This window comes from Nelumbo nucifera, chromosome 2 (assembly GCF_055504915.1).
Source record: "Nelumbo nucifera cultivar China Antique chromosome 2, China Antique-T2T, whole genome shotgun sequence".
Taxonomy (NCBI): Eukaryota; Viridiplantae; Streptophyta; class Magnoliopsida; order Proteales; family Nelumbonaceae; genus Nelumbo; species Nelumbo nucifera.
Window position 1 is genome coordinate 41,588,699 of NC_142650.1, and position 115,471 is coordinate 41,704,169.

A 115,471-nucleotide genomic window follows, 5' to 3' on the forward strand; every position below is an offset into this window, starting at 1 on the left:
GGAAAGACGTGACAAATCCAGACCATTCATCTGACAGCCGAGGGTCTACAGACTACAGTATTCCGGAGGGGGATAGCCGATAGCAGCCGTTGAGAATTTTCTCTCGTCGGGAGACTCAAATTCCTGCTGGGCGCTGGAGAAGGTGGGGCAGGGAGACATTTTTGTTTGGATTGGGGAGGACGACGAGGCGGCTTGGTTTTCGAGGAATTTTGTCCTTGTCTCGGCATGTGGGCGGACTCTGGCCGGTTCCGTGCGCGTGGGACCTACGATCCGGCTCAGTATCCTCGGCTTCCCGTACAGGATTCGAGCACCGGAACCGGAACACGGGGTCCTGGTTCAACTATTCAGTAATCAAACTTGGGGCCTCCTTGGATAATTGGCTGAAATTACTTATTGCTTTATCCTGTAGTGAGCCAATGAATGTAAAAATCATACACTTAACCCACTTTGGACAGATTCCTTTGAGTTGTTTTACTTTAGTATGGAGTATGAGTATGGACCCCTTTATTTGTATCTAATTATGGCTCCGTTTGGGAATAGTGTAAATGCTGGTTAGTGTATATGTATGTATGTATTTTGGTTTAATTTTGTTAGTATTAGATAAGAATGCATTTTTGTTTTGATAAGGACAGTACATACAGCTTTATAGACATATTTGCATCTAAAAAATAGATGTAAACTTTAAGCTCCATTTGGAACGAGTGTAAATGTAAATATGTAAAGTACATTCTGGTTCATATAAATGCAAAGTTGGTTTAGTTTTACAATGATAAATATATTTTCTTGTCAAATGAATTTTAGTTATAATGGATGCAAACACGAATCCCAAAGCATAAATATGCATTGAACAGGCATACAAATGCAAAGTTGATTTTGTTTTACAATGATAAATTTATTTTCTTGCCAAATAACTTTAGTTGTAATGGATGCAAACATGAATCTCAAGGCATAAACATGCACTGAACCGGCATTTGCACTCTTATCAAACAGAACCTTACATTCAAAGTTTATCAATATTAAAAAGAAGTAAATCTATCAATGCAAAATTAAACCAACTTTGCATTTGTATGGATCAATTTGCACTCTTTCCATATGGTATATATACCATATAAAAGATATATGGTATCTGAAGATATTTCATGTACTTTATGTGATCAACATAAAGAAAGTTGGACCATCTATTTTTCACTTATCATTATGCTAGGACTTATGATGATAAACAAGTGTTATTAGCTACACTTTTCATTTTATTCAGATTGATTTGGGACAAGAGAGCTTCATTCATTCATGATAAACACTTACAGTCTAATGGAATTTACCTCTCTCTGCAAAGCTCTATTAAACTTTCCGTGGATGATTCTTTTCATCCCTCTTCGAGGAAAGCAGCTACAGGTATCATCATTTTTAACAAGGATGATCTTTCATTTCTACTGCAATTCAACATATCAAAGCCAACTGAATGATGGGCCTTGATTCATGGCGTTCAGTAGGCCACAAAATCTTCACATCAAGAAACTATCTTTTCGTGGCTTTTCCTTGACTCAGTAACTATAAGCAACTCTGTTTTGGATGGAGGATAGAAGGAGAATATCTCAAAGAAGTTGTTGTCATTTTTTTTTCATATTGTAAATATAAATCATGTGTATAGATCTAAGAATAGAATGGTCCATACTCTAGCTTGGACAGGACCATCAGGTATGTATTGAATGTTTTTCTTAAAAAAATGCATTTGAATTTAACTTTTATGACATGCACGTACCCTCTTAAGTCACAGGTCACACACGTGTGCAAATAAGGATAAAAGGATAAAGATATAAGTATTAACCTTATGATGTTTGAACTTTTATGACCCACAGAAAAATCAAGGCAAGTATCAATATTATATCGTATTAGTCAAGGCATGTGATATGTGCCCTATCAGTGCAAAATAAGGTAAAGACATAAGTTATCATTATATGAACAAATTTCAGCTTTATAATAGTGTAGATAGATAAATAGATATTCATTTGAATTAGTTTACATGAACATCGACCCCTTTCTTTGTATACTTATGGTTCATATATAGTGAGCCTGATAGCGCCCATTTTGTGTCAAAAATAAATGCCAAACGTTAGGGTCATATCCAATTATCCATTCTAGACTCCAAATATTTTGACAAAGATTAAGGGAATGAATGGCTTTTTATGGCTAAACAGAGGGTCCTATGCTGAACTGCAAACCCCCTAATGTATTCATAAATAATCTACAATCATTAAGTTTATATTTTGGATGCATGATGAATCCTGATTAGGCTAGTTGTTATAGATATATTGTGGGAATTGTCACTAAGCTTAGAACACTAGTTCTAATGGAAATATATCGATCATAGGAGAATTGTCAAACACCTAAGGCCGTGTTTGGTTGCAGTGCAAATTTTTTTGCACTAATACAAATGGATAGGAGTACAAATGTAAAAAAATGCAATTTTCTATTTAATTTTGTTTTGGATTTTACTTTATTTTGCTTCATGTCTTAATAAATTTATTTGCATTGCAATCAAACACATATTTGCATTTGTACTCCTTCCAAACTGAGCTAACATTCATTTAAAGAAAGAAAAAAGATTTAGTGATGCAAATAAATAAAGGGCAAAGGGGGGCAAGTGGCCTGATCCTCAAAAGTATATCATGGTGAACAAAAATTGTTCTAAATACCAGCAAAAACTAAATAACTAAAAATTTAAGTATGTGAGGGTGATAAGCCTTGTTTTAAATTGTTGACCTTTGGACTTGGACCATTTCCCAACTTTTCTTTTTTATCTAAACTTGACTATTTCCTCTAGAACACCATTTTTAATCAGACCCTACGTGGTTAATATTTTATGTTTGACTCATAATAGGCTATTACCTTAAGGGAAAATTCTCGATTAGTATCTTGTATTTTGGCTCGAGTGATAATTTGGTCTCCGAACTTTAAAATGGGACAATTCAGTACACAAATTTTCAAAATGTGGCAATATAGCACATGAACTTTCAAAATGTGACAATAAGTACCTATCGTTAAGCAGTCTGTTAATCAACTGTTAAGTGACATTTGAAAAGTCAAAAATGCCCTTCAAATGTTGTCTAATTATCTTTATCAACAATCCAAACGTTGATAAAAAACTGAACAGTCCCAAATCCTAACCTTTTTTATTCAAAAAAGTTGGTGATTGTTTAGAAGAATCTAGAATTTGGGATTGTTCATTTTATTGTCAATGTTTGGATGGTTGATAAAGAGAATTAGATGGCATTCTTAGGGCATTTTTGACTTTCCAAATGTCACTTAACAGCTGATTAATAGACTGGTTAATAGTAGGTACTAGATTGTCATATTTTAAAAGTTCGGGTACTAGATTGTCATATTTTAAAAGTTTAGGTACTTTGAAAGTTTGGGTATTGAATTGTTGCATTTTAAAATTTGGGAACCAAATTATCACTCGAGACAAAGTACAGGGTACTGATCAAGAATTTTCCCTTACCTTAATGTTTGTTTTGATATTGTGAAAATGTGAAAGATGCCAAAGAAATACCTAGGTTTTTGCAAAAAAAAAATAAATAAATAAATAAGAAGACCATTCCCTTGTGAAAGATGCCAATCCTCCTTGGGAGTTGGGACTTATCCATTTCTTATAGAATTCAATTCCAATTCCCATCTAAACCAAAGGGATGTAGGAATATGTGATTCTCATTCCAATTACAAGGGATTTGTATTCTAATTCTAACTCTGAACCAAATGAATGAGAAATTAGGAATATGACTTTCACAATGGCAAAATAGTTTTTAAGGCTCAGTTTGGAAAGAGTATAAATAAACATGCAAAACTTTGTATTTTATATGTATTTGCATCGTACATATTTATATTTATACTCTTTCCAAACAGAACTACAGGCAAAAAAAATCAATTCATTCACACTTTCCTTTCACTGAGTTTGTATGCTTTTCCCCTCGAGGGAAAAAATCAAGAATATAATGTAGAATATGTTGGAAATGCCTAAAAAAGAAATCTTGGAAAAAGAAAAGAAAACCATTGCTAAGCCCAGTGCGTGGGTCCAACTCTACATTCAACAATCAGAAGTAGGTAGGAATCAATCCTGATGGTACGAAAAAGCCAAGGACATGTATGTGTACTCGTTCACAAAAAAAGGACGAATTCATCTTATCCGTGATATTCCACATACACAATTAATTGACATATGGATCCCAAAAAAAAAAAAAAACTTTTTGTTTGCCACCAAATAGAATCACCGCCTGTGTTAGCCAAAGGAGATGAACCCAAAGGCAAACTCAAGAACAAGCACCAACCCTATACATTTCTCCATATAATAGCCATTCTTTTCCAAATGAAGCTCGCTTCTCTCAATTATATTAAGCCGAGCAACCAGGATAAGTTTTGACAAGACAAGAAGGTGGGGCTATAAAAAAAATGTTGGATAAATAATGTAAATAAGGCAGAATGGAATTTAAATGGAGGGTTGTCATGCCATTTGGTCATTTTCCTTAAAATCACATTTGCCCCCTACAGTGCAGTCGGGTGATTGTAAATCAGTTGCCAAGATAAAATAGCCTACAAACCACTGGTAGACATGCATTCACTTACCATACTTCCGTGAATCACTTAAAGATGATGCTCAAGAAAGAGACAGACATAACAATGAATTTGTTGGTGTAACACTGGGTCGACCACCAATCTATTTATAAAGTGTTCTCAGTCACCTGAACGGACACAGATGTATCTTTACAAAGAGAAGTGTCTCTCTAGAACAGTGCAACAAGGCACTTGTTAGAAGAGACACAGAAAGAAAGAAGAACATAAAATACATTTTAAACTAACTTTGAAATTCAAAAGCCAAAATGGTATAAATAAGTCAAAGGAAAAAAATGATATGGTGTAGGCACCTACATGCACCCCATCCTGACCCAGCCCGAATCAACACACACATGTGTGAAAAACACCTCCAACCCCCCCCCCCCCCCCCTACCTATAGAGAGAGCAATCCTAATAATATACTCAAAACTAACTCTTTCCCCAAGCAATGTGGAACAATAATCTCCTATATGCAAGAGGAGGGAAAGAGAGAAAAGACAAAACCAAAACAAAAAGGAGAGAGAGAGAGAGAGGAGATTCTTGAAATTTTCTTGAAATTTTCTTCAATTTTCTATTTTTTATATTTTCTACAATTTTTTTGATTTTTTTTTGCATTTTCTGCAAATTTTCTTCAATTTTCTGTATTTATCTACAATTTTTGTCTTTTCAGATATACGGGTTGACCTGACTCATTTTTGTCACATGACAGTCTTGAGAGAGATTATTTTCTCAAAATTTATTATTTTGTGTATATGGGTCGTCCCTACCTATTTTTGTATATCAATATGGGTGGGTTAGGGTTAGGATGGGTTATAACCCTTTAATTAGGATTGATGATGGATCATGGTAGGTTGATGGATTAATACGGATGGATTGATATTCAATCCTTACCCAACCCAATCCACCCATTTGCTACCCATAATTGGAGGATTGAAAAAGGTAAGTATAGAGATGTCGAATGACATATATGGCAGACAAGATAAGAGTAAAATAAATGGACGCCTTAACGTGAGGCCAAGTCAAGAGAGTCAAGGATGTTAAGAGTAAAATAAATGGACGTCTTAACGTGAGGCCAAGTCAAGAGTCAAGGATGTTAGAAGTTTGTCTCTTATATTAAATATAAATTATAGGTACAATCATTTTGCATGAGGGATGTTATAGCCACCTCATTGTCGTTGAGCATTCAAAATTTTGACAAGAACAATTATCATCCACTTGTAACAACAATTACAGGAGCAAACCAACCGATGGAGGGATGGCTTAAATGTTAGTTGGATTCGTTCTAGCATAAACGCAGATTCAATTCTCACAATCTTCAACTTTGTTGCGTATCACCAAATACCAAAAAATAATCCTCAGTTTAGGAGTGTAAATACAAATTTATAGAGTGCAAAATTTTATATTTTGTATAGATTTGTATTGTACATATTTGTATTTATATTCCTTTTAAACGCAGATTTGTACTGTACATATTTGAAAGGAATACAAATATAAATATGTATAGTACAAATTTACATTTGGAAGGAGTATAAATATAAATATGTATATTACAAATCTATACAAAATAATACAAAATACAAGGTTTTGCCCTCTACATATTTGTATTTGTATTCATCCAATCTATACAATTTTGTATTATTTTGCATCCATTTGCACAATACATATTTGCATTTATACTCCTTCCAAACTCAGCGGAGCAAAAGTTTTTTTCATCTATATGACGTTCTTCACCCAGCTAGTCCTAAGACTCCTAGGGCACATCATACTCACTCTGTATTTTGAGTTCTGCAGATCACAAAGGGATGCCACCTCCTCAATTTTTAGTTCTGTATTCAAACTAAAACCATGGTCCACAGTCTTTACTCTTTAATTCAAACTAAAATCCTTTTCCACTTCCAAATATGTTAGCGGCAAGAATAATTTCAGGTCATTTAGATTTTAGACAAGTTCTCTCTGCATAGGCTGACTAGAGAATCCAACCTTCAATTTTTCTCAGCTACTCAAGTTCAAAATCCTTATTTCATCCTCTGCAGTAGGGGTGGTGGGAACTGGGGATAAAGATGATGGGGGCAGATCCAAGCAGTTGATCTAATCAGAGGCCTACTCTCGGGTTCTGTGGATTGTTTGGTCTTTGCAGATTTGCTTCATTCTAGAAACCTTTAGCAACCACATACTGGGTTTTTGGACCTTTGGGCACTGAATTTTGGTAAATTTATCAAAATGGCAATAATATGAAAAATTGCTGGTAATTTTACCGCCTTACAACAGTTAAGATATGGAAATTAGGAAAGACATGCTACTGTTCCTACATACTTGAACAATGGCATTGGAAAGATTAAGAGCAAACCATTAGAACAACTTTTCACAAGAATCTTATTTCAATAAATTTAAACAATAAAGTTGATCAGCGTTTTTTCTTTTTTAAGAAAAAACTCAGGGTCCATTTGGTTTGTAGTCAAAATTAGAATCTGAATAAGAATAGTCTATTTCCATAGTCTGTTTGCCTCAGGCATGAATCAGAATCAGAATTGAAATAAATTGGAATGGATTGAGGGAATATTATTCCAGCAGGAATGGGATTCCGATTCCGTCTAACTTTGTTGCCTATTCTGATTCCGGTTTCAGACCTCTATTCTACCAAACAAAATGGGCCCTCAGGTTTGTATACCGCATAGAAAGGCTTTTTCACAATATTGTTGTAACATTTCTCACCCCCACCCCCTTAATTTATTGTTTTAAATAAATTAAAATGCTAGTTAAGCTTCTTTAAGCTTCTTCAACATAGGGTTGTCAATGGGCCAGGTCTGAATTGGGACAGGGAGTCCCAATCCCATTCCAACTTCCAATTACCAATTGGGAGAACGCGAAGGACCCAGAACCAAACCAATAAATTAATTATAACTTGGCATTTATAATTATCAATAATAATATTTTAGAACATTATTTTATTAACATAACCTTAATAAAAATGAAACTAAAATATAAAATGTATTTTTAATCATAAATATCTTATGTATTGTTCATAAAATTTATATAAGCTCCATTTGGAAGGAGTACAAATACAAATATGTAGAGCGCAAAAGTCAAAACTTTATATTTTATATTATTTTGTATAAATTTATACTGTACATATTTGTATTTATACTCCTTCCAAACTAAACCATAGAGATATAACAAAATTTACAAAATCTCTCTCTTAATCGGAACAAAATTCAAAACCAGAAGTGACATAGTCAATTTGATAAATTCAGTTCTATCGGATAAACCCACACATTGACAACACTAATTTCACATACCTCAGAGTTCCCTTTTAATCAGTTCTCATCTGGAGGGGCAAGAAATGACAACAGTGTATTTAGAGGGCGAAAACTTTGTGAATAACCATTATTACCACTCAAACCGATCTAACTTACTAATTTAAATGCTGAGCTTATTATCAATTTTAAATCGTCAATTACACAAAATAATGTAGAATTCTTTAGCTATGTACAAGAGCTGCAGGCTGCAGCGATTTGGCCAGTCACCGTATTATTTACATATCATGGTCCAACAATATTATCATTCTTAGCATCGGCAATAGAGTCTTCCAAAAAAGAATATTTTATTTTTTAAGCACCCCGCTGCTCCACATATTTCAATTGAATGACTGTCAGTGTCACCATCATGTTAGACTGTTCGTTTGGACTTCGCACTTCGCAGTATCTAATATTGAAAGAAATTCTACATCTTTTGAAAACAATAAGTAACATGCATTGAGGACATTTCCCCATACATAACACCATATAACGGCATGAAATGTTTTTCCGATACACGATGGGATGTGTCATGTGATGTAAGTCGGTGTGAGGAACAAATCCCAATTTCAAAAGTAACTGATTTTTCTCAATAGCAATAGCCACTGAGCTGCATTTCAACAATTATGCATTACCAATAGCAACTTGTAATAGTGGTAAGAAATGAAATAGGTTTGATCAAGCAATCTTCTAGGCAGAATTGTTTGCGCTCTTGCTTTGTTTTCTTTTTGACTAGTAAAACTGCTGAATTCAGATTTCATCCTCAGAAAATCCGTCCTTGCAGCCATGTGGAAGCATCTCCTTACATAGTATTTTCTTATTTCATTGGGAAACATTCCCAATTCGCGGCTGCAAGAAAGAAGTGAGGACAAATTTTGAGGATGAAATCTGACACTGCTTGCTCTCTTGCAAGGGTTACAATGATCTTATCATAGAAGATGACCGCCAAGTAGTGATGTGGTTCACCTCATCCACTGCAAGTCCTTGGATTCTTAGAATATTTAAGAGATAGAATACTGGGTAAAAGAAGCCAAAGGCACAATCATGAATCGCTTTTTCAAGTCCCTCTCTCTCCCTACTCTTATGAGAAGAGTTTATTTCCTGGTAATCAAAAAAATTTTTAAGTTTGTTACTGAGAAAATCAATAGCTACATTCTTGAATTGGGTGGGCAAAATTGACATTGAGGCTCCATTTCTTTGCAGTGCAGTTTCAAATGCAAAGGAGTGCAAATTCTAATTCATTGGAGAAAACATTTAACCGAATGGATGAAACAAAAGTCATTTATAATCACAAATTTCTCCGTAGAAATTTGTTGATTTGATCTTTTTACCAAAACCTGTAATTTGAACAAGGGATGTTGGAAGGTATGAAACTATGAACGTCACTGCATATTGAACTGAAAAGGCCAAGGTAGAAGCTGGCTCAGCTCGAAAGTTGGTGGATGTAGTTCCCACTTCCCACTGACCACAAGTTTCCTCCCCGTATTTGGTAAAGAGCATAAGCTTCCACTGACCTAGGACAGAATCCCATCTTCAAGACATCAACCATATCACAGACATGCAATAAATGTCACAATGAGTACCAACTACCGAGCACAAAATTGTAACCTGTAAGCCAGATTCCAAATAAGAACAACCCTAAAGACTAAGTATCTAATACCACTCTCTCCATACATGACCATAGGGTTCCCACTTATCAATTGTAGAAACAATTTTGCAATATGATTTATGACCGTCAGTAACCTCTGTTTTTCCATTATCAATTCGTTGTCAATGGACACCACTTTTGCTTGATTTATAATGACTGCACCATGATTGTTTTCAAACATATGTTCCAGAACCCCACTTTCCCAATGTTCAGAAAACACATTGACACTTAAAATCTTGAAGTTCATGGACAACATGATATGTTAGAATAACAGCAGGAATATTGTTGCATTCTGTGCTAAAAGATGTAGGTGGTTAATATAAAAGTTAAATGCTTCAAATGAATGAATCAATGCTATACTTGTAGTAGATATAAAAAGTTAACTCATATTTTAAAGACAGTACTTCGTCACCTTATTATTTTTAACACAAATTTCTTAAACTACCCTTATGGTTTAGCTAGTTGACTAAGTGTACCCTTACTGTTTGAAAATTGGCTAACACTACCCTTACTGTTTCTGACAATTGACTAACTCTACCCCTGTCGTTAACGTCCATTAACAGAAAGGCAAAAGAGACTATTTTATCCTTTATTCTTCTTCAAATTTTCAAAATAAAACAGAGAAAAGGGGAAAGAAACACTGAACTCAGTGATTTCAGCACTTACATCCCTGTCATTTTTGCACCTAAAAACCCCTTCATAACATCGGATTCTGCCTGCCGGAGAATCTACAGTTTGCCACCGCTGTGAGACTCCTGTTCTCCTTTTTCAAGTATTCCCTTTCAAGATCAAGTCCAATCGTCATTAATTTCCTGTTATTTTCTTTTTTTTTATGTTTCTTTTTTATTTTTTCTTCCGATCATTTTGGTATGAAGTAACTGGTATTGAGTAGTCACTGGAACCGGTGATGAAGCTTTCACCGAGCTATTTTTGGTGATATTCTTAAAGCCACCCCAGATCACCAAACTGTATTGTGATTTGATTAAAATCTTGTTTTTTTGGTGATTTCTTCAGCATTTCTGACGACAAAATCATCACTGCTGCTCCATTCTCAGAACGAAGGGCTGTTTGGCCCGGAGAATCGCCAGGAGGGGTGCCACCGCCGCTGTTTTTAGTTCGAAGGAAGTAGGGGATGAATGAGAGAGAATGACTGTGGCCACTGCTGTTTTGCCCGAATACTGCTCAGCGAGGCGACAAGCCCTTCGTTCTCTCTCCCTCTCGGCACAGCCGTCGCAGGTGACGTCAGTCACCGACGAAGGGCTCCCTCCCTCTCTTTCTCTCTTCATCCCTCCGTTCTCACTCCCCCCATTCACCCTCGTCCCTGTTTCATCATGCCGCTGCAACAAGTTGCAGCAGCGGCGGACCCCTCCACGCACTCGGATACAGATGACAAGTGTTATCAGAGTTCTTCGGGCATTCCACCGGACAAGGAGGGAGGAAGGAAACTAAACCGATCCCATATGCTCGGAGATGATATCTTCACTCTGGACGACGATGAGTGGCAAGCTCACAAGAAGATAGCACACATCGTATTGGCTTCCAAGGAGTTCCGGAGTTTCATGGCCAGCGTGAGCAAGAAGCTAGTGGGTGATGGACTCCTGAGCTTGATGCTTCAGGCTGCTAAGCATGGCAACATCCTGGATTTGGAAGATGTGTTCATGAAGTTTGCATTCAATAGTGCCTATACGACTGTCCTCGGCAGAAACCCGAACTTGCTCTCTTTGAGCTCTGCTACTAATGAGATTGCTAAAGCCATCGACAACGGGACGGAAGGTGTGTTCCATAGGCACATCATGCCCAGGAAGCTGTGGAAGCTGTTGGGTTGGTTGGGGGTCGGGAGTGAGGGGAGACTGGCCAGAGCTCAACAGATCATAAATCATCACTTGTTAGAGCACATTTCGTTGAAAAGAGAAGAGATGCGCAAAGGGGTGCAGGGAAGTGATTTGATAGCTATGTACATGAGTTCTCAAGCTCAGAATGGAGAAAGCAAGGCTTACAGTGATCTGTTCCTCAGAGACATTGCACTGGGCTTCCTGTTTGCTGGGCGGGACTCGACGGGAACGTCTCTCACTTGGTTCCTCTGGTTGGTTTCCACAACCCCTCGCATGGAGGAAAAGATCCTGGATGAATTGATGCGGTTAAAGAAGAAGAAGGAAGCGGAAGGTGTCGTCAGAGATCAAAAGCAGCCATGGGTGTTTGATTCAGAAGATCTGAAGGATCTGGTGTATTTCCATGCAGCCATGTGTGAATCCTTGAGGCTGAACCCGCCACTTCCGCTCACCAGAAGAGGTGTTATCAAAGAAGATGTGCCTCCTGATGCGGAGGGGGAGGACTTAGAAGAGAGAGAGTGGGAGCTCAGGGTACGAGGACAATATTGGGTTTTTAAAAAATTGTATAGGTCACATGGGGTCACATGTGCATAGATTGTGATGAAGCATTAATGGATGCTAACGACAAGGGTAGAGTTAGTCAATTGTCAGAAACAATAAGGGTAGTGTTAGCCAATTTTCAAACAGTAAGGGTACACTTAGTCAATTAGCTAATCCATGAGGGCAGTTTAAGAAATCTACCCAAAAATTAATAATACTTTAAATAGAATAGATGGGTATATAGGATATTAACTCAATGAAATGAATATGTAACACATTAATTTCTGTTGGTTTGTAGACATGTTACATTTATACACTTGATGCAGGATACATGGGAAATTTTTCAGCAGCAATCAACATTTACTGTATAAGAAAGAAAGAGAATAAAAGAACAGAGAAACAAGAAAAGACACTACCACTTTAATAATAATGAGAAATAAACAGCAAACCAATTCATTTTACTAATCACTAGTAAACGATCCATAGGCTTAGACATTTCTTCGTGAGAAAGAAACCTTAAAGACTTGACATGCCATCACCAATTTGTCATTTCCTTAGAGACTTCTCCATGAGTAATAAACCTACCTCAAGAATTTGACGCCCCACCATGTGATTGCTACCTCAGAGATTTCTTCTTGTTGAATGATCTTTTTGAATGTTTACTTTAGTAACCAATTTATATGATAACACAAATTTCCAAGCTCAGTTATATTGTAAATAAGATAGTAGCAAGCAAAAGATTTAATATAACACCAAAATTTTGAGATTTAAGCTGAGATAACCGAGCTGCCGGATATTACTATAAATCTATAAGACGTTCTGGGGGCAGCTTGTGGTTGTAGCCTGTAGGCCCCAAAGATGGATACAAGTCCTAAAATCACCCGCCCCCCCTCAACCATTGGGACTCGGTGCTACTTCACATGGTTTCTTTTTCTTGTCTCACATCTGCATCATTACTGAACCCACAAAAAAAGAAAGAAGCACTGTGATCCCGTGAGGAGTGACAAAATGAGATAGTACCAGACAATTTAATGGTTGTTTATACCAAATGCCAACAAGAGGGTAATCCTATGGTATCAAGAGAAGAAAAACATTTAAAGTCAGAAGGAATTAACACCTAAGGGCTAAGAGGCAGCAACATCAGCGTTGAGCAAGGGCTGAACCTGGTAGGAAACTAGGATAGTATTTGAAGGCAAGGGTTCTGGCACTGTGGAACAAGATTGAAATCTCACCCAAAAGACACGAAAAGTGCTACAGATCAAGGGAACTATCAAGTGAAACAGTACCAAAAGTGAAAATCCTTCATTCAATAACTCACTAGGGATAAATTGCAAAATCAACATAAACCTCCAAACGAACAGCAGAATGGTGCGTTTAATGCTAAGAATGGGACCAATTGAGCATAGAACTAGACAATGCAGCTTGGTTGAACATGAAGCCATCAAATTAACCAAACCCCCCGTATCCGTATGAGCAATTGAGAATTAAGAATTTTTCCCTCTTCACTAAATTGGGGATTTAAGAGAGATAAAAGGTATTAACTACAAAATCTGCAATACATGGCTAATAATCAAAAATCAAAGAACTTCGATCTAACCAGATAAAAACGGAGAAGCGGGAAAAAAGGTTGTCTAACTATTGAAGTATTGATCATATAACTGAACTACCCTTACCATGTTGAACCCGAACTTATTCCGCTTAGAAGAAGAAAAATGGAAATACATAAACTTATTAGCTTTTTGAACCCACTCTCTGATTCTCTGCCATTTGCGAGAAAACCTTTGTTGCAAACATATTGTCATCAAAATATCTGGCATAAGGGTGCTCCTTGGGGACAAGCCGTCGATACTTCTGGAACTGTTTCTCGGCTTCATCTTTCTTTCTCAGCAACGTATAGATAATCCCCTGACAGAGATACGGCCGGAAATCCCTCGGTTCCTCTTTAACAAGCTCCTGGTAAACCTTCAAAGCATCCATGTAATTCCCCTCAATGACCCTAACCTGAGCGACCAGCAACTTGAAATCCCTCAAATTCTCTTTCTTCTTCTCCTTCTTACACCTCTCCATAGCGTTCTCAATTCTCTTCAACACGTTTTCCAAGTCAGCCGACTCCGACTGCGAAGTTGCCATCACAAGGCCATGGTAAGCTTCAACAAAAAGAGGGTCTTTGGATAGAATCTCTTCGAAACCTAACTTGGCCAATTCGGCGTCTCCGCTGTAGTTTTGAAGGTGCGCCTTGAGTAAAGGCCATTCCCTTTCAGACGGTTCGATTTCGATCAGTCGGTCAATGATGGCGATTGCTTCTTGAAGCTTGCGAGCTTTAATCTTCACCTCCATTAGGGATCTGAGGGCTTCAACGTCGTCAGGGTGGGACTCCAAATACTCTTCGATGGTACTCTCTTTCTCTTCACCATTGAAGGTTTCGGTGGTCTCCCTGCTGGTGGATTCGACAGTGGGTGTAGGGATCGGCGCGGCATACGAGGGTTTGCTGAAGCGATTGAAGAAGAGAACACCGGCGCCAATAACGAGGCAGGTGGTTTTGAGGACAGAGGAAAAGGGTTTTAGGATTTCGAGTGGTAGCTCCGAGTGATGGCTTTGCTGTGGATTCAGCGGGCGAGGAGCAGAAGAGGCTTGGACAGATTTAGGCTTAGGCTTCGAAGAGGGGATCTTGGAGAAGGAAATGGAGGAGACGGGTATTGACAAGGACAGACGGCGATGGAATGAGAGATGCAGAGGTTGGTGATTGTGATGGACTTTAGCCAGGCTCTCCATTGTATCAGTCGTGTCGTCTGCTCTTATTAGTTCTTAGTTCTTACTGGAAATTGCAAGTGTAAAGAGAAGGGGGAGAGGGGGAGCTAAAACCCTCGCAAGAGAGGGAAAAAGGGAGGAGGAAGTTATAGTATTACTGTATCAGTAGTCGCCTCTTCAAATTACAATATACACGTATACGGTATACCACATTATACCATTATTATATAGGAAAATTTTCCAATCAATACCCTTTAATTTGAGTAAGTGACAACTTGTTCCCCGAAATTTAAAATGTGATAATCACTATCCGAATTTTTGAAACGCAACAATCTAGTATATTTTTGGCATCGATGATGCTGCAGATAAACGGTACCGCTGAATTGCTGATGTGTGGGTTGGAATTATTATTTTTTAAGAAAATAGTGTTTTTTTTTGTTTGAAATAATTGCCCTTAGCTATGATGTTTATTGAGCAGCAACAACTTTTTTCTATTTGGTACCGATGCTCTAGTAAACATTTTCAGCACTGGTACTCATTATCCAGTGTCACACCACTGCCATCTCACATCCCTGTTGTTAACAACGAGTCGTAGTTCCAGAAAACGCCAAATTCGGCATTTCTCCAAGCCATGCCTTCCCGATTTTTAGGGTGTGGCTTGGAGAATCGTTTTTTATGGAAAAACGGTTCCAAACAAACACCTGTCTCCTGGAGCATCGCTTTTTCTGATGTGGTGCCATTTTTTGGAGTAATGACAACAATGCCAAACAGACGCCTAGTATTTGCCATTAATGGATCGTCAACTATGTATATCACGTGACCTCATGTGCAATTTAGGAGTTTTGAAAATGTAAAAATTACCCTTGCAAATAAAACACACTGTTCATCATCTTCTTCATCAATATTCAAGAAGATGAAACAAAGCCCAATCTCTCTGCCACAAATACCACAAAAGCGATATTTTCTAACATACCCACTCATTGCCTCATTGGATGGTTGGAATTGCTCCAGATCATTCTTGTTTTATTTTTATTTTTATATTTTAATGAGAACTTTGTCAAGTAAATCCCTAGTTCCTAGTCGGGCCTAACTCTTTTTTGTCTTGGCTTCCTATCCAATTTCAATGTCTCACCTGAATCCCCATCGGATGAAGCTTCAACTGATTTGGTAAAAGAGCTTGAAAGATTAGCATGGAGATCAACCACCCTCCTGAATGTTGTTGTTAAGCTCCCGGATCAGAACCACACGAAGCAATTTTCTTGTAAAGAACGCAATCAAAAAATGGTGCAGGTTTGGATAAAAGATAAATCATTCTCACAAGAAAGTAAGCTAAGGGATTTTGGCCAAGGACACTGGGAATTCTCCGGATAAGCTGTTATTGTTCAACCTCCTATACGATAAGATATAAGGAAACAAAGAAAAGATAAGAAGTAAGAGATTAGATGTAGAGGACTAATGAGAAAGAAGCATGAATTCAACAAAGAAAGAGATGAATAACTCTCTGTGTCTATTCAAAAAGCTCACAAGTACAACAAACTGCTGAGTTGACCCAAAGACATGGGAATGTTGTTGGAGAACCGGTTATAGGATAAATCCAACGTCTAAAGCTTGGGAAGGTTTTCGAGATCCATCGGAATTTCTCCATAAATGTTATTGTTCTGCAATAACCTACAAATTTCAACTCAAACAAGAAAAAAAAAAGCAGAAGAAAAAAAAACAAATGGATGTGTGAAAATTTCAGTTTGCTATTTGGTTGATTATCTCTTAGAGGAAAAAAATTAAAATGGATGATTGGTTCTGATTTTAGTGGATGGTTGATAAAGAAAATTAGTTGACACTTAATGGGTATTTGTGTTTCACATGCCACTTAACATTTGGTTAACGACATGTACTAGATTGTCGCATTGCATTTTAAAGTTCGGGGACTAAATTGTCACTCGAGCCAAAGTATAGGGTATTGATAAGGAATTTTCCCTATTATATATTGCAAATGCCAAACAGGCCCGATTCAGCGAGTCTGCGACTAGCCCAACTCATCTCGGGCTCTTGAAACAGGGATGATCATGGGCTCTGTTTATGGGACTCAATATACGACTAGCCCGACCTAAAAATCTTAAAGACCGAGATCAGCCTGTTTTATACATAGTCCCTAGCTAGCTGGACCAAATACAAAAGCATAGGATCACTTGGTCAAGCCAAGAATTTTGAAGTCCGGACCGGATGGGTTTCTCCTAATTAAGGGTGTCAAAATCAATTTGGACGGATTGGACATACCAACAGGACATAATGAATTGGGTCAATCCGATCCGAAATATTTATTAGATTAGATTAGGCCTGGTCTGTTTGTAATAAATTTATATTAGATTAAGCCAATATCTGGTCTATTGATCTAAGTTAAGAAAATAGGTGCCAATGACTGATTTGGGTTAAAACCAATTTAAATTAAATCAAATTTGAACAGATTGAATGGCCAAACATTAAATTAGACCGGTTCAAAATATTCATTAGATTGGACCTGATCCAATTGTAATGGACTCATATTAGACTGGATCAAATTGGACCAAATCCAGTCCATTTGACACCCTACTCCTAATAAGCCGTCGGAGCCGTGCTAGGATTGGCCACCCTTATGAGGAAATATTTTGGATCATGTTTGGCATAAGCTCGGCCATGCCCTTCCAGCTTCCCGGCTAGGATAAGCTCATCTGACTAATTATTCTGATACGAATTTGAATTGATCCAGGTTTAGCTCATGTGAGCTGCTAGTTGAGCTCATTTACAATCCTAAATGGTATTAGCTTCACATACCTGGCATGTGCAAATACTGTGGTTTATCAATGGGTCGTTTTGCCTCGATAGCCCGAACAAAACCAAATCGATTATGGGCTTCTTTGGCACGTCTTTTTGAGAAGATCTTCTTGTAGCTCTGACAGTCAAAAGATGCATTGAACTTTTGACATAAGATCTGGGTAGCCCGAAGACAGTTTAGCAAATGCACGTTTCAGTGCATTTGCTCGTGTCTTTCTGCGCGAGATTAAAATGCGAAAGACGCAGGAAGCTTCAATGAAGCTTCTCGAAATGGGCTTCTCGCATCTTTTCAGCACACCGTCTTTTGGCGGTTAGATTTTTTGTGAGCCAAACGGGAATAGACCAAAAATCGGTCTTCCCGACTTGTAAACAGCCAATAGACCGTGCATAAAAACATGCCAAACGAACCCTATATCAATTGTGGTTTTATGATTCTGTCTCAATTAACAATAAAGTCAGATCCAATTCTTTCTTGTAGGGCTCGAATTCATTATTTTATTAAATATATATAACATTTTCTTATTTTTAATGCTTGAAATGATAAATTTGATAAATAACATTAATTAAAAATATTTAGTTTATTAACATATAAGCAATTTAGTATTTTACTATCATTTTTATTAAGATTATATTATCAAATGTTTTCCTACTTTTTGTCACGGCCAAGCTGTGGAGCCTGGGGATCTATAGTGTTGCCATGTCACCACGCAATAAGTAAGAAAAATTTATGTTTGTGCACTTCCCTGCCCGGATTTCCACCAAGCAAAAACTTTAATAGCACATCAGGAAATACATATATATTCGTAATTAGATCTATTTATGGGCTGGGCAGTGTTTGGACTAGATTTTGCTTATTTATAAACAAAAAATGACTAAATCTGAACCCAAAACCTGATCTGGATAGATATTATATAATATATAGAATATTATATAATATAATTTTTTCTATTAATATTATTTTTACATAATATTATATTTTTTATTATACATATACAATTATCCAAAACGGGCTGGGCTTATTTGGGAAAGCCCTAGGCCAAAAAAATATCAGGCCCGGTGTTTAGAACCCAAACCCAAGCCTGCAGTATTGGGCCGGAAAAGTTCGTAATGTGCCGTTGGATGCCTGATGTGTGCAGCATACTGCTTGAAATTCTCACAGAATGAGACAGGAGGGAGAAATTTCAAACATGAAATATGGCTCTTCATTTCTCCTTCTAATTATTGAGAAATCATCATTAACACCTAAAAATTATAAAGCAAAATCAATTCACTAAAAAGTTAATAAGTCTAGGCTAATGCTACACATTTGGGAGGGGATGATGATTGACAGCCTTGACCAGCTATCTTTGGTTTGGAAGAAAAAGCACATTGGATGCTGATAAAAGGTAAATTATAATCACCCCCAGTACCATGGAGTTAGTGACAATTACCTCTTAGAATTTTCATTTGTGACAAACCCTCCTTGACTATGACTATGGGTCAGTGACAATTCCCTAAATTTTCACTTTCGAATGAATATCCCTTTGTCTTTAGGGTAGATGACATTATGTGTTAAACTACCAAAACACCCACATGAATTTTCTTTATTTTTTTCCTTTGATATTTTTTCCTAAACTCTTATTAACCCAAAAAAATACTTCCATTTTCTTCAAACAAAACCAGCTAAAATAACAAGAATCATTTCACATAGAAAAACATGTTTTTTTAAATTCTTATTTCATTTTACTGTCATAAATGCTTCTCTTCATAAAGGTGTAAAGTGGGCTGGCCCCGTGGGCAGCCCGCCCTAAAGATGGGCCGTGTTGTGCTGGCCTGCGGGTTGTCACGGGCCGTGTCGTCCTCCCCGATGGAAATTTTGGGGGTCGACCCGGCACAATCCACTGCCCAGGCCCAAGCGGGCCCGTGCCGTGCTGTACTGGCATGTGGGCTTGGGCTGGGCCGGGCTACAGGTTGTGCTGTGGGCTTGGACTGTTCTGGGTTGGGCAACAGAGCAGGCCTTGGGCCTAGGTCGAACCGGGCTGCATTATTTTTTTTTTTGAATATTTTGATTTCTTTTCTAAGTAAAATTGTAAAACTAAAATATTTAACTTTCATATGAACTTTGGGAATTAGGAACTACTTAAAAAATTAAGAAATGAGAAATCTAAGTTATTTAATACATAAATGAAAACAAATACTTAACTAAATTGAAATAAGAACGATGGAATAAAAAATTGGAAGAAAAATAGGAATTTTATTTCATTTAAATTTGAATGGTGCAAATTAGTGAATTACAAATACAATGATTGGATCATTGCATACTTGGATGAATGAAATATAAAAATGGAATAATTAATAAAATATAAAAAATACAATATGGTTACAAATTGAAAATACAAAATTACATTGTTAAAAAATTAAAAAAAACAAAGCAAGTAAATTAAATAAAATTTAAAAATTTTACAATAATTTGAAAAAATGAAAAATTCTATAAGTAGTCAAATTCATGAATCATCTTTCATGACTTTCATCATCTTCTTCGGGTGAAATGTCCGGTGTTGTATCATGCCCTCCCTTGTCTTGTAATCTATCTTTTGCATCTAGCCAATCCTTGAAGCAGATGCACATTTCTATGCTCTCATCGTTCATGCAGTTTTTTTTGTCATCCAGCACCCTGGTACCTGCACTAAAACAAGACTCTGATGAAACTGTAGACATCGAAGGGGTTAGTAGATCACGTGCCATGGCGGCAAGAACCGGATAATTTTTCGAGTGTTCACTCCACCAGACTAAAATATCAAAGTTATTTGATACTTCACCTAAATTAGAAATTTTTGCTTGCAAATAAAAATTAAGTTTAGTAAATGAACTTGTTGTAGAACTAGCGAATTTTTGCCTTCTACTTATTAACTAAAAAAACTTTTCTCTTCTACTACTAGACTCAAAGTTAGAAGGAGAAGAAGAAGATGATGAACAATTTCCTACAACTTCAGATTCATACAAACTGTACATTTCAAATAATAAATTATTAATTTCTTCTTTTTTATTTCCTATATGAATATTCATATTTTCATAACATATGTTTCAATTAAAATATCTAAACCATCTTTCCTAATCCTAGGGTCTAATATTGTATTTAAACAATAAAGGGAAGAAATGTTCTTCCATAGTTTCAATAATACATTGAAATTGTAGATTATTTCTATATTTGGCAAAACAATTACTAATTACCATTAATTGATACGGTAAATTACAACTAGTTGGATAATAAATTCCAGATAATTCATTTGTTGCATCATAAAAATGTTTTAAAAAATCTCTTATATAGATTGCCATTTCCCAGTCTTCCTCAAATATCATATCATTAGGCATTTTTAAATTATAAAAATCAGAAAGAATTTGTTTATGAGATATACAACTTTCCAACATAGCATAGGTAGAATTCCACCTATGCTTTACATCTAATATAAAATGTTTATATTTTAAACCATAATTTTGGCATATATTTTTAAATTCTTGTTTTCTTACCCCTGAACTTTTTATATATATAATGCAATTTTTAATTTTTGAAATAATATTCAAGGCATCTTGAATACATAAATTTAAGATGTGACATGCACATCTAATATGAAATAACTTACCATTTAAGCGTGGTTTTAATTGAGATTTTAAAATATTTATTGCAGAATCATTATTGCTAACATTATAAAAATAATAGAAAATAATTTGTTTTCTATTCCATAAGCATCCAAAGTATTTAAAATACTTGCAGCAATAGATGGGCCACTATGTGGTCATTCAAGCCTAGTAAAACTTAAAATTCTTTTATTCAAAAGCCAGTTTTCATCAATGAAATGGCCGGTAACACAAATATAACTAATATTAAATTTGGATGTCTAAACATCCGAAGTAATTGCAACTTCAGAATTAAGATTTGCTAACAAAGAAATTAAATTTTGTTTATATGAATAAAAAAAAATTTAAAGCATCAGTTCTTATAGTATTCCTAGAAACTTTTTTATATTGTGGGTTTACAGAACTACACAACCATTTTCTGTAGCTTTGGATCTTCAACTAACATAAATGGTTGTTCTTCATGTACAATATACTTAGCAAGTTCTTGTCTCATTTTTTCTTGTGAATATCTAAAAAACCAAAACTAGTTCCTCTCCCAATCTGTGTTTGGGTTATTTCTCTCCCTTCATCTTCCTCTCGCTCATGTGTGAGCAAATGTTTGCTCAAATGACCCGTACCACCCTTGCTACAATAACTAAAGTATTTCTTACATTTTTGGAAAATGACCCTTTTCCCTTCCCCTCAATATCCTCTACTTTGAAAACTTTCCAAACCAAGCTACTCAGCTTAGAAGCCCTCATTTTTCCCATAGTACTACTACTACCGGGGGTGAGAGTTCCACTTCCATCGATGTCAAACGCATCGGCATTAATGCTAACACTAATACTATCGTGATGCGATTGAATGTCATCCATGGTGAACATGTTGGGGAATCGGTTTTGAGAAGGGCCAACCATTTTTTTTTAATTCCAAAAAGAAAAAATTAATCTAATTCGACTTACCCGGATTGTCGGTTCAAAATCCCAACTTGACTTCAACGGTTGAAGCCTTTCAATGTCCAAGCCTCCCGAATTGAGATACTTGAGCTGGTTGAGCAAGCCTTTTTCTTGTTGAAAGTCGAAACTTTGATAAAATTGAGACTTGAGAATTGGATAATGCATAATCAGACAATCAGCTAATCAGAATTTCTCATAATGTAGATAATTGAGAATGTATGAGTATGAGAGAGAGAAAGAGAATTGTTGAATTGGTGTGATGAGAATGGTGGAGGATAGGGCTATTTATAGGAATTGAACATAATATTACCCAAAATACCAAAAAACTATCTGTTATTTAATTGTTGGGAGGGGTATTTTGGTCATTATAAAGATACTTAAAAATTTACCCAAAATGTCTCCCTAAACTAGTTGTTATATAGTTGTTGGGGAGGCATTTATGTCATTTTTTCAACCCCCATAAGCAAAATACAGAAATACCCCCATAATATGGCTGTTTATAGCTGTTGGGGGGGGGGGGATATTTCTGTAAACCCCCCCAAAAGCTGAAATTAGCCGTTGGGCTCCTTTGGGAGGGGGCCCAATGGCTATATTCCAGGGCGGGCCGAGCGTGGCCCATTACAAGCCTGACGGGCTATGCCATCCTGGCCCGTGGTGGGCCGTGCTTCGTGTGGTGCCGCGGGCTGGGCTGTGCTGTCACACTTTGATAAACTTAGTCTCGAGGCTTCTCTGATATCACCTTATGATGAGGTAAGGTTGGGATCCACTTATCAATCCAAATATCAATCTACCTTCCATCACCTACTCTCCAAATTAAACATTTTTCCAATAATAAAAAAAAAATATATATATATATATATACATATATAACAAAATTAATATATAATAAAAATATTATAATTCTTAATTTTTTAAATATCAAATAAAAAATATTATATATAATTTTTATTTTTATAATTTTTTTTTCAAATCGAGCTCGAACCGAACCCAAGCTTATGAATTTTTGACTCAAGCCTTATACAACTTTGGCGAACCGAGCTCAAGCCTCGTACTATTCAGCTCGGCTCAAATCCACCCCTATGTGCAATCTTGCTTCCTCGGTTTACCAAATGCGCATGTTATGAATTGATATCAAGTTGGTACGACCAGGTTAGGTCAGCTTAGCTAAGTCAACGGGCTTAGGTGATATCGGCTAGGTCAGTTAGGCTTAGGTGAACTTAGTCACGTCAATTCAACCAATTCAGTTAGCTCGACGAAGTTAGTTGCTCTTAAACCATCTTGTCCTTCTAAGGTGATGTGGGGATGATTAACTACTTTGCCCCCAAACTTAAGATGGTCGGTGATTTTTGAATGGTGGTTGGTTTTGGCTGTATTTATAACGAATGTTTAAAGTATTGATATGTATCGACCCGTGTTGGTCGATACGTGTCTTGCCAATGGCTTTCCAATATGTTTTTACAGGAATTGTATCGGGTCAGGCACTGTTTTAGAGAATAATCGGGCCTTAAATCGGCTGGCCCCTTTGAATCGATTTAAAAAAAAATAAAACTAAAAAAAACATTAACACAAGCCGATACACTTTACCGACATATTGGCCGGTATTGATACTTTGAACCTTGTTTATAACTATTGGCATGGCATAATATGGTGACGATGATAAAAATACCATATTCTCTAAGGATGGCATAAATGATGTTTTTTGGTATTGTCAGAGATACTTATGTATCCAAGACGATGCACCAAACAACTCTTGGCTAGTGAGAACAACTTATAGGCTCTAGCGAAAAGCAATGGAGTTGGGATCTCCTGCCAGTAAAAGATGTTCCTACACCCTGTTAACATGATATTGCACTGCACATCTCAACCATGAAATTGACATGCACCATGTATGAAATGTATAATGTTAAATTATGTTAGCAGGATGTTGGAACGTGTTTTATTAACAAGAAATCCAGACTCAAAGCGCATTTGGATCTCCTATCCACAAAAATCATACCCACAACACCTACCGACAGGATACTACAGCGTCTTGATTCATTCATTACACTTCACTCAGTACTTGATAAAAAGAGAGCGAAAAAGACATGTCGCCAACCAACTCTTTTCCTCGATGGTGTGATTGATTGGAGGCAAGACGCCCCTTTATAAAAAGGTAATTTTTCTTCCAAACCAATCAACTGTTGATATTTAATCAAAATTGGCGTGGCTTTCTCTGACTGGTTGAAGTTTTTAGGTACCATGTCCTTTTTCAATGGCATTTGATCCTTTTGTCGTAGATATTGCGATTCTCTACCTCTGTGTGGTCGATTGCCGAAGTTTATTACTTCACTACCTTCCCTCTTGTTCTGTTAATTAAGCTGCAATGCGAACGCAATGTCTCATATTATAGGAACATGTTCTTTTGAGGAAGTGGATTTTTTATTATTTCAAACAGTTTCATCTATTTCTATATCATATAAAGCATATACTTATCTTAGGATTTACTAAGGGGTTATAAAAGTTAAATCCAAATACCATATAATTAATACTTGTTTGGATGCATGCTCTTGTACCAACTTTGTAGAATCATTAAATCATTAATAATAATATATAATAACAAAGAATTATTGTCTTATTTGCTCTTTCTTATAGGATAAATATAAAATAGTATGGGATAAATTATTTATATATGTCATGGGGTTTTTGTCAAACATGAAGACACTTGAGCCCCTCAAGTTTCCCTAATAACTCATATCCCCTTCCACCAACAAACTATACTATTCCATGGGGATTATTCCTATACATATATTTTAATGTGTATATATTTAATCATAAATTAAAAATAATGCCATATATAATATACACTTCCAGGTCTTATGCCTAAAAACTGCTTTTTGTGAGGTTCACCCAAATAACAATACTTACACCAGTTAGTATACTTAAAATAAATACAAGTGAGGCTTTGGTACAAGGTGTACCAGTCCCAAACCAATTATTGAGTGGGACAAAATAATATGCCCAAAATTGTCTCAATTATTAATTTGGATAAGTGGATCTGACCTAATTATAGGCATCTATAATTATCTATGTTAATAACAACTTAAAAACTTCATTTTCTTATAATACTAGGAAAGACACTGTTCTTAAAAAGATGCCCATATCACGTTTAGTTACTTAATTAAATTGTCCAATAATTAACTTTTTATTTAAAATTTTCAGAAAAAAAAACACAAAATTCTAAAAAAGGTCGGAAGGTAATTTGAAGAATCTGATGTAGACAACTGCATTTTAGAATATAAGTATATATAACCTTAATAAAACAAAATGTTTTAACCAAAATTATTTATAAAATTTACCCATTTAAACATAAAATACAGTAAAAATTACACGAGAACTATAAAATTTACCCATTTAAACATAAAATACAGTAAAAATACAGTAAAAATCACATGGGAAGTCAATAGTATTTGACAAAACCCAAGGGAGGTATACGTAATTTAGCGAAAAAAAAGTTTCATCGACCAGTATCAGTGGACAAGATCACTTCCAACGTCGTCGTCACTGGACAGGCACGTTTTAAAATCCACCAACAAAAAAGAAATCATAAAAGCAGGGTAGCCATTGGGAATTGGCCAACAGGTCGGTGTAAGGCGCGCTCTGCGAGGAGCAAATCCGGTCTCAGCCATTGGCCAACACAACACATACACATCACACGATTATTGTTTCGTATTCTTCCTCATTATTCTTTCTTTCTTCTTCTCCATAACTCTGCTCTTCTTCACTGCTGAGATCGATCAGAGAAACAACAAGTAAAATGGCCTTGGAAGTGTGTGTGAAGGCTGCAGTTGGTGCTCCTAATGCCCTTGGAGATTGTAATATCCCCTTACTCTCTCTCTCTCTCTCTCTCTGTTTGTCTCTGTAAGTTTCTTTGTATATATGTTCATCGAGTTCATCAACTATGTGGTATTAATCACTTTTTATTTGTTCGATTGATCGGTAATGAAAAGGCCCTTTCAGCCAAAGGGTTCTTCTAACTCTAGAGGAGAAGAAAATTCCCTACCAGATGCACTTGATCAACGTCAGCGACAAGCCTCAATGGTGAGAATCTCTTCTATCTCTTACTCGTTTTATTTCCCTCTTGTGTTATTTTATCCCCCAAAAGAATTCACACATTTCTTTTTACAAATTTTCCTCACACCTTGTTTGATGTTTGTTCCTAGAAATGAAAAGTTTGTTGCTTTAATTGCTGTTTTGATGATTGGTTTAGGTTTTTGGAGGCAAATCCAGAGGGGAAGGTTCCGGTACTTAAGTCTGACGACAAATGGATTCCCGACTCCGATGTCATCACCCAGATTATCGAGGAGAAGTTTCCCGACCCTCCTCTCTCTACTCCCTCTGAATACGCCTCCGTGTAATCTCTCTCTGTCTCTGTCTCTCTCTCCCTTTCAGAATACAACTTACTGAACTTTTTCAATCACCATTTCCGGAACCGGAAGGCCCACATTTAGTTCTGTCTCAAAGTGTCTTATCTCTGCTTGAACCAAGTGGAGAGAATATTTTTACTCACTCTAGCATCAATTTCCTTTGGTCTTGCAGGGGATCTAAAATATTTCCTTCCTTTGTTAAGTTCTTAAAGAGCAAGGACCCCAGTGATGGCTCGGAGCAAGAACTGCTGGATGCTCTGCGTGCATTAGATGATCATCTTAAAGCACATGTATGTGCCCCTATCAGTGCCCATTCTGTGTGATATAGTATCTTGTTTCTTTTGGCAATGTTATCTACTTTGACAATTTTTACTCGTCACTGACACTGCTCATCTATCTTGGGGCGACCCCAGGGCCCTTACGTCAATGGAGAGAAGATTTCTGCTGTTGATCTGAGCTTGGCACCCAAACTGTACCATCTCGAGATTGCACTTGGCCATTTCAAAAGCTGGACCATTCCAGAGGATCTGCAAAATGTCAAAGAGTACATTAAGGTATGACCATTAAATACTAGAATAATCTGGAGTTGTTTCTTGTCTTGCACGCCATGTTAATTTCCGTTGTAGTTTGATATGGCTAGATGCTTCCTCCTATTTGAAGATTATTATTTTGACACTTAAAAAACTACTTAATATTATTTTGAATATCCAGACGGGTGGATGAAGCAGAATTTATATACCAAATTCAGATTTGAAAATGCCTTTATAAGCAAAGCCATAATGAAAGAATTCTGGAAGTTAATGCGAAGTTAAAAATTTCTATGTTATATATACCTATGCTAGATACTGTGGTCAAAATTCCAATTGCCGATCATATTTAGTTCTACCTAAAACAATAGAAAAGTAAACATATTATTCAGTTGTTGGCACCATACCTGTCCATCTGTGCTTATGTCTAGGCTGCAGAGGAAGTCAATGTTACCCTACTTTTGGGATTCGAAACGGATAAGTGGAAGCAAAATTTAAGCTGAGTCTGCTCGATATAAATAACAAGTCTTGTTATGAAGCAATGTTGTCATGAACTCATAGTAGTGTCCTGCAAGTTAATAGGGAAGGTAGAGCACTTCTTTATTGTCACTTGTATCATAGCACCATCTACTTGGATGTGTAACTGAAGCATTAACCTCAACAGAGTAAAGAACTTCCCCTTGAGATTCATGGTTGTGGATGCCTTGATATGTAGGAAAAATCTTATTGTTTGTGGTTGTGGAATGAAAGCCTTCTTCCTCTGTACAAGGACAACCAGCCTATTTCTTCCAAGGAGATAAATCATATTGACAATCTGAGATAACTCCTGTCAAAAAGTAGCCTAATTGGGCCAATTAGGATTCTCCCATGGACAAACCATCTTTTTCTTTCATGGGGAGGAACCTAGTGACAATCTTAGCAATCCATTAAATGTAAGACCCCCTAGATTGGCCACATGTATTATTCATTTGTAGTCTATGTGAGGAGATTTTCCTGAGTAATAGTAGCCTAATGATACACTTTTTTGTTTTTAAATTTGAGGAAATCCCACAAAAAAGGGCTTCTTATGGAGTATGAGTGCATAGAAAGGATGGCACTGAGCCCCCTAACATCCAGGTGCCTTTATCTTTTATGAGCTAGATTTGTTGCTTTGGATATTTTTACTCTGTCAGCTAATATAGAATATCTAAAGATATTAGGTATGGTTGTAGCGGATATCATTTTCACTTCTTTTAATTGCCTCTCTGTTTGATAAAAAAAGGTTTATCGGATCTGGCTGAACCTGCATTGCCTGCCCTACAATTTTATATATATATTTTTTTGTGACTTTGAATATAAATTTAATTTTATTAGCTTATGCAGGCAAGCCTAGATGCCTGGTTTGGCTGCATAAAACCTGCCCTGGGCATGTATTATCAGGACTGAGAAGCTCAAAATGCTATTATAACCTATATAAACCCAGCCTATGATCAACCTTATCAAACAGTATGTGCTTGGATGTTTCTAATTATTTGTCTCCATGTTACTATCTTGCTTCTCTTTTGCAACATGGACTAATCAATGATATGGTTTCATTTCTTTGTCGGTGTAAACGGATGGATAACATTAAATACTATTTAGTTTTGCACCCAGTTAGATAGTTTATTAGTAATTGGAAACCTGCTTTGATCCTCAATGCACATGAAGTGAAAGAGTAAGTATTTTCTTTTTTAGCAATATCGCAACTTCACACTATAGGATAGCATTTCAACGAGATGCTTGAGATGATTTTCATTGGTGGTAGTTAGTGCTAATACTCATTGTCCAGATCACATTTCCTTTTTTCTTAGCCAAGAAGTCACTTTGTACACGTCAGAAATCTAGTCACCTGTGTAATGAATTGGTCAAGGCCTGCAACTAGTTAATTTTACTCATCGGTTTAAGGCATGTTCACAACAGTAACACACACACACCTGCATGATATTAATGTTGATTTCTTTTCATGCCATGATTATTATTTTATCATCAGAGCTGTCAGATCACCCCCTCCAAACTTTGTTACTATTGCTTTAAGCAAAAACATTATAGTATACTTGTCTGGAGTTTCCTGGTGACAATGATCTTGTGTGACATTGTGCAGTTACTTTTCTCTCGAGAGTCATTCATAAAGACCAAGGCTGCAAAGGAGTATGTAATTGCAGGGTGGGCACCAAAGGTTAATGCATGAGGGTTCTTACAAGTCCATGTATTTGAACTTGTGACATGAATGGTAGTCTATTCATCTATTCATCTTGTGTTACTTTCATGATGTTGGAACTAGAAAGGGACTTTAGGTCCCTGCTTTAATTTGCAATCTATTTGCTATTACTAGGAATAAATTGTTTAGTCTATCATGCATCTATAGAACTTTTCTTTCTCATTCTCATTTTTTCTGAGTTTGTTCATCTTTTACATGTTAGGTAGATCGTAGATACTGCAAACACCATTATTTTGCCAATCCTGTCAAGGTTTAGCTGTTGAGTTATCTATCTAACCAACACACCATTTCTCTGATAACAATATAGTTTGGTGCACCTGTGCGAAAATAACAATTACTGCTATGATTCTATCTTTACCGGATGGTCATCATCAATCCCAGACCAGTCCAGTCCATTCTTTTCTTTTCATTTTCTCACCCTCCATATCTCCTGAAAGTAAAAACTCTGTGTACATCGCATCCAGCTGCACATTGAGAATATCTACAGTACATGTATGTTAAATTCATGGGGAGATGTTCCCAATGCGCAACTGGATGCCTGTGCTTTCAGAGTGTGTGTGTGCAGAGTCTTTGCCTTCAATAAGAGTTCCCATCTCTCCTCTATTTGCATAGTAGATTAGGCCGTCTGGCTTAAAATGCATTTGGTCTTTTAAATTTGCTTATTCTTTGTATACACATTTCCGTATATAGGCTGGTTATATTTCCATGTTTGTTAGATGCTTAGATGTATCATTTTCTGTGAAGCACATATAGGGGGCAAGGGGTCGATTTTTATTTGATCATTAGCAGTGCAAATTCAAGAAGTTGTTGGCTGTCTTGGAAGGGGTGCCAACTGTCTGGCTTGGGACATGGGACCCAATCCCGCCTGCATCAGGGTTTGGGGGTGTTATGGATTGGGGATGGGCTACCCCTGTTGTATAGCCCCATAGAGCAAATAAATAAAAAAAAAAAAAGAGTTGATGGCTGTCTTGGACTTGATAACCACTCTCACAACCGCATTGGTTTGACTTCGAGTGGTCGAACTAGACCTATTTGGAGAAAGCCAACTGGGGTGCTTTGAAAGTTAATGTAGATGGTGCAACCAAACCTCAGTATGGGGGTGCTGGTATTGTGATCTGTGATGGGGAGGGAAATTCTGCTTTTGTAAGGCGGTGAAGAAATCTGAGTTTTGATTCTATTAATCTGGAGGGATATGCAGTACTCACTATAATCCTCGTGGCAATTTGGGAATATTATCGTCGAGTTCAGGGTGCTTGTGTCGAAATTCTCCCACTATGCCCTGTATTCCTTGAATATGTTATTGATTATGACATGTTGTGCTCTAGCTTGAATGGTTTGCCATTTGTTTTGGCTTAAAAAAAAAAAGTTAAAGCAAGTTTTAACTAATAACTTCAAGCCTGTAACTGCATTTAACGATTCTACTGAACTACATCCAAACTCTTCTTAAACCTAGGTGCTTGTTCATGTTTATTCTAACCCCTGTAAGATGGTGTTTATTCTGTATGACACTTGTTGCTGCACGGGCACGGCTGTGAAGCATATAGCATCAAGTATTAACAAGAGTAGAGACGGGCATGATTCGTGCGTAAAGATATAAAAAACGAAGAAGGAAACCCAAAGAAAAGGAAAAGAAGAGGATCATCTCGTTCTTCCTCAAGAAATAAAGACCTCTTACCTGCAATTCTAACGAAGCAGCCATGGCCTGAAGGTCCAAAAGGCCCATTGGGGGGAAATTGAGGTGAAGAGGAATAAAAGGGAAAACAAAGAGAAATGAAAGAAGAAAATCTTACCTAACCAAAACCCTTAATCCCCGCTCCTTTGCCACGAAACGGGGTCCTGCTCTGGCAATCGTAGAGACTAGCCAAGAATCGAAGAAACCCAACTTCGTTCAGCGGTTTTGGTTTCAGAGGAAAATTAGTGAGGCATCGATGTTAAGGACTCACCTTTGCCGTTGATTCACCACTGTTCACCAGTGGAAATGCTGGATGAAATACAAAGAAATTGGAGGAAAAAAAAAAAAACAACTACGGAGCTAATCGAAACCTTAAGGCTGCATTTGGTTGGAGTGTAAACCTGAATCGTTGCAAATTTGTACTAAGGTTAGGTTTCAAAAATGCATCGATTTTCGATGCAAATTTGTGTATCGAAAATCGGAGAAAATATTGCTTTCTAAAAAGGAAAGAAAAATTTGCTCTTATAGTAGGTCGAAGTAAATAGGGATGGTTGTATCAGGTTTGACTTTTCTTTTCTCCAAAACCCTCAAAGAAAAAGAGAGAAGAACGACGAGCAACTCTCAACTGCGAGCGAAAGGTATCTGCGAGCAACTGTGTAGAAACAGAGTAGGTTTATATTTATATTTTAGTAATGGTTTTTCATAATTGATGGTTATTACCATGGTTTTTAAAATCAAACCGGTCAGGGGTCTGGTTACCGGTTCAAACGGTCCGACCGTTCAACTTGAACAACTGGCCCATGCTGACAAATAAAAAATAAAAAAATGAAAAACGATCAAAACCGTTTGAATGGTTCGGACCGTTAACCAGTTGGTTCAGCGGTTTGCTGACCAAAATCAACGGTTTTGGGGAAAAAAGTGATTTTGGGGGAAAATGGAACCGGTCAGGTGACCATTCCAGGTTTTTTTGGTCCGACCGTCCGGTCCAGTTCGGTTTTGAAAATCATGGTTATTACTACACTGCTTAAAAATGTGCTTGAAGTTATGCGATTTTTGCATCATGAATTGTTAGTGGAAAGCCTTCGTATTGTTTTCTGACATCATGTCTGATGGAAAAAGCAAAGAAACTGTATCCATTTTTCATTTCTTTCATCATTCTCAACTTCTTTCACTTTTGGTTATGCCATTGTCTGCCAGGTGATCTTTAGAGAGTTATTTATTTATTTCTCTTCTTTTTCCTGGAGTGTTCTTTATTTCTGATGAATTTGCAAGTTCCATGCATTTTTGGTACAATGCAGTAGTCAATTTCAAATTAATATTAGTAACCCTATATTAAACATTTAAAAAAAGTTTTGGTCAATGGAGTTCTTTTAACCCTCTTTAGCAGTGATGAATCTCCCAATATCAATGTGAACCTACAGAAACACAAATTGCATGTTATCCTTGTATACTATGACTTTCATAACATCTATACTTTTGGTATTCATCCATCTCTTGGACCAAAAACTCTCTTATAGTACAACCTCTGCATATTGACAAATTGGAAACTTTGGAAAATAGTTCCTATTGTCATTTTGAATGCTTATGTTAATCTGTAAATCATTGTGCACTTGAGTATTTGTTTTATGAATCTATAGCTAACAACATTTATGTCAGAGTGACAGTGGTATCAGTCCCACAGAAAATAGACATTTATCTTGAATAAGTATTGTTTCAGAACATGAACAAGTTTTACTCAGTGATCAATGTTAACATGAAATGTGCCAAAGGGAGCCTGAATTTTTTTCCCGGTACAACTATTGATCAATGCTTATAATTATCACTCTTAGTATGATAACCATAACTGAATACGTTTAGTTATATCCTTATTTCAAATTTTGAAAGGACTTGATTTAAGAGAATTAGTAGAGGGTTCTGCTATCAATTACTCCATTCACGTATAAAAGATTAGGTATCTAATGTTTTAGATGATTTTATTTAAAAGAAGAGCTTCTCATCAACGCTTTCTTTTTCTTATCCTTTATTTCTAAAATTTTCTCAACAATCTTTTAAAACAGGAATTTGGTTATTAAGAGGCATGTATTTTCACTTGTTTGTTCATGAATTATTGCATCCGAGTAACTTTAAGGCATTTCTCTTGATGACATAAGAAATAACCTTCCCCTGTTTTTCCATTTATGTGGGCTCCCGTCCGACCGTCCCCGTATAACATTGTAATACATCTTGATAGGAGATCACAAGGAAATCAAAGCTTGCCAGGCATAAGTGGGGATTGCAGACTCCAATATGCTGAAGTTATTGCCCTCCCTATAGTTTCTTAGATAGCTAGCCAGGAAAATATTACATCTTTTTTGGTGGAAGGCAATTCAAAAGCAAATGTCGCTAGATGAGCCAAGGTTTGGTAAGGGGCCCATGATGTCTCACTTCCATTACAGCTGATATCCAATGGACTTCAAAAGAAGTCAACATGATGGTTCAGGCAGCTAGAGCGGGGGTGGAAAGGACCAGTGAAAACTTTTTACCTACCTAATTTTTGAGATGGACTGCTCATTTGCGAAATTTTGTACACATATATACATCCTCTCATTTACACCATTTTGCCAAGCATTTGGTCTATGAAAGGTGCTTCGACATACAATAAGATTTTTCTTTATTCCAAAAGTTTGTTAGTTTAAATGATAGTTATTTTTTCCTTACAAAGTTAGCTGAATGTTCAAGATGAGAAGGTGGGACCCATTCTAATTTTTTCTCTTAACTTTCTTGCCAACCAAATAGAAGTTTAAGAAAAATAAAAATTTCCTCTTCTTTTCTTTTCTTGTTGTCTTTCAGTTTTTTATAATCTTTTATTGACAACCAAACAGGGTCAAGACTTGATAGGAATAGGAAAAAAAAAATGAGGCAGGAAGAAGCCATTCCATCATATTTTGTTGCACTCCATCTCACAGACATCCCGAGTAATCATGACCCACCGTCGGATAGATAGACCTTTACTTGATAAATTCTTTCTTTAGAGAATTTACTTGAACTCACAATTTATTAGGGATCATCATCATCAAGACCCATATAAATGTGAAACCGGATTCCGTCAGTGCAAAATCCATTGGAACAATCATTATACCCTTGCATTGGGAATATCTCCGCATGAAATAAAGAACAGAAGTATAGAAATATTCGCCCCCGATGCAAAGCTGTAAAGGACTCTATAAATATATTTATTAACTATCAATTATTAACTTAAATTGCTTTTTATAAATGTATTTATTAGTTTCCAAAGCTTTTGCAGGAAATGTAGTATTATGATGGGTCCAAAATGTTGAAGCCAGTTGGGTGGAAATAATATGATAACGGAATACTATTTAATCAAGAAGCTTCACTGTTTTTATGCATGGGTGCATGGGCATTCTGTTCAAGATCTATGCACCTTTATCACCCAAGAATTTCCAATTTAATTGTAGGATTCCCTTGGTTCCTCCTGAAACAAACTATTTGTTAAGCCTACAAGCCTATTAGTTGCAAAAAGAAAAGCTTCCACCATGGGTTGCATAGACCTATTACCCCTCCAACCTAGGAATTTGTCTTTATTGTTCATTATTTCCCTCTTCTCTTGGTATCTTATTCTACTTCGTTTTTCTGTAGAGCAACCTGATTCAAACACTCACTATCTCAGAATATGACCTTGGGGGAGAAGATCTCTTCAAAGCTTCAGAACCTATCATAGAAGAACCAGAGATGGGTCTTGATCCCATTATAGCTGCCGTTTCAGTGATTTCTTCTAGGGAAGGCGTCATGTCCTACCAAATAATAAAGGACACAGACATGGAATCAATTCAAGGCGAGCACCTACTGAAGTCTGCCATATCATCCCCTGAAGTCTCAGATATCAAGGTTCCTTCCATGTTAATGGAGGATGTTACAATTGCAGAGAAAGATCAGTTAGTCATGGAAGGGCTAATTGAGAAAAGTTATAGCTCATAATGTTTGAGCTCAATGGAGTGGACAAATTGTGGTGCTTTCAGGTGGACTTTGATGCTGCCTATGGGATTCGAAGAGCATTCAATGAAGGGGATATACAGGTAAGAATTCCTCATTTCACCTTGTCTTTGAGCCTTTCAATTGTGTTTTCTTTGCTATCTATAATTCCGTAAGTGAGCTAGCAAATACTCTCTAAGAGGCAGAACTTTATACCTGCTTGATTGCAACACCTATTTGTAAAAGAGATTATCCACCTGTAAACTAGGAAGTTTTAAATGAGAAAAAGAGTATTACGAACTAACTATTAGACGATAGCACAATCTGCTGGCATAATTTTTTAGGACAGTACATCCCTTCTAAGAGGTATGTGACTAAATATGCACTTTTAAATATCATTGAGGACACCTGAGTAGAGAAACAATTGTACTTTCACTGATAGAACTTTCTAGTGTTGTTATCACTGTGGCAAACCTATTTCAGACCTGAAACTGAAACATGTTGATTTCGTGGAGTCGTACCGCACATGGAATAGTTTGTTGCAAAGGATGTCTGAAAGCAAGTGCCATGGTTGCACAAAATTGCAGGAGCACATTATCTTACTAAAAGAAATAAATAAACACAGAGGAAGTTAGTGCACTGAAGTACCAAATCTCAGATGAAGCAGCGATACATGGTAACTGAAGTCTTTATAACACATTAATGCTTTTGCAGATTGATGTTGGCTGCAAGATGCTGATCTTGTAGTTCAGATCAAGGGACGTGTTGCATGTGAAATGAATTCTGGGGAAGAGTTGATATGCACAGAGTGTGTTTGAGAAGGGTGCAACAAAGAAAGGTTTAATACGCCATCACCAGCACCTTAAGCCGACCAACTTAAGGCATTAAAGCATCTTTTCCTAAGGGGCGACCAATCCTTTTAGGTCCTTTTAACTCTTTGTCTCAAAGTGAAAGAGTTCTCAACTTCAAGGGTGCAAAAAGGAAGTTGCGAATAGCGGCAGTCGAGTTCACAACTCTGGTACCATGTCACAAAACGAGAAAAAAACAAGAAAAAAAAAGGAGGGATAAAAGTAGAGAGGGGTCTTGTACAAAAGAAAGCAAAAGGGAAGAGAAAAGAGGTCTTGAGGAAGAAGATAGGAAACAACATCTACTCCCGCATCAACCTGAAATGATATTCACCGCTTAGAAATTGTAAAGTTACAAAAATGCCCCTATTAAGTGATTCTTAACAAGGGCCATACAAGGTTATATCGAAAGACAAAAAATACCCTCATGGGAATACATTTCAACAAAGAAGAAAGGTCAATGAACAATAAAGAACGTGCAAATGGACAACATAATTAATAAATAAATTAGGAACATGTAGAACACTTGAAAGAGGGACGACAAACAATAGAGAGATGGATCCTTGACCAACTATGAAGAGAAAGAACCATCAAGTAGTTTCACCCTTTAGAACAAAGTTGACTTAAGAGTCATGTGGTTGGAAGCTTTGCAATCAATTATCCAAGGAGATTCCAAAAAATGAGAGGACACATAAAAGGTAAAAGTTGTATTACCTAATGTAAACATAAAAGAGGTTGAGGGAGTAGGGTTAGAATCCATTTGATGTAGTGCCCTACCATACAATTCCAAATGGTCACAAAAGGCATTGATGAAGTATTCCTTGATCAAAACTAAAGGGATGATTTTGAGGTGTACTTAGGGTAGAACCACCTGTTTGTTCGTAAGAGGCCATGTTCACAAAGGTATACTCCTTTTCATTAGATTTATTATTATGTTCTGGTGCAAGTTTCCTGTTCAGCTCTTGAACCCGCAACCCTATTATAGGAGCTAGATCAACAAGACCTTTAGGTGACCGATCATACACAACCTCAAAAGGAGTCTTCTTGGTAGATCTATTAACTGAATCATTGAAAGCAAACTCAACCTGAGGTAGGATAAGATCCCATTGCTTTAAGTAATCTCCAACTAAGCTCCTCAACATATTGCCCAAGCTTCGGTTAACCACTTCAATTTTTCCATCTGTTTGTGGGTGAAATGTATTCCTATATTGTAGGGTAATAACCATACGCTTCCATAAAGTCCTTCAAAAGTGGCTAAAAAATCTTGTATCGTGATTTGATGTGATAGATCTTGGCAATCCATCCATCAGAACAACTTCTTTAAAAAATAAGTTAGCTACATGAAAAGCATAAGAAGTCTTTTGGCAACCAATGAAGTGAGCCATTTTAAAAAAACTATCAATCACAACACAAATTCCATAGTAATATCAGTCCATGGTTCTTCTAGTATGGGTAAGGGAAGATACAAACCTGTATTTTGATGCTGCCCCTGGATGTTTGGCACTTGTGACATTTATCAACATAGCAGAACACATCCTTTTGTAGTTGACCAAAAGTACCTTTTGGAGACCATTTCAAGTATTTTCTTACGACCAAAATGTCTCTTGCAATGCAATTCAGCAACGAGTAACACCCTTAAAGATTATGATGGAATACATAACTCGTTGCCCATGAATAAGTAACCATCATTCCACACAAACTTGTCTTGAATGTCCTTGTCATCTGTTGCATAACTTCTACAAATAGGGACAAAATAAATGTCATCTTGGTATTAGTCTTTGATGGAGCTAAATCCCACAACATTAGTAGACATTGTTGTCACCAAGTGAACTCTCCTACTAAGAGCATCGACTACCTGGTTTTGCTATCCAACCTTATGCTTCAAAACAAATTATATTCTTGTAGAAAATCAACCCATTTAGCATGTTTTTCCTTTATATTCTATTGGGAGTTAAGGTGTTTCAATGCTTCATGGTCTGAATACAACACAAACTCTTTGTTGGATAAGATAATGCCTCCAAAACTTCAAGGCATATACAATGACATAAAACTTAACATCATAAGTGGAATACCTCCTTCTAGCATCATTGAGTTTCTCACTTAAGTAAGCAATTGGACGGCCTTCTTGACTAAGGACAATTCCAATCCCCATATGTGATGCATTACATTCAACTTCAAAGAGCTTGGGAGTCTGGGTCATCCTCATCTTTAGCTCTTGGAATCTTTTTTAAGTTGTGAGAGTCCAAATAAACTCACATCCTTTCAAGCATTTAGTAATGGGTGCCACAATAGTGCTAAAATTCTTTATAAATCGACGATAAAATGTGGCTAGCCCATGGAAACTACAAATTTCAGTTAAGATCTTTGGTGTCAACAACTCTTTAATAGCTTGAACCTTTTCTTGATCCACTTCAATCTCTTTGAATAAAACAACATACCCCAAAAAACACCAACCAATCTATCATGATCTTTGTCGTGGATGAGTATGTCATCAAAATAAACTACCACAAACTTCCCCATAAATGACCTTAGAACTTGGCTCTTGAACCTTTTCTTGATCCACTTCAATCTCTTTGAATAAAACAACATACCCCAAAAAACACCAACCAATCTATCATGATCTTTGTCGTGGATGAGTATGTCATCAAAATAAACTACCACAAACTTCCCCATAAATGACCTTAGAACTTGGCTCATGAACCTCATAAAGGTATTAGGAGCATTAGGCAACCCAAATGGCATAACAAACAATTCATAAAGACCTTCCTTAGTCTTGAATGTGGCCTTCCACTCATCCCCCTCTTGGATGCGAATTTGAGGGTACCCACTCTTCAAATCTATCTTTGAAAAGACTTGTGAGCCAAGCAATATGTCTAACATGTCATCAAGGCGAGGTATTGGAAATTTGTATTTAATTGTAATATTGTTAATAGCATAGTTGTCAACTAGACCTGTTCATGGGCCGGGCCGGGCCGGGCTCAAGCCGGGCTTTCACTCTGTATTAACAGAATTTTCTAAGGCCCGAGCCCGGCCCTCATAAAAAGCCCGAAGCCCAGGCCTGGGCCCGAGCCCGAAATTTAGCCCATACTGTTAGCAACTAAATAGAGAGAGATTATAAAGAAAAGAATAAAAAATGTATATATTAAATTATAAATATATATTTTAATAAATATTATATTATTTATATATTTTATATTTTACATAAAATACATATTATATATTTTATAAAATATATAATGCTGAGTCGGGCCGGGCTGGGCTTTTTTGACAAATCCCAAGCCCGGCCCGAAACATAGTCGGGCTTATTGTGTTAGGCCCGAGGTCAGGCCCACGGGACTAATTACATGACCAAGCCTAACCGGGGTGCGGGGCGGGCCATCGGGCTACCCGGCCCATGAACAGGTCTATTGTCAACACACATACGTCAATTACTATCTTTCTTTGGTGTGAGCAAAGCTGGTACAACACCATGGGCTTAAGCTCTCACAGATCAGCCCCTTCAGCAACAACTCTGTTACTTGTCTTTGGAGCTCCTCATGCTCCTTAGAACTCATCCTATAGTGGGGTAAGTTAGGCAATGCTGCTCCTGGCACTAAATCTATATGATGTTGCACATCTCTTAGGGGAGGAAGGCCATTGGGTAATTCCTTAGGCATCACATCAACATATTCATGAAGTAGCTTCTTCACCATCACATCAGCATATTCAATTTGTTTGAGGTGAAGAGAGTAGTGGTTGGCATTGTTTCCTTCTTTGAAAATGAATCAAGTTGCATTGGTTTAAAAGTTATCTTTGTATTGCCTTTCAGAAAGTTGCATGTGTTCTTGTCACCATGATGAATGGTCTTACAGTCATATTGCCATGGGCATTCCAAAAGAATATGGCATGCATCCATTAGGACAACATCACACCATACCGATTCTTCAAATGTATTACCAATAGAGAAATTAACTAAGTATTTAGAAGAAACTCTTACCTCATTTCCATTGTTGAACCATAAAATACGATATGGTCGGAGGTGTTGAACAGTTTTGAGCTGTAATCTATCCACCCTCTCTTAAGAAACAAGATTCTCACTACTTCCACTGTCAATAATCTAGTTACACAACTTCCACTAGTTGTACAATGTGTTCTAAAGATATCATTTCTCAACCAATCCCCTGGTAGTGGTTCTTTAGGTGCAACCATGGAGTGCCGTATCACCAAAACTTCATCCTTTATGTCCCCATCCAAGTTTTCTTCCTCTAAAGCATTAGCTTCAATAGTTTTAGCCACTTGTTCATCCTCAACATGGCCTATATCATCTTGCTGTTCATCACATGACTTCATTAACTAGATCTGTTTGCCCTTCAATCATTCTCTTAGGACCATGGTTTTCAAAACCGGACCGAATCGGACGGTCAGACCGAAAAAATCGGGAACCGATCACCTTACCAGTTCTGTTTTCCCCCAAAATCACTTTTTTCCCCAAAAATGTTGATTTTGGTCAGCAAACCGCTGAACCGACCAATTAACCATTGGAACGGTTTTGATCGTTTTCCAATTTTTTTATTTTATTTATTTTTTCGTCAAAATGGACTGGTCGTTCGAGTCGAATTGTCGGACCGTTCGGGTCGAACCCCTGACCGGTTCGTTTTTAAAAACCATGCTTAGGACATTCATTGGAAGGATGTCCAACTCCATACACCTGAAACATCTACAATAGACTGCCCCAGATTGCTCTTGGTTGCATTTGGAGCCCCTTGGACTATAGGTCGTGTTTGGTTAATCACACAACCCTTACCAAACCCAAAACTTCGGCCTACTGATGAAAATGTACCTTGGACAACACTTAGTTTTCGCCCCAAGCTCCAACTCAATTGTGCTTCAACAATCAAAGCTAGCCGATATGCATCCTTTACTTTATATGGGCAATGTAGGCTAACTTAATCCTGTATTGGCAACCTCAAACCATTCATATATCTACTAACATTTTGATGTTCAATTTCTGTCACAATAATCCGAAGAAATAATCTATTAAACTCCGCTTGGCATCCTCAAACCATTGATTTGGCATCCCACATTTTTCTCATCTCATCCCTCTATTTTCCTCAAAACAAATAAGAGAAAAAGGAATGTTTTTGGAATATTCCCTTTTTCTCATCCCCATCCCACAGACCAAATGAAGCCTTAAACTCTTTTGTGTACTCCTTTACAATCTTTTCTTGTTGTCTTAAATTATGCACCCTTTGGTAGACAATTTGCTCATAATCTGGTGGTAAGAATTGGAATTTCAACTTCTCTTTCATTCTTCCCCAGAAATTAACCTTTCTTTTTCCCCTTCATTTCTCTACTCCTTCGGTAATTTTTCCACCAATCCAAGGTTGTCCCATGCATCTTTACTATAACAAGCTTTGCTTTTCGTTCTTCATTCATTTTTTCCAATTAAAATAATTTTAAATGTTGTCCAACCAGTCTAGAAACTCTTGAGGTTCCAACTCACCATCAATCTCGTTAATATGAAGTTAAACACTATGACCTTGAGTGGATTGTAAAGCTTACACTATATGGTTTTCCCACCCCTTCTTATTCCTTTCATGTTGATCACTTCCAAGTTGCTCAATGTCTTCACTTGACTATTCACTAATAATGTCAGTGGGTTGTTCATCAACTCTAGGAGATTGTCTTCTTTTTCCTAGCCCCAAATCACCTATCATGTCACCATGATAATACAGCAAAATCCAACAACTAGATAAACTTTGAAGAAAACCCAAGGAAAGAACTTGCTCTTATACCACTTGATATGGACAAAAATACAAATTACAAGCAACACTTCAAATATACACCAATAAGCACAAGAAATACCTAGCTAAAAACAACAAAACAACTTGGACTTTTTATGGATTTTAGACCTGAACCTGATGTAAAACCCCTCTTGGAATAGTTCCGTTATAGTAACAATGCAGCAAGTTGGCCATACAATTCAAGCAAGAGAGAAAGAACCAAAAAACCCCACCAGTAAACCTTCCCCCTTCTTTATACCCAATGGCTTGCCGGAGAAACCAATTAAAATGTTTACACATAAACCCCTAGAATGTTTCCCTCGCAAGCAACTCCGTAAGAACAAAACTAACTTCAAATGAACCCCCAAGAGACCAAAACCCAATAGATATGCACCCAACTGACCCTAAACAGAATGTAACTTATAAAATGACAAAAAACCCCTGATCGCAAACTGTCAACAAAGCATATCCCAACAACTAGGGGTGTTCACGGGTCGGGTTGGGTCGGTTTATTGGGGTTTTCCCAACCGACCCAACCTGGTCGGGTTACCTGAGGTGGAAACCAAAACCGACCCACTGATAGGCCAAACCGACCTGGTCGGTTTCGGTTTTGCTCCTGTACAAAAGGACACCTAATTGAATTCTAATTGTAATTGCCTAATGGGTTGCCTATTTGGTGTAAAAGACTATAGAAAGTTAGAAACTAGGATAGACTGCCTATTCTAATTGTAATTGCCTAATGGGCCTTCTAGTTCTAGTAGAAGACTAGTTCGGTTCAGGTCGGGTTGATTTCGGTTTTCACACAAGAAAACCGAAACCGACCCGATATATCGGTTTATATATTTGCCCAACCCGAAACCGATCGATACTACTAAAAACCCGACCGACTCGAGTTGGGTCGGTCTAGGTTGATCGGTTTGGTCGGGTTGGGCATTCTTATGAACAGCCCTACCAACAACTATCACAAGTATGTTTAGGTCACTAACAATGCCCACATCTTATCATTCTCATACCCTTTCTTCAAGACATACATTTCTTGAACATACAAGAGATCCCTAATGCCTAGAATTTGAACTCTGATGAGATCATGCACCATGTTCAGGCCAAACAAGAATGCAAACACATATTGCTAAGACACTAGTTTCTTGTAGGCCTTAACATCCTTATCGCTTTCCCATTCAATACTCAAGAAATGATCTAATTCCTTACAGATAGCTATGAGAGTATGGTAAATAGATAGAGTTTGATTGTCCCCAAATTTCACGAGTTGTACCCACCCTTGTAAAGTTTTGTTTGATTAGTGGTAACATAAAGTAAGAAGCCAAGTCATGATTAAGCAGTTTTCATAATCCCACTTATTATGCTCAACAGTCCATGGTTTTCAGAACCAGACTGGATCGGATAGTTGAACCAAAAAAACTAAAAATCGATCAAATGACCGGTTCTATTTTCCCCCAAAACCGTTGATTTTGGTTAGCAAACCACTGAACCGGGCAGTTAACAGTTTGAGCGATTTTGACCATTTTTGAATTTTTTTGTGTCAAAATGGGCCAAGTGTTCAATTCAAACAGTCAGACCGTTTGACCAGTAACCAGACCCCTGACCGGTTCGATCCCCAGGTCGGTTTTAGTTTACTTATAGCATGCCAAGTAACTCTTACCGTCAAACATGAGTAATAGTCGTTGGAAAACACATATGGTTCACACCACCATTCAATGCTCCTTGAGTAGAAGTCATCCTAGAAGCCACCCTTTTTACTTCAGTTCACATTGAGAAAAGAGGCACCACCACCGATCACTAAACCAGCACCAACTCAATGGTCGAACTCTAAGTTACTTGAGGAAAATCAGTCCCACGCTCTTGAATGACAAACCAGACCACTCCCAAGTCGAGGAAGGCTAGTCACCACCAAATCAGACCACATGGTCCTATGATACCATAAAAATGAATTCACATATGCCCCCCTCCCCACAGAACGTGCCTCAAAAACGCCCCACATGCATATCTCAACGTGTATTGAGAAACATCTCTCGTACTTGTCATTGGGAGATGTTCCCAATACACGGTTGGGATGTGCTGTGGGAGGCTGTTAAACCTCTTCACAACATTCAGCCACCACCATCACGCACACAACCAGGAAAAGAGAGGAACAAAAACACTTGAAGCTGTCCTAGATCAAGTCGATTAACTGTTCTTGAGTCAATCACAGAAATCAGACTAAAAAAGGAAGAGAAGTTCATCAATCTGTTCTCAGACACTGGACTCCTGCTCAAATACCATATTAACAGCAAGAAAACCAGGAAAAATAAACATAAATAAGAGGAGAGAAGAAATAAGAGACAAGTTCTTGAGTCGAGAAGAGTTGGCTGGCGGTGACTTCGGTATTATTTATAGTAGGGTGACTCAGCAGTTAATATGGTATTTGAAGTGGGGTCCTATTCCATGGTTGAGTAGTTTGCATAAATAAGCTATATTGAAAAATATGTGACCCATAAAGAATTTTGGAGGTCTTTAAGGATTAAGATTTCCCAATTAAATTAATCTCAAGTTCCGATTAAAAAATGATGCTGTAGCTAAAGAGGAAAAGTAGTGGGTAATGTGAAATACAGGGCACAAAAGAATTCGACTATAATATCTTTGAACTACAACACCTACCAAAAAATATCTTCAAATTGCAACTTTTTACCAAGGCATTGAATTTCTTCTGAAAGCCAACATTGTTATCCAAATCACAAAGGTGATGGCTATAGTGGGTTACCAATGAAAGATGGTTATTGTAGAACCCAGGTGTAAAGAATGAATATCAGTTAATGAAACTACAAAAGTAACAAAAAGAATTCAGAATATAACAGCATTGTAGAAATTCTAAGATTGGATTTAGAAAACAGGATTTACTCTGCTACAAAGATCCAAGAGCTTTATGCTTATGATGTCAATAGTTGTAGTTATTATTTATTAACCATATATGTTGGTAAACATGTTATGGCATTAGGTAATTACTCTCTTTTCTTCATATGAGATGCATAAAATATTGAAAGAGTTATAGATAATAGGAAAAGAGTTATAAAATTATACCAAGAAACCATTTTATAGCAGCCATCACAGACATTACATTATTGAAATCACTTTCTTGTTCATTCAGTGCTTTTTTCATTATGATTTTGAAACCACAGAACTTATAGGGAGGCCCCAAAACTGGTGCATTCACATGTTTCAAGACCTGGTATCATCTTGCAAATATAGATGACTTTAGCCAGAGCCATTAGGATATATGCATATAAAAATAAATAGATATAATGATCATATCCACAACCTGAATAAATTTTCCAGGAAGTTTTCCACTTGTATCCTTATGTGGAATGCTAAAGTAAAATCTCTGCCTATTGTTGAAGGGAATTTTCAGATTTGGCATATTGAATTCTCCCCGATATTTTTTTGGAAGGTTATGTATGGCTGTCATTTCAATGTTGATTAGAATTTACTAGTATCACAATAATTTCTTTGCAACATCCAGAAGCTCATCTATGCCATCCTTCACAGCAAAACATTGTTGTGTTCATGCAGCAAAAGAAACTCGTGAATGAAGTATATCCCCCATTAATAACATTACCAATCCTGAAAGAAATCCAGTAGCTTCTTGACGAAATTAGTCAAATGTTTAAATATTTTACCTAGCTATTTGATCTACATAAACAACTGATCTCCAGTTATGCATAGTATATTATATCCATGACAGCATACAAATGATAGAAGAAAATTCAAGCCTAAACTATGACCAAGGAATGCTGAAGCCTAAGCCATAATCTGTTACTTTTGCCAAGGCATAAACGGCATTAAACAGAATGAAAGGCCATGCATGAAGTATATCCTCATCATTTTTTCGGACACATAACAATCAACTTTATTGTAATAAAGAATGTTAGTATCTCCAAGGAATAAGTGCATCTCAATTGTCCCATGAAGGACAAAAATACCGCTTATTTTCTCAGCAATATTATCAAAATCAAGCCCTAAGTTACTATTATTTTGATAATTAAAGAGGTCAAGTATAATTAGGTCTAACCGAGTCAGACCCAATAGTCCCAATTAACAAGCAAGTTCACATCTCCGCCCCACAACGCCCCACAGCACATCCCCGCCGTGTATTAGGAACATCTCCCGATGATAATACCAGAACTGATGATGTCATCATCGGAAGATGTTCCCAATACACAGCAGGAATGTGTTGTAGGACGTTGTGGGGCGGAGATGTGAATTCTTAACGAGCAGCTCAGATATGGGTCTTATCTTGTTCCGATTAATAATCAGATCAGGACTGGTACTCCCTGTCCCAAACCAGGCACAATCCATTGACAGCCCTAGATTGCAGGGAGTTAGACAATTGTGGACCATGGTGATAGAGTTAATTATTTGATAATGAGGTTGGGAATTTGGTGATATGTGGATATTTTCTAAGGGTTATTGGGCCGGAATATTCTTATACTTTTCCCCGTCTCTTATTCTTCTTTAATGAGTTACTATTTGCATATACACAAACATAATGTAAGCAAAAGCAAGTGTACCTTGGCTTTTTTTCTTATAGAAGCATACTTTTCATTTTCACAGATGGAGTGAGAAATGTTTCAAAGAAGAAAACATTTTGAATCCTTAAGCACCTAAATGTTTAAAACAAAGAAGTTAGTCTAGCATCTCAGGAAAGTATAGATTCTCATGGCATCATGGGTGCAAAATACATATTTATATACCTTTGCAAGTAGGGGCAGATCGTCCAAAGCAATCTTAAGAAGGATAATCTTAATATCAGCACCTGACTCCTAGCATTATCAACACCAGAGGCCACATAGGCAATTTTTTTTTGCTTGACACAGAAGTGACAGAGGACCCTATCTGGTACTTTCTGGCAATTTTGTTTTGCTTCAACAAACATGTGCAGCTTTTGCAAAACTCAACTACTTTATTGAAAACTATTAGAGTTGCCAATAGGTAAGGTATAACTAAACCACGTACCAAACCAACTGGACCGATTATGTCAGTTCTCATTCTCTGGTTTGTGTCCTGATTAATAATTGGGTCAGGAGTTCTTTCTATTCAAAACCAATTATATAGTCAATAATATATAAAGTTCTCCTGGTTTTCTTGCATTTCTTTCTCCCCAGCATCCATACGATTGTAACTCTTGTACAATTCCACATTGTTCTACTCCTTTTCTTTCAGCATCTAACCACAGAGAATCAAACAATCTATTCAAGCCAACAGGAGATTAAAAACTAAAAAGTGGTATACAATCTCACCATTCAATTTGCACATGATACACCGGTTAGGAAATAAAGGCTACTAGTCTCCTTTTTTGCAAAATGGAACAAGTGTTGATGCTCCCATGAAAAAATTCCCAATAAAAAGCCCCATTTTTTGGGGAAATAGGTGCACACTAGACTTCCTTCACAAGAAAGGACCTAGAGGGGAGAGAAGTGACCCTAACAAGCATATTTAAAAACGAAGCATAAGAAACTTATCCGCAGGGTTAGGAACTTAGATACAATAACAAATTTAGATTCTCTTTCATAGGGGACTCCCCATGCTAGAGATATTTCCAGAATTTAATCTTGTTTCCGGAAGAGATATCATACTCAATGTGATTAAGAAGCATGGGAAAAGTATTATGGATTGCCTTCCAAGGAGAAGCAAGGATAAGCCGGATAGCTTTGCATAGAATGTAACTTACAATGGATTGCCTTCACCAACTTCTAAGGCATCTGATTTTGGAAAAATATATTGCAATGAAGTACAAATAAAAAATGGAACTTACGGTAATTTAAAAAAATAAAACATTGTTAAGATATCCTGAAATTGGCAATTGCATTTGTGTTTTTATTTTCCTGGGTGGGCAAAGCAGATTAGAGGTTAGTAGGTCAGTACATAAAAACAAGTATCAAACCCGCTTTCCAGATATCAAGAAAGATTATTTTTTCAGACAAGATAGAAAACATGTAACCTTGATAATAAAAAGTAAAATCTCCGCCATAAGATAAATTGTAGTATGCATTTAAAACTTTTCCTTGGGGTGGGTAAGTAAGCTGAATTGGGCAGTGGACCTCACTGCCAACTGATCAAGAGAAAACTTCCTTGAAACTAGGTAGCAAATAAATTATTTGATACGGATGCAGTTGACATCAGATCTGAGATAATGCATCCTACCTTTTGAAATCAAGAAAAGAATGTAGCACGCCATTTCATGAGGATTATATCCGAAGAACTTTCATCTTAATTTAGCAAAGAAAAATCAAATGCAGTGGTACAAATTTGTCAGGACGAAAAGACTTTATTCATTCCACTAAATAATTATTATAAGAATAGGTTTGAAACAAGCTCCACCATTACTATTTTTAATTATTCAACATTTGTTTAACATCTGAAGTTCAAAACATCAAACTCAATTTTACAGAATTTGAAAAGGCTACTTCTCATTTTCTATACAGGTTCATCCTTCTAGCTTCTACTGTTAAGAAGCATAATAGATGACTCTAGATTCAAGATTTTGCTCTTAAATGTATAAACAATTTCCAGTTGGATTTCCACATAAAAACTACAACAAATTCATTTTCTCAGTTTAAATGAGAAGGATAAAACTTCTTTGGAAAGTTTCAAGCTTTGAAGTTAAAGATTAATGAGTGCAACAGATTTCATTTTGAAAGATTGGAAAAAAGTCAAACTAGTAAAATAGAGTAAATTTATCAATAACAAAGTTTTTTTTTTGAAGTTAAACAAAGTTTTTTTTTGATCAATAACACACTTCATTAATTAATCACAAATAATTACAAAGGGGAAGATAAACTTTCTTATCTTCCAGCTGAGGCTTGAGCCCCCAAGAAAGGAAAAAGAGAGTTACAGCCCCAAAGCATAAACTCCCTCTCCACCCCTTGTTTAGCTAACACATCAGCAAAAGAGTTAGCTAATCTTTTCACCCAACTGATCTTGACTTCCATCTCTTGAACCAACCACCTAAATTTCCTCCTCTCATTGTTGTAATTCAATAACCCATTGTTGTCTTTATTCAGTCACCCTACCACCATCTCCAAGTCCCTTTCAATTATAAGTGTTCTTATATTCATCTCCTTAACTCTCTGGACTCCTTCCATAACCGCATAGGTCTCAGCTCTGAGAGAGTCACCCACTCCAATTGGGCCTGAGAACAGGGCTGAAACAATCCTCTAAACACACCCCAATCCCCGAGTGTCCAGGATTCCCTCTATTACACCTATCAAAGTTTAGTTTTAAGAAACCAGCTGAGGGAGGGGTCCAAGACACACTTATTCCAGTTCTGGTCTGAGTGCAACTAGAAATCTCATCCCACTTCCTCAACATGTCATCCACTGTGTAATCTGTGAACAACTCTGAGGATTTCAGCCACTGTACAACCCTTATATGGATCATTTCTCCCAGTTCTTTAGCACCTCTCTCACTTCAAAGAAGATCCTGGAGTTTCTTTCTTCCCATCAAGACTAGCATACCGCAACCCTCAGGCATCTCCACATGGTTCTACCCTTTTTCATATGCCACCTAAAGAAAAAAGGGGAAAAAAGACTTTGCATTTTTTATGGAGGGTTTCATATACACCCAAAAAGGGAGAAAACCCACTCCCAAATAGACTTTGCAAATTGGCATGATACCAATAGGTGAAAACCAGTCTCCCCAGCAGCTTTACAAAGAACACACATGTGAAAGCTGTTTGAGGGTACCACAATCAGGTTGTCAAAGAAAAGAGGGTATACAAGAGCTACTTTGGTTTGAACAAATGGAAGGAGAGGAATGCACGAATTATCAAGGAAAAAGACAAAAAACAAGGATGCTTTAATTGAAAGCATTACAGTTAGGGAGGCACATTGATTAAGAACAATGTATTGTTCTTAGATTTCATTATGCATGATGTTTACAAAAATTAGGCAGCAATTGTTGCTTCCTCAATGAAAAACGCAAGAAAACAAGGAGAAATAGGAAATCATGAAAGAATGGATGGCTGAAACTGAATATTGATAGTAATAGTAATGGTAATCCAATGCCCTTTCGGATAGGGGGACACAAAAACTACATTAATCAAATTATTCACTTTACAATACGAGTAATCCCATTATTTCATTTGAAGAGAATTAGGTAGAAATTATTACGATCTAACCAAAAAACAATTGCCACATGGACCCAATGCTAAAGCAGACAATTAGGTGATGGTCTCCACTGCAATAAATTAGTGACAATATCAATTCAAACCAAGCCTTAATGTTAAAAATTAGAGAGTGCAACAAATTTCATTTGACAGATTGCAAGAAAGTCTAATTAGTCAAATAGAGTAAATTGATAAGGAAGAGCAAGAGAAGTTGGAAGAAGTTGTGAGGGAAACAGTGGGGTTAAACAAAGATTTTGACAGATTTCATAAGGGACTCCCCATCCTAGAGATACTTCCAGAATTTAATTTTATTACCAAAAGAGATATCATACCCAATGCACTAGCCATCAAGGAGAAGCAAGGATAGCTTTGCGTAGAACAACAGTATCCCAACCATTCTCTCGGAAAATCATAGCTCATGAATAATGGTTGGGATACTAGACTATCACATAGAGCTACTATGCCTCACTCCACGGAAATCCATCAACAATATCGACCCATTCTACCTTAATGTAATCAGGCATGACCTTTTCTTCGGCAATAAAATCAGATTTTGGGAAGACCCTTGTGTTGGGGAGTCTCCGTTAAAAGATATTTACCCCACTCTTTACCTATCTCTCTTAAATGTAAACTCATTTCTGAGTTTGCTATCTCCTCATCTCCTCCGGGCTCTGGACAGAACTCTGGGTTTAGAAAAAAACTTATAGAGATTCTAGAATTCCTCTTGTTTCAAGGAGATTGGGCTGTCGTTTGTGGGTCCCCAGACTTACCGGACAATTCTTGTACCTTTTTAAAATCTTTAATTTCGTCTAGTCCTTCCACTTGTCCTTCCCTATGAAGGGAAATTTGTGCGTTCTAATCCCTGCGAAAATTAGTTCCGCCTACTAGGAAATCTACCAAGGGGCATTGATGGCTTGTAATTGTTACAAATTAAGCAAGAAACCCAACAAGTATTTTTCCGGGCCCCCTTGCATGTGGGTGGTACCTCCCTACTAGTTGATTGTAGCAGCAGAACTTAAGCTATTCAGTTCAGTTCTATAGAACAAGAGTTTCAATATCTAGAGTTCCAGTTGATTCTAGCAACAGCGGCAGCCAAGCAGAAATAATATCGCTTGTAATAGGTGTCTAAACCAAGTGCAGATGGCTCCTTGGCTTCCAGACATTAAACTGCGACAGCTACAAATAAACATTTGAAAAATTCCAAAAACAGTAATCATAGCAAACAAATATAGATAACACCATTACAGTTTCCAAAGTCAAGATAAATAAGTGAAACACTAAAAAGTGAGATGCACCTCTTACAGTTTCCAAAGCCAAGCGTTGATGTTAAAGATTAAAGAGTGCAACAAATTTCATTTTGAAAGATTGCAAGAAAGACTGATTAGTCAAATAGAGGAAATTGATAAGGAAGAGCGAGAGCAGTTGGAAGAAGTTGTGAGGAGGGAAACAGTGGATTTAAACTAAGATTTTTTTATCAAAACACAAATGAAAATTTTGTTCATTAAATTTAAAAAGGTACTACAAGAGGTTGTGACTACAAACAAGGAGATATACTAACACCCTCAACTATCCCACCCACCAATACATTTTACATTACACCAAATTCAAAAAAAAGTAGTTGTGTATTAAATCCCTAGTTAGCCAGGCAATAAGCCAAGCCATTAACTGATATTTGAACCCATTTAGTTTCAACCTACATGTCCTTTGAGAACAATTTGGAGCACATTATTTCATTCCTAAAGAGCCAAGCAATACATACCTCCATCAAGCAGCTAACCATAGAGGAGTCAAACAATCCATCCAAGTTAACGAGAGGATCTCCTTACAGCCAAAAAGAGCAATAACCAAAAAGAGCAATAACCATAGAGGAGTCAAACAATCCATTCAATTTTCACTTGATGCAACAATTAGGAAATATAAGCTAGCCAGCTCTCCTTTTTTGCCACATGTCACAAGTGTTAATGCTACCATGAAAGAATACCCAGCAAAAAGTACTAACCTTTGAGGGAATTGAAGCACACCGGACTCCCTTCACAAGAAAGGACCTAGAGGGGGTCTGACCATGATAAACATATTAAAAAAGGAACCACAAGAGAACTTACCCGTAGTGTTAGCAACCCAAACGATTAGAAACAAGAAAAAATTTAGGCTCTCTAAAATTTCTCCTAAAACCAAAATTTCAATCAAAACCAAGGGATGAAGAAACAACAAAGAACAAACTCAAAATTTGGTTTAGTCTTAAAATCAGATAATGCACAGAGAGAAGGAAACACATCTTTCATAGGGGACTCCCCATGCTAGAGATACTTCCAAAATTTAATCCTATTCCCAAAAGAGATATCAAACCCAATGTGATTAAGAATGGGAAAAGTATTAGCCATCCAAGGAGAAGCAAGGATAGCTTTGTGTAGAACAACAGCATCCCAAGCATTCTCTCGGAACCCATAGCTCCGTAATGGATGGGATACTGGACTATCACATAGAGCTACTATGCCTCACTCCATGGAAATCCATCAACAATATCCTCCCATTCTACCTTAATCTAATCAGGCATGACCTTTTCTTTGGCAACAAAATCAGATTATGGGAAGACCCTTGTGTTGGGAGTCTCCGTCAAAAGATATTTACCCCTCACTCTTTACCTATCCTCTCTTAAATGTAAACTCATTTCTGAGTTTGCTATCTCCTCATCTCTTCCCGGCTCTGGACAGAACTCTGGGCTTAGAAAAAACCTTATAGGGATTCTAAAATTCCTCTTGTTTCAATGAGATCGGGCCGTCGTTTGTGGGTCCCTAGTCTTACCGGAGAATTTTCTTGTACCTTTTTAAAATCTTTAATTTCGTCTAGTCCTTCCACTTGTCCTTTCTTATGAAGGGAAATTTGTGCGTTCTAATCCCTGCAAAAATTAGTTCCGCCCACTGGGAAGTCTACAATGGGGTATAAATGGCTTGTGATTATTACAAATTAAGCAAGAAACCCAACAAGTATTTATCCCTATTGGCATATTATGTGCAAATCTAATGACGAGACGGCTTGCAACTTACAAATCTCAAATCTGTTTGTCTATTAGTTGATTGTAGCAGCAGAACTCAAGCTATTCAGTACAGTTCTATATAACAAGAGTTCCAATATCTAGAGTTCCAGTTGATTCTAGCAGCATCAGCATCCAAGCAGAATTAATATCGCTTGCAATAGGTGTCTAGACCAAGTAAAGATGGCTCCTTGGCTGCCAGACATTAAACTACGACAGCTATATTTAAACATTTGAGAAATTCCAAAAATAGTAAATATAGCAAAGAAATACAGATAACACCATTAGAGTTTCCAAAGTCAAGATAAATAAGTGAAACACTAAAAAGTGAGATGCATCTCTTACCGTTTCCAAAGCCAAGCGTTGATGTTAGTAGAAGATCAAGACTGTAATCAGTCTTGAATCCTAATAGGTTTTAGGTTTACAAAACATAAGAAAAGTGAGAGAAAAGAGAAGGAATAGAAGAGAAACAGGAGAACACAAGGGGTTGAAAGGAGGGACAGATTCTAACAGATCTGCCGCCACCACTCTCTTATTATTTATAGGTTATGTTCAGTACATAATGGAAATGACAGATCTGCCCTTAGTACTTAAATGATAAATAAAGTAAATAAAACTGAAATAAATAATAACTGAATTAACAAAGTGACACTACTATAACTGAAACAAATAACTACACATGTCCTATGAACACAGTGAGGACCACTGTTGTGGGGCCCACATCAGTGTTCTCTACACTCCCCCTCAAGTTGGGAGTAGATATCTATCATTCCCAACTTGGATAGGTTTGTCTCTAACTTCTTCCTTGGTACAGCCTTGGTGAAGATATCCGCAAGCTGCATATTAGATGTGATGTACGGACGACACACTTCTTGTGATGTGACCCTCTCTCGCACAAAATGTCGATCAACTTCGATATGTTTAGTTCTGTCATGCTACACTGGGTTGTGGGCTATATTAATAGTTGCCTGATTATCACAATACAACATTAAGGGCTTTTCATAGTCAATACCCAACTCTTCAAGTAGTGACCTCAGCCATAAGATTTCAGCCACTCCGTTAGTCATTGACCTGTATTCCACTTCAGCACTGGAGCGGGAAACAACACTCTGCTTCTTATTCCTCCAAGAGACAAGGTTGCCTCCCACAAGGGCACAATATCCAAAGGTAGACCTTCTGTCATCAACACTCCCAACCCAATCGGAATCTGTATAGACCTCCACCCTCGTGTGATTATTGTTCTTAAGCAATATACTTCTACCCAGGCATCTCTTCAAGTATGCTAATATTCTCTCTGCCGCAAGAAGGTGAGAAGTTCTAGGGGAGTGCATGTACTAGTTAACAGCACTAACTGCATAACTGATATCTGGCCGAATGAGGCAAAGATATAGAAGCTTTCCAACCAACCGTTGGAACATAACTTTGTCTTCAAGAGGCTCCCCGTCCTCTGCACTAATATTGTGATTTTGTTCAATGGGTGTATCAGCAGCCTTAACACCCAACTTTCTAGTTTCCGCCAACAGATCGAGAACATATTTTCTCTGAGAGATAAAAATCCCCTGCTTGGATCTAGCAACCTCAATACCTAAAAAGTATCGTAGTGCACCAAGATCTTTCACCTCAAACTCTTGATGAAGGAGCTGTTTGATGGACTCAATCTCATGGCTGTCATTTCCTGTCACCACAATATCATCAACATATACTACAAGTAGTGTCAGAAAGGACTCCACCCTCTTGATGAATAGTGTATGATCTGACTGAGCCTGTACATAACCAAACTTTCCAAGGGTTAATTTGAACCTATCAAACCAGGCTCTAAGTGATTGCTTCAAACCATACAATGCCTTGTTCAGTCGGCAAACCTTCTTACCTGTCTCTGTATCATAGAATCCAGGAGGCAACTGCATGTAGACCTCCTCCTGTAAGTCTCAATTCAGAAAGGCATTTTTAACATCCATCTGGAACAAAGGCCAAGAATGATTTGTTGCAAGGGATAACAGGACTCGGATGGTGGTCATCTTGGCTACTGGGGCAAAGGTCTCCAAGTAGTCTATACCATAAGTCTGAGTGAACCCCTTTGCGACCAGTCAGACTTTGTACCTTTCAATGGAGCCATCAGCATTATGCTTCACAGTGAACACCCATCTACATCCCACCGGTTTCTTTCCTTTTGGTGGGTCAACTAGTGCCCAAGTATTATTCTTCAACAGGGCATCCATTTCGACTTGCATTGCATCTTTTCATTCTGGAACTGATAAGGCTTCTTGCACTGTTCTTGGAATAGAACATCGGCAATGGAAGTGAAATAGGACCGATAAGATGGAGATAGATGATCATAGGATAAGAACTGTGAGATACTGTGAGATGTAGAAGTGGTGCAATGTCGTTTCCCTTTGCGAATGGCAATAGGAAGATCAAGATCATCAACAAGAGGGGAAGTGGCAACAGTGGGAGGTGTCTCAGTAGGTTCTGGATCTAGAGCCGCAAAAGGGACTGGAGTTGGCTGGGACTGCAGATGACTAGGATCAACCTGCTTGCATTGCCTGTGATAGACTCTCAACTCTTGCTCCCTCTGACCACCCTCACCACTACATCCTTCATTACCGAGTGGAATAGGTAAAAGAACAGCCCCACTTCCACTCTCACTGCTCTCCCCCTGAGGAAAAACCCTAGGATAATAGGGTGTCTCCTCAAAGAAAGTGACATCCATGGAGACAAACCTTTTCCCTGAAACCGGATCATAACAGCAATAACCCTTTTGAGTTTGTGCATAACCGAGGAAAATGCATTTGGAGGCCTTAGGTTCAAACTTGAAATGATGAGGCCCGAGAAGCTGAACGAAACAGGTACAACCAAAGGTTTTAAGGAGAACAATGAACAACTCCTCGTCTAGGTATAGAAGGGAAAACGGGGTGTTCATATCAAGAACCCGGAAAGGAACTCGATTAATGAGAAATTTCCGTGAGGATAGCATCACCCCAGAAGCGAATACGTACATTGGAGGTAAACATAATGCTTCTAGCCACCTCCAAGATATGCCTATTCTTCCTTTCGGCAACGTCGTTCTGCTGTGGTGTATAAGGGCAAGTGCTCTGGTGAATAACTCCATGGCTAAGAAGGTAGGAGGTTAATGGCTGAGCAAAGTATTCCTTTGCATTATCAGATCTAAGGACTTTGATTTTGGCCCCAAACTGAGTGAGAATCATCTGATGGAAGTTTTGGGTCAGAGCAGGAACCTCATCCTGAGAACGCATAAGATAGACCCAAGAAAAGCGGGTATGGTCATCAACAAACAGTAGAAAATATCTGTACCCACCCATAGAAGAGATATGATATGGCCCCCAAACATCAGTATGCACAATATCAAAAGAGGAATTACTCATTTTATTACTTAAAAAATAAGAGGTTCTACAATGTTTGGCAAACTCACAACTCTCACCTCAACTTTGATAACTCAACAGACTCAAATAAAGCAGAAAACAGACTCTTCAAAGACTTAAAAGACAAATGACTAATCGATTATGCTAAAGCATAACCAGACTCACAGACTGGGAAACAAAAGACTTCTTATCCACTGACTCCTCCCGACGAAAACTCTCTCCAAGCAGATAGATCTCGTTCGTCTCACGGCCAATTCCAATCACCTTCCTCGTCTCCAAGTCCTGAAAAACACATCGGTCAGGGAAAAAGGTTACTGAACAGTTCATGTGTTTGGTAATACTACTAACTGAAAGCAGGTTAGTATCAAGCTTAGGAACATGCAAGACAGAAGATAAAGAGATAGTATCCGATAGCTTGATGTCCCCCTTGCCTGAAATGGGAACAAGAGAGCCATCAACAATGGATACTCTATCTCGGCCAGAGGACAAGTGATAAGAAGTGAACAGTGATGGCAAACTAATCATATGGTCGGATGCACCTGAATCTATTACCCAGCAGTGGTCAATATTACCTGGAGCTGAAGCATGGTAAACTGAGGCTCGAGTACCTAAATGTGCAAATGCAGATGTGGTAGGGGTTGATGGTGTCTGAGATGGCTGAACTTAACTCCCAACTTCCTTTTCCAACTGTATGAGGGCAGCCCGAATATAGCAGCTAAAGTCTCTAGCAATGTGCCTGATGAGGATGTTGAATCAGTGTTCACGGCCACATGAGCATTACCCTTCTTATTTCTTAGTTTTGCTGGGACCAAGTGAGGATGTAGCTTCCAACAATTATCTTTTGTGTGCTTGGGTTTCTTGCAATGTTCACATACCAGATCCCGTTTATCTTCCTTCTTCCGGTCCCTTTCTAGATTACCCCCTGACTTAGGTTAAATAGCTGTCAGGGCTGGAAAAGGGGGCTGAGGCTGCATCATGGCTTTCCTCCTGGTCTCTTCACTATGCACCAGGGAGTATGCTTGAGAAAGGGTCACACTATCTCTTGTCAATATCTGTTGTCGCACAATGTCATATTCTGAATTCAAACCAGCCAGAAACTCAAATACCCTATTCGTCTCGACTTGCTTTCTAAGAGTCTATGCATCTTTGGGACTCTCCCACTCAAGGGTCTCTAGATGGTCAATCTCATGCTACAAGGATTTCAAGGTAGAGAAGTAGACAGAAACTGGCTTCTCTCCTTGTTTAAGGCTGTTCACCTCACACTTCAGTTCATAAGCTCTGGCAACATTAATGGGTTGGGAATAGGTTTCTTTCACAACATCCCATATCTCTTTGCCTGTCTTTGCCCACAAGTAATTTCGGTTGATATGTGGCTGCATAGAATTACACAGCCATGCTATAACCAAATAATTCTCTTGAACCCACTTGGTGTATGTTGGGTCCTCCTTGGAAGGTTCTTTCACATCTCCCAAGAGGTAACCCAGTTTTCCCCTTCCTCCAATAGCCATCATGGCTGATTGAGCCCACTCCAAGTAATTTGACCCATAAAATCTCATAGTTGTAATCTGAAACCCAGTTTCAGATACACAACCATAACTGTTGTTTCCAAAACTACTCTCCCTGACCCTTAAACTCCATCTTTGATCAAGAATTAGTGGCTACAAACTGTTAGAGCCACTATACCAGAAAACAGAGTGAAAACAAGCAGGTCTGAAATCTGATATGAAACCAACACAAATCTGATCTAATCCAAAATCTGATTTGAAACTAACCCAAATCTGATCTGAAATCAATCGCTTATGGATTTCGGTTTACTGCCTTCCAGGGTTACCTGAACCCTAACCTTCGCTGCTTCTTCCTGATTACCAACTCTCTGCAAACCGCGGCAAGTCCTCAACTACTGCAAACCTCTCCTGGTAATCTCCAAGATTCAGTCGCCGAATACTTCTTCATAAACTTCCAGCCCTAGCTAGTCCTCATGTGGTTGGCTGGACTAGACACACATGAGAAGCCCTAGATAGGCTCTGATACCAAGTAGAAGATCAAGATTGTAATCAGTCTTGAATCCTAATAGGTTTTAGGTTTACAAAACAGAAAAAAAGTGAGAGAAAATAGAAGGAATAGAAGAGAAACAGGAGAACACAAGGGGTTGAAAGGAGGGACAAATTCTAACAGATCTACCGCCGCCACTCTCTTATTATTTATAGGTTATGTTCAGTACATAATGGAAAGGATAGATCTGCCCTTAATACTTACATGAAAAATAAAGTAAATAAAACTGAAATAAATAACAACTGAATTAACAAACTGACACTACTATAACTGAAACAAATAACTACACATGCTGTCCTACGAACACAGTGGGGACCACTGCTGTGGGGCCCACATCAGTGTTCTCTAGAAGGTTAAAGATTAAAGAGTGCAACAAATTTCATTTTGAAATATTGCAAGAAAGTCTTATTATCCAAATAGAGGAAATTGATATAGAAGACTGAGAGCAGCTGGAAAAAGTTGTGAGGAGGGAAATAGTGGGGTTAAACTAAGATTTTTTTTATTAGCAACACAACTGAAAATTTTGTTCATTAAATTTAAAAAGGTACAACAAGAGGTTGTGAATACAAACAAGGAGATAAACTGAAACCATCACCTTTCCGACCCACCCATACATTTTACACTACATCAAAGATAAAAAAAATAGTTGTGTATTAAATCCCTACTTATCCAGGCAATAAGCCAAGCCATTAATAGATATTTGAACCCATTTAATTTCAATCTACATGTCCTTTGAGAACAATTTAAAGCACATTATTTCATTTCTAAAGCACCAAGCAACATACACCTCCAAAAAGAGGAATCAAACAATCTATCCAAGTTAAAAAGAGGAACTCACTTACAACCAAAAAGAGCAAGAACCAATCTAAAATACAAGCCAAAGGACAAGAGATTAGTAAGGGGCCTGCAATCTCACCATTCAATTTTCACATGATGCACCAATTAGGAAATATAGGCTGGCCAGGTCTCCATTTTTGTCACATGTCACAAGTGTTAATACTACCATGAAAGAATACCCAGCAAAAAGTACCAACTTTTGAGGGAATAGAAGCACACTACACTCCCTTCACAAGAAAGGACCAAGAGGGGGACTGACCTTGATAAACAAATTAAAAAAGAAACCACAAGAGAACTTACCCGTAGAGTTAGGAACCCCAAGGATTATTAACAAGAAAAAATTTAAGCTCTCTAAAATTTCTCCTAAAACCCAAATTCCAATCATAACCAAGGTATGAAGAAGAAAGAACAAACTCAAAGTTCGGTTTAGTCTTAAGATCAGATATGCACAGAGAGAAGGAAACACATCTTTCATAGGGGACTCCCCATGCTAGAGATACTTCCAGAATTTAATCTTATTCCCGAAAGAGATATCATACCCAATGTGATTAAGAAGCATGGGAAAAGTATTAGCCATCCAAGGAGAAGCAAGGATAGCTTTGTGTAGAACAACAGCATCCCAACCATTCTCTCAGAACCCATAGCACATGAGTAATGGATGGGATACTGGACTATCACATAGAGCTACTATGCCTCACTCCATGGAAATCCATCAACAATATCCTCCCATTGTACCTTAATCTAATCAGGCATGACCTTTTCTTTGGCAACAAAATCAGATTTTGAGAAGACCATTGTGTTGGGGAGTCTCCGTGAAAAGATATTTACCCCTCACTCTTTACCTATCCTCTCTTAAGAGTAAACTCATTTCTGATTTTGCTATCTCCTCATCTCTTCCGGGCTCTGGACAGAACTCTGGGTTTAGAAAAAACTTTATAGGGATTCTAAAATTCCTCTTGTTTCAAAGAGATCGGGCCGTCGTTTGTGGGTCCCTAGTCTTACCGGAGAATTTTCTTGTACCTTTTTAAAATCTTGAATTTTGTCTAGTCCTTCCAGTTTTCCTTTCTTATGAAGGGAAATCTGTGGGTTCTAATCCCTGCAAAAATTAGTTTCGTCTACTTGGAAGTCTGCCATGGGGTATTAATGGCTTGTGATTATTACAAATTAAGCAACAAACCCAACAAGTATTTAACTCTCAGTAGGCATACTATGTGCAAATCTAATGAAGAAATGGCTTGCAACTTGCTAATCTCAAATCTGTTTGTCTACTGAATTTGGAGAAACTTCTGGGCCCTCTAGGATGTGGGTGGTACCTCCCCACAAGTTGAGTGTGGCAGCAGAAATCAAGCTATTCAGTTCAGTTCCATATAACAGGAGTTTCAATATCTAGAGTTCCAGTTGATTGTAGCATCAGCGGCAGCCAAGCAGAAATAATATAACTTGTAATGGGTGTCTAAACCAAGTGCAGATGGCTCCTTGGCAGCCAGACATTAAACTACGATAGCTACATATAAATATTTGAGAAATTCCAAAAACAGTAAACATAGCAAACAAATATTGATAACACCATTACAGTTTCGAAAGTCAAGATAAATAAGTGAAACACTAAAAAGTGAGATGCACCTCTTATAGTTTCCTAAGCCAAGCGTTGATGTTAAAGATTAAAGAGTGCAACAAATTTCATTTTGAAATATTGCAAGAAAGTCTTATTAGTCAAATAGAAGAAATTGATAATGAGAGCGAGAGCAGCTGGAAGAAGTTCTGAGGAGGGAAACAGTGGGGTTAAACTAATATTTTTTTTTATTTGCAACACAACTGAAAATTTTGTTTATTAAATTTAAAATGGTACAACAAGAGGTTGTGAATACAAACAGGGAGATAAACTGAAACCATCACCTTTCCCACCCACCATACATTTTACACTACATCAAAGACAAAAAAAAAAAATAGTTGTGTATTAAATCCCTACTTATCCAGGCAATAAGCCAAGCCATTAATAGATATTTGAACCCATTTAATTTCAATCTACATGTCCTTTGAGAACAATTTGAAGCACATTATTTCATTCCTAAAGCACCAAGCAACATACACCTCCATCAAGTAGCTAACCATAGAGGAATCAAACAATCTATCCAAGTTAAAAGGAGGAACTCACTTACAACCAAAAAGAGCAAGAACAAATCTAAAATACAAGCCAAAGGACAAGGGATTAGTAAGGGGCCTGCAATCTCACCATTCAATTTTCACATGATGCACCAATTAGGAAATATAGGCTGGCCGGGTCTCCATTTTTGCCACATGTCACAAGTGTTAATACTACCATGAAAGAATACCCAGCAAAAAGTACCAACTTTTGAGGGAATAGAAGCACACTACACTCTCTTCACAAGAAAGGACCAAGAGGGGGACTGACCTTGATAAACAAATTAAAAATGGAACCACAAGAGAACTTACCCGTAGAGTTAGGAACCCCAAAGATTATTAACAAGAAAAAATTTAGGCTCTCTAAAATTTCTCCTAAAACCCAAATTCCAATCAAAACCAAGGGATGAAGAATAAGAAAGAACAAACTCAAAGTTTGGTTTAGTCTTAAGATCAGATATGCACAGAGAGAAGGAAACACATCTTTCATAGGGGACTCCCCATGCTAGAGATACTTCCAGAATTTAATCTTATTCCTGAAAGAGATATCATAACCAATGTGATTGAGAAGCATGGAAAAAGTATTAGCCATCCAAGGAGAAGCAAGGACAGCTTTGCGTAGAACAACAGCATCCCAACCATTGTCTCGGAAAACCAAAGCTCATGAATAATGGTTGGGATACTGGACTATCACTTAGAGCTACTACGCCTCACTCCATGGAAATCCATCAACAATATCCTCCCATTCTACCTTAATCTAATCAGGCATGACCTTTTCTTTGGCAACAAAATCAGATTTTTGAAGACCTCTGTGTTGGGAAGTCTCCGTTAAAAGATATTTACCCCTCACTCTTTACCTATCCTCTCTTCAATGTAAACTAACTGAGTTTGCTATCTCCTCATCTCCTCTGGGCTCTGGCAAGAACTCTGGGTATAGAAAAAACCTAAGGGATTCTAAAATTCCTCTTCTTTCAAAGAGATCGGACCGTCGTTGTGGGTCCCTAGTCTTACCGGAGAATTTTCTTGTACCTTTTTAAAATCTTGAATTTTGTCTAGTCCTTCCAGTTCTCCTTTCTTATGAAGGGAAATCTGTGTGTTCTAATCCCTGCAAAAATTAGTTCCGTCTACTTGGAAGTCTGCCATGGGGTATTAATGGCTTGTGATTATTACAAATTAAGCAACAAACCCAACAAGTATTTAACTCTAATTGGTATACTATGTGCAAATCTAATGAAGAAATGGCTTGCAACTTACTAATCTCAAATCTGTTTGTCTACTGAATTTGGAAAAACTTCCGGGCCCTCTAGGATGTGGGTGGTACCTCCCCACAAGTTGATTGTGGCAGCAGGACTCAAGCTATTAAGTTCAGTTCCATATAACAAGAGTTCCAATATCTAGAGTTCCAGTTGATTGTAGCATCATCCATGACCTTTTCTTTGGAAACAAAGTCAGATTTTGGAAGACCCTGGTGTTCGGGAGTCTCCGTTAAAAGATATCTACCCCTCACTATTTACCTATCCTCTCTTAAATGTAAACTCATTTCTGAGTTTGCTATCTCCTCATCTCCTCCGGGCTCTGGACAGAACTCTGGGTTTAGAAAAAAACCCTAGGGATTCTAAAATTCCTCTTGTTTCAATAAGATCGGGCCGTCGTTTGTCAGTCCCTAGTCTTATGGGTGAATTTTCTTGTATCTTTTTAAAACCATTAATTTTGTCTAGTCCTTCCAGTTGTCCTTTCTTATGAAGGCAAATTTGTGTGTTCTATTTCCAGCGAAAATTAGTTCCTTCTACTGGGCAGTCTACCATGGGGTACTATTGGCTTGTGATGATTAAAAATTATGAAAACCAACAAGTATTTATCTCTCAATTGGCATATTATGTGCAAATTTAATGAACAAATGGCTTGCAACTTACTAATCTCAAATCTGTTTGTCTATGGAATTTGGAAAAAGTTCCTAGCCCTCTTGGATGTGGTGGTACCTCCCTACTAGTTAATTATAGAAGAAGAACTCAAGCTATTCAGTTCAGTTCTATATAACAAGAGTTCCAATATATAGAGTACCAGTTGATTGTAGCAGCAACGTCAGCCAAGCAGAAATAATATCGCCTGTAAAAGGTGTCTAAACCAAGTGCAGATGGCTCCTTGGTTTCCAGACATTAAACTACGACAGCTACATATAAACCTTTGAGAAATTCCAAAAACAGTAAACATAGCAAACAAATATAGATAACACCATTACAGTTTCGGAAGTCAAGATAAGAAAGTGAAACGCTAAAAAGTGAGATGCCCCTCTTACAGTTTCCAAAACCAAGCGTTGATGTTAAAGATTAAAGAGTGCAACAAACTTTAATTTGAAAGATTGCAAGAAAATCTGATTAGTCAAATAGAGGAAATTGATAAGGAAGAGCAAGAGCAGTTGGAAGAAGTTGTGAGGAGGGAAACAGTGGGGTTAAACTATGATTTTTTTATTAGCAACACAAATGAAAATTTTGTACATAAATTTAAAAAGGCACTACAGGAGGTTGTGACTACAAACAAGGAGATATACTGACACCCTTAACTATCCCACCCACCCATACATTTTCCACTACATCAAAGCCAAAAAAGTAGTTGTCTATTAAATCCCTCCTTATCAACGCAATAAGCCAAGCCATTAATAGATATTTGAACCCATTTAATTTCAATCTACATGTCCTTTAAGAACAATTTGAAGCAAATTACTTCATTCCAAAAGCACCAAGCAACATACACCTCCATCAAGCAGCTAACCATAGAGGAGTCAAACAATTTATCCAAGTTAACAAGAGGAACTCACTTACAACCAAAAAGAGCAAGAACCAATTTAAAATACAAGCCAATGGCCAAGAGATAAGTAAGGGGCCTGCAATCTCACCATTCAATTTTCACATGATCCACCAGATAGGAAATATAGGCTAGCCGGGTCTCCTTTTTTGCCATATGTCACAAGCGTTAAGACTACCATGAAAGAATACCCAGCAAAAAGTACTAACTTTTGAGGTAGAATAAGCACACTGGACTCCTTTCACAAGAAAGGACCTAGAGGGGGACTGACCTTGATATAAATATTAAAAAAGGAACCACAAGAGAACTTACCCGTAGAATTAGGAACCCAAAAGATAAGAAACAAGAAAAAACTTAGGCTCTCTAAAATTTCTCCTAAAACCCAAATTTCAATCAAAACAAAGGGATGAAATAGGAGAAAGAACAAACTCAAAGTTTGGTTTAGTCTTAAGATCAGAAATGCACATATAGAAGGAAACACGTCTTTCATATGGGACTCCCAATGCTAGAGATACTTCCAGAAGTTAATCTTATTCCCAAAAGAGATATCATACCCAATGTGATTAAGAAGCATGGGAAAAGTATTAGCCATCCAAGGAGAAGCAAGGATAGCTTTGCGTAGAACAACAGCATCCCAACCCTTCTCTCGGAAACCATAGCTCATGAATAATGGTTGGAATACTGGACTATCACATAGAGCTACTAAACCTCACTCCAAGGAAATCCATCAACAATATCCTCCCATTCTACCTTAATATAATCATCCATGAACTTTTCTTCGGCAACAAAATCAGATTTTGGGAAGACCCTTGTGTTGGGGAGTCTCCGTTAAAAGATATTTACCCCTCACTCCTTACCTATCCTCTCTTAAATGTAAACTCATTTATGTGTTTGCAATCTCCTCATTTCCTCCGGGCTATGGACAGAACTCTGGGTTTAGAAAAAAACCTTAGGGATTCTAAAATTCCTCTAGTTTCAGTGAGATCGGGCCGTCGTTTGTCAATCCCTAGTCTTACGGGTGAATTTTCTTGTACATTTTTTAAATCTTTAATTTTGTCTAGTCCTTCCAGTTGTCCTTTCTTATGAAGGCAAATTTGTGCGTTCTATTCCCAGCGAAAATTAGTTCCGTCTACTGGGATATCTACTATGGGGTATTACTGGCTAGTGAGGATTAAAAATTAAGATAACCAACAAGTATTTCTCTCTCAATTGGCATATTATGTGCAAATCTAACGAACAAATGGCTTGCAACTTACTAATCTCAAATCTGTTTGTCTATGGAATTTGGAAAAAGTTCCTAGCCCTCTTGGATGTGTTTGTACGTCCCTACAAGTTGATTATAGAAGAAGAACTCAAGCTATTCAGTTCAGTTCTATATAACAAGAGTTCCAATATATAGAGTACCAGTTGATTGTAGCTGCAGCGTCAGCCAAGCAGAAATAGTATCGCCTGTAATAGGTGCCTAAACCAAGTGCAGATGGCTCCTTGGCTTCCAGACATTAAACTACGACAGCTACAGATAAATCTTTGAGAAATTCCAAAAATAGTAAACATAGCAAACAAATATAGATAACGGCAATACATTTCAGAAGTCAAGATAAGTGAAACACTAAAAAGTGAGATGCACCTCAAGAAAAAAATTAGACTCTCAAATTTCTCCTAAAACCCAAATTCCATTCAAAACCAAGGGATGAAGAATAAGAAATAACAAACTCAAAATTTGGTTAGTCTTAAGATCAGATATGCACAGAGAGAAGGAAACACATCTTTCATAGGGGACTCACCATGCCAGAAATACTTCCAGAATTTAATCTTATTCCCAAAAGAGATATCATACCCAATGTGATTAAGAAGCTGGGAAAAGTATTGGCCATCCAAGGAGAAGCAAGGATAGCTTTGCGTAGAACAGCATCCCAACCCTTCTCTCAGAAACCATAGCTCATGAATAATGGTTGGGATACTGGACTATCACATAGAGCTACTATGCCTCACTCCATGGAAATCCATCAACAATATCCTCCCATTCTACCTTAATCTAATCAGGCATGATCATTTCTTTGGCAACAAAATCAGATTTTGGGAAGACCCGTGTTGGGGAGTCTCCGTTAAAAGATATTTACCCCCTCACTAGTTACCTATCGTCTCTTAAAAGTAAACGCATTTCTGAGTTAGATATGTCCTCGTCTCCTCCGGGCTTTGGACAGAATTCTGGGTTTAGAAAAAACCTTGTGGATTCTTAAATTCCTCTTGTTTCAATGAGATCGGAACATCGTTTGTGGGTACCTAGTCTTACCGGTGAATTTTCTTGTACCTTTTTAAAATGTTTAATTTCGTCTAGCCCTTCCAGTTGTCCTGTCTTATGAAGGGAAATTTGTGTGTTCTAATCCCTGCGAAAATTAGGTCCTTCTACTGGGAAGTCTACCATGGGGTATTAATGGATTGTGATTATTACAAATTAAGCAAGAAACCCAACAAGTATATATCTCTTAATTGTTACATTATGTGCAAATCTAATGAGGAGACGGCTTGCAACTTACTGATCTCAAATCTGTTTGTCTATTGCATTTGGAAAAAGTTCCGGCCCCTCCTCCATGAGGGTGGTGCCTCCCTACTAGTTGATTATAGAAGAAGAACTCAAGCTATTCAGTTCAGTTCTATATAACAAAAGATCCAATATATAGAGTTCTATATAACAAAAGAACTCGTAGTTCAGTTCTATTGTAGCTGCAGCGTCAGCCAAGCAGAAATAATATCACCTTTAATAGGTGTCGAAACCAAGTGCAGATGGCCCCTTGGCTTCCCGACATTAAAATACGACAGCTACATATAAACCTTTGAGAACTTCCAAAAACAGTAAACATAGCAAACAAATATAGATAACACCAATACAGTTTCAGAAGTCAAGCTAAGCAAGTGAAACACTAAAAAGTGAGATGCACCTCTTACAGTTTCCAAAGCCAAGCGTTGATGTTAAAGATTAAAGAGTGCAACAAATTTCCTTTTTGAAAGATTGCAAGAAAGTCTGATTAGTCAAATAGAGGAAATTGACAAGGAAGAGCAAGAGCAGTTGGAAGAAGTTGTGAGGAAGGAAACAGTGGGGTTAAACTAAGAATTTTTTTATCAGCAACACAAATGAAAATTTTGCTCATTAAATTTAAAAAGGTACTACAAGAGGTTGTGACTACAAACAAGGAGATATACTGACGCCCTCAACTATCCCAGCCACCAATACGGTTTACATTACACCGAATTCAAAAAAAAGTAGTTGTGTATTAAATCCCTAGTTAGCCAGGCAATAAGCCAAGCCATTAACTGATATTTGAACCCATTTAGTTTCAATCTGCATATCCTTTGAGTACAATTTGAAGCACATCAATTCATTCCTAAAGCTCCAATTAACATCCACCTCCTTCAAGCATCTAACTATAGAGGAGTCAAACAATCTATCCAAGTTAACAGGAGGATCCCACCTACATTTTGGAAATATAGGCTAGCCAGATCTCCTTTTTTGCAACATGACGCTATTGTTGATACCACCAGGAAAGAATACCTTACAAAATGTACTAACTTTTGAGGAAATAGATGCACACTAGACTCCATTCACGAGAAAGGACCTACAGAGGGACTCTCCTAGAGAAACATATTAAAAACAGAACCACAAGAGAACTCACCCGTAGAGTTAAGAACCCAAAAGATTATAAACAAGAAAAGAATTAGACTCTCTCAAATTTCACCTAAAACCCAAATTCCAATCAAAACCAAGGGATGAAGAATAAGAAACAACAAACTCAAAATTTGGTTTAGTCTTGAGATCAGATATGCACAGAGAGAAGGAAACACATCTTTCATAGGGGACTCACCATGCCAGAAATACTTCCAGAATTTAATCTTATTCCCAAAAGAGATATCATACCCAATGTGATTAAGAAGCGGGGAAAAGTCTTAGCCATCCAAGGAGAAGCAACGATAGCTTTGCGTAGAACAACAGCATCCCAACCCTTCTCTCGGAAACAATAGCTCATGAATAATGGTTGGGATACTGGACTATCACATACAGCTACTATGTTTCACGCCATGGAAATCCATTAACAATATCCTCCCATTCTACCTTAATCTAATCAGGCATGATCATTTCTTTGGTAACAAAATCAGATTTTGGGAAGACCCTTGTCTTGGGGAGTCTCCGTTAAAACATATTTACCCCCTCACTATTTACCTATCCTCTCTTAAAAGTAAACGCATTTCTGAGTTTGCTATGTCCTCGTCTCCTCCGGGCTTTGTACAGAATTCTGGGTTTAGAAAAAACCTTATGGATTCTTAAATTCCTCTTGTTTCAATGAGACCGGAACATCGTGTGTGGGTCCCTAGTCTTACCGGTGAATTTTCTTGTACCTTTTTAAAATGCTTAATTTCGTCTAGCCCTTCCAGTTGTCCTTTCTTATGAAGGGAAATTTGTGTGTTCTAATCCCTGCAAAAATTGCGTCCTTCTACTAGGAAGTCTACCATCGGGTATTAATGGATTGTGATTATTACAAATTAAGCAAGAAACCCAACAAGTATATTTCTCTTAGATGTTATATTATGTGCAAATCTAATGAGGAGACGGCTTGCAACTTACTGATCTCAAATCTGTTTGTCTATTGCATTTAGAAAAAGTTCCGGCCCCTCCTCCATGAGGGTGGTACCTCCCTACTAGTTGATTATAGAAGAAGAACTCAAGCTATTCAGTTCAGTTCTATATAACAAGAGATCCAATATATAGAGTTCCAGTTGATTGTAGCATCAGCGGCAGCCAAGCAGAAATAATATAACTTGTAATGGGTGTCTAAACCAAGTGCAGATGGCTCCTTGGCAGCCAGACATTAAACTACGATAGCTACATATAAACATTTGAGAAATTCCAAAAACAGTAAACATAGCAAACAAATATAGATAACACCAATACAGTTTCAGAAGTCAAGCTAAGTAAGTGAAACACTAAAAAGTGAGATGCACCTCTTACAGTTTCCAAAGCCAAGCGTTGATGTTAAAGATTAAAGAGTGCAACAAATTTCCTTTTTGAAAGATTGCAAGAAAGTCTGATTAGTCAAATAGAGGAAATTGACAAGGAAGAGCAAGAGCAGTTGGAAGAAGTTGTGAGGAGGGAAACAGTGGGGTTAAACTAAGATTTTTTTTTATTAGCAAAACAAATTAAAATTTAGTTCATTAAATTTAAAAAGGTACTACAAGAGGTTGTGACTACAAACAAGGACATATACTGACACCCTCAACTATCCCACCCACCAATACATTTTACATTACACCAAATTCAAAAAAAAAAGTAGTTGTGTATTAAATCCCTAGTTAGCCAGCAATAAGCCAAGCCATTAACTGATATTTGAACCCATTTAGTTTCAATCTGCATATCCTTTGAGTACAATTTGAAGCACATCATTTCATTCCTAAAGCTCCAATTAACATCCACCACCTTCAAGCATCTAACTATAGAGGAGTCAATCAATCTATCCAAGTTAACTGGAGGATCCCACTTACATTTTGGAAATAGAGGCTAGCCAGATCTCGTTTTTTGCAACATGACACAATTGTGGATACCACCACGAAATAATACCTTACAAAAAGTACTAACTTTTGAGGGAATAGATGCACACTAGACTCCATTCACGAGAAAGGACCTACAGGGGGACTATCCTAGATAAACATTAAAAACAGAACCACAAGAGAACTTACCCGTAGAGTTAGGAACCCAAAAGATTATAAACAAGAAAAAAATTTGACTCTCTCAAATTTCTCCTAAAACCCAAATTCCAATCAAAACCAAGGGATGAAGAATAAGAAACAACAAACTCAAAATTTGGTTTAGTCTTGAGATCAGATATGCACAGAGAGAAGGAAACACATCTTCCATAGGGAACTCACCATGCCAGAAATACTTCCAGAATCTAATCTTATTCCCAAAAGAGATATCATACCCAATGTGATTAAGAAGCGGGGAAAAGTCTTAGCCATCCAAGGAGAAGCAACGATAGCTTTGCGTAGAACAACAGCATCCCAACCCTTCTCTCGGAAACCATAGCTCATGAATAATGGTTGGGATACTGGACTATCACATACAGCTACTATGTCTCACTCCATGGAAATCCATCAACAATATCCTCCCATTCTACCTTAATCTAATCAGGCATGATCATTTCTTTGGTAACAAAATCAGATTTTGGGAAGACCCTTGTGTTGGGGAGTCTCCGTTAAAAGATATTTACCCCCTCACTATTTACCTATCCTCTCTTAAAAGTAAACGCATTTCTGAGTTTGCTATGTCCTCATCTCCTCCGGGCTTTGGACAGAATTCTGGGTTTAGAAAAAACCTTATGGATTCTTAAATTCCTCTTGTTTCAATGAGACCGGAACATCGTTTGTGGGCCCCTAGTCTTACCGGTGAATTTTCTTGTACCTTTTTAAAATGTGCTTAATTTCGTCTAGCCCTTCCAGTTGTCCTTTCTTATGAAGGGAAATTCGTGTGTTCTAATCCCTGCAAAAATTAGGTCCTACTGAAAGTCTACCATGGGGTATTAATGGATTGTGATTATTACAAATTAAGCAAGAAAACCAACAAGTATATATCTCTTAATTGTTATATTATGTGCAAATCTAATGAGGAGACGGCTTGCAACTTACTGATCTCAAATCTGTTTGTCTATTGCATTTGGAAAAAGCTCCGGCCCCTCCATGAGGGTGGTACCTCCCTACTATTTGATTATAGAAGAACTCAAGCTATTCAGTTCAGTTATAACAAAAGATCCAATATATAGAGTTCCAGTTGATTGTAGCTGCAGCGTCAGCCAAGCAGAAATAATATCGCCTCTAATAGGTGTCTAAACCAAGTGCAGATGGCTCCTTGGCTTCCAGACATTAAACTACAACAGCTACGTAGAACAACAGCATCCCAACCCTTCTCTCGGAAACCATAGCTCATGAATAATGGTTGGGATACTTGACTATCACATACAGCTACTACGTCTCACTCCATGGAAATCCATCAACAATATCCTCCCATTCTACCTTAATCTAATCAGGCATGATCATTTCTTTGGTAACAAAATCAGATTTTGGGAAGACCCTTGTGTTGGGGAGTCTCCGTTAAAAGATATTTACCCCCTCACTATTTACCTATCCTCTCTTAAATGTAAACGCATTTCTGAGTTTGCTATGTCCTCATCTCCTCCGGGCTTTGGACAGAATTCTGGGTTTAGAAAAAACCTTATGGATTCTTAAATTCCTCTTGTTTCAATGAGACCGGAACATCGTTTGTGGGCCCCTAGTCTTACCGGTGAATTTTCTTGTACCTTTTTAAAATGCTTAATTTCGTCTAGCCCTTCCAGTTGTCCTTTCTTATGAAGGGAAATTCGTGTGTTCTAATCCCTGCAAAAATTAGGTCCTTCTACTGGAAAGTCTACCATGGGGTATTAATGGATTGTGATTATTACAAATTAAGCAAGAAAACCAACAAGTATATATCTCTTAATTGTTATATTATGTGCAAATCTAATGAGACGGCTTGCAACTTACTGATCTCAAATCTGTTTGTCTATTGCATTTGGAAAAAGTTCCGGCCCCTCCTCCATGAGGGTGGTACCTCCCTACTAGTTGATTATAGAAGAAGAACTCAAGCTATTCAGTTCAGTTCTATATAACAAAAGATCCAATATATAGAGTTCCAGTTGATTGTAGCTGCAGCGTCAGCCAAGCAGAAATAATATCGCCTCTAATAGGTGTCTAAACCAAGTGCAGATGGCTCCTTGGCTTCCAGACATTAAACTACAACAGCTACATATAAACCTTTGAGAAATTCCAAAAACAGTAAACAAGGAGATATACAAGAGGTTGTGACTACAAACAAGGTACTACAAGAGGTTGTGACTACAAACAATGAGATATACTGACACCCTCAACTATCCCACCTACCAATACATTTTACATTACACTAAATTCAAAAAAAAAGTAGTTGTGTATTAAATCCCTAGTTAGCCAGGCAATAAGCCAAGCCATTAACTGATATTTGAACCCATTTAATTTCAATCTGCATATCCTTTGAGTACAATTTGAAGCACATTATTTCATTCCTAAAGCTCCAATTAACATCCACCTCCTTCAAGCATCTACTATAGAGGAGTCAAACAATCTATCCATGTTAACAGCAGGATCCCACTTACAACCAAAAAAAGCAAGAATCAATTTAAAATACAAGCCAATGGGCAAGAGATTAATAAGAGGCAAGCAATCTCACCAATCAATTTTCACATGATGTATCAATTAGGAAATATAGGCTAGCCAGATCTCCGTTTTTGCAACATGTCACAAGTGTTGATGCTACCATGAAAGAATACCTAATAAAAAGTACGAACTTTTGAGGGAATTGATGCACACTAGACTCCCTTCACAAGAAAGGACCTAGAAGGGGACTGACCTTGATAAACATATTAAAAAAGGAACCACAAGAGAACTTACCCGTAGAGTTAGGAACCCAAAAGATTAGAAACAAAAAAAAAAAAAATAGGCTCTCTAAAATTTCTCCTAAAACCCAAATTCTAATCAAAACCAAGGGACGAAGAAGAAGAAAGAACAAACTCAAAGTTTGTTTAGTCTTAAGATCAGATATGCACAGAGAGAAGGAAACACATCTTTCATAGGGGACTCCCCATGCTAGAGATACTTCCAGAATTTAATCTTATTCCCAAAAGAGATATCATACCCAATGTGATTAAGAAGCATGGGAAATGTATTAGCCATCCAAGGAGAAGCAAGGATAGCTTTGCGTAGAACAACAGCATCCCAACCATTCTCTCGGAAAACCATATCTCATGAATAATGGTTGGGATACTAGACTATCACATAGAGCTACTATGCCTCACTCCATGGAAATCCATCAACAATATCCTCCCATTCTACCTTGATATAATCAGGGATGACCTTTTCTTTGGCAACAAAATCAGATTTTGGGAAGACCCTTGTGTGGGGAGTCTCCGTTAAAAGATATTTACCCCTCACTCTTTACCTATCCTCTCTTAAAAGTAAATTCATTTCTGAGTTTGCTATCTCCTCATCCCCTCCGGGCTTTGGACAGAACTCTGGGTTTAGAAAAAACCTTAGCGATTCTAAAATTCCTCTTGTTTCAATGAGATCGGGCCATCGTTTCTAGGTCCCTATCTTACCAGCTAATTTTCTTGTACCTTTTTAAAATCTTTAATTTCGTCTAGTCCTTCCAGTTGTCCTATTTTATGATGGGAAATTTGTGTGTTCTAATCCCTGTGAAAATTAGTTTCGTCTACTAGGAAGTCTATCATGGGATATTTAATGACGTTATTATTACAAATTAAGCAAGAAACCCAACAAGTATTTATCTATTAATTGCCATATTATGTGCAAATCTAATGAAGAGACGCTTGCAACTTACTAATCTCAAATCTGTCTGTCTATTGAATTTGGCAGAAGTTCTGGGCCCTCTTGCATGTGAGTGGTACCTCCCTGCTAGTTTTAAAAGTTGTTTGGTGGTTCCACACTCGGTTTGAGCGTCAGAAAACGTCTCATTTGCCACTTGGGCTGAAAGTGGAGTCGCCACCCATCAATTAAGGAAATGGAGGTGATGGGACTTCCAAGAATGGCATTAAAATCAGTTTGGCTCAATAGTGACCCCAATAGCCCGAGGCACCAGCTAACCAGTCCGGGTAGGTCTTAGATGGGAGAGGGAAGGGGTTAGGCACCCCTCTCCCAGGTAGAATAAGTGGGCCCACATGGTGATTCCAATAAACATAATCACAAATTCATGACTAATCAAGGAAGATAAGAAAGAAAGTAAATCTAAGGATAAATAAATAACAAAAAAAACACTATTTTTTATTTTTTATTTTTTATTTTATTATTTTGCTTTTGTTTTTGATTTTTTAGATCTAAATGCTCTTTGTAACTGATCACCCCTACCCTTTCATTTTTCAAGCTACAGAGAAAAGCAATCCTTCCTAATATATTATCCCTCCAGATTTTTCTAACAAAATCAGAATGCAGTCGTGTAGCAAATCAAGCAGAACCAAATGAAACGATTGCATACATAATCTAATTGCAGAACTTTCTAAAATAACTAGGAACAACAAATCAACGAGTCACAAAGAACAGAAAGAAAATGAACACTAATTAGCTGACACTTTACAGAGAGAACTAGCCAAAGAAGACATAAATGAATCATTCAATCTCTACTCAATTAGCAGGTTTAAAACAAATCCATTTGAAAATGATAAAACACGGGATTGGGTGAGAGTCCAGAGCTTACAGGAGCCAGTTCGGTGGAACTTCATCACCGGATCCGTAAGCTTTCCCTCTCCTCAGATGCAAAAGATATCATGATTCAAGACGATAAAACCCAGAAAATAGATGAAGAAAATCACACAATGGGGGAGCAATGATAGAATTACCTGATTGGATTTTGGCCTTAGACTGAGATCGATTGTAGCAAATGGGAAGGATGACAAGAAGAAACAATCGTTGGACCTTGAGACGACAATAGTGATTGGAGGCGATAATTCCGATGATGTTTGGCAAAGTTCAGTGGGGAGACGTAAAGAACCGATTCTATCAACAGGGGATAGCCGACACTAGGTGAAACTTTCCTTGAAAGATGACGGTGTTGCTCGACGGCTAACCGGACTAAGACATCAAACGGGGAGTTTGTTATTCATCATCTGTCATCTTCTGCTCGATTGGCGATGGGAAATAGGGAAGGGAAGAACCGCCGTCGCCGCTAATAACCACCGCCCACCATTGCGTCAAGAGAGGAGAAGACGAGCAGGAGGTTGTTCGGTTACAGTTTGGTAGAAAATAGGGGACGGTCAGGATGAAAAAAAAAAGAGAGAGAGAACGTGAGGGAAAAAGGAGAGAATGGGCAGGAATGGAGGAGACTACCACTGGTAGTCTGGTACGCCGCCGCCGCTCTCGTCATTTCCGGTTCGATGGTGACAGAGTAGTGGAGACGAAAAACGAAGAAGAAAAAGAAGAAAGAGAGAGAATACTGAGAGAGATTCGAGAGGGGACGGGCAGATCTACCGGCGGCGGTGACGAAACGGAACGAGAGAGACAACGGGGGAAGAGGGGAAGAAGAAGGAGAAGAGAGAAGAAGAGGATCTGGGAGAGAGAGCGGGAGAGAGAGAGCGGAGATGGGTTTAGATCCGCCGATTCTCTTCCCAGCCGCCGCTCTATTTGGTCGAGGGTGAATAGTGGGTTCCTTCGTTTACCCTTACCCGGAGATGAGTGCAGATCCGCCGCGAGATCACATCTCCGTCCCACAATGAGCCACCCCACAGCACATCCCGCCGTATATTGTGAACATCTCCGTGGCGTTTGTGGGGCGGCTCCTTGTCGCGCGGAGATGTGAACTCGCTTCATTAACCCTAAGGTTTCAATCATTTTTATATTGAATGCAGAGGTGCTTTTGCGATTTTTACCAAATTTACGGGTAATTTGAAATTTCGCGAACCCGGTCAGAACCGGTCTAGGAGACTGAACGGAGGGGTCTGGTTCAAGGGTGGAAATTTTTGAGTGGCAAGGAAGGGTTGAGATGGAACCGACCACAGGGAGTGGGTTTGTGTTTGTGGAGTAATAGGATTGACTGAAATGGAATATTTTTGGATTGATGGGTTAATGAATGTATTTTTGGCTGAAATTTTATAGGGTGGGATTTCCGGATATCCTGAATTGATTGGTGTGGTCCGATTGGCCCAAGTGGGCTCGGATCAGACAGATTTGTAATCCAGATATTTTGGAACCTTGAAATGGAATCTTGGCATGATTGAGGGTAAATGGAGGTGTTATGGGCTGAAATTTTATATGAAGGATTTTTCTGGTATTCTGGGGTGATTATAAAGGTTTGATTGGTTTAGATGTGTTCGGATCAAGTGAATATGGGTTGTGGGTGTCGTAATGGTTGAAATAGAATCCTTGTTTGATGGATGGGTGAACGGAGGAATCTTGAGTTCAAATTTCATGGGTATGTGTTTTTGGAGGTCCTAGGTCTGATGGTTGCATCTGATCTAATGGTTTAGGTGTAAGTGAGGGTCGATTGGGGCCATCAGATATATATTAGGAAACTTTAATGGTATATATAGGGTTCTCAGGATTAAATTCGGGTTTTTTGGGTTTTTGGGTGTTTCAAAGAAGTTGGATGAGTTTGATTGGGTGTTTGGGGAAAATGAAGGTTTTAGGTGGCAAATCAAACAAAAATGAGGTGCTGACACTCAGGTTGTCAAAGAAAATAAGACTATAGTGTTGAGGTGTACAATAGCTACTATGATTTTAACAAAATGGAAGGAGAGAAGTGCACAAATTATCAAGGGAAAACAAAGAAGCAAAGATGCTTTAATAAAAAGCATTACAGTAAGAGAGGCACATTGTTTAAGAATTAGGGGTGTCAATGGTATTCAAAAATCCGAATTTCAAATTCCGATATTCGATATAATCGAATTGAATTTGGATCATTCGGATATCCAATCGGTCAAATTCGGATATCCTATTCTTACTGAATAGTTAATCGAATTATAATTCGGATATGACATAATTCAATTCGATAAATATCCAAAATTAACTTATTATTTAATTTTTATACATAATATATGAAATATTTTATATAATAATTAAGTTATATAAATAATTTATATATTTATATACCTTATATCAATAAAATATTTATTTTATATATTTATTAATTATCTAAAATAATTAAGTAATCAAATTCGAATCGAATATTCGAATATTTAATCGGATTCAATTTTATATATTAATTTTCAATATTCGTTGGATATCGAATTTTCTAATAGGATTCGAATTCGGATATTGTATGATCCGATTTGAATTCGATCCGTTTACACCCCTGTTAATAACAATGTACTTGTTCTTAGATTTCATTATCGATGATATTCACAAAAAAATAGGTTGCAATTGCTGCCTCCTCAACCAAAAGAGTAAGAAAATAAGGAGCAAAAGGAAATCATGAAAGAATGGATGGCTGGAAATGGATTTTGATGGTAATAGTAATGGTAATCCAATGCCTTTTAGGATAGGTGGACACAAGAATTGCATTAATCAAAATATAAGACTCATTGTCTACTGGTAAGAAGTATATAATAGAGATTCGTTTGCTCAATTTAAATTAGAGGTAATTTCTCGTAGTTCATAGATTTCTGGATCATTAAGTTTAATCCCTTCAGTCAAGTTTCGAACCGTTAATCTTAGTCCTCTGAAGTCCAAGTTAATGGCGCTGAGAATGAAAATAAAGCAAATAGCGATTTTCATTTCCAAATTTCGAAACTAAGTAACATTTTCGGCCAAAGGTTGCAGTAGGAACACAGGTTCATACTCGATAAGCTATAGAAGGAAGAAAGACAAAGATGAGATCACAAAAGAAGAAAAAAATAGTTGTGTTTCAAAAATCTTCAACCTTGATAAGATCACAAAAGAAGATTAAAGCAAGAAAGACGATGAGATCTTGGATCAAATACGATACCTCATCTTCTTTATACTCGATCAGACTGATCACGATGCTCAACTTGTCTCCACCTCCGTCTTCCATTATCCTTTTCTCTTCGAGGGAACAATCACTTCTATTGTTCTACTAATACAAAAACAAAAAAATAAAATAAAATAAAACAAAAAGGGCACCAACTTAAAAAGCTTTGTATTTACATATACATGTGTCAATGTGTTGAGTATTTATTAAGGGATGTGGAAGACTACTTGAGCTAATAGGACGAACATCCACGGCCATGATGTAGGATTCTTAAAGTTACCCTTAGATTGGAATCTCTAGTTATTGTCTTTAGGTACATATCTAAAAACCTTGAGCGTAAATAGATGATCCCATATTATGAGGCTTCCTCGTCAGTCGTCTGTATAGTGGGGCTATTTTTACACATCCTACGAACAATAGTAGCCAAGCAAGTGGCAAACACGTGGTGGTTCTTAGTGATAAAGACCCGGAGGGAGGATTTCATTCCCTTGACTGTTAGATACTTCTTCTAACCGAAACGAATACTTGCAACCCACGTTCTTTATAGCGGGAAACGAAAAGAAAAATGATTTGTCTCACTCACCTTGACCATCGTTGAGACTTGAGACTTTCTATGAAATCTAAAACCCACGAAAATTGAACGTTTTAGAAAGTTAGAAAACCCCACTCTCTTCAATTCTAGAAAACCATTAACTATAAAAAGCTTGAAAGTTTTAGAAAGTTAGAAAACCCTACTCTCTTTCTTCGCATCATGTCTGCAATGTTATAACCCTAGTTTCGTTTGCATTTGATGATGGATCTTCTTATCGAACTCTGTAATGAAAGACAACCGCATCATATGAGGAGAGATATAGAAAGAGATGGGAGAGACAAAGAGATAAGGAACATGCGAGGAAGACAACAACGATGGAAATCGTTAATAATTTCTACAGAGCGCTATGGTTTCATCCTTTTGTAATGTTTCTTTAATTCCTAGCTTCTAAATTCTAATTTCTTCCCTTGTGCCGTTAGCGTTAAAGATCACGTAACTGACTACTGTATCTTCCAATGGCAACAAAATATTTTTTTTTACTGACAATGCTTATTTTATAGTTTCTAAATTCTAATTTTCCCCCATGCCGTTAGCGTTAAAGATCACGTAACTAACTAATGTATCTTCCAACGGGAACAAAATCTTCCAGTTACTAACAATGCATCTTTTATAGTTTCTAAATTCTAATTTTTCCCTTATGTTGTTAACGGTAAAATATCACATAACTGGTGGGCATATCTTCCAACAACAACAAAATCCTTCTATTACCAAGTCTCAATCTGCTCACAACTCTCCTTAGTCCTCATCCAAATAAATAAATAAGTAACCTGCTCACAACTCTGTTTAAAGTTTGAACATGATCCGTATTTGCACATCGCACACATGTTGGTCTTATTGCTATGGGTCACAGTCTCATGGTGAGATGTACAAATGGCGTTACAACTATGTTGTGACAGTTTTTGTTGTGAGTAAACTTGGCTTGATTAGGCCTTATAGCATCAAGTTAGGGTTAGGCATTTTAGGGTTAGGTTTGGGTTTTGATCAAGTTTTTTTGTTTTTTAATTGGATCGAATAAGTAACCATTCTATAGTCCAATTCTTAGGTCAAACGGTCTAATCGTCTGGCCCGAATGAAAGGCCCACATTAACAAAAAAAATATTAAAAAACAAACAACCCAAAAAGCGGCCAAAAACCGTTTCTCAGCCGAATAGTTCAACGGTTCAACCGCTTGGGTCAATAATTCATTGACCAAAATCAATGGTTTTTGGCCAAATAACAATTTTAGGGTAAAACGAAATTGGTCAGGTCCAAATTAAATGTTATGGGTTGAGTCCGATCAATATTGAGTTAGACCCTATAAGGTTGGGACGGGATAAAAAATTATCATTTTGAGTCAAGTTAAGTTGGATTAGGGATGAGGCAAACCCATATTGAACTCAACCCATTGACATCCCTAAACATATAAGTGATATAACATCACGTTATTAATAGATGTTTCAAGCCATCATCATTCATGACACCACGGTTGAAGACATAGATCATATTGTAAGCAAGTTCACTCAATTTTTTTCTATAATAGTAAGAGGAATATGTGGAGGCTAAGGGTGCCAAACCACAAGCCTCACACTTAATCTTGCCTTCCCTCTTTCACACATGTGTAAAATATTAAAAATCCTCTTATGTTGTCTCATGGAATCCTCTTATGCTATAAGTTTTATATTAAACCCTATTATTACTTATCTCTAATAAAATCATTTTTAATCCCCCTTCAACATTTGTTTTATTGTTCAATAGTTAGTTAATGTTTGTAATATCCCCCATTATATCCATTGTCAATTAGTAGATATTAGAACAAAAAAGGCCACATCATACGGGCTCACGTTTCTCTTTTACCCCCATTTTACATTTTTAGTGCTTCTCCTCATTCAAGTCGCCACCTCATTATAACCCTTTTCCTTTTATTAAGAGTTTCCTTTCATAACTACTAATTTAGGAATTTTCACCAATAATTTAGATTTTATCATCTCCGAACAATTCACATATCCCTAGCATTTATTTTTCAGTCGCTTAGACATCTTTTTACCGCCACTATTCCAAATATTACAATAAATGTGGCAAACTTTATTTGGGTAAATTGTTAAAACCTCCCTTGCTCATGCCTAATTTACCATTTTTATTTTCATTCTCTTTTGATCAAGATTGGATAGGATTTCAATTGAGTTCAATAAATTAAATAATACAAAGAAGGATTTGAATGCCCGCTCACCCACCCAAGAAAATGAAGAAGGGGTGAATATATGAACATTCAACCCCACTAATTGTTTTCGGTAGGTTCATTAAACATGTTCTTTTCTTTTTGGTGATTAAGATACAAGAAAATCCATCAATTCATGGTACTTTTTATATTTTTGTCTATAAAATTAATCTTATTTTGTTACACTTATCTTTGTCTAATATGATGAACATACAATATTAGAGACATGCCCAAATGTTTTTTTTTATGTATTTTTATACTTTTGAGTGTTTTCATTGTTTTTATTTCTAGTATTATTTAATTATGACATCAAGGGTTGACATATTTCACCCAAAAGGTTGAATTGTTGACTCCCCACAAAATAGGAAAACACAATTCTATTTTTTGCTTGGTTTAAATTTGTATTTTATTTATATCATCAATAAAAATTATTCTTTGTGCATTTATTTATTTTTGTTAATGTCGTTAACTAATATAAAATATTAGAGCGTCCAAATGTTTTCTACATAATATATATATATATATATATATATATATATATATATATATATTATTTTTTATGTTTTTATCTTTTTAATTTGTATTATTTAATTTTGACTTCACGGGTTTAAACACAATTCCATTTTTTGGTTGGTTTAAATTTTTATTTTATTTATATCATCAATAAAAATTATTCTTTGTGCATTTATTTATTTTTGTTAATGTCGTTAACTAATATAAAATATTAGAGTGTCCAAATGTTTTCTACATAATTTATATATATATATATATTATTTTTTATGTTTTTATCTTTTTATCTTGTATTATTTAATTTTGACTTCACGGGTTGACACATTTGACTTGAAATATTGAATTATTTATTTACCACCAAATAGTAAAACAATTACGCTTTTTGGTGTTTTAAATTTTAAATTTTATTTTTGTTCAATAAAAAGGTTAAAAACAATACTCATTTGTCATGTTTTATTTTTAATATGATTAGTATAAAAATATTAGAGATGTGTTCAAATGTTTTCTATAGAGTTTTATTGTTTTTCATAATTTTATATTTTAACTTTTTTATTTATTGTTTAATCAGGATATCAAGGGTAAACAATTGTATACATCAAATATTAAAAATCCTCTTAATAGATTGTATTAAAAATATTTGATGTAAACAATTTTATACATCAAATATCTTTTTTTCTTTTTCATAATGTTTGTATTATTTTTATTGCATAAACTAGCATCAGTAGTAACTGCATGGGTATTTTGGGCATTTTCATGCATATTGTTAAATAATTTTTACAAATATTGTGTTAGAAAGTTTAGGAGAGGTGATTGCAATTACCAAACTTGTGGGGAGGTTTAACAGCGATGAGAACTTTAGGGGAGGTTTTAACAATTCACCATTTTTATTTTCACTTTCTTCTAGATCAAAGATTGGATTGGATTTAAACTAATTTCAAGAAATTAAATAATATGAAGAATCATTTGAATGCCCTCTCACCCACCCAATAAAATGAAGAAGGGGTGAATGTTTGAACCTTCAATCCCACTAATTGTTTTGGGTAGGTTCTTTCAACATGTTCTTTTCTTTTTGGTGAATAAGATACAATCAAATCCATCGATTCGTGGTACTTTTTATGATGAAAGTAATAGTAAATAATATGTTTCTAAACTTTTTTACCTTTTTTTTATATTTTTGTCTATAAAAAATATTCTTATTTGTTACACTTATTTTTGTTTAATATCATGAATATACAGTATTAGAGACATATATACTTTTAAGTGTTTTTATCTTTCTAATTTTCATTATTATTTATTTATGACATCAAGGGTTGACATATTTGACCTTAAAGGTTGAATTGTTAACTCACCACAAAATAGGGAAACACAATTCCATTTTTTTGTTGGTTTAAATTTGTATTTTATTTATATTATCAATAAAAAATTATTCTTTGTGACATTTACTTTTTGTTAATATGGTTAATTAATATAAAATATTAGAGTGTCCAAATGTTTTCTACATAATTTATATATATATATATATATTGCATTTTTGTATTTTTACCTTTTCAATTTGTATTATTTAATTATGACTTCATAGGCATTTGACTTGATATATTGAATTATTGATTTACCACCAAATAGGAAAAGAATTTCACTTTTGGGTGTTTTAAATTTTTTATTTTATTTTCATTATCAATAAAAGGTTAAAAACAATACTTGTTTGTCATGTTTGATTTTTAATATGATTAGTATAAAATATTAGAGATGTGTCCAAATGTTTTCCATAGAGTTTTATATTTTTTCATAACTTTATATTTATCTTTTTATATATTATTTAATTAAGATATCAAGGGTAAGCACATATGACCCAGAAGGTTGAACCCCTGACCTACCATTAGAAAAACAATTTCATTTTGGGTCAGTTTTAAATTTTATATTTTATTTACAAAATCAATAAAAACAACTATTATTTATCACACAGATTTTTTCTAATGCAATTCATATAAAATATTAGATAAGTGTCTAAATGTTTTTTTACAAAATTTAAATATTATTATATAATTTTTTATGTTTTTTTTATCTAATATCAAGGGTTGACACATTTGATTCCAAAAATTGAATTGTCAGTACAAGAAAAATGGCCTAGACCGGCGGTCTTAACTAATGTTAGGAAAGATTGGCAAATCCGAACAAAAAATGTCCCATTTAATAACCGGCGGTCAAATTTTAATTAAAACAGGGATAACGTAACGCACCATGCATCCCGGCGTTTGTTATTGACAAATAAAATTAAAATTAATAAAAAATCAAGATATAATTTTAGAGGTCCCGCCAAAACGGTTAAGTTGCGCGAAGAGAGGGGGTCGTTAATACCAAACAACGAATCTCTCGCAAAAAAAAAAAAAGGTTTCCATGAATCTCGATGTCATTACCTTACTGGTTTCAATGAATCTCTCTCTCTGTTTCTCAGTCTCTGCAACTATCGCCTTCAATCGCGTAAAGCAAGTTCAAAATCCTTGCGTGTCCGAAACTTTAACAGGGAAAACCCCAAATTTGTTTAAGAGCTTGGGGTTGGGTAGGAGATTGATAGTGGTCAGAGTGAGCGCAGCAGAGATAAGTTTGGTGCTGCCTCTTTTTCCATGTTTATGAGGAGTGGTCTTTGTGGGAGTCAACCTGGGAAAGCCTGGCGAATTCTTCGACGACATATTCAACTGCATCCATGAGATCACTGCTGCTCTCCCCCTTCACAAGGATGACCAATTCCTCAGCTTACAGAGTCGATACCACGTCTCGTCTCGCCCAATGGAAGACCGACAGCTTGGCTTCCTGCACCTACTAGAAATCCGATCCTTTCAAGATGGGCAACGGGAATTGGTGAGAGATCCAATCAATTCTTGCCTTTCCCCAATTTCAACAAACATTTCGAATGATCATTTCTTTATCTCTCAAAGATAGAAAATTGCAATTATTTCTTTTCAGTTCAATCCATTCTATTTTGTATACAAAGTTAAAAAACGAAATGACCATTTTTTTTGCGCACTCTCTCTCTCTCTATGCTTATCTTTGTAACATTTTTTTTTCTTAGAAAGATGGAATTAGAAGAATTAATCCTTATGTTTTTTTTTTCTTCAAAATTTTCTGGTCTTGAAGGCATCTATCGGTAGAGAAGAATCAGGTATTGTCCATTAAACTATACCCAGAAATATCAAATTTAACAAGAGACAACCCCCCAATTGCATCCTTCATCATTCTAGTCGTATGTTCTTTGGGAGATCAAAAGCCACTGGTTCATCCGGGTAAGTGCACAATATTTGTTTACTTATTTTTTACTTGAGCCTAATTAGTTAAGTTTCCCTTTTTTTCTAAAACAGCATATCCATGGCAAAAGAACAGCTTCTTGCTTTCTTCGTGAACTTATTTCTTGTTACTTGGGATTGCAGGAATAACAAACAAACAGATAAAGAGTAACGACGATTTTGTTTGGGTGATTGATACTCCATTAACCGGGAAGTTCATTATTGACGTCGAGTTCCTTAATTTAAAGATCTCATTGCCAAACATATGATTCTCTCTCTCTGCCATCTTTTCCCTTTAGTGTTACCCCCTCTCTCTTTCCTAGTTCAATTTCTCTCTCTTTCTCTCTTAGATGTCATAAAGCGTTAAATTAACAAAATACCCCACTAAACTTTTTCTATTTTTTTTCCCTTTTTCTTTTAAAACCTATTTAACATGGGAAATGGATATCTGGTCCTGCAAAGTGATTTTGTTTGTTATGATTACTGGTTATCTTCCCTTCCATTATCAAAACATCATGGCCATGTACAAGAAGATTTACAAGGATGAGTTCTGGTGCCCTTGCTGGTTCATCACAGAGCTTATTTAGCTCATTTCTCGTCTTCTCGACACAAATCCCTTTACCAAAATAATAAATCCAGAAATCATGGAGAATCATTGGCTCAAGAAGGGATTCAAGCACATTAGATTCTATGTAGAGAACCCGAGAGTCAAAGCCAGAGGTGCAGAGGCAACCAAAACCTGGATTAGCTATACTGATGTTTCAAAACCGATGTTTTTATTGTAGTCATTTCACCTAACTTCAACGGAGAAGACAATGAACAGTATAAAAAGGGTAGTTTGGATATTTAAAAAAAATTAAACAGTTGAATTGAATTTTTTTTGAAGTTAGTTGACAGAATGTTAACGGAATGGGTCTTTGTCTAGGGCTAAAGTTTAGGGGGTATTTGTTGCAAAAAAAAAGTACAGGGGGGGACTTTGTCACTGACCCCATAGTACAAGGGGGTATTTGTAATTTACCCTTTAAATTATTGCCATCATGGATTCAGTCATTTGATATCATGTAGTGGTTCAAATTACATTAAGTGCTCTCACAAATAAAGAGGGACTAAATTTAAAAAAAAGGGTATTATAGTAAAGAACATGATTTAATAATGTTAATGAGAGATAATACCTCAAATATAAGACTTATGAAGTGTTCCACACCACACCTTTGTATGCATTGTTCTTTCTCTAATACAATTTGACTTTCTATTTTCTTGATAACTTCTATTCTAACTTGGTCCGCCCCCCTACCAATTTCAGTCTTCTTTCTCTAATAGAATTAGGTGTTATTTTTTATATCAAATTTCAGTATTCTTTCTCCAGTCTACTAATTTATTACCATGGTTGAACTTAGAGCCGAAATTGATCCAAACTGACTAGGTCGGTTTTGCTTAACACAGGGTCGGTTTTGGTTTCAATTTCAAGTAACCCGACCAAATCGAATTAATTGAAAAAATCTCAATAAACCAACCCAACCCGACTCATGAACAGTCCTAAAAATTATACAAGAATTACAATCGTATGGATGATGTGGGAAGAAGGAAATGCAAGAAAACTAAGAGACCTTTATATATTATTGACTATATAATTGGTATTCAATAGAAAGAACTCCTTACCCAATTATTAATCAGGATACTAACCAGAGAATGAGAACTGATGATGCACAATCTAGCCGGTCTTAGTTGTCGATGATCTTGCCTCTGAACTGAGTAACAGGGACCTGAAACGGGAGGAGAAGAGAAGCTCCGAGGAGAACCCGGCGTAAGGGCTCCGAAGCTCAAGTTAGAATCCTTCAAAGGCAAGAATAACCAGATAGCGCGAAAGTTAGCATACCTCGTCCTTGGGGGGGTAGAAGCCTTTTATAACCACCTCGCGCACTCACTTCCAGGCCTCCGTCAGGTCGGGCATGATTACTTCTGAACTCCTGCCAGTTCGGGTGTCATTTCCTCTGGTCGGACAGAACCGCCACTGTTCCTTTTGTCGGAGCCGTCTCTGCGCCTAGTGACGACGGTTGCAGGTGGTAGTGGCAGGAAGCCGTTTGAAATGCGGCTGTCAGGCGTCAGATCCCAAATCAGTCAGGTACGTCGCCCTTGGATAAAGACGTCCTTGGTGTCGGGTACGTTTGGCTGGCCTGGTGCTTTGGAAGTGAAGTGTTGGAGTGGCAAGCGAGGTGCCTTGAGTTCGGTTTGGAGTGTTCTGAGCTGCCACGGGTTGGCTCGGGTCAGCTTTGTGAGGCTTGGGGCCCAGTATAGTTTGTGCTCCTTGCAGGGAGATCGGGTTCTCAGTAGGGAGCTCGCTCTTAATAGCGAGCTCGGACTCCTAGTAGGGAGTTTGTTCTTAATAGGGAGCTCGGTTTTTAGGGAGCTCAGGTTCTTACTTGGGGAGCTCGGACCCTTAACAGGGAGCTCGCTCTTAACAGGGAGCTCGGGCTCCTAGTAGGGAGCTCGGGTTCTTAGGGAGCTCGGGCTCCTAGTACCGAACTCGGACTTGGGGAGCTCTGGTTTTAGGGAGCTCGGACCTTTGACAGGGAGCTCGCTCTTAATCAGGGAGCTCGGGCTCCTAGTAGGGAGCTCGGATTTAGGGAGCTCGGGCTCCTAGTACCGAGCTCGGACTTAGGGAGCTCGGGTTTTAGGGAGCTCGGACCTTTGACAGGGAGCTCGCTCTTAACAAGGAGCTCGGACTAAGTACAGCGGTCTGGAGTTCGGGCTCGATAGTGAGTTTGAACTTGCTTCCGATGTTCGCTTTGGGTGCTCTACTGTCCCGAGCTGCTTGCCTTTGCCACGTGTCGGGCAATCGCGAGGTCGGGCCAAATTTCCCTTCATCAATTGCCCCCCACTCCCTGCGACAACGGTTCCGTCTTGGCGCGGGGAGTTTGCAAGGTAGCAGGAGGGTTTTGGTCCGTGCTGAGCACGCTTTCTCTAATTTGATTTTCAGAAAAGGGCGCGCGTTTGGGAGTCGTGACGGCAGTTGTTCGGGAGTTGCGCTGCAGACGCTTTTATTGCGAGGAGACGTGCGCCGTTACCCCGTCAGTTTCGGGAAGACGCGTGCCGACACCTGTCCTTTGACAAGACGTGCGCGACGTTCTGTCAGTTTCGGAAAGACGTGCACCGATTGGTCTTGGAAGACGTGCGGCTTAGCGCGGCTGTGGGCCGTTGGATTGGCTTCGATCAGGGCCGTCGCTTTCCGTACGCTGTGGATATAAATAGTGCGCGGGGGGGGGGGGACCCGTCCTTGCTACTGTTGTACATCTTGAGCTTGTGCCTTAAGTTTCAGCTCGCGTCCAGGCTTTTCAGCTCGCGTCCCAGGTCTTCTTGCTTGTTCGAATTCTCACGATCTGCTTCAGTCTTCTTCCCGGGTGAGTGTTTTGGAATCCCGTTCCGTTTCACGATGTCTGGTTTGGAGGGTTCAGACTGTTCAAGCGGGTCTGATGTGGGTTCTACGAACCAGTTTGCGTCCCACGGTAGTTCAAGTGAGCCCGATGTAGGTCCTGAGGAAGGGGTCGGGCCTACCACCCGAGGTGCTTCGGGTAGGTCGGCATCCACCTCCCGTCGTGGCCGGGTTGTAGATCAGTTCGGCCCTTCGACTATGACGCTTGAGGAATTTCAAACCCTCGTAGACTACTATAATTTGCCCAGTGAGTATGGTTACTTTATCCCTACGGGGAGCTTTCCTTGGGAACACGGTCCTGATGAGATGGTGATTTTCCGGGAATAGCTCGCCGCGGGGCTGCGACTGCCCTTCCACCCTCTTCTTGTCGAGGTCCTAAACCACTTCGGTGTGACGGTTGGTCAGCTTCACCCGAACTCTATTAGGAACTTAGTGGGAACGATCTCTTTATTTTGCGACGAGAACTTCCCTCTAGATCTGGAGATTTTTTCTTCTATCTTAATGTTGAAAAAGCAAGTGGGTCCCCTTCCTGGGTGTAGGCGGGCATACTACCTGTCCCCTCGCCCGGGCTTCAAGCTCTTACACGGACTCCCCAATAAGGTCCCGGCGTGGAAGCGAGACTATTTCGGGGTGCGAAGTGCGATGGGGTGGCCGTTTCAGACCGGCTGGGGGGTGGCCGCTCCTGATTCCGGCATCACACTTGATGAGGAGACGGCGAAGGGCCTCCGGCAATGGGCGCGGCTTGGGCTGGATTGCCAATGGTATCTATCGGAGGCCAAGCTTATTGCTGCGGGCCTGAGTTTGGGTAGGTTCTTTCCCTAGTGATCTTGTCTTGCTCTTCTTTTACGTCTTACTGATGCCGAACTCCTTTTCGCAGGTACAATGAATTCTCGAGGGACCCGAGGTGGGCACTTGTTCGAGGGCATGAAGAGGAGAAAGCGGGTGGCCAAGCGAGCTCGCGCCGAGCCATCCCGAGCTGCGGAGCCCGAGGTGCCGGATTATCCGGTAGAGGAGCCCGAGATGGTTCCTCCTATGCAGGGGCCGGCGGGGGCTCCTTATGCCGAAACCACACACACGGGGGCTCCCGCCTATTCCGAGTCCGCTCATATGCGAGCTGGGCCGTCGGGCTCGGAGGCCCCGGGGGACTTCAGGAGCGTGCTGTCGCCTGTTCATGCTCTTCAACGGAGTAAGGAGGCGATGTTTCCTGAGGAAGTTGTGGCGTGGACCGAGCTCCCTCTGCACCAAGTGGCCTGCCGTGCCGTTACTCATGCCATGGTGGTAAGTGATCCCTTCTTTAGAGCTCAGCTTCTATTCTCTTATTCGTTTCTCTGATCTCGTTTTCCTTTGATAGGTGAACTCCTCCATTCACGCCTTGGCGAACTAGGTGGAGAAATGCTCGCGGCAGGCGCGAGCTGCCGAGGAGAATGCTCGTGCTGCTGATGCTGCTGCTCGCCGTGCGCGGTCTAGGCATGCGAGGTCTCAGAGGGATGCCGAGGCCATGGGAGTGGTGGTGCAGCGCATGGCGGAAATGAAGCTGGACCTGGAGCACCAGGTCGAGTATCTTCAGGAGGATATCAGGGAGAGGACTCAGATCTTCTCTCAAGGCATCGAAGACGCGAAGAAGAAGGCTGTTAGCGATTACATTGCTTCGCCGGATTTCGATGACCTGATGGTAGACTCCTACAGGAGGGGTTTCAAGCTAAGTCGATGGATGATCCGGAATACGTACCCCGACCTCGATACCAGCGCCATATCCACTTCGCGCATCACTCCAGAGATGGCTAATGCTGCGGCTGCCGAACCAGACTCCGAGGGGGAGGCAGGTCCTTCGGGCGTTGTCGGAGAGGCTTCTAATAACGATGAAGTAGCCCCGGGCTTGTGAAATGAAATGAAATGTCTCCTTTTTTTTATATATATATGTACACATCTGTTTTGAAATGAAATGTCTTTTTGTTCATGTACTGGTGTCTTCGAGCTATATTTTTTGCCGAACTGACCATTTCGGTCCTTCAGTTCGTTTTATGAAATGACTTCGGTGTACTTGCCTTGGTGGCCTATAGATAGTAACTTCTCAAGTTGACAACGTTCCATGCTCGGGGTACTTGTTTCCCTTCTAGGGTTCCGAGCTCGTACGCTCTCCCACCGAGTGTTTTCATTACTCTGTAGGGTCCTTCCCAGTTTGGTCCAAGTTTCCCTACGCCGGGTTCGGGCACCATGACCTTACAGAGAACCAGGTCGCCGACGCGGAAGTTCCTCTTTTTTACTCGCGCGTTGTAGTACCGAGCTACCTTTTGTTGGTAAGCCGCAGTTCGGATGTGCGCGAGGTCTCTCACTTCGTCCAGTAGGTCGAGGTTGGTGCATAACTCGCCCTCGTTTGTCCGTTCGTCGTACGCTTCTAGTCGCAACGTAGGCACTTCGATTTCCGCCGGGATTACTGCTTCGGTGCCATAGGTGAGGTTAAAGGGGGTCTCACCCGTGGCGGTCTTTTCCGTGGTTCGGTGTGCCCATAAAACACTTGGTAGTTCGTCTGCCCACAAACCTTTGGCTCGGTCCAATCGCGCTTTCAGTCCGCGGAGGATGGCTCTGTTCATTACTTCTGTTTGGCCATTTTCCTGTGGGTGTGCGACCGATGTGAAGTTCTGACTAATTCCCATACTTCGGCACCATTCTTGGAACTTGATGTCTTCGAACTGTTTGCCATTGTCGGAGATCAGTACCTGAGGTAGCCCAAAGCGACATACGATGTTCTTCCAAAAGAAGTTTTGTATGTTTCGGGCTGTAACTATTGCCAGGGGTTCGGCTTCTATCCACTTTGTGAAATAATCTACTGCCACCACTAGGAATTTTCTCCCGCCTATCGCTGGTGGGAATGGCCCCAGGAGGTCGATGCCCCATTGGGCGAAGGGCCATGGACTGGTGAGGTATTTGAGGTCGGCAGCGGGTTGATGGTGGATGCTGGCATGCTTCTGACACTTGCCACATTTTCTGACGAGCTCGATTGCCTCTGTCTTCATCGTTGGCCAGTAGTATCCTTGTCGAAGTGCCTTTTGGGCGAGGGCTCTGCCTCCCAGGTGTCTGCCACACAAGCCTTCATGGATGTCGCGGAGTACCAGCTCGGCTTCGGCTGGGTGCAAGCATCGCAGATAGGGGAGCGTGTAGGATCGTCGGTACAACCGTTCGTCTATCATGACATATTTGGCTGCCTGGCGCTGCACCCTCTTGGCTGTGTTGCGGTCCGCGGGGAGGGTTCCGTCTAACAGGAAGCTCGCGAGTGGGTCGATCCAGCTCGGCTCCGCTTCGGTGACGGGAGCGACCTCTTCTGCCCCACCGAGAATGCTGGGTCGAGGCAAGTTCTCTACGTACACGGTTCACCTGGCGTTGTGGCTTGTGCAAGCCAGTCGGGACAGGGCGTCGGCCTTAGCGTTCTCTGACCTCGGGATTTGCTTGATGAAGTGTGATTGGAAGTTGAGCAGAGCTTCCTTTACTTTTGCTAAGTACGCAATCATAGTGAGTTCGCATGCTTCGTACTCGCCTGTAACTTGGTTGACCACGAGCTGGGAATCACTGCAGATAACCATGTGCTTTGCTCCGACCTTGCGCGCTAGGTTTAGCCCGGCTATCAGTGCCTCGTACTCCGCCTCGTTGTTGGATGCCGCGAACTCAAAGCGTAGTGCGTATTCCGGTTTTGTTCCACCCGGGCCGCGTAGCACTATTCCAGCCCCGCTGCCTTGTTGGTTCGAGGAGCCATCTACGTGAAGGATCCAGGGCTCCTCATCCCAGTTCGCGCTTGGTCTAACCAGGAGGGAAGCCACGCTGGCTGCTACTTCACGAGGTTCGGACTCGTTTGGCTTGGGAGCTCCGAGTTCGCCTGAACTGGGGACCTCGGGCTCGACCAGCTTAGGGGCTTCGGGGTTGAACGTGCACTCTGCGATAAAATCTGCCAAGGCTTGGGCCTTGATGGCAGTTCTTGGATTGTACCGGAGATCGTACTCGCTGAGTTCGATGGACCACTTCGTCAGCCAGCCGGAAACCTTGGGTTTGAGTAAAACTTGCCTCAGAGGTTTGTCGGTCAGGACGATGACGGTGTGGGCCTGGAAGTACGGGCGGAGTTTCCGTGCTGCTACCACCAGGGCATACGCTAGCTTTTCTATCTGCGGGTACCTTGTCTCTGCTCCCTGCAAGATTTTACTAACATAATATATGGGTCGTTGGGTCCGGTCTGCCTCCTTTACTACCGAACTGACCACCTCGTCGCTAGCCGAGAGGTACAGCTCTAAGACTTCACCTTCCTCGGGCCGAGCTAAGGTTGGCACATTGGCGAGGTAGCCTTTTAGCTTGTTAAACGCGAGCTGACAGTCTTGGGTCCATTCGAACCCTTTGCCTTTGATTGCTTTGAAGAAGGGTAGGCAGCGATCTGCCGACTTGGACATGAAGCGGCTTAGGGCGGCTATGCGGCCGTTTAGCCTTTGTCTGGGTTGGCCTCGATGCCATGTCGATTGACAACGTAGCCCAGGAACTTGCCCGAGGTGACGCCAAAGACACATTTGTTGGGGTTTAATTTCATGTTATACTGACGCAGGATTTGGAAGACAGAATCTATGTCTTGTATTAATTCTTGCGAAAACTGTGTTTTGACAACCATGTCGTCTACATAGCACTCTATCTTTGTGCCGATCAAGGGCCGAAACAGCCTATTTACAAGTCTTTGGAAGGTCGCCCCGGCGTTTTTTAACCCGAAGGGCATGACCTTGTAACAGTATAGACCGAACTCGGTTATGAAGCTGGTTTTTTCCTCGTCGGACTGGTCCATCCGGATTTGGTTGTAGCCTGAGTAGGCATCCAGGAAGCTTAGCAATTCATGTCCCGTGGTCGCGTCCACTAGGCAGTCGATCCTAGGAAGGGGGAAGTAGTCTTTCGGGCAAGCTCGGTTCAGGTCGGTGTAGTCGACGCACATGCGCCACTTGCTGTTCGCCTTTTTCACCAGCACAGGGTTGGCCACCCAACTCGGGTAATGGACTTCCCTTATGAAGTCTGCTGCGAGGAGCTTTTCGACTTCCTCGTCGACCGCTTTCCAGCGCTCCGGGGCTAAGTTCCGTTTCTTCTGTCTAACGGGTCTGACTAAAGGGTCAGTGTTAAGTTTGTGAGTTATAAGACTAGGGTCAATACCAGGCATATCGGCCGCGGACCATGCAAAAATATCTAAATTTTGGAGTAAAAAACTTACCAGTTCGGTCCGTAGGGGTTCCTTGACAGAAGCACCAATCTGGAGTGCGCGAGCTGGGTCCGTAGGTGAGGTCAGGATCGCGACTGTTTCTTCTATTGGCGAGGCTCGTTCTTCGCCTTGCTCCGTAGGCCGCTCCAGATCGAGGTCGCCGGCCGGCTTGGACTTGCCCTTTAGGGCGGCGACGTAGCACTTGCGGGACTCGAGCTGGTCGCCCCGCACTACCCCCACACCGAAGTCCGTACGGAACTTCATTGCCAAATAGTAGGTAGAGACCACCGCCCGCAGGATATGCGTGATTGGCCGTCCTATTATGGCGTTGTATGGGGAGGGGGTCGCGACCACCAGAAAATCGTGGTTGAGTCTGACCGCACAAGGCCACGTGCCGACTTCCACGGGCACCGTTATCTTTCCAAGGGGCCTAACTTCCTCCCCGCTGAAGCCCACCAGGGGAGTGCTTGCAGGTTTTAGTTCGCTCCTTGGCAGCTGTAGCCGATCAAATGCCGACTTGAATAGGATGTCCGCCGAGCTGCCTGAATCTACGAGCACGCGCCTAACTTTGAAGTCGCTGATCCTGAGTTTAATGACAAGTGCGTCGTCGTGAGGGTAGCGAACTCCCCGCGCGTCGTCTTCTGTGAAGAGGATCGGCTCCTCGGTCTTCGGCCTCTTCGGGGGGTTCCGCTCCTCGAGGACCGCTTCGTGAACTGAGGTCCGAGCTGCCGCTGATGTGCACCCCGCCACCACTGAGCCTCCCACAATTACATGGATGGTTCCCCGAACTGGCCTTTCTGCCGGAGGCTGTCGCTGCATCGGTTCGACAGGCCTGCTGCTAGTCTCCGGGGCGTCTTTTAAGTGTTCGCCCGGCTGATCCGCTTTATTGCTATTATTGTTGTGCTGTACAAAGTTTCTTAAGTATCCGCGACGGATGAGCCCCTCTATCTCGTCTCGGAGGTTATTACATTGCTCGGTACTGTGACCGTGGTCCCTATGGAAACTACAATACAAATTCTTGTTTCTTTCGTTCGGATTTCCCTTTAGGCGAGGTGGCCATTTCACGAAGGGGGCGTCCTTGATCGTCCTTAGGATCTCGGCCCGCCTCGTGTTCAGTGGCGTGTAATCCGTCCGAGCTGGTAGGGGAGCTCGGAACGACTGGTTCGGTTTTGGGTCCTGGGCCGGGTTTTTTCGGTCGGCCGAGCTAGAGGGCTCGCCGTCCCTCTTTCTTTTCTCGTTTCCGCCCTCGGTTCTTTGGTTGATTTCCTCCTCCGTCCTCATGAACTTGTCCGCAAGCTTGAGGAACTCGGCCACGGTCGCGGGCTGGTTAGCTACCATGTGCCACTTGAATTCCTTGTGCGTCACCCCTCTTTTTGCTGCGGCGAGCTGTACCGCGGGGTCTAACCGAGGTATCTGTAAGCATGCCTCATTGAATTGTTTGATGTAGCCCCGTATGGGTTCTCCTTCCCTTTGGACTACTCCGAAGATGCTTTCCTCTGCTCTGGGGCACCGTTTGCTGGTGACAAAGTGTGCAGTGAAGACCTACACGAACTGAGCCCAACACTTTATTGATCCGGGGGCCAGGTTCCTGTACCAAGTGCAGGCTACCCCCTTGAGGGTGGTGGTGAAGGCCACGCACATGCATGATTCGCTGGCCCTGGCGAGGTGCATTTGGGACTGGAAAGCGTCCACGTGGTCGTTGGGGTCGAAGGATCCGTCGTACTTGTCTAGGGGCGGGAGCTTGAAATCTCTAGGCAAGGGGACTGCTAGGAGTTCTGAGGCGAGGGGGGAAGGAACTGAGAGAATCGGGGCGACTCCTACCTCGTCCGAGCTCGTCTCGCCTTTGCCTCTGAGCTCGGATAAGACGCGGGTGGCGGTTCGTCGACTTCGACGGCGTCTTCGCTGCTGAGTGGGCCTTGTGCTGGCGCTGCTGGCCTCCGTGTTGCCAAGCTCGATGGGCTCGGAGTGCTGGTAGTCCGCTGCTGCTAGTGCGCCGAATCGGTTTCCCACCAGTGGGGACTCCGGTTTGGAGACCCGAGGTGCTGACCTCACGGGCGAGGTTCCTGATCCGCCTGCGAGCCGCGAGGCGGGGATGACTTTTCTTTCTCTCCGGCCTGGGGACGAAGCCTGGCTGTTTGGGGGATTCTGGGGCCTGGAGGCCTTTCCTTGGTGGAGGCGCCCATCCTGCGGAGAGGCCTTTACTGGCTTCGAGGCAGGGTGGCGAGGTGGAAGTAGTGGTTGGTTCGGTGTCAGTTGGGGAAACTGCTGCTGATAGTGGTATTGGGAGAGGTTGTGCAACACTTGGTGCTGGTGAAGCTGGTGTTGCTGGAACTGCTGCATCTGGGCTTGCATTGCCCGCATGCATTGCATTAAGTCGTCCAACCGATTTTGGCTAGCTGCCAGGGGGACGGCGGTTGGTTCAATGAAGGTAGTCTCGATGGGAAGAGGGAAGGGGATGTTTGCGGAAGGTAGGCTTACAGGTGCCACTGCTTGTGGTGTAGTCAGATTGGGGATTCCATCCACCGTGAGGGGGATGGTGAACTGCCCAACACACACCACGGGAACTTGGAGCTATTCCCCGGTGGTGTTTGTCTCTGTGCCGCGTCCGGCGTTGCTGGATGAGGCCATAAGTAATGAGTTTTTCAGAGAAGAAGGAAAGGGTATGAAAGTTTTGGAGGGAGGCTTTTTGAAGCGTTTCCCACAGACGGCGCCAATTGATGATGCACAATCTAGCCGGTCTTAGCTGTCAATGATCTTGCCTCTGAACTGAGTAACAGGGACCTGAAACAGGAGAAGAGAAGCTCCGGGGAGAACCCGGCGTAAGGGCTCCGAAGCTCAAGTTAGAATCCTTCAAAGGCAAGAATAACCAGATAGCGCGAAAGTTAGCATACCTCGTCCCTGGGGGGGTAGAAGCCTTTTATAACCACCTCGCGCACTCACTTCTAGGCCTCCGTCAGGTCGGGCATGATTACTTCTGAACTCCTGCCAGTTCGGGTGTCATTTCCTCTGGTCGGACAGAACCGCCATTGTTCCTTTTGTCGGAGCCGTCTCTGCGGCTAGTGACGACGGTTGCAGGTGGCGGTGGCAGGAAGCCGTTTGAAATGCGGCTGTCAGGCGTCAAATCCCAAATCAGTCAGGTACGTCGCCCTTGGATAAAGACGTCCTTGGTGTCGGGTACGTTTGGCTGGCCTGGTGCTTTGGAAGTGAAGTGTTGGAGTGGCGAGCGAGGTGCCTTGAGTTCGGTTTGGAGTGTTCCGAGCTGCCACGGGTCGGCTCGGGTCAGCTTTGTGAGGCTTGGGGCCCAGTATAGTTCGTGCTCCTTGCAGGGAGCTCGGGTTCTCAGTAGGGAGCTCGCTCTTAATAGCGAGCTCGGACTCCCAGTAGGGAGTTTGTTCTTAATAGGGATCTCGGTTTTTAGGGAGCTTAGGTTCTTACTTGGGGAGCTTGCTCTTAACAGGGAGCTCGGGTTCTTAGGGAGCTCGGGCTCCTAGTACCGAGCTCGGACTTGGGGAGCTCAGGTTTTAGGGAGCTCAGACCTTTGACAGGGAGCTCGGGCTCCTAGTAGGGAGCTCGGATTTAGGGAGCTCGGGCTCCTAGTACCGAGCTCGGACTTAGGGAGCTCGGGTTTTAGGGAGCTCGGACCTTTGACAGGGAGCTCGCTCTTAACAAGGAGCTCGGACTAAGTACAGCGGTCTGGAGTTCGGGCTCGGTAATGAGTTTGGACTTGCTTCCGATGTTCGTTTTGGGTGCTCTACTGTCCCGAGCTGCTTGCCTTTGCCACGTGTCGGGCGATCGCGAGGTCAGGCCAAATTTCCCTTCATCAAGAACCGACAGCCACAAACTTCTATTCTTTTTACTGATATTATTGTTTTCGCTATCAAAAACAAAATACCCTTAACTTGTGAGAAGGGATGATTCAGATTTGACTTTGGCTAGGTTTTAAATTTTTGGTTAGGTGGAAGTGGAATCCTGTCTGATGGTCAAAGACTCAAAGCTGAGTAGCTTTATGATCTTACAAAAAAAATGTATAAATGCCATTAATCAGCGTCGGTCCCAGATAACTGGATTGGAGACGGATCTAATCTTTGCCATTTTTTTTCTCTTACCAAGTGCCTACTTTCAATACCGAGGCCCGTATTCTCACGCTTATCGGCCCCACCTGGTAATTAATGCATGAATTGAATCGGTCATTGCTTGTTGAGAGAGTCAACTAAGGGGATGCCTAGGCTAGGCGAAAGAGTCAAAAGATTAATCAATTAAACAACTTGTGGCAAAGGGCAAAGTATTCTTCAGCTCAATCTAGAATTCTTAACAGTCCCTATATTCTATTAGTAGTTGGCCCATGTGGATTTAGTATCAATTCATTCATGTGGATTTGACATTAATTCATGATCAGGAGGACTAAAAAATTATCTCTTTTTCCTTAAAATCAAATCCACGTGTCCATTCTAAATCACGTACCATCTCAACCAGCACTTATCCAAAAGAGTACCAGGTTAGGGTTTAACTGTTAAAGCGCTTAAGGGCACAGGCTGTCGTGCGTGAGTCAAAATTTTCTCATCCGATGGTTGAGATGGTACGTGACCCAAAGTGGAGACGTGGGGTTGATTTTAGGGAAATGCAGGTTTAGGGTGTTCATCAGTTCATGGTCCGGTTTGGAAAAAATTTTATACCAAATTAATAAATTAGGTTTGAAAATTTTTCAGAATAAATCAAACCATTATAATATAGAAACCAAACCAGATTAAACTATTCTATTACAGTTTGATTTGGTATCTAATATGGTTTTGGCCATTTTATTGAACTTAACCTAATTATAAATCCTAAATAACATGAATACCAATATAAATAACAACTATAACTCATATATTATAAACAATTCCTTGAACATCAAATTATAAGATAAAAATTGAAACAAACAACAATAATATACGAAATGTTTAAAAAATATATACATACAAACATATATGTTATATATATATATATTACATACATTAAAAATATATTATTAATAATTTGGTTTAATATGAGGGTGATGGGGCGAGTACAGTGAGGAAGGAGAAGAGGCTATTGATCCCCTCGTCGAGGATTGAGTTGTTGTGGGGTTTCTTTTGTTTCTCTTGTTCTTTTTGTAATGGTTCGGTATGCTGATTTTTGAATTATGTACTTAATGAAAATGTATTCTTTTTGTTTTGAACTTGCATACCACTTCTCTCTCTCCTTTTTTTTTGCCAGTTGGGTTCCTCGGTCTTGTCGTGGCCGAGGTCTGGGGTTGGTCGAGATCTTCAATCTCTAGTTAGTGGGGCTGGAGTATCTTCCAAGCTCTCATCTTTGGGACACTCAGTTACTGGTCTCGAGAGCTTTTTGGCTCTTTAAGGGCTGGCCGTTGCTCGACTAGCTCTGGTTGGATTGTTAGTCAGTGGATGTGTGGAGTCCAATGATCGCCCTCAGGCCCTGATGGGCGGGGGCATTCTTCTCCACTTTAGACTCGGGCCATGGACAACCGAGGTAGTTTACTTGGTCGGCGATACGTTGTCGAGCTACGCATTGTGGGCTCAGGTCGTTTGAAGATCATCCGAGTCAGTGTTGTGTGCCGAGCTACACGTGTGTTGTGCAACGGGTGTTGTGTGGCCTATGTTGCGCGGCGGGTGTTGCGTGCGCGACCTGTGTTGCGCTTCGGCATGTTTTGGGGTCCTCATGGCGAGGATCATCCTTCATACGTGTCGAGGCGTGAGGCGGGACAGCCTGGTTGGGCGATGCCACGGAACCCATTGTCTGCATCATCTCAAAGATCTTGTCGACCTTTTCTTGCATTGCTTGGAGTTGCGTAGGGTCAACTGCGGGATTTCTTGGTGTGGAGAGCTGTGACGGGGAGATTCCCGAGTTGGGGATTGGCCTGTCGATCTTTCAGACTGATTCTTAGGCATCTTGATCGCTTTCTTGGTTGCGCGATAAGAGAGAAAAGATTTCAGGAAAGGATTTTTGTGCGTTTCTCACAGACGGTGCCAATCTAATGCCGCTCGATCCGAGGTGGTGCACGAATCGATAAAGGTAGTCAAATAGTCCTTGTTAACAGAGCGGAGGCCGAGGTGGTAGGACGGAGCCGCGCTTCAAGACTTGTGATCAAGAAAAGATGTCAGAGGCCCAAGGAGTTACCCCCGGGTAGGTACTCCGATGCTCAACTCAATAGAAGGTGATGGATGGTCGGGCCAAGCAATATGGGTGTTGGTCCTAATAGAGTGACAATAGGTGCTGGAAGTTGGGATCCTTTACCTTGAGCGGGAGATACCTCTTTATAACCGAAGGTCCGTGTCTTGGTCGGGTTGGGCTTCCGGGGTTGTCGGGATGAGGTTAACCGCCAAGGTTTTTGGGATAGAGTCCTATTCCCCAGCGGAGTTGTCCTCCTTCCTCATTTTATCTGTAGTCGTATTTATCCGCATGACTTATAGTTGACGTGGCTGAGAGGATAAGATGGGGGGCTACAGTAATAGCGTAGCACGACCACTACCGCGACCGCGAAGTCGGTGTATGCCACTAATCTGAATGGGCCATGCTGATGTGGAAGGGGATGATTGGACGATGATTGGGCGGCCACCTATAAACCGCATCCTACATGTGAATTTGGTATCAATTCACAGTCACGATTCATCCCCTGTACGATGGGGCTAGAAAACTATGAACTAGGCTGATCAGTCATTCTCCTTTTCCTTAAAATCGACCCCACGTCTCCACTCTAGGTCACGTACCATCTCAACCACTGGATCACCAGACCACCTATGAAAAAAAAAAAAAAAAGATACCAGGGTTAGGGTTTAACTGTTTAAGCGCTTAAGGGCACAGGCCGTCGTGCGTGAGTCAAAATTTTCTCATCCGGTGGTTGAGATGGTACGTGACCCAAAGTAGAGACGTGGGGTTGACTTTAGGGAAATGCAGTTTTAAGGGTGTTCATCAGTTCATGGTCCGGTTTGGAAAAGATTTTACACCAAATTAGTAAATTAGGTTTGAAAAATTTTCAGACTAAATCGGACCATTATAATATAGAAACCAAACCAGACTAAACTACTCTATTAGAGTTTGATTTGGTATCTAATATGGTTTGGGCCATTTTATTGAACTTAACCCAATTATAAATCCCAAATAACATGAATACCAATATCAATAACAGATATAGTTCATATATTATAAACAATTCCTTGAACATCAAATTATAAGTTAAAAATTGAAAATGTTAAAAAAATATATACATACAAACATATATATTAGATACATTAATAAATATATTATTAATAATTCGGTTTAATATGATTTATAGTTTGGTCTTAATTTCTAAAATTAAAAGTAAAATACCAAACCAAAAAAATAAGGTTAAGAAATCGTCCAGCCAAATCAAAGCATTTTAAAGTCAGCCAAACCAAACCACCAATTTCAGTTTGGTTTAATGCAGTTTTACGTAGACATATAAATGAACACCCTATGCAAGCTGTCCATGATCATTTTGGTCCAGTTAGATCTCATCACATGCGCCCTGCTCTGTCTCCAGCACCCAACAGCGGCACATCGGAAACATTGATAATCTGATGTACACAGGATGTGGGTCAGCAGATCCGATGGACATAATTTATTAACATTTGATGGACACGTGGAGGCATTTTGGGACATCAACCCAAACCGAAAAGAACAAGAAGGTATGGGATCATTTAAGTTTGGTTACTAATTAGATAGGTGGAATATGGTGGGTAAAATGGATACATAAAGATTCACATGTCAGTCACCCCACTTCTACTATATATATATATATATATATATATATATATATGATACACCCATCTGGATCGCACCAAATACATCTCACAAATAGAAATTCCAATGTAATTACTTGCTCTCGCTTGTTTTTCTTCATCTTCTTAATTCCCAATAGAATACCAAGATGAATGGGGTGGGCCGTCTTGATGCCCGAATTATCAAGCGGATTCAGATGTTGAACTGTTAAGCCAAATTGAAATGTGTCAGTGGTCCCCGTGGTCGTGTGTGGTTTAAATTGTGTGTGTGTCTCTCTCTCCTTTCTTTTTTCAAGAGGGCTTCACAAGACGGGGTTAGCTTTAAATTGTATCTCTTGATATCACCGACGGTCAACTAGCTAGGTTAGGTTCAATTAAATTTAAATCTGCAGTCAAGAAACATCGTCATTCGTCAATCATCAAGTCGACTGCTGATGACATAAAGCGGGATGGATAAGCTTAGCAATTGGCAATGCCAACTATCAAAAATTCAAAATTCAAAAACAGCTATATAACTCTTCTTTCTTAAATGACATAGCCAATTAACTGTGTATTGATCGTAACAGAAGCTAGCTAGCCTCCTTTAGTTTAATTAATTGTTTCCTTTTCCATCCAAATTGGTGCTCAGAGTCCACCCTTGACGTTCTCTTTCTATGTCCTTGCTCACATTTTCTTGGTGCAAGTATGCATTTAGTATGGTTGGGTAACAGTTGCCCACTCACATGGAATTGGAATTTCTTCATGCCCCACCTAGACCAACTCCAAACAACCCCCTCCCTCTCTTTTTTCCTTTTAGCCATGCAATTTCTCTCAGGTTGCTGAGTCAAAAGCAAATCTTGGATTAATGGTTACAAATAACACCAATCTCCAGTGGACTCAACTGATGAGACAATTAAGTATTTATTCTCACTGCGAAAATGATTTAGAGTTAATTGACAGACACATATTGGTGAGCGTTGAGTTGTTGATAGACAGATGGACCGATGAAGACGGCAACCCTCAAGCGTCTTCAATTCGCATTTACAACCAACTGGATTGTGCCTATATAAACCGCAGTCAGCTCATCAACAATATCAACATCTGTCTCTCTCTCTCTCAAAAACAAAGACAAAGACGCACATATATGGAGCTCTTGGTAGTAGCGACTGTTCTTGCTCTGTTCTACGCCTTGTTCCTCCTCTGGAGGTTGGCTAATCAATGGAGAGGTCAGGACTGCTATATACTTCATTATGAGTGCTACAAGCCCACTGACGACAGAAAGCTGGACACCCAGTTATGCGGCAACATCATCCATCGCAACAAGACTCTTGGCCTGGAAGCTTACAAGTTTCTGTTGAAGGCCATTGTCAGTTCCGGCTTCGGTGAAGAGACTTACGGGCCCAGAAATGTCCTCCAAGGCCGAGAAGAAACCCCTACCCTTGCGGATGGGATGTTGGAGATGGAGGAATTCTTCTTCGACAGTCTGGACAATCTCTTCTCCAAGACGGGAGTGTCTCCGTCGGAGATCGACATACTTGTCGTCAACGTATCCATGTTTGCTCCAGAGCCTTCTCTTGCAGCAAGGATTATTAACCACTACAAGCTGAGGGAGGACATCAAGGTCTATAACATATCAGGAATGGGGTGCAGTGCTAGCCTCATTTCCATAAATCTCGTACAGAGCATCTTCAAATCTCACAAGAAAGCTTTCGCGGTTGTTGTGACATCGGAGTCTATTGGCCCACACTGGTACAGCGGAAATGACAAATCCATGATTCTGGCCAATTGTCTATTCCGGTCGGGAGGTTGTTCAATACTCTTAACCAACAATCCCAATCTAAGACACAGAGCCATGTTTCGACTGAAGTGCCTCGTGAGGACGCATACCGGTGCCAACGATGAGGCCTATGGGTGCGCAATTCAGCAGGAAGATGCCATGGGGAGGCCGGGGTTTTACCTGAGCAAGAACCTCCCCAGGGCCGCTACTCGAGCCTTCGTAGAAAATCTCAGAGTTATAGCACCCAAGATTCTACCCTCCAGGGAGTTACTACGTTACGTGATAGTATCACTATCACGCTTCCTTCCAGGATGCAAGAAGGACGGTAGCTCTAGCACCGGCGGCAAGGGTGCGGGAGTGAAAGTAGGCGTCAACTTCAAAACCGGAGTCGACCATTTTTGTCTTCACACAGGCGGAAAGGCGGTTATCGACGGGGTGGGGAGGAGTCTGGGGCTGACGGAGCATGATGTGGAGCCGGCGAGGATGACATTACATCGATTTGGTAACACGTCGGCGAGCAGCCTCTGGTATGTTCTGGCATATATGGAGGCGAAGAAGAGGCTGAGGGAAGGAGACAGAGTGCTGATGATAAGCTTTGGAGGAGGCTTCAAGTGCAATAGTTGTTTATGGGAGGTTGTTAGGGATCTGGAGGGTGACAACGTGTGGAAGGAATGCATCGCCACTTACCCTCGAAAAACACTTGTCAATCCGTTCATGGACAAGTTCGGTTGGATCAATGACCAGACGGAGGAGACGTTTAGAAGCAACGAAAGCCTCCATCTCCAGATTCTCAATTCCCATATTCAACCAGCTGCAGCTTAACAATCATTCATTCTCTCTATTTAGTATACGATAAGTGTGCCATCAATTAATTCTTGTAGCTCCTCTTGTCTGTGTGAAGTGTGAACTGTGAAGCGATATATATATATATATATATATATATTTATAATTTGGGAAGCGATAATCGATGATCATAGTGGGAATTTTAAACTTATTGCCATTTAGTGCTCCAGCTTTGTTTTTTAATTAATCAAATGTATTTATTCTCATTTTATTTTTGCATGTGTTTTTCTTTCGTACCAATTATCACACAACACGTACGCCTTAAAATTAATCACACAACAATGAGAGATTTTTGAAGCTTTACGCAACATTCAAAATATCGATACACCGTATTTAGGGGTGTCAACTGTATTCAAAAATTCGATTTCGAATTCTATATTTAATATAATCGAATCGAATTCAGATAATAGTAATATTTAATCCGTTGAATTTGATATTCTATTCTTACCAAATAGTTAATCGGATTTGAATTCAGATATGACCTGATCCGATTTGATAAATATCCAAATTCAATCGATTATTTAATTCTTATATATAATATATGAAATATTTTATATAATTTGTATATAATAATTACGTTATATAAATAATTTATATATTTATATACTTTATATCAATAAATTATTTATTTTATATATTTATTAATTATCTAAAATAATTAATTAATCAAATTCGAATTGAATCGAATATTTGAATATTTAATCGGATTCAAATTCAAATATTAATTTTCAATATCCGTCGAATATCAAATCGAATTTGGATATCGGATTTTCTAGTCGGATTCGAATTCAGATATTGCCTGATCCGATTCGAATTCGATCCGTTTACACCCCTAGCCGTACTTAAAATAATAAGCTTTTATGTTTTTTTTAGTTTTTTTAAATTTAGTTTTTAAAACTATTTTTAATTATATTTTTCGTTAAAAGAGGTCAATTCTTGAAACATTTATACATAGGCGTATCGTTTATCGTGAAATCACCTATACACCTGATATAGGGTATATTGGGTATATCGCATCAAAATTTTGAACCTTCCCTTCGGGTAAAGTAGGGGTGCTCACGGTTTGGTTAACCGATGTCACAGGCACATCCCATACAAGTAGGGGGACATGTTGCGGATGTGCGATTGGAAGTAGGGGTGCTCATGGTTTGGTTAACCGAATCGTGGGGTATTTTTTTCAAACCGAACCGATCTGATCGGTTTTTTAAATATTCAAACTGAAATCGAACTGGTGCAATCGGTTAACCGGTGACCATGGTTCATTTTTTTGGTTTTTTTATGCACTTAAAATAAAAAAGTAACTAAAACTGTCGCAATCGGTGGTTGCTGTCGGTGCCAAACTGGTTGGTGCCAATGGTTGCTGTTAAGTGTTGCTTGAAGTGAGAGCTTGAGACTTGAGAGATGGCGCCTAGCGGAGATGCAAAGAGGAGAGGTGAGAGAGAGAAGAGAGATATAGATGGTGTTGGATCGTTGGTGCTTGCTTGCCGGCGAGGCAGCAACCGGCGTTGCCGCTTGGTGCTTCCGTGCTGGTGGTTGGCGTGGGCCGCGTGACAGTCTGGAGTGAGGAAAAGGAAGACTCGAAGAAGACAAGAAGTTAGAAGAGTAAGAGAAAAAAGAGAACAGAGATCTGAAAGAGTGAAAAGAGACAAGAGAAAAAGAGACTAAGAGAGAAAAAAGAGAAGGGGCAGTCTGGGGAAAAGACAAGATTGCCGATTTTCAAAAGAAAAAGTCGGTAGGCTAAAAGTCTCTCAGACCACTGAATTCGATTTTTAATATATATATATAATATAATATAATATTATATAAATATATATACTAGTGTATATATATCGATCGATTCGGTTAACCGCTGGTTTTTTTAAATGGTTAACTGAAACCAAACCAAAATTATCAATTTTTTGTCAATTCGGTTTCGGTCGGTTCAATTTTTCGGTTTTTTTTTCCTCACCCCTAATTGAAAGTGTATAATGAGGTCGGTGTGTGGAGCGCTCTGAATAGCAGATAGGCAAATTCTCTTTTGCTACGATAGTGTCCTAGCACATGGCTAAAAATATCCTTCGATTTATTGTTGCGGTAGTGTGTCACCACCAAGATCTCATCTCATTTAATTCAACGTGGGACCACATCAATAAATCAAAGGCTTTTATTTTATTGTTTCAGTGCAAAGCTATACATTGTGTATCAAATGTGATAATACAAAAATGTCCCATGAAGTTTCACACAATCATAAAAACCTTCCCTTTTGTTTCATTTTAACAAACACCTCCTCTCTGAGATTTTAAAAATCTCAACAAAAACCTTCCTTTTGTCACTAAACCAAATGGAAAACGTTATATTGATACATCAGTTTTTTCAAAAACTTATTATACATTTTTGTAAATGATTTTAAATACAAATTATAGAAATAACCCTATTTGAAACTCAATAAAAACCTCCCTTTGACTTCTTAATCCTCGTTCAATCTCCCATCATCCCTAAACTCTATTGACTCAAAAAGAACCCTGGCTGAAACTCCACCATTTGAAAAGGAGGAGAGGAACCCTGAAAGCTTTGCTATACCCTTCACTTGCCGGAGCACCTCAAATAGCACTTGACGTTCAAAGCCTTCCCTTGACTTGTCGGAGCTAGCACACCCTCTGGAAAAAATCCCTCCACGATTTCATGGCCGTTAGTTCCGTTCCATCGTCTCCATCTCTGCAATTCAATATTGTATCCAACAAGGGTACCCATCCCCAACCTCTTAATCCCCCCAACCCCGATGGCATCGGGATTTCATCTCACGTCTCCTCTACAAACAACCAAAGAACTTACAATCTACCAACTAAACTGCCATCATTTGGTTACAACAAAGATTAAATCTCTACACTCTTCACCCATTAAACTTTCAAGTTATAAGTTGTAAGCAGAGTTTGGAGGTTGAAGCACCTTCCTCCCTCTCGGCTCTAGTTTTTGTTCTTGTTCTTCTTCTCTCTCTCTCTCTCTCCCTCTCTCTCTCTCTCTCACAATTCCAAGCTGAACTTGAACCTATCCATCGTTTAAAAAGAATTCAAAAATTTTTAATCAAAATATCAAGCAAATAATAGCCCATAATATTTCATTGTTATTATTGTTTTAACTTCCCACCTTCCTTCAATCCCTACCTCATCAACTGTATGCAACCAAAATTTCAATTGGAATAGAAAAAAGGGGGAAAAGAAAAAATAAATTCTTCAAGAATAAGAGAGAGAAACAACAAGAGAGAGATGTTTCATGAAAATATAAACATACTAGTCAAGATATCCATGCATCTATCATGTTATCTTTTACGATTTTTCTCGTTTCTAATGTTTCAACATCTCATATGGGCCTTCTTCTTCAAACTCTCGTTCTTCTTCTCACCCTCCCTTTTTGATCTAGGAATCTCCCAAACTTATGTCTCATTAGGTACACGTAACCATACCGAAAATAGTCATCGGTGAAAGTTATAAAGTAAGAGTATGGTTTCGTGTCCTAACATTCATAGGACCACATACATTAGTATGTAGAAGGTCAAGTGTGTCCGTACATTTTTCAAGCTTACCTATAAATGACCTTTTTGTTCACAAGTTGGTAGATCTACTGTGAGAAAATTTAGAAGACCATATTTCACTAGTCTTGTGATACGTTCTTTGTTTATATGGCCAAGTCAGTAATGCCACAGACATGTGAGATTAATCGTTTATCGTGTTTTTTTGTTGGGGGTGTGTTCTATTATTATTTCGGTCACATTTATTTCTAGAGTAGGGTAGATAATATAAAGATCATTCTTAAGTTCTCCATGAGTAAAAAATTTGTTATTCAATTTTACTATAATCTTATTACTAAATAAAATAGAATAACCATCCTTACAATACTTAAAAACTGAAATCAATTTTCTTCTAAGTAATGGAACATGAAAAATCTTTTAAAGTAATAGTTGCTTCTCTAAATACTAAATCTAATGTTATTATAGCAGCAACTACAACGGTTGTAGATGTACCCAAGTAAAGCACGACCTCGTTATCATTCAACCTTCTGCTTTCCTTGAACATTTGCAATGTATTACATGCATGAGTAGAAGCCCTAGAGTCAATACACCAGGATGCAGAAGTGACCAACATATTGGTCTCTATGACTTGAATTTCGAAATTACCTTCTTTCTTCTTCCTGAGGGATTCCAAATATTGAGGACAATTCTTCTTCCAGTACCTGGCCTCCTTATAGAAGTGACATTTATCTAAAGACTTGTCTTTTTTCTGCTTTTTTTGCTCGCTACCCTTCTTCTATGGCCTCTTCTTGCCCTTTCATTTATTCCTGCTAGATTTGTCTCTTCAACAAGCATGTCCACTGGCTTATCCTTTTTTACAAGTTCCTTGGCTCTCTGCAACACTACCGAGCTCTTGCAAGTTAGTTGTTAGCTTGTTCATGTTGTAATTCATGACAAACTAATTAAATTATGTGCACAAAGAGTTTAAGATGGTGTTAGTTTTGGTGTCATCATCTAGCTTGGAACCAAGAGCATCCAGTTCATTGATAAAACCTATCATCTTCATGACATGGTCATGAACTAGTTGGTTTTCGATCATTCTGGTGGTTCTTCATCAACAATTTGAGGACCTTTTGCTGTGTAGAGCAATTTTGCTCCTCATAATTGGTCTTTAAACTATTTAGAATATCTTTGCAGTTTTCTACTTTGTCAAACTACCTATGGATAGATTTTTAGTGAGGCAATGATGTAATACTAGGCAAGAGAGTTTTTCTCTTCTCATTCTTGGTATTCCCTTCTTGTTGCCTAAGACTCTATCAGGGGGTGTTCTAGTGACGAGTTGGTGGAAATTTTGTTCAATTTCTAGGACGTAAGAACCATGTTAAGGTTACGAAACCAGTTTGCGTAGTTTGGCCTCTTGAGTTTGTTGTCGTTTAACAATTTAGCAAACTATTCGTATGCCATTTCTATCAAATAGCACGAATATATTAGTCTATGACCTAATAATTGTTTCATATTATGTACTGTAGAAAGGACTTTTATCTACATTCAAATTCCATTTGTTCATCTCTTATTTTTCCCTCTATCTTAAGGATGGAGATATTTTTAATATCTCTAAAAATGTGGGAAATCACATAGGTGCATGGGGTCAACTGTTTCGGCTGTATAACCCCATCACTTTCTGTGAAGGATCATATATCCACCTATCTAATGAGATTTTCCTTTGGCCTCCATAAAACAAGGTTCATTGCCATTTTAGGTTAAACCTTTCTAACTGGTAAGTGTTGACCCATCATATCAGGAGCCCCAAGATACTATGAAAGAGTTTTCAATTTTATGATAGGCCCCTCCCACAATCTCAGTAAAATGGATAGCCTAATTTTATAGTACATTTCCGCCCACCAATTTAGCCCGTTTTTATGCTAACGATGGAAGACCTTTATAGATATCATATTATGATATTCCTTATCTTGTTGCATTTATATTAATCATGAGGGACTAAGTATATTAGCCCCTAGGTCAGATTTAGGTATCTCCATATTGGCTCCCACAAACTTTTATAAAGTCATATTCAAATGGGTCCATTAAAGGGAGATTATGCAATGATGTGCATTTAGCCATGATGGGCATAGAGAGATACATAAGTCTTTTCATGGGCCAAGCACTTCTGGCCCATGTATGAATCATATTCACATAGAACATCACACACAAAATTGATTAAAATCAACTTAAAACTTGTAAAACCAAATCCAGTTAGATTAACACATGACCAACCCATTAATGGACATAATTATCAAATAATATTTATCTTGGTATATGAGCCCAATTGCAAAAGGCAGTTTGGCCCATATAGCTATCCTTGCTGAAATAGGCATAGCTTGCTTTAATCTAACTCTACTTAGGTTTTACAGGCATGGCCTGAATTGATGCATGTAATGGCCCATCAAACCCTTGGCCTAGAGCCAAAATTGATCACTTATATAGTGATCCAAGGGACTGTTAACAATCCCCAAACAAGCATAGGTTCAGCCCATTTAAGTTGGACCAAAACTAGGTCAAATCGGCCTAGGGTTTGGTGCCCAAAACATGTATCAATCCACATAAATTATAATATGAAAATTCTCAGTTATGATTCACAATCATATCAGCAAATAAACAACAATTAATCAAAATTAAATAACTAGGGTTGATAGTGTGATGGTTCGAATTCAATGCAGATGAATGCAGAAAGCCATCGAATTGTTATCTTCAAATCGGCCTTCTTCTTTTTCTCTTTCCCCGTGGTCTCCGACGCTTTCTCCAGTGTAAATAAAATATAAAAATCTTAATTTTTAATGCTTACATCAGAAGAAAACCTAATACATTCTTTCTAGAAAATAAAAAGAACTAATTATAGACCAAATAATCAAGTAATCAAGTAGTGCACATGAATCTTGCCACCATCAAAATTTCAATCACCATCACACTTTCAGCCCAAGAATTCAAGAATTCAGAATAGAACAATTGTATAATATATCAGAAAATATAAAGATTATTTTTTCAGATCATTGGCCCAAAATTTGAGAATCGAATTCTTAGTTTTCATGCTGACTAAGTCAAATCGGCTAGACTAGTTCTTGCCAATTTGATCTTTCTTTCAAATCTAATTCGTTCCAGTTCAAGAACTGAACCATGTTCTCTGATACAACTGTTGGAAGGGTTTAGAATCCATCAAATGGATGGCTGGACGAAAATTCAAAAAATTTTCTAACCCTTTCGGGAACTGATTTTCTAGTGAATCTGAAAACTAAGTTTTCCGGATTGATCTTGCACTAAACTGGACCAGATTTGAAACCAAATCAAGAAGGTAGATTGTACCTGATACAGATACCACAATCATAGATCCCAACGTGGAAGTTCATGCCTAAATCAGTCCTAAAACAAGCCTCCACTGAAAATGGCACAATGTATAGGTGAAGCTGGTTCAACAACACTGTTTCTCCAAAACTGCAAAACTTATCTTTCTCAACATTTTTCTTGCCAAAACTGATCAAAAATTAGTTTTTGAAAGTCTAGGTTGAATTAGGGTTTCTTGGGAGACAAAAAGAATAAGAGATAATTAGAGAGACTTGTTCTAGTGTAGTTCACCCTCTTCTTATTTTATCTCCTTATGGATCACTCTCATAATCAAATTAGGAGATTATCCAAATCTGATTTAGATTTTGACTCTATTAAGAGAAGGCTGCAACTTGGGTCGGGGCCCGAACCCAACCCGAAAAAGTCAAGTTGGGTTGATGCTCGGGTTAGGGTTAGGGTTGGAATTTATGAACCCGACTTTACTTCCGGTTGGGTTAAGGTTAAGCCCTCGATTAACACGACCCAATTTGAATCCGACTCTATTATATATATATATATATTATACATTGATTTGTTTATATCCATGATAGTTGTATAGCCCCTACCATATACTATTATTTATTTATTTTTAAGATAATCACTTCACTTAATCTTAATTAGAAATACTAAAGCCTTATGCTTAGTTTGGAAGGAGTACAAATGGAAAGAATACAAATGCAAATATGTACAGGAAAAATACATACAAAATAGTACAAAATATATGGTTTTGCACTCTACATATTTGCATTTGTACTCCTTCCAAATTGAGCCTTAATAACATATTTTATGTTTTTGAATATTTTATTCTCAATCTCCTCTTTGTTGTTTGTCACCCATAGCTTGTTGCCCATAACAGATCTATTATAAGTCATAACTCATAGTAAATTATAGTCATTTCAAAAACTTTTTTTGTTTCAATTTTGTGCTTAAAGAACCAATAAAACATCAACAAAAAATATTAATAAAACATAGGATTAATACATGTAGTGAAAGTTGAATTAAGATATGAGATTAAGGAAGTTCTACAAGATTATAAGGGATGGGAAGAAGGTTGGGTTAGGCCCAACTCAGAGTTGACTATGGGTTAGGGTTGAAGGAATTTAGTTAGGGTTAAGGTTAGGGTTGGGCTCAACCTGAGCTAACCCGGCCCAACTTGCAGCCCTAGCTGCATTCTCTTGAGAGGATAGGTGATCTATACCCATTACCAAACCCATATTCAACTTAGAACACATGACAACTTAATCTTATTAATCATGGGCCTTAGGCCTATCTACTTCAAAGGCTTACGATCCAAAGTGTTGCATGGCCACTTTAGGCATGATATTGTATGGCATGTGACATCACAATGATCTCACATAAGCCCACATGGGTTCAGCCTAATCTCTGAAAGAGGTTAGGCCGAATTCACTGCTAAAGGTAGTGAACCCCTAACCCAATCAGCATTGGTCTAGTTTGGGCCTAATATTTATACCTAAATGATCATTGGATTCAACCATCCTCTGAAGACCCAAGGATAATGGACTCATGTAAGACAAAACCCATCGGGTAATCGGCCCTACAATGGTCTTTTACACTTAACCTCTCATCCCATAGTGATCAAAACACTATCCGATAGGAATGACCTCTCCTTTAGCTACAAGGTGCAATGCAACTCTCTGCTCGGATGGATCTTGAGATTAAAACTTTTTGCAAACATTTTTCATAAAATATTAGTATATATAACATATAGATACTTTTGCAAAAACATATTTCAAACACATGTGAAATCCATTGCCAACAATTTAAGTTTCCATCGGAGTGAGCGTAAGCCTTGATATCCACTTTGTCCGACAAAGGGGCTGATCCTATCACTATGATCACCCACGTAGGTGAATTGTTAGATTGCCCCAACATACCCAGGTATTTGACCCTTAATGGATCTTGATGAGGGCAGATTTGGCCCTCCAGTGAAATTGCGACACGTGGCACCTCGTGACAATTAGGCAAACACCCAGGCAACAACTTACCAAGTTGGTGTCCCCCCCGGGCACCGGTCTAGCTGGCCTGGCATGACCTGCACGCGGCCTGGCGCGGCCCGCGCGGCTTGCGCAACCTGGCGTGGCCTGCGCGACCTGGCGTGGCCTGCGCGACTTGGCGCGGCCTGTGCGACCTGACCGGATCAGCCTGCCACAGGCGCCGACCTGGCAACCTGGCCCGGACAAAGGCGCCGACCTGGCAACCTAGCCCGGACACAGGCGCCGACCTGACAACCTGGCCCGGACACCGACCCACCGAAGAACACAGACGCCGACTTGGCAACATGGCCCGGACACCGACCCGCTGACGGACACAGATGCCGACCTGGCAACCTGGCCCGGACACCGACTCGCCGACTGACAGAGGCGCCGACCTGACAACCTGGCCCGGACACCGACCCGCCGACTGACACAGACGCCGACCTGGCAACCTGGCCCGGACACCGACCCGCTGACTGACACAGGCGCCGACCTGACAACCTGGCCCAGGCGCTGACATGGCCGCCTGACACAAGTGCTAGCCTGACATCCTCGAGGAGTTCATCACCGTACCCCGGTTCTGATGGGATATGACGTCTTACCGTTTGAAGGCTTTTCACCCACCTAACCCGCGAGGGCACCACTATATAAGGACTCCGACCCCCAAAGCCCAAAGAAAGGAGGAAAAAAAGGATGGTAACCCCTGCTCTCTAGCTCTCTCATTTCTCTCCAAGCCCTCTGTAATCAGAATGCTAACTTAGGCATCGGAGAGTCCCCATCGAGAAAATACCCCCGGGTCCTCTGATTCAGTTCTCGTAGGTCCCTCAACTCCCGTCGCCTACAAAGGTGAGAAAATCACCTCACGCGGAGGGTAGTCGGGTTGCGCTGCACCAGGGAGCTCCACTATCCTTTGAGTTGCAGGCCGCATAGGAGCAAGTCAAGTGACGAGTCCACCAGGCAGTTCGCCACCAGGCAGCTCGCCACCAGGCAGTTCGCCATCAGGTAGTTCGCCACCTAGTAGTTCGCAACCAGGCAGTTCGTCACCAGGCAGCTCGCCACCAGGCAGCTCGCCACCAGGCAGCTCGCCATCAGGCAGTTCGCCACCAGGGAGTTCACCACCTGGCAATTCGCCACCAGGCAGTTTGCCACCAGGCAGTTCGCCACCAGGCAGCTCGCCACCAGGCAGCTCGCCACCAGGCAGTTCACCACCAGGGAGTTCGCCACCAGGCAGTTCACCCCCAGGCAGTTCGCCACTAGGCAGTTCGCCACCAGGCAGTTCGCCCCCTGGCAGTTCGCCACCAGGGAGTTCGCCACCAGGGAGTTCGCCACCAGGCAGTTCGCCCCCAGGCAGTTCGCCAACAGGGAGCACCACCAGGCAGTTCGCCACCCGGCAGTTCATCACCAAGTAGCTCTCCACCAGGGAGCTCGCCACCGGGCAGTTCACCACTAAGCAGTTCGTCACCAAGCAGTTCTCCCCCAGGGAGTTCGCCACCAAGTAGCTCATCACCAAGGCACATCACCACCGGGTCAAACAACGAGGTACTTAGCCAAAAAATTTATACATCACAAAAAATGGTACTGTGACAAAAAACGATTACATCAATTGGCACCGTCTGTGGGAACACGCTATGAAAAGCTAAGTTCTCATCCTACAAAAGCTAAGTTCTCATCTTACCAAAGCTAAGTCCTCACCTTTTTGAAACTATCACTTTATAGTTTACATTTTTTATGAACTCAAAAACTATGCAGGGAGCTAATAGACTAAGTAGCTCTACCAACCTTACTTTCAATTCAGATAATGCCTCATCAGTCCTCTCCGCAAGGTCCCCCCTACAAAGATGAGCTTTTTCGTGGCTTTCGCGGGAGTTGACGGCCAACAGACTACATAGGCGCCCTTATCGGTCGAGTCTTCCAAGGCTCCCGTGTGAGCTGGCGACCTAAAGTTAGTAGTGCTGCCCCCGAAGGTCGAACTCCTAGTAGCTTCTTGTAGGAGTGGGTGACCGGCATTACAAAGCTGATGCAGCACAATCATAGCTCGACACCTCACAGGCAAAGCCTACGGGCCACATTACTGCTTAAGACCCGGTCGCCTCTCCGGCACGGGCAAAAGTAAAAAAAAAGTAGACTACGAGTCACTCCCAAAAGCCTACGGGCCACATTACTGCTTAAGGCCCGGTCGCCACTCCGGCACGAGCAAAAGTCAAAGAAGAGTAGACTACGAGTCACTCCCAAAGCCTACGGGCCACACTATTGCTAAATATCCAGTCACTTCCTCAGCAGGAACAAAATCAGCAAAAGTGAACTATAAGTTAAACCGGAGCCTAAGGGCTACACTACTGAACTGGCGGAGACCCCCTCGTCTTACTGACAGCTCGCCACATATAGGCAGCTCCCAAAGCCTAAGGAATTGGATCAAAACTTACTAGCTCGTCGACTTACGGGCCAAAAGAAATCTACTCCCTTCGCTGAGTTACTCTCAGCTCGGGAGTGGGGGGCAATTGATGAGGGCAGATTTGGCCCTCCAGTGAAATTGCAGCACGTGGCACCTCGTGACAACTAGGCAAACACCCAGGCAACAACTTACCAAGTTGGTGTCCCCCCGGGCACCGGTCTGGCTGGCCTAGCGTGACCTGCACGCGGCCTGACGCGGTCTACGCGCGACCTGCACGCGGCCTGTGCGCGACCTAGTGCGGCCTGCGCGCGGCCTGCGCGACTTGACCGGATCTGCCTGCCACAGGCGCCGACCTGGCAACCTGGCTCGGACACAGGCGCCGACCTGACAACCTGGCCCGGACACAGGCTCCGACCTGGCAACCTGACCCGGACACCGACCCGCTGACGGACACAAACGCCGACCTGGCAACCTAGCCCGGACACCAACTCGTCGACTGACAGAGGCGCAGACCTGGCAACCTGGCTCGGACACCGACCCGCCGACTGACACAGACGCCGACCTGGCAACCTGGCCCGGACACCGACCCGCCGACTGACACAGGCGCCGACCTGACAACCTGGCCCAGGCGCCGACCTGGCCGCCTGACACAAGCACTAGCCTGACAACCTCGAGGAGTTCATCACTGTACCCCGGTTCTGACGGGATATGACATCTTACCGTTTGAAGGCTTTTCACCCACCTAACCCGCGAGGGCACCACTATATAAGGACTCTGACCCCCAAAACCCAAAGAAAGGAGAAAAAAAAGGATGGTAACCCCCGCTCTCTAGCTCTCTCATTTCTCTCCAAGCCCTCTGTAATCAGAATGCTAACTTAGGCATCGGAGAGTCCCCGTCGGGAAAATACCCCCGGGTCCTCTGATGCAATTCTCGCAGGTCCCTCAACTCCCGCCGCCTACAAAGGAGAGAAAATCACCTCATGCGGAGGGTAGTCGGGTTGCGCTGCACCAGGGAGCTCCACCATCCTCTGAGTTGCAGGCCGCCTAGGATCAAGTCAAGTGACAAGTCCACCAGGCAGTTCGCCACCAGGGAGTTCACCACCTGGCAGTTCGCCACCAGGCAGTTTGCCACCAAGCAGTTTGCCACTAGGCAGTTCGCCACCAGGCAGCTCACCACCAGGCAGTTCGCCACCAGGCAGCTCGCCACCAAGCAGTTCGCCACCAGGCAGTTCACCCCCAAGCAGTTCGCCACC

General features: G+C 39.6%; 5 protein-coding genes and 1 long non-coding RNA gene across 26 annotated transcripts; 4 read left to right on the forward strand and 2 right to left on the reverse strand.

The window, feature by feature from the left end:
* Nucleotides 1–9,023: 9,023 nt before the first annotated feature.
* Nucleotides 9,024–14,823, reverse strand: LOC104599263 (protein SLOW GREEN 1, chloroplastic-like). Of its 4 annotated transcripts, none has more exons than XM_088899407.1 (2): nt 13,589–14,823; nt 9,024–9,407 (listed from the first exon to the last, which is right to left on the reverse strand). In XM_088899407.1, the coding sequence occupies exon 1, from the start codon at nt 14,685–14,687 to the stop codon at nt 13,647–13,649; it is 1,041 nt and encodes a 346-aa protein (XP_088755533.1). In that variant the 5' UTR covers nt 14,688–14,823; the 3' UTR covers nt 9,024–9,407; nt 13,589–13,646. The 4 variants fall into 4 exon arrangements, with proteins under 4 accessions (XP_088755533.1, XP_088755531.1, XP_010260033.1 ...); XM_088899405.1 differs by having other exon boundaries at nt 9,024–9,412; XM_010261731.3 differs by having other exon boundaries at nt 9,024–9,429.
* On the forward strand, nt 9,513–14,273 carry LOC104599375 (cytochrome P450 86B1-like). Its single transcript, XM_088899404.1, has one exon. The coding sequence runs from the start codon at nt 10,683–10,685 to the stop codon at nt 11,967–11,969; it is 1,287 nt and encodes a 428-aa protein (XP_088755530.1). The 5' UTR covers nt 9,513–10,682; the 3' UTR covers nt 11,970–14,273.
* A 10,793-nt stretch (nt 14,824–25,616) lies between the features above and the next one.
* On the forward strand, nt 25,617–29,355 carry LOC104599264 (putative glutathione S-transferase DHAR1, cytosolic). Its single transcript, XM_010261733.3, has 6 exons — nt 25,617–25,872; nt 26,008–26,098; nt 26,268–26,411; nt 26,597–26,714; nt 26,838–26,978; nt 29,071–29,355. Exons 1-6 carry the CDS (start codon nt 25,815–25,817, stop codon nt 29,155–29,157), a joined length of 639 nt encoding a protein of 212 aa, XP_010260035.1. The 5' UTR covers nt 25,617–25,814; the 3' UTR covers nt 29,158–29,355.
* A 58-nt stretch (nt 29,356–29,413) lies between these two features.
* On the reverse strand, nt 29,414–75,548 carry LOC104599265 (uncharacterized). Of its 18 annotated transcripts, XR_016082336.1 has the most exons (4): nt 74,298–75,273; nt 46,181–46,652; nt 45,998–46,090; nt 44,483–45,050 (listed from the first exon to the last, which is right to left on the reverse strand). XR_016082336.1 is itself a non-coding variant. In XM_088897504.1 (2 exons), the coding sequence occupies exon 2, from the start codon at nt 55,731–55,733 to the stop codon at nt 54,828–54,830; it is 906 nt and encodes a 301-aa protein (XP_088753630.1). In that variant the 5' UTR covers nt 55,734–56,286; nt 74,298–75,257; the 3' UTR covers nt 52,986–54,827. The 18 variants fall into 18 exon arrangements, 3 of the variants coding, with proteins under 3 accessions (XP_088753630.1, XP_088753629.1, XP_088753631.1); XR_016082337.1 differs by lacking the exon at nt 46,181–46,652 and having other exon boundaries at nt 74,298–75,271; XR_016082333.1 differs by lacking the exon at nt 44,483–45,050 and having other exon boundaries at nt 45,057–46,090.
* A 7,475-nt stretch (nt 75,549–83,023) lies between these two features.
* Nucleotides 83,024–85,323, forward strand: LOC148802136 (uncharacterized). Its single transcript, XR_016083022.1, has 3 exons — nt 83,024–83,532; nt 83,809–83,954; nt 84,099–85,323. It is a non-coding gene; the product is annotated as an uncharacterized LOC148802136 (long non-coding RNA).
* Nucleotides 85,324–101,422: 16,099 nt separating this feature from the next.
* On the forward strand, nt 101,423–103,142 carry LOC104599267 (3-ketoacyl-CoA synthase 12-like). The gene has a single exon (XM_010261734.3). The coding sequence runs from the start codon at nt 101,498–101,500 to the stop codon at nt 102,950–102,952; it is 1,455 nt and encodes a 484-aa protein (XP_010260036.1). The 5' UTR covers nt 101,423–101,497; the 3' UTR covers nt 102,953–103,142.
* Nucleotides 103,143–115,471: the final 12,329 nt, after the last annotated feature.

What these genes read in the sequence shown, in the direction of transcription:
- LOC104599375 (XM_088899404.1), top strand. Translation starts at nt 10,683, where the DNA reads ATGAGAGAGAATGACTGTGGCCACTGCTGTTTTGCCCGAATACTGCTC.
- LOC104599263 (XM_088899407.1), bottom strand. Translation starts at nt 14,687, where the DNA reads ATGGAGAGCCTGGCTAAAGTCCATCACAATCACCAACCTCTGCATCTC.
- LOC104599264 (XM_010261733.3), top strand. Translation starts at nt 25,815, where the DNA reads ATGGCCTTGGAAGTGTGTGTGAAGGCTGCAGTTGGTGCTCCTAATGCC. An exon ending in CCCTCTGAATACGCCTCCGT is followed by an intron (nt 26,412 to 26,596) that starts GTAATCTCTCTC and finishes TTGGTCTTGCAG; the next exon opens with GGGATCTAAAATATTTCCTT. An exon ending in ATGTCAAAGAGTACATTAAG is followed by an intron (nt 26,979 to 29,070) that starts GTATGACCATTA and finishes GACATTGTGCAG; the next exon opens with TTACTTTTCTCTCGAGAGTC.
- LOC104599265 (XM_088897504.1), bottom strand. Translation starts at nt 55,733, where the DNA reads ATGGAGTTATTCACCAGAGCACTTGCCCTTATACACCACAGCAGAACG.
- LOC104599267 (XM_010261734.3), top strand. Translation starts at nt 101,498, where the DNA reads ATGGAGCTCTTGGTAGTAGCGACTGTTCTTGCTCTGTTCTACGCCTTG.